This window comes from Nycticebus coucang, chromosome 4 (genome assembly GCF_027406575.1).
Source record: "Nycticebus coucang isolate mNycCou1 chromosome 4, mNycCou1.pri, whole genome shotgun sequence".
Taxonomy (NCBI): domain Eukaryota; kingdom Metazoa; phylum Chordata; class Mammalia; order Primates; family Lorisidae; genus Nycticebus; species Nycticebus coucang.
In genome coordinates, this window is record NC_069783.1 from 71958248 (window position 1) to 72098165 (window position 139918).

At 46.0% G+C, this 139918-nt stretch overlaps 7 protein-coding genes across 17 annotated transcripts in view; 4 read left to right on the forward strand and 3 right to left on the reverse strand.

The window, feature by feature from the left end:
- The window catches only part of NOTO (notochord homeobox), an 8555-nt gene extending 671 nt beyond the window's left edge, over window positions 1–7884 (forward strand). Inside the window, exons 2-3 of the mRNA XM_053589346.1 lie at window positions 4677–4891; window positions 7726–7884. Of these exons, the coding sequence (XP_053445321.1) occupies window positions 4677–4891; window positions 7726–7884 (374 nt within the window). The remainder of the gene's footprint in view (window positions 1–4676; window positions 4892–7725) is intronic.
- A 3825-nt stretch (window positions 7885–11709) lies between these two features.
- SMYD5 (SMYD family member 5) lies at window positions 11710–23801 on the forward strand. 2 transcript variants are annotated; one of them, XM_053587830.1, is made up of 13 exons: window positions 11710–11828; window positions 16603–16711; window positions 17485–17624; window positions 18222–18343; window positions 18716–18785; window positions 19343–19447; window positions 20228–20290; window positions 20510–20580; window positions 20921–21027; window positions 21407–21463; window positions 22328–22422; window positions 23026–23096; window positions 23193–23801. In XM_053587830.1, exons 1-13 carry the CDS (start codon window positions 11733–11735, stop codon window positions 23335–23337), a joined length of 1251 nt encoding a protein of 416 aa, XP_053443805.1. In that variant the 5' UTR covers window positions 11710–11732; the 3' UTR covers window positions 23338–23801. The 2 variants fall into 2 exon arrangements, with proteins under 2 accessions (XP_053443805.1, XP_053443806.1); XM_053587831.1 differs by lacking the exons at window positions 23026–23096; window positions 23193–23801 and adding an exon at window positions 22881–23008 and having other exon boundaries at window positions 11721–11828.
- Window positions 23802–25723: 1922 nt separating this feature from the next.
- PRADC1 (protease associated domain containing 1) lies at window positions 25724–30269 on the reverse strand. Its single transcript, XM_053587832.1, has 5 exons — window positions 29913–30269; window positions 27507–27607; window positions 26901–27010; window positions 26483–26650; window positions 25724–26262 (listed from the first exon to the last, which is right to left on the reverse strand). The coding sequence occupies exons 1-5, from the start codon at window positions 29977–29979 to the stop codon at window positions 26142–26144; spliced, it is 567 nt and encodes a 188-aa protein (XP_053443807.1). The 5' UTR covers window positions 29980–30269; the 3' UTR covers window positions 25724–26141.
- A 751-nt stretch (window positions 30270–31020) lies between these two features.
- CCT7 (chaperonin containing TCP1 subunit 7) lies at window positions 31021–55945 on the forward strand. 3 transcript variants are annotated; one of them, XM_053587840.1, is made up of 12 exons: window positions 31021–31176; window positions 35243–35396; window positions 36347–36453; window positions 37730–37855; window positions 39035–39087; window positions 39701–39872; window positions 50670–50834; window positions 52503–52691; window positions 53372–53469; window positions 53868–54000; window positions 54471–54677; window positions 55584–55945. In XM_053587840.1, the coding sequence occupies exons 1-12, from the start codon at window positions 31171–31173 to the stop codon at window positions 55803–55805; spliced, it is 1632 nt and encodes a 543-aa protein (XP_053443815.1). In that variant the 5' UTR covers window positions 31021–31170; the 3' UTR covers window positions 55806–55945. The 3 variants fall into 3 exon arrangements, with proteins under 3 accessions (XP_053443815.1, XP_053443817.1, XP_053443816.1); XM_053587841.1 differs by lacking the exons at window positions 31021–31176; window positions 35243–35396; window positions 36347–36453; window positions 37730–37855 and adding an exon at window positions 38517–38535 and having other exon boundaries at window positions 39039–39087; XM_053587842.1 differs by lacking the exons at window positions 31021–31176; window positions 35243–35396; window positions 36347–36453; window positions 39035–39087 and having other exon boundaries at window positions 37794–37855.
- Window positions 55946–57605: 1660 nt separating this feature from the next.
- On the reverse strand, window positions 57606–85631 carry FBXO41 (F-box protein 41). 7 transcript variants are annotated; one of them, XM_053587836.1, is made up of 15 exons: window positions 85395–85631; window positions 84568–84740; window positions 69767–70809; window positions 68226–68451; window positions 67682–67755; window positions 67098–67456; window positions 66130–66371; window positions 65796–65911; window positions 65517–65669; window positions 65252–65347; window positions 64720–64755; window positions 63638–63756; window positions 63300–63458; window positions 61949–62064; window positions 57606–61498 (listed from the first exon to the last, which is right to left on the reverse strand). In XM_053587836.1, the coding sequence occupies exons 3-15, from the start codon at window positions 70669–70671 to the stop codon at window positions 61268–61270; spliced, it is 2832 nt and encodes a 943-aa protein (XP_053443811.1). In that variant the 5' UTR covers window positions 70672–70809; window positions 84568–84740; window positions 85395–85631; the 3' UTR covers window positions 57606–61267. The 7 variants fall into 7 exon arrangements, 6 of the variants coding, with proteins under 6 accessions (XP_053443811.1, XP_053443810.1, XP_053443808.1 ...); XM_053587835.1 differs by having other exon boundaries at window positions 84504–84740; XM_053587833.1 differs by lacking the exon at window positions 84568–84740.
- A 7320-nt stretch (window positions 85632–92951) lies between these two features.
- Window positions 92952–95691, reverse strand: EGR4 (early growth response 4). Of its 2 annotated transcripts, none has more exons than XM_053588715.1 (2): window positions 95174–95691; window positions 92952–94777 (listed from the first exon to the last, which is right to left on the reverse strand). In XM_053588715.1, exons 1-2 carry the CDS (start codon window positions 95616–95618, stop codon window positions 93456–93458), a joined length of 1767 nt encoding a protein of 588 aa, XP_053444690.1. In that variant the 5' UTR covers window positions 95619–95691; the 3' UTR covers window positions 92952–93455. The 2 variants fall into 2 exon arrangements, with proteins under 2 accessions (XP_053444690.1, XP_053444691.1); XM_053588716.1 differs by having other exon boundaries at window positions 92952–94774; window positions 95174–95522.
- A 16866-nt stretch (window positions 95692–112557) lies between these two features.
- On the forward strand, window positions 112558–113066 carry LOC128583943 (heat shock factor-binding protein 1-like). The gene has a single exon (XM_053588614.1). The coding sequence runs from the start codon at window positions 112586–112588 to the stop codon at window positions 112814–112816; it is 231 nt and encodes a 76-aa protein (XP_053444589.1). The 5' UTR covers window positions 112558–112585; the 3' UTR covers window positions 112817–113066.
- Window positions 113067–139918: the final 26852 nt, after the last annotated feature.

Sequence of the window (139918 nt, forward strand, 5' to 3'; positions counted from 1 at the left end):
GGCCCGACGCGCGAACCATAGACTGATGCGACCAGCGCGGGGCCGCTCCGGGACCCAGCCCGGCTCCCGGTCTCCGCGTCCCTAGACACCCTCCCACACTCGCTTGGTGTAACGTATGGTGGCGCAGACACTTCCCCCAAATGGCTTTCATCCCGAACCCATGGCCCTGCCCTTTCTGGGAGAAGTAGATGCTACAGGTGGTGCTGTTCAAGGAGGAGCTCTTAGGAGCTGGCAAACGCCCAGACCCCACTACCGCCTCCATCACTCACATCCGTGTAACTTGGGCTTCACACTTAACAGCCCTGAGTCTGCGAGCTTACAGAGCTCTTAGGATGGGACTTGCTGCGCTAGGCACTTAAATCCCGTGAAGGAACTTAATAATGCCCTCCAGCATTAATAACCCCCTACCCAGGCTTTTGCCATTTTTGGTGACCTGGCTCATGCTTCCTAATGTGCCCAGAAAGAAAACAGAAGCAAAGTTATTTCGATCCTTATCAACTCATACCAAGATCATTGTAACACAGTCTTGTATGGTTCCTACTACCAGGGCAGCCCGCATCCTCCATTTCCTGAACCCCTTTCGGAAAGTGCATGGCCACTGGACTTCCAACTCCATCCAAATTCATAATGCTTTATCTGGGAGCTACCAGTGACTCTGAGGCAGCACTTTCTGAGCTCTCTCCACACTTGAAGTCTGAATGGAAGTTAACTATTTTTGTTTGTTTGTTTTTGAAGCAGGGTCTCCCCCTGTTTCCCAGGCTAGAGTACAATGGCTACATCATAGCTCATTGGAACCTCAAACTCCTGGGCTCAAACCATCCTCTTGCCTCAGCTTCCCAAGTTGCTGAGACTACCAGCATGCACCACTATGCCCAGCTAATTTTTGTATTTTTTTTTGTAGAGACAAGGTCTCACTGTTGCCCAGCCTGGTCTTGAGTTCCTGGCCTCAAGCAATCCTCCTACCTCCCAAAGGATTACAGGTGTGAGCCACGACACTCCACCAGTTTACTACTTTACATTACAGTTGTCTCATTTTCCGGTTAGTGAGTTTTTTTGTTTGTTTTGTTTTGTTTTTGAGACAGAGTCTCACTTTGTCACCCTGGGTAGAATGCTGTGGCGTCACAGCTCACAGCAACTTCAAACTCTTGGGCTCAAGCCATTCACTTGCCTCAGCCTCCCAAATAGCTGGGACTACAGGTGCCCACCACAGCACTAGCTATCTTTTAGAGATGGGGTCTCACTATTGCTCAGGCTGTTCTTGAACTCCTGAGCTCAGGCAATCCACCTGCCTCAGCCTCCTAGAGTGCTGGGATTACAGGCATGAGACACCACGCCTGGCCTGATTATGGTATTTTTTTGGTCACATAGAAAAATTTTTAAATTTTTATGTGTTTGAATATATCTTTCTAAATGAGTTCCGTGTCTTGTATCATATTTGGAAAGCCCTTTCCCATTCTGAGGTCATAAAATAATTCTCCCCTGGTTTCTTCTAGATTTTTGTGGGTTTGCTTTTTTAAAATTTATTTCAGGTTAATGTGAGGGTACAAACAACCAGGTCACAATATTTGAATGTTTTAGGTAGAATCCCTCTTGTAGTCATGTCCAGCACCCAAAAGATGTGCCATAAACCCTACATTGTGTCCATTAAGTGGGAGCACACCAATCCACCCCTCTACCTCTCTCTCCTCCCTCATTCCCCCTCCCCCCCAACTTGAATTGAATTGAGTTTTTCTCCTATGTGGGCATGAATAGGATTGCCTACTGGCTTCATATTAATATTGAGTACATTGGATACCTGCTTTTCCAGTTTTGGGGGGTTTTTTTGTTGTTTTTTTGAGACAGAATCTCACTTTGTCACCCTCGGTAGAGTGCTGTGGTGTCATAACTCACAGCAACTTCCAACTCCTGGGCTCAAGCGATTCTTTTGCTTCAGCCTCCCAAGTAGTTGGGACTACAGGCACTGGTCACAACACCCAGCTATCTATAGAGATGAGGTCTTGCTCTTGCTCAGACTGGTCTTGAACTCCTGAGCTCAGGCAATCCACCTGCCTCAGGCAATCCACTCATTATAGGAGTGAGCCACTGCACCTGGCCTGCTTTTCCATTCTTGTGATACTTTACTAAGAAGAATGTGTTTCAACTCCATCCAGGTTAACACAAAATATGTAAAGTCACAACCTTTTTTAGGGCTGAATAGTTTTCCATAGTATTCATATACTACAGTTTGGTTTTTTTGTTTTGTTTTGCTTTGTTTTTTGAGACAGGTCTCACTTTATTGCCCTCAATAGAGTGCTGTGACATCATAGCTTGCAGCAACCTCAAACTCTTGGGCTCAAGTGATTCTCTTGCCTCAGCCTCCCAAATAGCTGGGACTACAGGTACTCGCTACAATGCCTGGCTCTTTTTTAGAGATGGGGGTTTTGCTCTTGCTCAGACTGGTCTGGAACTCCTGAGCTCAGGTGATCACTCACCTTGGCCTCCCAGACTGCTAGGATTACAGGCATGAGCCACCATGCCTGGCCCCACATATCAGTTTGTTAATCCATTCCTGGATTGGTGGGCATTTAGATTATTTCCATATTTTGGCAATTGTAAATTGAGTTGCAATAAACAATCTAGTGCAATGTCCTTATGATAAAAATGATTTTTTTTCTTCTGAGTAGATGCCTAGTAGTTGGGATTGCAGGGTCAAATGGGAGATCTAATTTGAGTTCTTTGAGGTTTCTCCATACTTCTTTCCAAAAAAGCTATATTAGTTTGCAGTCTCACTGACAGTATAAAAGTGTTACCCTCTCTTCACATTTACGCCACATCTGCAACTTTGAGACTGTGATATGGTTTTATCATACAGGGGTTAGGCAATATCTCAGGGTGGTTTTGGGGTTTGCTTTTTTACATTTAAATATTTGCTCCATTTCCAGTTTTTCTTCATGCATGGTATGAGGTATGGGTCCAGCTTAATTTTTCCCAGCTCTGGACCCAATTCATCTGGAAATAATCCATCTCTTCCTCATTGCATTATCTCTTAGGTTATAATTTTTATAAAAACCATTGACTTTCTTCTGTTCCGTACCTGGGACAGTACTAAGCACCTCACAAGTACCATATTTTAAAATCCTTGTGACATCTTTGGAAGTAGGGATTATTATTGCCATTTTACATAAAAGGAAATTAAGGCTCACAGAAGTATACCGACTTGCCCAAGGTCCTGTGGCTGGTAACTAATGGCAGAGCTAGGATTCCAACCAGAGCTCTTAAGGAACATACAATACATCCTAATTTCTTATCCCAGGGTGATAACTACTTATGGTTATGAAACAAGGCAGGAGAGACTAGGTACTAGGGACTACACCAGGTTGTATGCCTGCTGGGCTTTTCCTGGTTTTTTGGTCCTACCTCAGTCAGTCAGTCAGTCACTTTGTAAGCCTGTTGGCCCCAGTGATTGGAGTCCTGGGCAGGTAGGACCCCAGCTTTGCTCCCTTCATTGGGGCAGACTGTCTGCCAGTCCCGAAACCTCCCCAAAGCTGGTGGGGGCTGAGTCGACATGACATCACACTTGCCCTTCCTCTGCCCAGAACACTCTCTTCTTAGATAGCCCAATGTCTCACACCCTCATCCCCACCAACACCAGACTCAGGTACTGCCCACTGGTCCACAGCATGGTGAGCTGAATAGTATTTTTTTTTTTAGACAGAGTCTCAAGCTGTTGCCCTGCATAGAGTGCTGTGGTATCATAGCTCACAGCAACCTCAAACTCAGGCTCAAGCAATCCTCTTGCCTCAGTTTTCCTATTTTTAGTAGAAACAGGGTCTTGCTTTTGCTCAGGCTCATCTCGAACTCGTGAGCTCAAGGAATCCACCCGCCTTGGCCTCCCAGAGTGCTAGGATTATAGGTGTGAGCCACCGCGCCCGGCCCTGAATAGCATTTTTGTGTCCTTTAGAAAGGGGCATCCTTTCCTCCAAACATAGTACCTTGTTGGGGGCAAGAATAGGCCTGCAGAGAGGAGGCCAAATTTTGGACCCCCGCCCCCATCCCTCCCAGCTGGGTATTTATGAATAGGGCACAAGCTGTACAGAGTGGCTAGACATAGTAGATATGTTCAAATGTCACATCACCCTTTCTAAAGATGTAATTGACCCCCCACCAACACACATACATATTCATCTGGTCTACTTTCCCTACTTTTTTTTCCTTCTGAGCACTTATCGCTATTTGACCTACTAAATTTATTTCTTATTTTTACCTTGTTTACTGATTCTTCCCCTTCTAAGATGTAAACTCCATGAAGATAGAGATTTTCTGTTTTGTCCTGAAATCATGTCTAATAACACAGTAGACATTCAAAAAATATCTGTAAATGAATGAAGAGGGTTCACCCTCCAGGGTGCCTTCTCTGCCCATCTTTGGGTTCCCCAAAGCAGTCAAGGAAAGAAGAGCCTGGAGAAGGAAGGTTTGACAACTCCTATTAGGGGCCAGAAGTGAAGCCCCTTGGCTGGAGAGTGGTGAAGGCAAGGAGTCTCATCGTGTTTCCCTTTTCTTTCTCCTTTGTTTCCTGTTATTTCTGTACGTTCTCTTCACATTTTGCTTTCTTGCCATGTTACTTGGCCAAGGTCCTCCATCCTCCAACATGGGTGGCCAGGTGGCTGCTGGCTAACCTGCTTCTGGTTACTCTTCAGGTTTGCAGCTGGTTCACCGTCCAGGCCTCGGGGGCCCCCCAGACTGGGTCCCAACTAAAGACCTTCCAGACACTGAGACACACCAAAAGAGGGTCCGAACTATGTTTAATTTGGAGCAGCTGGAAGAGCTGGAGAAAGTGTTTGCCAAACAGCACAATCTGGTGGGGAAGAAGAGAGTCCAGCTGGCGGCCCGGCTCAACCTTACAGAAAACCAGGTGGGAACGAGGACTCCTGTGGGGCCTGGGCTGGACCTGGGGATAAACACTACCTCTGGAAGGCCCCAAGTTGGGGGTGGGAGAAAGACAGGGGCCCTCTCCCTGTGTACCAGCCTGTTGGGAAGACAGCCCTAAGTTTTTTGCATATTCCCTTATAATAAGAAAAACTTTCCCATCTGAACTCACATTATGGGCACAATATATGATATTTATTAATTTAGATTATTAGTCTAGAAATCTGTAATAAAATCTGTAATAAATAAATTATTAATCTAGAAATCTGTACTTCCATACTAAAAAAGAAGCTTTCAATGAAATTAAGTAGATATTCAAGAGACTAAATATTTAAAAAAGTAATGACTATTCCCTTGAACCTCAAATCCCCCTTCAGCTACTTTACTATTAATATGTTTCTGCTCCTTTCACAGGCAAACTTCTCAAGAACTTGCTGTGTTCATTCTGCCTGCATCCTCATCCTTATCGTCCATTCATTTTCTAACTCTTTCCAACAAGACTTTTTTCCCTACAATTCCATCAAAACTCCTCCCCAAGGTCTCTAATGACCTCCATGTGTCCAAAGCCAACAGGTATTTTCCTTCCCTCAACTTACTCCACCACTTAGGAGCTCTGGGTTCAGCCACTCCTTCCATTACCAAAACACACTCTTCTCTGGGCTTCCACACACCACACTCTTCGGTTTTACTCCCAGCTCTCTGGTCACTTCCATTTCCTTGGCAGAATTCTCTTCTTTCTTTCTATGTATCTATGTATCTATCTATCTATCTACAGAGTTCCACTGTAGCGTGCTCTGTAGCGTGCTCTGCTGTCATAGATCACAGAAACCTCAAATTCTTGAGCTCAAGTGATCCTCTTGCCTCAGCCTCCCAGGTAGCTCAGACTACAGTTGGCCCCCCCAGTGCCCAGTTATTAGAGATAGGGTCTTGCTCTTACTCAGGCTGGTCTTGAACTTCTAAGCTCAAGCAATCCACCTGACTCAGTCTCCAAGAGTGCTAGGATTATAGGCGTAAGCCACCACACCCAGCCTACTCTTCCATTTAGAACCTCAAAATTTCTCCCCAGCTGGTCTTATCTGCTCCCACTGTTTAAAGTACCATCCAAAAGCCAATGACTCCCAAATTTGTATCTTCAGCTCAACCTTCTCTCTTAACAATTTACACATCTAACCACCTTCTTGATGCCTCTACTTAGATCTCTCAAACCTAAAGCATTTCAAACCTACCAAGTCTAAACATCAATTCCTGACTGCTTTTCTCTCCAAATCTGTTTCTGTCTCATATATGGGCTACTGTCCACCTCGCTGCTCAAAAAACTCTAGCTATCCTAGATTCCTCCTTCTCTCCAACTCCCAACCATCAGCAAGTTCTGTCACTCCTACCTCCAAAATATGGGGAATGGCTTCATTTCTTTCTCTTCATCACCCTTAACGTATGTCCCCAACTCTTATGGGCCACAGTAGTGTCCCCCCCTCCCAATTCTCTTCTTGTTTCTGCTGTCATCTAGCAATCAGATGTGCAGTACTCTTAAGATGTGAATAGGAGAGCTGGGGTCAGGGGCTCACACCTGTAATCCTAGCACACCCTGAGAGGCTGAGGCAGGTGGATTGCTTGAACTCAGGAGTTTAAGACCAGTCTGAGCAAGAGGGGGTTCCTGTCTCTACTAAAATTAGCTGGGCGTTGTGGCGGGTGCCTGTAGTCCCAACTACTTGGGAGGCTGAGGCTTGAGCCCCAGGAGTTTGAGGTTCCTGTGAGCTATGATGCCACAGCATTCTACCCAGGGTGACAGAGTAAGACTGTCTCAAAACAAAACAAACAAACAAAAAAAGAATGTAAATAGGAGGCTAGGCCTGGTGGCGCAAGCCTGTAATCCCAGCACTTTCAGAAGCTGAGGCTGGAGGATCACTTGGGGGCAGCAGTTTGAAGCTTGGGCAACATAGCAAGACCCCACTGCTATAAAAATTTTTTAAAAAATTAGCCAGGTGTGATGGTGCCTACCTGTAGTACCAGCTACTCAGGAGGCTGAGGCAGGAAGATTGCTTGAGCGCAGGAGTTTGAGGTTGCAGAAAGCTTGATTCCATCTCAGACCCTTCCTATAGTATGTCCCCTGCTCTACTGGCCTGTTGTCTGCGTTAGCTTTTCTTCCTTTAAGCCTGAGGTTTATTTATTTATTTTTTTGAGACAGTCTAACTATGTCATCCTCAATAGAGTGCCATCACAGCACAGCTCACAGCAACCTCAAACTCTTGGGCTTAAGAGATTCTCTTGCCTCAGCCTCCCAAGTAGCTGGGACTACAGATACCCGCCACAATGCCTGACTACTTTTTTGTTGTTGTTGTTGTAGTTGTTGTTTAGCAGGCCCCGGGTGGGGTTCGAACCCATCTGCCTCGGTGTATGTGGCCGGCACTGTAACCACTGAGCTACGGGTGCTGAGCCTAAGCCTCAGCTTTAGTGCTGGTTCCTCGTGGAGTCTGCCCCTACACAACTCCGTGTTTGTACCTCCTTTTGTGTGTTATATTTCTTTGCGTGTTTGTTTCCAGTGTCCCTCCACTAGACTGTGAGCTCCATGAGGACCATGGCTCTATTGCTCACTTCTGTATCACTATCACTCAGGATGGAGCCTAGCCCATAGGAGCTCAATAAATACTCATTTGATGTGTGAATGGTGTCTGGAATTATAGAAAAGAGTGTTTCAGAGGAGGTGTTTCCCTTAGAAGGAAAAGCAAGTTTTGACCACAGAGGAATAGGCACTCCTGGAACTGAGGATCACTGGAACCTACTGGTCACATTCTGATCTCTGCCCATTGTCTCCAATTATAGGTGAGGGTCTGGTTCCAGAATCGCAGGGTCAAGTATCAGAAACAGCAAAAGCTGAGACTGCCGGCTGCATCTACTGAGGCTGCCTCCCTGGACGAGCCCTCCAGCAGTTCCAATGCCAGCATCCAGAGCGACGACTTTGAGTCAGGAGTGGACAGCTGATGATCGGGACAGAGGCCTCACCTAGAGGCGTGGGCTAGTTCTTCCTGTGGGTACCCACTGGACCTCTCTGCCTCACATCTCAACAAAGGTTGAGTCTTCTCAACCAGAGGAATCTGAACCGTCAAAGCAGGGACACTCTGTTCTATACCGGGTTCTGTATAATGGAATAATGTCATGGTCAGAGGCACAAACTTTGGCCTTCAGCTGTATCCTTGGTCAAGTTTCTAAACTTCTGAGGCTTTCTTCTTCATCTTTATAATGGGCATAAAGATGATAACTTTATTATAAAGATAGTCTTCCCACCTCAGCCTCCCAAAGTTCTAGTATTATAGCTGTGAGCCACAGATCCCTGAAAATTAAGGTGATCAGCAGTGGCCAATGATTTACTCAATCATGCCTATGTGAATAAGACTCCATAAAAACGTCTTGGCACCTGTAGCACAATGGTTACAGCACTGGCCAATTGCACTAAGGGTAGTGGGTTCAAACCTAGGCTGGGCCAGCTATAACATCTTGATAACTTAGGCATTCCAGGGGTGAGATGATGTCTGTAAAGCACTTACAATGTGCCAAGTGTGTGGCCACTGTTAAGGCTACAGACCCCTTAGTAAAAACAAATTATTTTTTCTCCTTTTGCATGCCATACCAATCAACACAGAAAACTTCCGTGAAAAAATGTCTGCTTTTTTTTCTCCCACACACCAAGCAGCCAACACTCAGCATACCAGTTGAGTGTTCTCTAATTCAGTTCAATTCTCACACTATCTGTCTGCAGGTGGGATAAATTCCTGCATCTTGAGGGCTCGATTATAAGCTTGTCCTGTACTTCCAATGCCAATCACAGGCTCCAGGTTTTACCTGTGCTTCTGATGGACTGTGTATAAATTGGGGTTCCTACAAATTCTTCCTTGGGTTTGATTAATTTGCTAGAGTGCCTTACACAACTTAAGGAAATACTTATGCTATCAGTTTATTATAAAGGATATTACATAGGGTACAGATGGAGAGATGTATAAGGCAAGGTGTGGGGGAGGGGTGTGGAGTTCCCATGTCCCTCCCGGATGTGCCACCCTCCAGGAACCTCCATGTGTTCCGCTATCTGTAAGTTCTCCAAACTTTTTTTATGGAGTCTTTTTTTTTTTTGAGACAGAGTCTCACTATGTTGCCCTTGGTAGAGTGCCGTGGCATCACAGTTCATAGCATCCTCTAGTTCTTGGGCTTAAGTGATTCTCTTGCCTCAGCCTCCCACATAGCTGGGACTACAGGCACCAGCCACAATGCCCGGCTATTTTTTTGGTTGCAGTTGTCCTTATTGTTTAGCTCCTCTCAGGAGGTTGGAAGATGGGCTGAAAACCCTAACCCTCAAATCGTACTTTGTTCTTTCTGGTGACCAGTCACCACTGTGAAGCTATCTAGGGCTATCAGTCAGCATCAACTCATTAATATGCAAAAAGATATCACTTTGGAGAGATAAGGCCAAATATATATTTTATAGTATCTCATACTTCCTCAACCTGGGGAAGTGGAAGCTGTACCAGCCTTAGCTTCCTAGGGATCAGTCTTTTCCTGGCCTGGCTGAGACGAGGGTGAAGGGGGCTCCTTGAGTCTGGGCATACAAGACTTCCCGACCAGAGATGGTAGGGTTGAGAGCAAAGACGAGGAAAAACAGACCATTTAGCACACTTCACCTCACAGAATTAAGAAAAGCTTTCTTGGGCGGCGCCTGTGGCTTAGTCGGTAACGTGCCGTATACTGAGGGTGGCAGGTTCAAACCCGGCCCCGGCCAAACTGCAACCAAAAAATAGCCGGGCGTTGTGGCGGGCGCCTGTAGTCCCAGCTACTCGGGAGGCTGAGGCAAGAGAATTGCTTGAGCCCAGGAGTTGGAGGTTGCTGTGAGCTGTGTGAGGCCACGGCACTCTACCAAGGGCCATAAAGTAAGACTCTGTCTCTATAAAAAAAAAAGATAAGTTTTCTTATTTTGTCTGAATTGTTACTATTCTCAAGCGCTCAGGCCCATCAGGAGGGCATAAGCTGCCTTCTTAGAGCAGCATGCTACCTTGACCACTGTCTTTTTCCTCCAGCTAACCACCTCAGCCCCCTCCCCATCTCTTTTTAGAAAAGAGAAATTTGACTCTGTCTATGCCCAGACTCTGTTATACTCTGCTGTGTTTTCACAACAGTTATTATTCCTCCCTTTCTCGACCCTGACTCAGGGCTCCCATTCCTTCCCAAGGCGTTGAAGCCTGCTGACAGCCTGTCCCCAGCATTTTCAGAGGCCATTTCTGTAGTACAGATTCCACACCAGCTCCTGTGGCTGAGTTGAAGTCTGGAAGGAGGTCTGCCCTGCCACCTGGTAGGAAGTGAGGGCATGGTCTCCACTGCTTGGAGTGGAGTTCTCTGAGATGGAGAGCAAAGCCCCCAAGGCATCTTCTTAAAAAACTTACGGGGCAGTGCCTGTGGCTCAAAGGAGTACGGCACCTGCCCCATATACTGGAGGTGGTGGGTTCAAACCTGGTTCTGGCCAAAAACTGCCAAAAAACCCCAAAACTTATGTCAATTACCTATAAGCAGTTACTGGGGTTTACTCAATCCCCAAATATAACCATGAAGACTATAGCAGATGCAGACACGAGTCTCTTTTTCTGATACAAAATCAATTGGGGGACAAGGAAACAAAATAAGGCATGATGGTTAAGCCTAGCTGTGGGGACAGATGCCATAGGTTTGCAGCTTTTGGGGGTCCTGAACAGGAGAACAGACCACTCTCTTTTCTCAGACAATGTGCACATGCACACTCCCTTCTGCATCAAACTGCAGGGGTCCTCAAAGCAAGGTCTAATATGAACCCCTTCCACTATTCCCAGGCTGCAAGGTCCCCAATTCCTTGAAGAATCTGAGGTACAAGTCCACCTTGATCTTTCAGTAGGATTGTCTGACCGGCTGCCAAAGGGTTTATGGAGAAATGACATGTTTAGGTGGACTCTGTTGGATGGATAGGTGGGATGACTTGGAGGGCATAAGCTAGTCCAGTCCTTCTCAGGTTGAGGTTTGGACAGATGCTGTTCTACAGGGCTGGGACCAAAGAGTTCTTTACTCAAGACAGCCATTATGGCAACAAACAAAACAAAACAAAAGTTCAAAGAAAAACCCAGGCCAGGGCGGTGCCTGTGGCTCAAGGAGTAGGGCGCCCGTCCCATATGCTGGAGGTGGCAGGTTCAAACCTAGCCCCGGCCAAAAACCACAAAAAAAAAGAAAAACCCGGGCCTGTAATCCTAGCACTCTGGGAGGCCGAGGCAGGTGGATTGCTTGAGTGCGGGAGCAAGAGCAAGATCAGCCTGAGCAAGAGCGAGAACCCCTCTAGAAATAGCCCCTTCTTGTGGCAGGTACCTGTAGTCCCAGCTATTCAGGAGGCAGAGGCAAAAGGCTTGCTTGAGCCCAAGAGTTTGAAGTTGGCGTGACGCCACCACACTGTTCCAGGGCAACAAAATGAGACTCAGCAACAACAACAAAAGGAAAAAAAAAAAAAGACTACTGTGTGGACACAGACGACAGGCATGCAAGCATAGGCTCGGACACAGACATTCAGTGCCAAAAGTACGTATGCATACATAACTCTGATACAGAAGTATATACTGCTCATGAAGACACAGACAAAAAATACACAGATGTAAAAGCACAAAAACAGGCTCAGCTACAGTCAGTCAACGAACTAAAGGACCTAAATTCAGACTCGCAAGACCTGAAACCCTCGTAGCCTCAGGGAAACTGACACAGGAATCAGGCCGGAAAGGGGCGGGGCCTCCTAGACCGAAGAGGGTCAAAGGTCAGAAGGAGGCGGCGCGCCCAAGATGGCGGCCTCCATGTGCGACGTGTTCTCCTTCTGCGTGGGCGTGGCGGGCAGGGCCCGTGTCCCCGTGGAAGTCCGTTTCGTGAGCAGCGCCAAGGTGAGGCCGAGGCGGACGCGGCAGAGTGCCCTAACCCCGTTCAGCCTTGGAGGCAGCCCCGCGGGACCCCATGCCCGTAGCCTAGAGGCTCCTGTGCCGCTTGGACGCTACATCTCGGCCCCTGCTTGCAGCTCGGGGACTCCCATTCTGTCCCCCAGCGCAGGCTCTTGGCGCGGTCACGCGGTGGACTGGGGCTTCCAAAGTCTCCTTGCGCATCCACTCCCAGCGGAACCCGACCTGCCAGCCAGTGGCTCTTCTCTGCCTGCTCGGGGCAAGGGGGGTATTCCAAGCTTTCTGGCTCTGGGTAGGAGCTTGTTGGGCCCCTGGAACTGGGTGGGAACGTGCTGGTCAGAGAGAACTGAAGTGTCAAAAAGCTTGGGTCTTTAGGGAACTTTCTGGGTGAGATTTGTGTGGGGGGATGAGGAGAGAGGCCAAGAATCTTCACGAAGGGCCTTGTAGTGCTAAGGAATTTGGGCCAGAACCCATAGGCCGCTGGAGCATTTGAAGGGTTTTAGCAGGAAAAGTGACATGATTTTGTCATTTTGTTATGTTTTAGAAGTTCACTATGTAAAAAAATAGAAAGTGTATGTAAGGAAAGAAAAAATAAAAATCACTCATAATTCCATGCTTGTGCAAATATGTGTATATTAAAATTACATTTTTTAGGAGCAAAATGACATTTTGATACAGCAGTGAACTTTCAATGTCAATAAACCTATTTATGTTAATTTTTAAAAACTGAGTAGAATATTCTTCCACTGGAGGGCCACAGTTCACTCAGTCAGTCCCTTATTAGTGGGCCATTTATTGTTAACTTATTTTTGTCCCTGGGGTCAAAGGTCTTGGAGTTCATTTTCTGTGCAGACATCCTTTTGTTCTCTCAAGCATTGTTTGTTTTCTTTCCTAGTTAGCTTTGCAAACTGACATGTGCCAACTGGTATTGCTTTGTTCTCATTTACATTCCTTTTGTTACTTGAGGATGAACAACTTAACCTTATATAGTGGTTGTGTGTATTCTTGGTCCTTACCCAGGATGTTAACCCTCTGTTCATCTGTCACTTGCTCTCAGCATTATCATATTGATTCTGTTTCTCAGCCCAACCTTTCCAACCTTCCCTTGCCTTCTTTCCGTTCTATAGGCATCTGGAGCACTCCCCTCTTTCTCAGGTAAATCAGCTCCTCTACATCCTTGGTCTCTACCCAGAATCTTTAGTGTTTCTGGGTGGCCATCAGTTGTAGGGTTCTCAGTTCCATTACTTCTAGCTTACATAGTCACCTTTATCTTCATTAGTCCCCACTCTCTCTCTTCAACCACTCTCCTAGCACATTTGTCTTGTCCCATCCTTCTATCAGGGCTCCAGCTGATTGCCCTCTTTGCCTGCTACTGGAGAAAATCACATAGCTACCTGAACTTGGTAATAAGACAGATTATCCTGGGTTTTTTGCATTTGTGTTCACAAATTAGATTGGTTTGTGATTTTTTTTTCTTTGTTTATATGCTTGTTTTTTGGTAAATGGAGATGTCCAATTTTTCTCTTGTCATTAAATAGTTTAAATATTATAGCATGAGAATTATTTATTCTTTGAAGGTTTGAAAGATTTGACTCATGCAACCATGTAGACTGGAGCCTTATGTGATGGTACTTTTTGACCACTTTTTATTGGTTCTCTGGGTATTGGCAAGAATGACTTTTCAAGCCAGGTGAGGTGGCTCACACCTGTAATCTTAGCACTCTGTAAGACTGAGGCAGGTGGATTGCCTGAGCTCAAGAGTTGGAGACCAGCCTGAGCAGGAGCAAGACCCCATCTTTAAAAATTGTCTGGTGTTGTGGCAGGTACCTGTAGTCCTAGCTACTTGGGAGGCTGAGTCAAGAGAATCACTTGAGCCCAAGGGTTTGAGGTTGCTGTGAGCTATGATGTCATGGCACTCTACTGAGGGTGACAAAGTGAAACTCTGTCTCAGAAAAAAAAGAGAAAAGAATGGCTTTTCAAGACTTTACCACCACCAAGACCCACAACAACAACAAAAAGAAGACTTTATGCGGGGACTGACCAATTAGAACAGAAGTCTAACCATGTCCAGTGGACATGGCTAGACTGCCATATTGGTGCATGCTAGCCAGACACTAACACTGCTTATTGTCGGCTTTCTTCTTTTTTTTTTTTTTTTAAGACAGAGTCTCAAACTGTTGCCCTGGGTAGAGTGCTGTGGCATCACAGCTCACAGCAACCTCAAACTATTGGACTTAAGTGATTCTCAACTTCCGAAGTAGCTGGGACTACAGGTGCCTGCCACAACACCTGGCAGTTTTTTTTGGTTGGAGTTGCCATTGTTGTTTGGCAGCTCGGGCTGGATTTGAACCCGCCAGCTACAGTGTATGGCTGGTGCTGTAGCTGCTTGAGCTACAGGTGCCAAGCCTTTCTTCCTTTTGAATTCAGTTTTGGTCATTTGTATTTTTCTAGGAAATCATCCATTTAATCGAGATTTTAAAATGTAATGTAAAGCAAGGCAGGTTGGCACATGCCCGTAGTCCCAGCTACTCCAAAGGCTGACATAGGAAGATTGTCTGAGCCCAGGGGTTTGAGGTTATAGTGAGCTATGACTATGCTTCTGCATAGTCACAGGCCAGTGACAGAGACCTTTCTTCCCCCACCCCCAAAAAAAAGAAAGAAAAGAAAAAATGCACTGCATGGTTTTATGATTTTGCACAATCTTTTCTTAAAACTTCTTTAATGAAAAAAAAAAAACTTATTTGGTTTGTCCGCTTTCCATTAAGGTTCAGTGCTATCCAAGCTTCTTAATAATCTGAATTAGACTGTTTTTCTTTAAATTCTTTAATTTGTTTTGGAAATGAGTGGCTTTATCAAGGAACAGCTCTGTTTTCCCTTGGTTTAAAGGCTACATATTTTTTACATTTGGTCCTCCAAAAAGAGAGAGAGATTGAGATTTGAGATTGTCAGAGATTAAGTGGGTCTCTGTTCATATCTATTTGTCCCATAGAGGAAGGCCAACTTTTCATTTTGCTAGATCGGGTCCCAGGGGCTACAAGACATGGGAGAGGGGCTTCCAGGAAGACAGTCAGGGGCTTATTTGTGGCTGTGACCTATGGTTTTGTTTCACCTGTTTCATTCTACTATTAGGTAGAGTTCCCATCCCATAGTTCTTCACAGGGTTGAGATTTGTGGCTCATGGGTGGCTCAGGGCCTGTTCTACTGCTCTGACTTTTGGAGGGGCTTTTGTGGGCTACAGCAGCAGTGCTAGAAGGAAGCAGGGAGCTACCTGGGAGGCTGTAGTAACAGGAATTTCACTGCTGTGTCAAGCACTTTTTTTCTCTCCTTTTTTTGTGGCAGTTCAGTGTTAGCAGGGCACCAGCCCTCTTCTTTAAGTACTTGAGTAGTGGGAATAAGTGTCCAGCAAGACCAATAACTCCTGGGTTCTGAAGCAATCTCCTGAGTCCTTTTGAGTGTTTGAGAGATGACAATTTAGAGGTTGTTTTCTCATCCTTGATCATTTACATGATATATATATATAGTGTTTAGACCAGGATTTCTCAAACTTTCAAATATATATGAATCACCTGGGAATCTTGTTAAAATGCAGATTCTGATTCAGCAGGTCTGGCATGGGGCCTGAGGTTTTGCATTTCTAACAGTGTCCCAGGTGATGCCTATGCTGCCTGTCCACACACCTCACAGTGAGTAGTAAGGAAGTAGAACTCATGCTATATCATTGCATCCTGGAAACTACCTGGTAAGTGTTATCGTAATACTCACTTTTCTTTTTTTTTTTTTGCAGTTTTTGGCCGGGGCTCCATTCGAACCCGCCACCTCCAACATATGGGGCCGGCGCCCTAGCCCTTTGAGCTACAGGTGCTGCCCGCCAAGGAATTTTTTTTTTTTTTTTGTAGAGACAGAGTCTCACTTTATGGCCCTCGGTAGAGTGCCATGGCCTCACACAGCTCACAGCAACCTCCAACTCCTTAAGCGATTCTCTTTGCCTCAGCCTCCCCAGTAGCTGGGACTACAGGCACCCGCCACAATGCCCGGCTATTTTTTGGTTGCAGTTTGGCCGGGGCCGGGTTTGAACCCGCCACCCTCGGTATATGGGGCCGGCATCTTACCGACTGAGCCACAGGCACCGCCCGTAATACTCACTTTTCATATAGGAAACAGATGCAAAGAAGTGAAGCAGTTGGCTCAACGTTTCACAGAAAGTTAACAATAGGACTGGTGCTAGGATTAGCTCATTTCTTTCAATGCCTGAATAGTGCTAGGTGCTTTCAGTACCCAGCTGACAAAGGTCGGCCGTTTTCCCCCCAGCTCAGCCTTCCTTTTCCACGGTATAGGATTTCTCTGCAACCCTGAGCAGAAGCACCACTGCCAGGATCCTGGCACATGGGTGACTCAGGGAGGGCTGCTCTGCTGTTTCTAGCTCCTGGTACAGGAGGCTTCAGCCTACTATGAGCCTTGGCCCTGCTCTGGTTATCCTAAAAATTCTCCTCCGAGTAGTCTGAGATGACTGCCATGGTGTTTCCTTCCCTGTCCCAGGCCTTCTGCTCTGAATAGGCTGAAAGAGGTACAACTGAAAGTAAGTTAGAGATGCAGTTCCAGAGGAGGCAGTCACAGAGGGTTCTGGCCACTCTCCATGAGCTGTCAGAGGCAGAGGCCTCTGCTAAGAGGGACGAATATGAGGCTGGACAGCCTCTTGTGAGTTCCTGGAGCTATGTCTTCTATTCTTTCTTATGGCCATCCTCTTCCTTTTCTGCCCTCCTAGGGAAAGGGCCTGTTTGCCACACAGCTGATCCGAAAGGGGGAGACCATCTTTGTAGAACGGCCCCTTGTGGCTGCTCAATTTCTCTGGAATGCACTGTATCGCTACCGAGGTGAGCACATCTAGTTGACTTCTCAGCTGCTGGGCCCAGTTGCCTTTGTGTACAGAAGAGAGCTACGCACATCCCTACTGGTTGATGTCTCTGGGACTCCAAATATAGGCAGGAAATGCTGTCTTTCTGTGCCTAAGAACCATGCCTCTGTCTAATTTCAAGTGTTGGGGCTGTGTGCCTGCAGTAGGAGGCTCTTCCAACATGCTCCCTGGAGAACGATGTCACTCAGGAAGGATTCAGAGTCTGGCCCTATAGAATGAAGGACTAGACCAAAAGCCCTTTAACTGAGAGAGCTACATGGCCCTTGTCCACTGAGAGAGCTACATGGCCCTTGTCCAGAGAAGGCTGAGTTAGGAGTCCAAAGCAAGTAGGATGCCTTTAGCTTTGCTGGCCATACTCTTTTTTTCTCACTTTTCTTAAGCTGGAGACATACCGTGAAAAGAGCATCAGTTGGCTTCAGAGTATAGGGAAAGCCCAGTTTGGGTTTAGTGGGGAAGCCCCACAGAGTGAGTCTGATTGAAAAGCAGGGAGAGTAAGAGAGTAGGGAGGTTCCTTGAGAGGGAGGAGAATCATCTACCTTTGAATGCATTTGAAATTCATTCATTCATTCCATTCATTAATGTAATTATTCATTCATTTCTCAGATTTTTATGGAGCACTTGCTATGTGCCAGGTACCATTCTAGCCCTGGAGATACTAAAATGTATCTGTGAAAAGGACATATGTGGCTCCTGCTTTAAGACACTTATATTGTATCTGGCTCTCACCCTCAGCCTGTGATCACTGCCTTCGGGCACTGGAGAAGGCAGAGGAGAATGCCCAGAGGCTGACTGGGAAACCAAGCCAGGTTCTGCCTCATCCAGAGTTGTGCACTGTGCGCAAGGATCTCCACCAGAATTGTCCCCACTGCCAGGTGAGCATGTTGGGGAAGTGTACCTCAAAGGGGGTGGGCAAGGGAAGCCTTAGCGGAAGTCCTCGCTGGAGAGACAGGAACAAAGACAGACCTGGTTATAGCCCTTGAAAGCTCCAATGTGAATAGGCTTGGCTATTGCTCTAGTTTCATCATCCCTGTCCCAGTTCCACTGTCTAGAAAATAGGCTTGCTGGGGTGGCACCTGTGGCTCAAGGAGTAGGGTGCCAGCCCCATATACCGGGGTGGTGGGTTTAAGCCCAGCTCTGGCCAAAACTGCAAAAAAAAAAAAGAAAAAAGAAAGAAAAAAGAAATAGGCTTGCTGGGAGCTTGCCTTCTTCCCAGGGGCCTTCGGGGGCTCTCACTTCTACCTGAAAAGCTCTCTTCCCTTTCTGTGGTTTTACAAGCCTAGGTTAGGTGTGCCGTGCACATGGCCCCCAGAGCACCCTATGTTTTCTCACCTCAGTACCTCTCAAATAGCTCAGGGGCTATTTGCAGAAGGAATGCAGTTAGAAGAGATGAGTACCACATAGGATATCTGTGCCTTGCCCTCTCACCCTATGGCCAGATCCTAGGGTGCTGACCTCACCCCACCTGACAGGTGATGTACTGCAGTGCAGAATGTCAGCTGTCAGCTGCTGAGCAGTACCACCAGGTCCTGTGCCCCGGCCCCTCCCAGGATGACCCTCTGCATCCTCTCAACAAACTTCAGGAAGCATGGAGGTAGGTCTCTTTTCCTCTTTTCTTTCCTATATCCTTCCTTCCCTGCTTCTGTGCCTGGGCTCAGCAGATATTATCATCTTTCTTAAGTTGTCCCAGATTTTTTCTCCACTCTTAGGGTTATATAGAGGTCACATCTCCCAACCCTCTGCCTTTAATCTGGGCTGCCAGTTCTGCTAGTCTCAGCATTTTACATACTCTCTGAAAGAGCCCCATTAAGCCCATAGGCATGCAAAATCCTGCCTGAGTCCCTGTCTATGACTTTCTCTCTTTGTAATAGATGGGGTTGGTAGAAAGTCTGTACCAGTTAGACTGGCTTTGAGCTCAAGTACTGGGGAAGGAATTTCCAGGTAAAACTTCTTTCTCTTTCCCTAGGAGTGTTCATTACCCCCCTGAAACTGCAAGCATCATGCTGATGGCCCGGATGGTGGCGACAGTGAAGCAGGTGAGCCCACCTGACCGTCTCAGGAAGCTGTCTATGGCCTTGTTCAACGGTGTTGGTCTCTTTCTCACCTCAAGGTCCTAACTTGGGTGCAGAATTATTTCTGGCCTTTGCAAAGAATAGTTACGTGCTGTGTAAAATCTTAGGTGTATGCTGGACATAAATCAGGCATGGGGAATGAGGGAGCAGGGGCTCATTTTTCCTGTAGTCTTTGATTTATGAGAAGATGTGGGCAGCATCAATTCATGTGTTTGATTTATAAGCACTCTTTCAGGATTGTATCTTATGTAAAATGAGGGAAGGCTCTCTAACCTCCTCTTTAACCAGCATCATTCTCCTGTTTGGCCAAGTATTGTTGAACTGGCTAGCTCAGCTTCATCTGGGGAGTGGGCAGCGTGGGGAAGAAGCCTCAGGCAGGGAAAGGGTCCCTGGAAGCTCATGTGTGGTGGGGATTTCGCTGATGGAAGGGGCTTTTGAAACAGGCTGCTCCTTCCACATGGGCAGAAGTGCTAATAAGAAGGTGGGTGTCTAAGACCCTTAAGTATATTTGTTCACTGCAGGCTAAGGATAAGGACCGATGGATCAGGCTCTTCTCCCAGTTCTGTAACAAAACGGCCAACGAGGAGGAGGAAATTGTCCACAAACTTCTGGGGGACAAGTTCAAGGTTAGTCTTTTCTGATGACCCATCTCCCCCTGCCTTCACCAGGATGTCTCTGGTTCCCTGTAGGGAGTTCCACATTTGATCCCTTCCCAGCTATAGGAAGGAGTTAGAACCTGGGCCCAGAAGTTGATTCAGACACATTCTGTCCACTACTTAACTTCATGACCGAATGTGGCCCTAATGTTGGAAAGTGGGGTAGTGACAGAGGAACAACCCTCTACCCTGACAGTGATCTTTACATGTTGTAGGAAGGCAGGACTCCTGTCATAGGATGGAACAGTGAGCACATCGTGTAGAATGGAGGGTTCGGGTCTACGGAGTCAGAGAGTAGTGTGAATTGATAATGTACTTAGTGCCCATTCCCAGTCAGAGTACAGATTCTCACTGAGTACAACATACTTCTACCAGAAGCTGGGTGAGCGTGGAGGCAGGTGTGAGAAAGGGATACCTCTCCACCTCCTATGTTGAATTCAGTGGAAAAGAAGGGGAGAGGCTACCTGTTCTGGAGGCCGGGTCAGGAGATTTTGGGGGTGAAGATGAGAACAGATGTTCTAAGCCAGGCTGCTTCAGCCTTGTTGGTACAAGTGCTAAAAAATGAGAAATTTTGGGTTGGGTGGACTACCTTTTGGAAAAAAGACTCTATGGCCTTCCTTTGCCCCCAGGGAAAGCTCAGTCTGCAGAGTTGGCCCCTTTTTCCTTCCCTCTCCTGTCTTCTTGGCCCAGCCTGGGTACTAATGGGAAATATCCAGGGATGCACGTCTCTCCCTACTTCCCTTAAACCAGGGCCAACTGGAACTTCTGCGGAGACTCTTCACAGAAGCCCTTTATGAGGAAGCACTCAGCCAGGTGAGTGTGGGGAGGGCAGGACTAATGGCTTCCTTGTCATTCTAGTTCTCTAGGAGCAACTGGGTCAGCATCTCCTGGGGTAGCCAAGCCAAAGCCAATTTGGTCTTCTAGAGTTGTGGTGGGTCTGACTCATAGAAGACTTCCTGAACAGGGTTGTGTTAGAAAGAAAAGCTAGTGGCTGTAATTGGAATATTCATTTCCTCCCTTTCTCTCCCACAGTGGTTCACTCCAGATGGATTCCGGTCTCTCTTTGCTCTTGTTGGGACCAATGGCCAAGGAATTGGGACTAGGTTAGGAGAGAATGTTCCAGAGTTGTTGGACTCATGTCTCAGGGATTGGGTTGGAGATTGAGGAAGGTAGTCATAGTACCTTTCAAGACTGCGGTTGGGTAGGGTGTGACTCTGTGGCTAGAGAGCTGAACTGGATACAGTGGTGGGGCACTTCAGAATGAGGCAGTGCAGTCTACTCTTGGGAGCCTTGGACTGTTGGGGAAGACGGGGCCCCTACACTGGAGAAAAGGTGGGACAAGGGTAGGAGACCATTCTTCCTGGGCTTAACTTGCCTGGAGGTGGAGAGCCCTAAGACTTGGGCCTCCTCCTCTCCAACCACGGGCTGCCGGGGACCCTCCAGCTCCCTGAGCCAGTGGGTCCATGCCTGTGATGCTCTGGAGCTGAAGCCTCAGGACCGTGAGCAGCTAGATGCCTTCATTGACCAGCTCTACAAGGACATCGAGGCAGGTTGGTGAGATGGGGCTTTGGCCTCACCCAACCTTGGAGAACCCCCAGTCAGATGAGTGGGGGGTACTCTGGTACCCTGAGTTAATGGTGGGAGAAGGTAATCCCTTCATGCTTGTGTGGAGCTTCAGATTTATTCACAAGACAAACAATAAGAAATGGTACCAAGATTCATCTAGAAGCTTGATACTGGGAGGAAGGGCAGTGCTGGAAAATAGGGTGATGTCATAGACAGAAAAGCCAGGTTTGTGTCTCAGAGAAGCAAGTTTAGCTAAAGTGGTAGGGCCCGGGTGCCTTGGCCTGTATCTGTCCTTGTGAGCCTAGTTTCCTTTTCCCACCTGTAAAATGGGTAGAGTAACATCAGCATATTACTGTCTTGCAGCAACCGGCGAGTTTCTTAACTGCGAAGGATCTGGCCTCTTTGTGCTTCAGAGCTGCTGTGAGTCACAACATTGGGGAGGGATAGTCCCAAGCATTTCTGCCTTTGCCAGGTGGCCTCACAGCCATAGTTCATCTTTCTCAGTTGTCCCTTTCTAGGCTGGTAGTTGAGTCTGGGAGAAGGGTTAGGTCTGAGTTTCCTAGAGAATTCCCCTGGGACTTTTTGTTCCATGATTGTTTCATTCATTCATTCAACTGCTTTTGGTTAAATATATGCTTATATATAAAACGTTGCAGTGGGCCAGGTGCTGTGCTAAGGCACAGAGATCTGATTCTTGCAAAGGGAAGCATAAACTTTGCACCATCATTGTTCTGTGAGATTTGATAGGGAGTACTCAGAGACCCTGAGAGGCCCTCAGGATCCTGGGAAGAGGGAGCTCAGACCAGAAGACAAGTCTCACCAGCACCTGATGGGGAGGGCAGAGTCACTCAGTCACTATCTTTTCCAGATCTTAGCCTTTTACCCTCTGGTTTCATCCCTGAAAACTCCTTCTAGGCTTCAGTACCACTCTACCCCTACCAAACTGGGTTCTCAGGGGGCCTGAGTCAGCCATTAGTAGGTGTCCACTAGCAGACAGAACTCAGTGGTCTGGTGTGGGCATCCCTTCAGATTCCTGTCCCTCCAAATGAAGTTGGCTAGTCCCTAGAGGTTGCAGTGGGGAGTGATGTGGGAGTGCACTCATGCCTGTGCTCTGTGGCCTTCAGGAAAGAGCACTGGATAGGGAGTCAGTAAACTTGGGTTCTAGTATCTGTTCAGCCCTGGCAATGATAAGAGACCAAGAAAGGATGGGACTTATTCCTCAGCAGAGTTGAGGCTGTTGTGTTTTTAGCCAATAATCCTCATTATCTGCCTTTTCTCACCCAGGCAACCATAGCTGTGTTCCCAATGCAGAGACCTCCTTCCCAGAAAACAACTTCTTTTTGCATGTTATTGCCCTGGAGGATATTAAGCCAGGAGAGGTGAGGGGGGCCAGGAGCTATGAGGGGTGGGGTGGGCAGTGGGCCTTGCAGGTGGTTCTTCCTAGGGTTTAGGTGCAGCAGTGGCTAGAGCCCCTTAACGTTTAGGCTGTAAGGATGGATTCCCACAGGCCCCAGGGCCTGAGTCTTTTAGCCCATGGTCGTGTTCTAACTCTACCTCCCTTCTTCAAAATATAACTCCATAGTGCCTCAGAGGAGTGTTTGAGGGACAGCTGTGTGTCCAGGTTCTTGTCCCCAGATACATTTTGGTCAACAAATCTACAATTTCTTGGGCCTTGGCGGGCTAGTGGTGGTATAGCTTGGCTGTCAGTACAGTGCACAGAGTCAAGTTGAATCTCCTTCTGGAGCAAGTAGCATCACACCAAGGTAACCTTTGACATTTGCCATTGACTGGCTTTCACCATGTCCTGAGGCTTACTGCAGTCTCTTCTCTGCCACAGACACAGGGAACTGATCAAGGCAGCTCACCCCTTCACTGAAGGGCAGCACAGGCCTGGATCCTGAAGATAGGGCTGGTGTTGGGGAGGACCTTATCCTGTGGAATACAGCGCACAAACTATCAGCCTCCACTTCTCTGCCCTACAGGAAATTTGTATCAGCTACTTAGATTGCTGTCAGAGGGAGCGCAGCCGCCACAGCCGCCACAAGATCCTCAGGTGCCAATTGGGGACAGGGTTGGGGAGCGGGGCTTTGATTCCTCTATCCCAGTGGCTGCCTAACTTTTCACCTTCCCCCTCCTGCCACCCCTGCAGGGAGAACTATCTGTTCATCTGTTCCTGTCCTAAATGCCTGGCAGAGGCTGATGAACCTAATGTAACCTCAGAGGAGGAAGAGGAAGAGGAGGAAGAAGGAGAGCCGGAAGATGCAGAACTGGGAGATGAGATGACTGATGTGTGATGTTGCCTTGCCCAGAAGGGACCCCGCACCACATCTTGCTAGAAAAGGGGGCCCTTCCCTCAGAGAAGAGGCGTGGAAGAACTCCTCACTCTTATTGCCTGCTTTCCCCCATCCCAGCTTTCCCTGCCAGAGGGTAGGACAGAGGCTGGACCCCAGGCCCCTGACCCCCACTAGACCTCATGCCCTGGACACTGCTGCTGAGTTGGCTTATGCTCTGCACTGTCACTGAGCCTTTCAGAACCAGCCTCCCCCAGAGCCCACTCCACACTCTAGGGTTGGAAGGGCTGGAACCGGGGTCAGGGCCCAAAAGCATTTCCTGCTCTAGGCCCCATGGCCCATGCTCGTCCATCTACCTGAGGCTTCTTCCCTCTCAACTTGCCATTGATTCTTTTTTTTTTTTTTTTTCTCAGATAGTCTAACTCTGGCCTGAGTAGAGTGCCGTAGCATCATAGCTCATAGCGAACTCAGACTCTTGGGCTCAAGCAGTCCTCTTGCCTCAGCCTCCTGAGTAGCTGGCACTACAGGCTTCTGCCACAATGCCTGGGTAATTTTTCTATTTTTAGTAGAGATGGGGTCTCACTCTTGCTCAGGCTGGTCTGGAACTCCTGAACTCAAGCAATCCTCCCTTCTTGGCCTCCCTGAGGGCTCAAATTATAGGCATGAGCCACTATGCCCAGCCTGACTACTGATTCATTTTTGAGGGGAGGTAGCAATATGGTAAATCTGAGAACAGAAGGATTTCATTGAAGCAGAAAGGGGAGGTGGTAAGGTACCCTCACCTACTTCCATGCCTCCCACCTGTCACTGTTATAGCTTATAAGACTACTGCTTGACCCCTAGCCCAGTGAGGAGAGGCAGGCAGAAGATCTGGGCTTCTTGAACTCCTTCCCTAAGGCTGTCTAGTGGGAAACATTGGATCAGGGAGATTACTTCCATCTCCTCTCCCTACTCCCACCATTTGGACGTCTGAGGAAGTAGAGATTAACCCCTTCCCCAGACTCCAGAATCTCTGTCCCTTGTGCCTTGTCTCAGGCTCTGGCACAAGCAGCTAGCCCTGTGAGGTAGGAAGAGGCCTCTCCTTGCTCAAGAAGGGCATGTGAGGGCTCATAACTCTTTCTCACACCTTCCCACTGAGCACTCTAGCAGCATGGCCAAGACTTGGGGGTTGACAGGCCTGTGCTTCTTAGTTGAGGAAGCTCTAGTCTTCCCTGTGGCCAGTTAAAGTGGGTCAGTGAGGGGCTCTTGTGGCCTCCACAGAGGAACGCCAAGTCTTCCAAACACCCAGAGAAGCTGGGCTAGACACCCAGAGATTAGCATCCCCTCCTTCGCCCACATCAGTACCAGTCCCCTCTTTCACTCTTGGTTTTGGGTGCTATGGGAACTAATCCATCACCCCTGATGCTTTCTTTTTCTGGAGGGGCCTACCACATCTTGCTGAGAGATCCCAGGGAGGGTAGGTCTCCACCCCACAGGCTCTTATCTGGAACATGGAGCCAGGTAGAACTTGCCTATTTGGCCCCGTCAGTTTTTACTCCTTCATAGCAACCAGCACCCCTCTCCCACCACCACTTTCCCACTCTTCTCAATAAAATGTGAGTGGTGATAGGTCTCTGCAGGAATGTTTTGTAGAGTGGCTGGACAGGTTGCCCAGGGTACACAGCAGTCACTCAGGTGGCTGCAAAGGGGCACAGGTTAGACCAGGCAATAGCAGTAGATGCTCCAGGCTCCCCAGCTTTGGCTCATCTCTGCTCTTATCTACCCTCTGCTGCAAGTGTTCTAAAGCCCAAGAGTAAGGGTCCTCTGAGGTCCAGTTTGGATCCCTAGTTACAGGCTTCTCCCTGGTGGGTTGAACTGTAGCTTCCTAGGGCTGCCTCAGATCTTTAGCAAGAGACTGTGCTGGGGTAAGACTAACAGTCTTAGGCGAGGTGGTCCTCAAATTATGGCCTGCGGGCCACACGCAGCGGTGTGATTGTGTTTGTTCCTGTTTTGTTTTTTTACTTCAAAATAAGATATGTGCAGTGTGTATAGGAATTTGTTCGTAGTTTTTTTTTTTTTTTTTTTTTAAACTATAGTCCGGCCCTCCAACGGTCTGAGGGACAGTGAACTGACCCCCTATTTAAAAAGTTTGAGGACCCAGGCGGTGCCTGTGGTTCAAGGAGTAGGGCGCCAGCCCCTTATACCAGAGGTGGTGGGTTCAAAACCCAGCCTCTACCAAAAAAAAAAAAAAAACTGCAAAAAAAAAAGTTTGAGGACCCCTGGCTTAGGACTGGGCATGAAGGACCTTGGGCAAGTCGTGATCTCTAGGCCTCGGTTTCCTTCCTTGAGAACAATGGTATATGTGACCAGATGAATGAGTTTGAAGGCCCTTCCCACCTGTGTGACACAGTTGCAACCCTGATGAGAATTTATTGCTACAATAAGGTTTATTGAATCCCCAAATCCCAGTTCCTTAAACCACTCCAACAACTGCTGTGAAGGTCACTGTGAGGAGACCTCGGGTAGGGGTTGCTGGAGCCAGTTGGGATTGGTAGGTCATAGATGGCTCTCAGGTTGCCTGCCTTTAGTTTCTTTTGTTTCAGATTCTAGCCAGAACTTCTGGGGCTTGGCTCTTGCCTCTTTTGGGGGCCCTGAGGAAGGGAAGGCCACTAGTATGGCTTCCCTCCCTCAGCCTAGCCAAGGCAGAGACCCTTTTTTGCACCTGGCTCCACTTGTCCCTAAAAACTATCCTCAAATTCCAAATAGCAAAATTCCTGGGTTCGTCTCAGCCCAGAGTCACTTATGGCTGGAATGTGGGACCAACTCTTCTACCAGAAGGTCCAGGGTGGTTGCAGCAGCTCAAAGGTGGGGATGCTGGTGACATTGACTGGGATGGAAATGATGGCCCATGGCAGCCCATGCTGTTCCAGGGAGCGGCGGATCATGTAGCTAGGAGGGCATGAAGAGAGGTGGCAATGGTCACTTTCCCAGCACCCCTTCATGCCCCACTGTCCCCACCACTCTGGGAATTTCAAAGCCCAAAAACTTTTCACTCTTCAACTAAGGCATCTCAAGATGAGGCCTAGTGGGAAGGGACTTGTGATTACCCTTGACCTCCCCAAGTCATAACTCCTAACCTGGTGCTGACACAGAGACAAGGAGCCCTCACCCATCTCGGCCGAGCAGGAAAAGGGCAGGGATGTCAGCTGTACGCTGGGTACTATCCTGGATCATCTCCACGTAGAAGCTGTCATTGTCAACCGCGTTGTCAGAGATGATCACTGCCCGCCCACCGTGCTCTTGTACCACCCGGGTCTTGGAGAGGAAAGAGCAGCTCCTGGAAGAGGTGGTGATGAGATCAAAGGAAAGGCAAGGTCTAGCTACTCTCCCCCAGACCTTCACCCTGGGAAGATGGAAGGAGAACTATGAAGAATTTGTTAAAGGCTTGTAAATAAATAGCCCAATGTATGCATAACCTTAAGGCATTTCTTAAAAACTTAAAAAGATGAATTATTAAAAAACAGCAATTTCAAAGCACCACCACCACCAATAACCTCAGAATCTGCCCGTGCCTGCCCACTCTTTACCCCCTCTCCACCAGAGCGATCTGGTCCTGGATGAAGAAGCCATTGCTGAGTTCCCCGCAGGCCTCTGGAGGTTCAGCAGGGACAAGGTGAATCTGCTCATACCTTGTATGCTGAAAAACGTTTAGACATTTGGAGGTGAGAGTGTAAGGAGACACATTGGCTTTAGGACTAGGCTGACAAAATCCCACCTCAAAGTGTGAAGCAAATGTGGAGCAGTTTCTGTGTTGCCAGGCATTGAGCATTTTTACTTAATTCTCACAAAAGCCTATCTTTTTGTCCTACCCAACTCTGCCTTTCCCTGAGATAGGTTGGGAAACTGGTTATAAAGCCGAAAGGGGAAGTGACTTCTTAAGTTACATAGTTCAGAGGTAAAGCTGGCAGAGAAAGCTGGTGCCCTTCTCATTTCATTATTTCACATCACCCCAAAAGACAGTTTGTCCCTCCAGGTGCCCAGGGATATATTATACCAAAGGGGGTATAGTTGGATAGTACAGTGCCTGGAAGGCAGAGCTGGATTCTGCTCCTTCACCTGTCTCAGCACTCAAGTAGGATGATAAGGGAAGGGGGAGGCTGAGAATCAGAAATCAGGGGCCTCTCTGAACTTACAAAGATACCACCGAAGTCCTTGGCAGGTGTAGCTGTGAAGATGTAGCGAATGTCCCCAGGACTCAGCACTTGAAAGTATAAATAATCATGGATGCGGAAGCCTGAAGGATAAAGAGTACAGGTAAGAAGTTTGGGAACAACCTGGATCATGTTCAGATCATAGACCTATGTCTTCAGCTGGGCTGGCTATAGTCTGGGCCCAGGGCCCCAGTTTCAGCTGGTTGGGTCTCCCAGGTGAGTGGGATCTTTGCCCTGGGGAGGACAAAATTGATGTAGGCAGAGTTAGTAACCCCAGAGGTTTAGATCAGCTGTTGCTGCTCACATAGGTTAGCTAGGAAGAGATCTAGGGTTAATCCATTTTTGCTCTGAATACTTGGGAGTTTCAGGGTAGCTATGTAATGGCCTGAGTATAAAACAATTTTCATGAAAACTTAGAAGTTGACTCTCTGGTCCCACTGCCATATCCCTAGTCTAGTCACTATCATCTCTTTCCCTGACTGTTCAGCTTAATTGGCCTACCTGCTTCCATTCTTGCTCCCTAAGTCCATTCCCCAAACAACAATTTGAGATCTTAAAACATCTTAGTCTTTGTAATCATATCACCTCACTTAGGGCATCAATACCCTCCAAAGACTTCCCTTTGCACTTAAAATCTAGACTTTTAACTGTGGCCCACAAGTTCCTGCTTGCTTTGGTCCCTGACTGCCACTACAATCTCATCTCCCTATATTCAAACTGCCTTTCAGTTTCTTCCTTTCTCTGGGTCTTCCTGCAAGCTCTTCCCTCTACGGGAAGACTCCCTACTTCCACCCTACCACTACCAGTTTACCTGGCTCACTCCTAGTCATCCTTCAGGTCATAGCTTAAATGTCACTTTCTCAGAGAAAGCTTCTGCCTTATGATTGCCCTCCCCTAAATTCATTCAAATGTACTATTTTTTTTTTTTTGAGACAGAGTCTCACTATGTTGCCCTCAGTAGAGTGCTGTGGTGTCACACCTTACGGTAACCTCAAACTCTTGGACTTAAGTGATTCTCTTGCCTCAGCCTCCCAAGTAGCTGGGATTACAGGTGCCTGTTACAACGCCTGGCTATTTTTTGGTTGCAGTTATTGTTTAGCAGGCTGGGGCTGAGTTCGAACCCACTAGCCTCAGTGTATGTGGCTGGCGCCCTACTCACAGAGCTATGGGCGCCAAGCTGCAAATGCATTATTTTTTTTCTTCACTTGGTATGTCCAACATAATGTGTAATTATACAGGATTCATAATTTTTTTTTTTTGTAGTTTTTTGGCCGGGGCCAGGTTTGAACCCGCCACCTCCAGTATATGGGGCTGGCACCTTACTCCTTGAGTCACAGGCGCCACCCAGGATTCATAATTTTTTAATGTCTGTCTTTTCCACTAGGCGTAGATCTTTAATTTGTACCTTCATTCAATACTGAATCCCTAGCATAGTGGCTACAATATAGTGGGTGTTCAATAAAGGTTGAATCAATCAATAACTGTGTCTAGCTCCACTGCACTGAGAGAGTTACCAGAACTAGACTTTTCTGGGGGTATGGAAACTTCTATTCGGCACCAAAGTTAGTATTTTACCTGGACTTAAGGCCTGGTTTCCTTAGCTCAGAGTGATTGAGGAATGTTGAAGGATAAAAGCTGCTGCCACAGGTCCGTTAGTCAATCAACAAACTCCCAAGTCACAACTGTGTGCTAGGGTTTGTAATGATTGTGGCTTTAGCTGTCCTTGCTTACTGCCTAAATCACAGCCACCAAGTAGAGCTCCACTGATTTAGTACTAAGCTATATATACTTTTGTTCTGGAAGTGGGAACTCCCCATCAGATACAGATACACCTCCAGGAAGCCTTCCTGGATTAGTAGTAAACTTCCCCTTCTCCCCACACACACCCTAGCTTGCCTTTGCATATGCTTATCTGCGTAAACTGTGGGTAAATGTATATGCTCACGTATGTTTATATGCTAGTGTAGGTGCAAACGGTTGTGGGTACTTGTGTTGATGTGTGTGAGCCCACGTGTAGGAATGTAAGCTCCTGTATATGTATGTGAATGCTCTCACACATGTCTCCAGCTTCCGCATCTTTAGTTGTCCCTTATGCCTCCTCCTGTTCTTACCCTAAGTCACCTGGGTCGGTGCTAGTGGGCGGGTTGAAGGAGAAGGTTCTGGGACCTGTTTCGACGTGGGAAGCTGAGGACTCAGAGCTCTCCCTCGTGCTGCGCCCACCTTATGTCCTTGGGAACCAGTATCTACTCACTTTAGCCTCCTGTCCCCAAACCTGTCCTGCTCTGAACTCGTGGGTCCCCAAGGTGACCCGTGGCCCCCAGCCTGAGACGCGCGCAAGCTGGACGGTTAGCCCCGCCCCGCAGCGCAGCCCCGCCCATTGCCGCTCACCGTGGGCTGCGACGCACGCGGGAAGCCAAAGCACGAGACAATACCAGCCCGCGGCGCCGGGGACCATCTCCAGGGCCCGGCCCGGCGCCGCGTCTCCTCTCGCTGTCCCGCCGCGCGTCGCTCCCCGGACTTTACCCTGACAGCTGCTCTGGCCTCCCGCCCACGTACCCGCTCTCACCTCTGGTTGGGCTACGAGAACGAGGCCCACATCTGATTGGCTCTGACACCTGCTCGTGTAGCCACACTTTCCGCCTCTGCGCCTTAGTCCACCTCCTATTGGTTGAGACAAGTGGGGGCTAAGGCTGAATGGCCTAAATTCTTAATAGCTACTGCCGGCCCTCACCTCAGCTCCGCCCCAGCATTTCTCAGTTTGGATTCGACTCTCCAGGACCTTGCCTGCTGGACTTAGGAACCCAAAGGACTCGCTTCAGCCATCGAAAGTCCTGTCCGCCCGTACTTGTGGTCTCACTGGGTCCTTCCTGAGGCCACTTCGCTTTACAATTTGCCTTCTCCCGGCTGCGCTTCCCTCGCCCCACCCCCTCTTCTGGAGGCATCTGTCTATCCTGGTGGTCCTCCGCCCAGTTCCAGCAGCGCTGGTGCGCTGTGTTTGGGCGCTGGCCGCGATCCGATGCTTATTCCCCGCGGGCAGGCTCTGGCCAGTTTCCCAGGCCAGCTTCGCTATCACTTTCTGTGCATCTATGATGTGGACATCATTCATAACCTCTCCGCCTCGGTTTCCTCATCAGTAAAAATGGGCATAATGGGCCCAACAGAATAGGTTTGTCAGAATTAAATGAGATCGACACGAAACGTGCCTGCTCCTTAGCATAATCCTGTCTCACAATTGGCATTTAATAAAGATTTGCCTTTATTACATTTCTTGGTCTGACGTCTGGGGATAGGGGGAGACGGAATCAAGTTTATTAAGCAGGATGATGGATCTCAGCAAGGACCTTACCGTCTCAAACTCAAGCGCGACCAACACGCGGCGACCCCGCGATAGCTAGCGCCTCCCGCTAAACTCCCACTCTAGCGGCTAGAGCGTCTCCCAAGGCCCCACCTCTGGCTCTTCTAGCCACACACGACTCTGTGGTAGCGAACCATAGAGTGCCGGAAACGGCTAGTTCTCTTCCGTTCCCGGTTCAACGGCTTAGCGAAGCTTCTGGGGATTTCTGCTGCGCGGGGAATTGTGGGTTGCTGGGCGGCCCCAATACAGAGAAGAGAGGAAGAGTAGCGGGCTGCTGAATTGGCTTCCAAAATGATGGTGAGTGTGTCTCGCGCATCCGCTGCCATCCGCTGCCATCCGCAGCCATATGGCCGGCGGCTGGCGCTGCCCGACTGGCGTCCTCCATGTGGAACCCTCTTCTTTCTCTCTGTCGCCTCTGTTCTTGTCCGGACCTCCAGCCTATGAGCGACCCCGGCCCCCCGCGGCCTTGCTGGGCCCGAGCACCGAGCCAGAGCCGTTGGCGAGGGCTGTGCGTGGCTCGAGGGGAAACTGTAGTCGGGCTGGTAGGGTACTACAAGTCCCAGGGTGCTTCCGAGCTGAGAACAAAAGTCGAGGATCCTCTCCCGCCGCAATGGGGACCTGGGAAACGAGTACGGTTCAGTAGTGCTTACGAGGTCGGCGGTCAGACTTGAGAGTCCAGGCTGTCCTGAGAAGTGCGGACTGTAAAGATGTGTGGTTCTCAGAACAGGCGAGACAGCATAGGGACTTTATGTTGTGCCCTTCCCAGGGACCCACTGTTGTCCCTTGCTGTCCCCAAGCCCGTTCGACGCTGCACGCAAGGAAACAGACACCTGCGCTAGTACTTTTAATTCAGTCAGTCGCTCAGTCATTAAATAAACGCATAGTGAGGCCTACTGAATGTACCAGGCCCTGCTGGTTGCTGGGTGTGCAGACTCTCAGCTAGGGAAATGGACAGGGCAGATGAGGACACTGAATCAGAGGTCGGAAGATCCGGACTCTGACTCTGTTGACATTAGGCAGATTTTTCAAGTCTGCAACCTACCTCTGGGTCTCGTTTTCTTAAAATTGGAGCAGATGGGGTGCGGGATTGCTATGAATCTTGGAGGCTTCTAAAGGGCTTCCTGTAGCTCTGTTTTGTGCCACCCCACCCCCACCCCTTTTGTTTCTCTCACAGCTGTAGAGACCCTTCCGTGGATCTCAAGCCTAAGTGCTATCTCCTAGGCTGCTGCTGGGTAGGGCCAGCTTCTAAGCCTTAGCATCTAAGGAGTTGTTTGTTGGCAGAACTCTGACTGAGATATTGTGTACTTGGCAGTTCACTTGGTCATTTTGGCCTATTAATACTGCTCAGTTCTCTGTTCCTTTCCTGCTTCCTGCAGTTTCTCCCTGTTTTGATAGATGTCATACTGATGTCTGTGAGGTGTTCCTCACTTATACCTAGGGCACAAGCTGTTCCTCAACTTGTATTCATGGTAGAAGAAACTTGACATTTGTCTGTACTCCGTCTCCCCTTTATTCCTCCAGCATTGCCCTTTTTTCCATCCATTTTCAGCATTACCTGCCCTGTTGAAGTTCTCTTCATCTTCTGTGCAGAGGCAGCATAAGCATAGTATAGCAATTTGAGAGGAAGGGCCCTGAAGCTACACTGAATGCCTAGATTTGTAACATATAATGTCCCTAGCATATGTCTCCTGTTCTGCTAGGTGGTTGCTTGCTCCTTTCATTCCCGTAATCTATCCTGCTGCAAAGGCTTCCATAAGAGCTTTAGTTGTCTTTCAAGGAACTGGGTCGGAATCAAGATTCTTGTGTGCAATGGTAAAACCCTTCACCAAGGGGCTTCAGACCACAACACGTGGATTTTCCCTGAACTGACCCTTGCTGTGTCAGATTGACTCAGTTTCTCTGTTGTATCCATTCTTTATTATCTCTTTTCCATTTTGGAATGTGAAACTACTATCACCGAGAGTCTTCCTGTTGTCAGATTAGTCCATCATATTCTAGAAGGCTTCTGTAATTGAAGGAGAGGTAAAAAGTCTCCCCAAAACCTCAGTCCTGTGACTTTGGTAGAGAATGTGCTTCCTTGTCTTTGTGGTGTTGAATGCTATGTGTTTTGACATATATACATCTGGTCTTGTTTTATTATATCCAGTACTGAGCTTAAGTTTTAAAACTAAGTTTTAAAGTAGGATAAATAGAAAGGTTATGAAGCTAAAATTCCTAAGCCTTCCATGGTACCCTTGGCAGATTATTGGATTCTGCTATGAGGAACAAAACTGAGTGAGATTGAAAGTATCTGAGGGATAGGAGCTGGGTTTTCCGTAGCAGTACCTGCTAGTAGAAGAGGGCCCAGCCTGCCATTTCTACAGAGCCTGCAATGCACAGGGGACCCGGGGACTATGTGGCCAGCTGCTTCCAAGCCCTTCTTTCTTTGTACTTGAGAATTCTCAGTGAATTTGGTGTCACCATACTGCCATTGCTTTTCCAAAAAAAGTCAAGAAGCCAGTGCTTATTTTATGGTTTATGTCAAGCACTTTTAAGTAACAGTTGAATTTTCAGCACCAAAGCTGCTAAACGTTGTTTCAAGTGTGGCCAAATCCTGGCACTCTGCAAATGAAGGTTACAATGGTTCTTGCCTTTGAGAAACTCCTACTTAAAGATAGATGGTGAGGCAAAGGTTGTGAGCAAGTGGAAGCAAAGAGAAAGAAATCCCCTGTTTATTGCAGTAGAGAAAACTTCTTGGAGGAATTGGGGCCTGACGAATTGCTGCCCTGATGGTAAGAAAGTGGTTTTGGTAGAAAATGGTGGGATGGCTCTTGTAGGTGGGGGAACAATTTGTGGGTGGAACTAAAAAAATATACAAAAGCACTGATTGGATAAATTAACCTGTTGAAGAGAGAAGAACCTGTTGAAGATGAAAGGAAGGAATTGAGATCAATCAAGTTGGTTGTTAATTTAAGTTAGAAGACTCCTTTTAGGGCAGGTTGGACCAGAGAAGACTTGAGGCTGTCATAAGGAATGGTTTAGCAGTACTGAGTGATGGTGAAGCCTTTCAGGAGACACATCTTTTCCTTAAAGAGGGTACATTCTGTTTCTCACACAGAGTTAGAAACACTTCAGAAGACTGGTTCATGAGCTCATCTCTGAAGGATCAGTCTTGGATACCCAGAGAAAGAGCTCTGATTGGCTAAGTTGAGAAGTTACTCTCTGTGCTAATGGTCACTGGAGCAAAGATAATCTGAGCAGGCTCCTTAAAACAAACAAGTGTAGTCCAGGTGCGGTGGCTCATGCCTGTAATCACAGCACTCTGAGAGGCTGAGATGGGCGGATCACTTGAGTTTAGGAGTTCCAGACCAGCCTGAGCCAGAGTTGAGATCCCTGTCTCTAGTAAAAATAGAGAAATTACCCAGATAATTGTGGCAGGTGCCTCTAGTCCCAGCTACCCAGGAGGCTGAGGGAAGAGGATCACTGGACCCCATGAGTGAGGTTGCTGTGAGCTATGACTCCATGGCACTCCAGCCTGGGGCAACAGAGTGAGAACTCTGTCTCAAAAAAACAAACAAAGACAACAAAACAAATAAATATGAATTAGTGACTCTGGGAGTTTATGAAATATAAATAAATAAATAAAAACAGGCAAGTATCCCTGTCTTCCCAGAGTTTCTAAAGCAAGTCTGCAAGCCCTTACAGGTATAGTGACTGCTCTGGAAGCCAGTGCAAAATAGAGAAAAACTTTGGGGTATCTGATTGGAAATAGTCACACAGAAGCTTTACTGAACCAGCGTGAGAGATAGAAATATTACTGTACGAATTAGATTTGTCATTTTGTGAGGCAGGACAAAGATGCTGTTTGTTTCTCTGCCTGTTTTCTTCCACTCCAATTGAAGATCATTGACAAAGCTGCCTGCCTAGGCATCTCCAGGACAACACCTCAAGCTGTTGGCATCTTGCATTTTGCATCAGTGCCCCGTCTGCTTTAAGATTGAACTGTAATAACAAGAGCAGTGGATGTTTTGCTGGGGGTGGGGGGTGAACACTGAGCAGGGCCTGCTTCCTGTGTTATGACCTTACCATGGGAATTAAGGTCAGAAGTTGAAAAGTTTATGTTCATTTAGCTGGGCACTGATGAACATATGGTTTGTTCTACTACATCAGTGCTTCTCAGACCATTTTCCTGTCTAGCATAGTTGCAGGGTATGCTGTGATCTTGGTGGTATTCTGGAGATAGAGGCCGGTGGGGGAATATGGTTTAAGGCGGTCTCCAGATAATTCTGTTATAGGGGAGGTGGAAGCATTTTTCCTCTCTCCTCCCTACTTGAATTTCATTGTAATAAATGATTATTAAAAGCAATTTTTCTTCCTTCTCCAGCCCACACCAGTTATTCTGTTAAAAGAGGGGACTGATAGTTCTCAAGGTATTCCCCAGCTTGTGAGTAACATCAGTGCCTGCCAGGTGATTGCTGAGGCTATAAGAACCACCCTAGGTCCCCGTGGCATGGACAAGCTTATTGTGGATGGCCGAGGTAAGTCTGTAGAGTTTCTTAGGCCTATATGCATGAGAGGATGTTCATAGGGAGTGTTTGGGATTAGCACAGGTTGGCATCAGAAATCCCACTGTTTTTAAGATCTCTAAGGGACTGCTCATTCTGAAGCAGTTCCATTTCATACCTTGTCCTGAATGCTGAGCCTTGCAGGAATATATGGGAGACACTGGGCTCAGGAACCTGTTATGTACATAGAAGGTATGGCTTGGAAACATGAAATAGAACCATCTGGAGTTGCCTATGGTCACTCCCATTGTATCATGTTGTCAAGACAAAGAGAAAATTTTCCCTTATGTTTTACTGTATTAATTGATTTGTGAGGGTGTCAGCTTGTTAAGAATATCTAAGTGGTTGCTCTTATTTTAAAATACACCGGAGCTGGCAGGTTTGAACCCAGCCAGGAGCTGCCAAACAATGACAACTACAACAACAATAACAACAAAAACAGCCAGGCGTGTGGCGTGCACCTGTAGTCCCAGCTATTTGGGAGGCTGAGGCAAGAGAATCACTTAAGCCCAAGAGTTTGAGGTGCTGTGATCTGTGACTCCATGGCAGTCTTACCGAGGGCAAAATAGTGAGACTCTGTTTCAAATATATATATATTTGGGACAGATATATATATATATATAAATATATATATATTTGAGACAGAGTCTCACTATATATGTATTTTTTTTCCTGCATCCAGTTGAGCTATATTAATTGCTATTCAAAGAAAATTGGAAGCCTGTGGTCTTTGAAAGCTTGTGACTTTAGATAGTACTTTGTACACACAGCTAACTCTATGTAAAATCAGATCAGTATTCATCTCCTGTAATCTTGCCATGAATCCCTCTGCCCTATCCCAATAAAGTGTACATGGACTCCAGGTCCAACTAGAAGACAGAATTTAAGAAAGGAGCTTTAAACTTTTGTTTGTTTCTTTTAAGGCAAAGCAACAATTTCTAATGATGGGGCCACAATTCTGAAACTCCTTGATGTTGTCCATCCTGCAGCAAAGACTTTAGTGGACATTGCCAAATCTCAAGATGCTGAGGTAGGAAAATCAGTTTTATGTTTAAATGGAGGTTGAAACACATGCTTTCTTGTTTGGTTACTCTCCTCTCATTTCCTTTTCTTTCTTTTTTTTTTTTTTTCTCTCGAAATGGAGTCTCACTTTGTCACTCTGGTAGAGTGCTCACAGCAACCTCAAACTCTTGGGCTGAAGTGATCCTCTTGCCTTAGCCTCCTGAGTAGCTAGGACTACAGGCTTCTGCCTCAAACACCCAGCTGTTTTTAGAGATGGGGTCTCACTCTTGCTCAGGCTGGTCTTGAACTCCTGAGCTTAATCAGTCTACTGCCTCTGCTTCCCAGAGTGCTGGGATTATAGGTGTGAGCCACCATGCCCAGCTCACTCTTCTCTCTTAAAAGCTTGTTTTTTTGAGATGGAGCCTCACTTTATTGCCTAGGCTGGAGTGTAGTAGAGTCATCATAGCTCACTGAAACCTCAAGTTCCTGGTCTCAAGTCGTCCTTCTTCCTAAGCTTCTTAAGTAGCTGTAACCACAGGCATGTGCCACTACACTCAGCTAATTTTTTTGTTGTTATTGTTTGTTTGTTTTATTTGGCCGGGGCTGGGTTTGAACCCGCCACCTCCCGCATATGGGGCTGGCGCCCTACCCCTTTGAGCCACAGGCACCACCCATAATTTTTGTACTTTTTATAGAGATGGGGTTTTGCTATGATGCCCAGGCTAATCTCAAATTCCTAAACTCAAGTGATCCTCTTACTTTGGCTTCCCAAAGTGCTGAGATAACAGGTATGAGCCACCATTTCTGGGCATTTCTTGGTTTTCTTAAAAGTTCTTGCTCTTTTTGTTTCTCATTAGAAATAGGGTACAGATCCCATCACAGAAAAGGATCATCTAAGAAATACTAGCAAACCAGTAATCTGTTCATTCTTTTTTTTTTTTGAGACAGAGTCTCCCTTGGTCACAAAGATTGTCGAATTCATCACAGTGCCTTGTACATAATACATGAGTTCTCAGTTAATTCATATGTGTGATTTCACTTCCTGAGAAAATTTGATTGCCCAGGTCAGTCCCCTTTGGAGATTGGGTCTGGAAAATTAATTTTGTAACCCAGGATTATTTGACATGATAGATACCTACTGTCACCTTCTTTCTACTTGTTGCAAAAACATGTTCTTCCAGAAAAAAGCTTGACACCCATTCAAATAATGTCTAGTTTAAATGGATAGTGTGACTAAAAATGGAGTTTCAGGGCTTAATTTCCTGAATATCAGAAAATGTTTATTTCTTATTTTCTTCTTCCAGGTTGGTGATGGCACCACCTCAGTGACCTTGCTGGCTGCAGAGTTTCTGAAGCAGGTGAAACCATATGTGGAGGAAGGTTTGCACCCCCAGATCATCATTCGAGCTTTTCGCACAGCCACTCAGTTGGTATGGGAGTACTGGTTAACCTGACCTGTGCCCAGCTTTCTTTACATTTTTCTTATATTTTTCCTAGCATGTGGAAGGATTGGGCTATAGGGTTCTTTGAGCATTTTGTAATTTCTCCTTAAGAATCTCAGTTGTACTATTCAGTAGCTATTTGATAGGATGTATTAATCTCTTTAAGCTTTAGATTAGAGTTAGCCTGATAGATTATGATGTAGATAGATATAGGTTCTTAGTAAGGGCTATTTTTTTCTTTTTTTTTGTAGAGACAGAGTCTCACTTTACCGCCCTCGGGTAGAGTGCCATGAAGTCACATGGCTCACAGCAACCTCTAACTCTTGGGCTTATGTGATTCTCTTGCCTCAGCCTCCCGAGCAGCTGGGACTATAGGTGCTCACCACAACACCCGGCTATTTTTTTGTTGTGGTTTGGCCGGGGCTGGGTTTGAACCCGCCACCCTCTGCATATGGGGCCAGCGCCCTACTGACTGAGCCACAGGTGCCGCCAAGTAAGGGCTATTTTTATTTTTATCAAGTACTTCATGCAGTACATCTTGAAGCCTAGGTATTATTCACTGTTTAGCCTGCATTTTGTAATCTAAGCAAGTTACTTAATCTCTCTAGGCCTTTCTCCCTTTGCTGTCTCTGTTTCAAGTGGGGACATTAAAATGAGTTCATACATGAGTAGTTTTGAAAAAGATAAAATTTGTTTTTTTTTTTGTTTGTTTGTTTTTGTTTTTTTTGAGACAGTATTACTATGTCACCCTGGGTAGAGTGGTGTGGTGTCACAGCTCACAGCAACCTTAAACTCTTGAGCTTAAATGATTCTCTTGCCTCAGCCTCCCAACTAGCTGGGACTACAGGCGCCCACCACAGTGCCGGGCTATTTTTGTTGCAGTTGCCACTGCTGTTTTAGCTGGCCAGGCTGGGTTCGAACCTGTCACCCTCGGTTTATGGGGCTGGTGCCCTACCCACTGAGCCACAGGCACCGCCTGACTTAAGGCATTTTTTAAGTTATAAGTTTTACATTTTTCTGAGCTATAAGTTTTACATTTATAGGAGCCAGAAATGTTGTTTTAGCTGTATAGTAGAAATGTTTAAGATTTGGAAGTAGAGGGATTGGGATCCATTTTAGCAGTTTATCTTTAGCATGAGAGACTCATTCAACTTCTGTTCTTGGCAGGCAGTTAAGAAGATCAAAGAGATTGCTGTAACGGTGAAGAAGACAGATAAAGTGTAAGTTTGCAGTGGGCTTTGTCAGAATCTTAACTTCCTTTGGCCAAAGTGGATGCAGAAGCATGATGTAATCCCTGTCAGGGCCTGGGCTGCTTTGCTCTTTTTTTTTCTTTTGGAGACAGAGTCTCAGTATGTCGCCTCAGTAGAGTGCCATGTTTTCACAACTCACAACAACCTGAAACTCTGGGGCTTAAGTGATTTTCTTGCCTCAGCCTCCCAAGTAGCTAGGACTACAGGCTCCCGCCACAATGCCCAGCTATTTTTTGTTGCAGTTGTCATTGTTTAGCTGGCCCGGGCTGGGTTCGAACCCACCAGCTCCAGTGTATGTGGCTGGTGCCCTAACCACTGAGCTACAGGTGCCAAGCCTGCTTGGCTCTTAAGAGACCCTTGGCTGTCCCCTGGCCCACATAGCACAAAAGAGGCTGTAGACTGTAGTTGAAAAGCTATTATATGTGAAATCTTTGACTGCAGTTACCATCTGTCACTGATAATTTGCCCTAAAGATACAGAAAATTGAAGAGGGCTGAGTGTAGAGGCCTCCACATTGCAGTGGTATCAGATAAGAGAGGTTTGATTTTCAAGACCTGATACAGCTTCTGCCCTTGTGTCTCAGGGAGCAGAGGAAGCTGCTGGAGAAGTGCGCCATGACTGCTCTGAGTTCCAAGCTGATCTCCCAGCAGAAAGCCTTCTTTGCTAAGATGGTGGTTGATGCGGTGATGATGCTTGATGATTTGTTGCAGCTTAAAATGATTGGAATCAAGAAGGTACAGGGTGGAGCCCTAGAGGTAAGCTTGCCTCCCTAGATGATTCCTTTGATATTGACCCTTCAGACAGCTTCATATGGGAGGGAGAAGGGCACATATTACAGTTACAGAGAAAAATGCGTGTTGGTTAAGAAGTCAGACTTGGGCTTTTTTTCCTATGCTACTGGACATGCTGTAACTGTAGATACACTTAGTAACCTCTGTGGATCTTAATTTCCCTGTCAGCAGGATAAAAAATTGGACTGGGTGGTTTTCAGAATTTCAGATTCTTTTCTTTTTTTTTTTTGAGACAAGGTCTCACTGTGTGGCCCTGGGTAGAGTGCTATGGTGTCACAGCTCACAGCAACCTTGAACTCTTGAGCTTAAGTGATTCTCTTGCCTCAGCCTCCCAAGTAGCTGGGACTACAGGCGCCTGCCACAATATGTCCAGCTATTTTTTGGTTGCAGTTGTCACTGTTTGGCAGGCCCATGCTGTATTCAAATCCGCCAGCTCCCGTGTATGTGGCTGGCGCCCTAGCTACCAAGCTGCAGGCGCTGAGCCAGAATCTCAAATTCCTTGTTTGTTTTTGATTTTGCAGTTTTTGGCCAGGGCTGGGTTTGAACCTGCCACCTCTGGCATATGGGGCCAGCACCCTACTCCTTTGAGCCACAGGCGCTGCCCCAGAATCTCAAATTCTTTGTATCAGTTTGGGGTGGGTGGTAGGGCTAGCTCTGGTAAGTTATATATGCACTCTCAGTTAATAAATCCCAACGTACTTCTCAGTCCACTTTTTACTCCCAAGTGATGTTTTTCCTTATTTTATTCCTCTAATGTGAATAGAGGATACATAATTCAAACTATGTAATAAAAGGGCCTATAGTAAGTAATAAGTGTTCCATACATCTTCTCTGATCCATATGCAGTCACTATTATCAGTTTGTATGTGTGCTTTTCCAGAATTATTTTGTGCATATCTATGTATGTAAATACTGTTTTTTTAAATAGAAAAGACTGCTTGCAATATATAGCATTCTATAACTTGGTTTGTCTCTTTAACAACCTGTGTTAGAAATTGATCTGTATCAGTTTGTGTGCCTCTTAACTCAGTGCTGTCCAATAGAACTTTCTGTGTTGGTGGATCTGTTAACATATCTGCATTGTCCAACGTGGTATTTACATGTGGTTACTGAGTATTTTTTTTTTTAATTTTTTTTTTTTTTTTTTTTGGTAGAGACAGAGTCTCACTTTATGGCCCTCGGTAGAGTGCCGTGGCCTCACACAGCTCACAACAACCTCCAACTCTCGGGCTTAAGCGATTCTCTTGCCTCAGCCTCCCGAGCAGCTGGGACCACAGGCGCCCGCCACAATGCCCGGCTATTTTTGGTTGCAGTTTGGCCGGGGCCAGGTTTGAACCCGCCACCCTCAGTATATGGGGCTGGCGCCTTACCCACTGAGCCACAGGCACCGCCCTTTTTTTTTAATTGTTTTGGATTCATTAAAGGTATAAAGAATTAGATTATACTGATTGCATTTGCTAGATAAAGTCCTCTTACAATTGTGTCCCATCCCTAAGAGGTGTTCCATACACTGTGGCCCCTGTCCCCTGCCCTCCTCCCCTTTCCCACTTGTTCCCTATCCCCCCGGACTCCCATGATCTTCTTGAGCTGCTTTTTTTTTTTTTTTGTAGAGATAGTCTCAGTTTGTCACCCTCGGTAGAGTGCTTTGGCGTCACAGCTCAAAGCAACCTCCAACTCCTGGGCCCAAGCGATTCTCTTGCCTCCACCTCCCAAGTAGCTGGGACTACAGGCACCCGCCACAACGCCTGGCTATTTTTTTGTTGCAGTTTGGCCAGGGCCAGGTTTGAACCCACCACCCTCCTGTATATGGGGCCCGTGCCCTACTCACTGAGCCACAGGTGCCGCCCTTCTTTTTTTTTTTTTTTTTTTTTTTTTTTAAGACAGAGTCTCACTGTGTTGCCCTCGGTGGAGTGCTGTGACATCACAGCTCACAACAACCTCCGACTCTTGGGTGTAAGTGATTATCTTGCTTGGCCTCCCAAGTTGTTGGGACTACAAGTGCCCACCACAGCACCTGGCTATTCCCCCACCCCCACCCCACTTTGTTTTTTCTTTTTTTGAGACAGAGCCTCATGCTGTCGCCCTGGGTAGAGTGCTGTGGCATCAGCAACCTCCAGCTCCTGGGCTCAAGCGATTCTCCTCCCTCCGCCTCCCAAGTAGCTGGGACTATAGGCACCCACCACAACACCTGGCTATTTTTTTGTTGCAGCCGTTATCGTTTGGTGGGCTTGGGCTGGATTTGAACCTGCCAGCTCAGGTGTATGTGGCTGGCACCTTGGCTGCTTGAGCCACAGGCACCGAGCCATTCCCAGCTATTTTTTATCGCAGTTGTCATTGTTTAGCTGGCCCAGGCTGGATTCAAACCCACCAGCCCCAGTGTATGTGGTCAGCACCCTAACACTGAGCTACATCTGGGTGCCTCGCCAGATCACGTGGTCTTTGTTTTTGCTTCTGTTGATATGGTGAGTAATGTTTATGGAATTGCATGTTAAATTGCATCCTTGGGATTCAGCCTGCTTTGTTGTGATGAATGATTTTTTTAATGTGTAGCTCTGATCGGTTGGCTAGGATTTTATTGAGAATTTTTGCATCATATTCATTAGTGAAATTGGTCTGAAATTTTGGGTCTTTCCTGGTTTTGATATCAGGGTGATGTTTGCTTTGTAGAACATGTTGGGGAAGAGTTCTTCCTTCTCAATTTTTTGGAATTATTTCTGCAGAATGGGTATAAGTTCTTTGAAGGTTTGATAGAATTCTGGTGTGAAGCATCTGAACCAGGGCATTTTTTTGTTGGGGGATTTTTTATTATTTCTTTGATCTCAGTTCTTGAAATTGATCTATTTCTTCTTGGTTAAGTCTAGAGAAGGGGTGTGATTCCACGTATTGATCCATTTCTTACACATTGTCAAATTTCTTTTTTTTTTTTTTTTTATTTTGGCCAGGGCTAGGTTTGAACCTGCCACCTCTGGCATATGGGACCGGCGCCCTACTCCTTGAGCCACAGGCGCCGCCCACATTGTCAAATTTCTGAGCATAGTTTCTTGTAGTACTCAGAGATGATCTCTTGTATCTCTGTGGCATCTGTTGTTACTTCCTCTTTATCTTTTCTGATTGAGATTTTACTTTTCTGTTTCTAGTTAATCTGGCCAAAGGTTAATGGATTTTATTTATTTTTTTGAAAAACCAACTTAATCTTTCATTAATTTTCTGAATGGTTCTTTTGTTTTCAATTTCATTAATCTCTGATTTAATTTTGGTTATTTCTTTTCTTCTGCTGGCTTTGGAATCAGATTGTTCTTTTCTTTCAAATTCCTGAAGATGGTTGATGAGTTTGTTGATGCACTCTCTGTTTTTCAAATATAGGCATCTAATGTAATAAATTTCCATCTTATAACTGCTTTTGCTGTATTTCACAGGCTTTACTAACTTGTCTTCATTGTTGTTATGCTTGAGGAATTTAACAATTTCCTCTTTTATCTCTTCCTGAACCCAACTGTCATTCAGCATAAGGTTGTTTAATTTCCAGGTCCTTGTGTGGGGATGAACGTTTAGTTGAGTTCCACCTTTATGGCCTTGTGGTCTGAGAAGATACAAGGTATAATTTCTATTCTTTTAATTTTGCTAAGATTTGATTTGTATCCTAGGATGTGGTTGATTTTGGAGTATGTGCCATGGGCTGACAAGAAAAATGTTTATTCTTTGGCTTTGGGATGGTATGTTCTGTATATGTCTATTAATCCCATTTGTTCTAGGGCCACATTTAAGGTCTTTGTATCTTTGTTTAGTTTCTGTTTAGAGGATCTGTCCAGTTCTGTCAGAGGGGTATTAAAGTTTTCTACTATTATGGTATTATGGGATATTATATTGCTCAGACCCATCAAAGTCTGTTTCATAAATCTGGGAGCATTTAAGTTGGGTGCATAAATATTTAAAATTGAAATGTCATGTTGTATTGTTCCTTTCATCAGTATAAGGTGTCCATCTTTGTCTTTAGTTGCTTTAAATCCACTTGTATCTGAAAATAAGATTGTAACCCCTTCTTTCTTTTGATTTCCATTCGCTTGAAATACTGTTTTCTATCCCTTAACCCTGAGTCTTGATGTGTCCTTCAAGGCTAGGTAGGTCTCCTGAAGATAACATATGGATGGCTTGTGCTTTTTTATCTAGTCAGCCAGCCTATGTCTCTTCAGTGGTGAATTCAGTCCATTGACATTTATTGAGAGAATTGATAAGTGCGGTGGAGTTCAATTCGTCTTATTTTGTGGAAGTTCGTTGTGTAGTTTTATCTTTGTGCCATTGTGGAAGCTAAGTTTTGTTTTGTTTTTTTTTTTGTAGAGACAGAGTTTCACTTTATGGCCCTCGGTAGTGTGCCATGGCCTCACACAGCTCACAGCAACCTCCAACTCCTGGGCTTAAGCGATTCTCTTGCCTCAGCCTCCCGAGTAGCTGGGACTACAGGCGCCTGCCACAACGCCCGGCTATTTTTTTGTTGCAGTTCGCCGGGGTCGGGTTTGAACCCGCCACACTCGGTATATGGGGCCGGCACCTTACTGACTGAGCCACAGGCACCACCGGAAGCTAAGTTTTGACCTTTAGCTTCTGAGTGTTTACTTTGCTGGTGGCCCATTGTGATGGTCAGGGTTGAGAATAGGTCTAAGTATTTCCTGTAGAAATGGTCTTGTACTTATACATCCGCAAAAGATTTGATTTTTTTCATCCATTTTGAAGCTTAATTTAGCAGGATACAGAATTCTGAGCTGAAAATTGTTTCTTTTTAATGTTCTTCTGGCTTGGAAGGTTTCAGTTGGAAAGTCTGCTGTGGGGCCAGGTGCAGTGGTGGTTCATGCTTATAATCCCAGCACTCTGAGGGGCTGAGGTGGGTGGATTACCTGACCTCACAGATTTGAGACCAGCCTGAGCCAGAGCAACACCCACCTCTAAAAAGAGCTTGGCCTTGTGATGGGTGCCTGTAGTCCCAGCTACTTGGGAGGCTGAGGCAAGAGAATCGCTTAAGTCCAGGAGTTGGAGGTTGCTGTGAGCTATGACAACACGGCACTCTACTGAAGGTGACAAAGTGAGACTCTCCAAAAAAAAGAAAGAAAAGTCTGGTGTCATCCTAATGGCTCTGCCTCTGTAGGTCAGTTGGCACTTACTCCTGGCTGCTGGAAGAATTTTTCTTTCATCTTGACTTTGGACAGGTTCATTACAATGTGTCTTGGAAAGGCTCTGTTTGCGTTGAGATGACCCAGGGTTCAATAGCAATCTGAAAGGAGTGTGTCGAGGTCTTTAGTAAAACTTGGGAAGTTTTCATTTATTATATTCTCCAATAGGACTCCATTCTCCTTCAGGAATCCCTATTATTCATATGTTTGAATGTTTCATGGAGTCTCGTAGTTCTCTAACTGCCTGTTCTGCTTTCTCTTCTTTTCTGCCTCTTTAACTACCTGAGTTAAACTTTATCCTCTAGCTCTGAAGTTCTTTCTTTTCCATGGTCTAACCTATTTTTGATACTTCCTACTGCATCTTTACATTCCCTGTCTCCTTCATTTCCTTAAGATCTGCCATATCCTTTCTGTATTTTACATATCTCTCGTCCAACTTTTAGTTCTATCTTTCCATTTTCTCTTCCATTCCTTTAATTGTCTTTATCGTCCATATTTTAAATTCCCTTTCCGTCAAGTCCATTAATTCTTCATAGATAGAGTCTTCTCCAGCATCTGCCTCATGGTCCCTTGGTGGTGTTCCTCTGTTTTGGTTTTTCATGTTGCCTGAATTTTTCTGTTGGTTCCTCCTAATGTGTTCTTTTTTCTTGTTCATCTCTTTGTCCTCCTTTTTCCTTCTCACTGCCTCCTTTGCTTCAAATTATCTTGTCTTAGAGGTTAGGTCTTAAAGCAGCCTCAGCCTGCACAAAGCCAAACTCTTCCTCATGGCCAAATAAACAGAAGTCCTTGATCTTGATGACAATATGTTGCAATATGTCACCAAGACACCAGGTGGCAATGTGTTGTTTTTTTTTTTTTTTTTTTTTTTTTTTCAGGAGACAGCACAACCAGCAACCTTATTCCAAACTTAGTTGCCTTTGGTGATTGCCTGGTTGTTTCCTCAGCATTCAGACCCTGCTGGATTGGGATCTTAAAGTTCACAAGAATCCTTCAGGGACAGATCTCACAGTGCCTCTTGACTCCAGTTCCTGTGGGGTGTGGGAGTCTCTCAGCCTGTCCCAAGAGTGGAGTTCTGATCCCAGCAGGTGTAATTAAGATGACCATGCTTGGGTGGCGCCTGTGGCTCAAGGAGTAGGGCGCCAGTCCCATATGCCAGAGGTGGCGGGTTCAAACCTAGCCCCGGCCAAAAACCAAAAAGAAAAAAAGATGACCATGCTTTAGGCCCCTGCTAAGACCTTCCCACAATGGCAGTCCACCCTCCCCTACCCACCTTCTCACTGTGGCTACCTCAGCAGCCACCAAGCCTATGGCAAATCCACTCCAACCGGCATTCAAATCTGTATACTGGTTGCTATATACTGTTTGAGTCCACCCACTCTTCCAAGCTTTCCACTCAATGTGCACTTTCCCCAACAACTGAAAACTCTCTGGAAAGGCTTCCTCCCATCCAGGACCTCTCTGGAGGGCCAGCCCATCCCAGCTGGTCACAATCACTTGCCTGATTCATCAGATTTCTACTGCTCCAGATCATACACTGTATCCAGCTTATCACCTCCTCACTGTGCTCCCTGAGCTATGACTCTGGGTGAGGTCCTGGCAGCAGGTATGGCTAGGTTCTCTCTCTCTTCCCCAGTCATTCTAGGAGAGCTCAGATGAATGATCCTTCTGGTTTGCCATCTTGTTCTGCCCCCGTACTGAGTAGTTTTTTACCTCCCACCTCTTCCTACTTAGATAAACCCTTAGTAAGATTAGACTGGGATGCACTAAATTAGGGATCAGAATTAATAATGCAGAACTAAAATGCAGCTAATGGAACTAAGGACCCGAATTTTCTTTTCTTTTCTTTTTTTTAAGGACACTATTAAAATTTGCTTTAATACTTCCTGGGGCAGGGGGGGGAATCACACTTTTAGTGAATGAATGAGAAACATTTTTACAGTAGTAGTAGGCTGTTATTTTTATCTACCATGCCATGAATTCATAGGGAAGAGGTTCCAGTAGCTCAGGGAGGTACCTTGCCATTGAATGTGACAAAGCGTTGATTGACTTGAATTCATGGAAAATAGGTTCCCGCACCTTGCATCACTGTTACATGGGATCTGTTGGTTATTCTATGTGCTGTGCTGTACAACTATTATGCCATGAATTCATGGGGAATAAAGAGGTTTCAGCACCTAAAAACATGGGTCCATTGACACTCCTGTGTGTTATGTTATATGCTTATTATGCCATGAATTCATAGGAAATGGGTTCCAGGAGCTCAGGTTCCTTTCCATTGGTTCTCACAAAGTGGGCTTCTCTGGGTGGAGCAGGCTGGTGCTTAAGTTGAACCCAGGTACCTTTCTCTTTGGCTTTCTTTTTTTCTGATCATTTTTCTTCACACATTTCAGGAGCTATCTCATCTCTTAGAGTACTTAATATGCTCAATACAAACATTAATCCTCTTGGCAAGAATCTTGCCCTGAACTTGTTTGTTTACAACAATGCCAACAGAATGCTGGGTAACATTGTAGACTTCCAGTCTTGCCATGGTAACATTTGTGCGGCATGCCTTTTGAAAAGTACCCATTCCCTTGATGTCTACAATATCACCTTTCTTGTAGATTTGTATATATGTGGCCAAGGAAACCCTTTCCTAAAAGGCCTAGAGAACATGTATCAGGTGCCTCTCCTCTTTCCCTTTGTGTTTGTCATTTTGGTGAATTACTGGAAGATGGAATCTCTGAAAAGCTAAATTTAATGTCTTTAAATAGCAACTATCTGGAAACATTTTTCAATAACTCTATGCTTTTAACCTTTTTATTATATCTGGTCTGCTATACTTCTTCTATTCCTCAGTGACCTCAACTGAAGTGATATGAACAGAAGATCTACTTGAAATACGATAACCTGGTCCTTCCCTTTTTGTTTTTTGAGTTTTACCCCCTAAAATTTTATTGTCACTTTTTTTTTTTGCAGTTTCTGGCCAGGGCTGGGTTTGAACCCGCCACCTCCAGCATATGGGGCCAGCGCCCTACCCCTTTGAGCCACAGGCGCCGTCCAATTTTATTCTCACTTTGGCATTCTCCCACCTGTTATGGTATATGTCAGATCAGTGGGCTGAAGTTCCCATCATTCTTCTCTCTCTCCCTCTCTCTTTTTTTTTTTTTTTTTTTTTTTTTTTTGAGAGCGTTTTGCTGTCTTGCTGTCTTGCTCAGGCTGGTCTTCTGAGCTCAAACAATTCTCCCACCACAGCCTTTCAAAGTGCTGGGACGACAGGTGTGAGCAACCATGCCTGCCATACTCACCGCTTTAGTAGAAGTTTTTCATCTTTTTATTTCCATAAACCCTTGAAATTAGGTTAATATCCACTAAACTGGGGATCAGAACTAATAATCTTATCTGGTGAAAAAGCCAGGGACTCCCAAGTCACACTTGTGTTTTCTCTACATGGTTCCACGTTCATTAAATGTATGTCAGACTCCTAGTATAAAACCTTACCCAGAGGCTCAGCGCCCGTAGCACAGTGGTTACGGCACCAGCCACACGTACCAAGGCTGGTGGGTTCGAGCCTGGCCCGAGCCAGCTAAACAACAATGACAACTGCAACCAAAAAATGGCCGGGCATTGTGGCAGGTGCCTGTAAGTCCCAACTACTTGGGAGGCTGAGGCAAGAGAATCGCTTAAGCCCAAGAGTTTGAGATTGCTGTGAGCTGTGACGCCACAGCACTCTACCAAGAGTGACATATGAGGCTCTGTCTCAAAAAATAAATTAATAAATAGAAAACCCTGCCCAGAATTCAATAAATGGTGGTGGTAATTACGTAGTTATTATAAAAAAAAAAAAATTGCCACACCCCTGGCCTAATTTTTGTGTTTTGGTAGAGACAGGATCTCACTCTTCCTCAGTCTGGTCTCTAACTCCTGAGCTCAAACATCCCTCCTGCCTTACCCTCCCAGAGTGCTAGGATCACAGGTGTGAGCCACCATGCCTGGTCTTTATTATCAAAGTTAACTGAGAACTTCATGATCTTTATCTTTAGTCTTCAGCATCTCCCCTAAGCTTCCTGCTCCTGTATCTAACTGTTGTTGAATTCATTATCTAGTCCTCTAACCCTGTAGTGTTTTCTTTCTTGTAACAGTTGGTATTACCACTATTTATTCAATCCTTTAAATCAGAAATGTAATGTCATCCTTGAAAACCTTTCTGACACAATCCCCACAACTTGTTAATCATGATTGTCTCATTTGTAATCTACTAATTCACTAATTATTTCTTGAATCTGTGTCTTTTTCTCAGCACCATTGCCGTTCCTCCACTTCTACATCCCCTAAATCCACGTGGGGTGAAGCCTTCTAAATTGGCCTCTTCCTGCTCCCCTCTTCCTCACTGACTGGTTCCCCTAATCCTTTACATTGTAGCAACTTCAAATGGTTTTTCATCCCCTGATTCTACAACACTGCCTCCCATATCTGAAGAACCACCCCCCTTTCCCCTTTTCTCTTTTTCTGTTTCAGGCATCGCTCTCCTTAGGAGGCTGTGAATTTGAATGAATGCAGGAATTGGGGATGGATTCTGTTCACCAATGGGCTGCAGTATTGTAGATTAGAATTGTGATGAGCACTTGCAGAGAACCTAAAGGTCATTTAACTAAATACCCTTTTTTATGTGTGAGAAGTGCCTTGGTCATTTAGTAAGAAAAATATCTGAGGCCAGGAACAGTGGCTCACACCTGTCATTTTAGCAGTTTGGGAAACTGAGAAGAGAGCATTGTTTGAGCTCAGGAATTTAAGATCATTGTGAGCAAGCGAGACCCTATTTCTACTATTTAAGAAGTAAAGTTTAAAAAATTAGAAAAAGGGGCGGTGCCTGTGGCTCAAGGAGTAGGGCGCCAGCCCCATATACCGAGTGTGGCAGGTTCAAGCCCAGCCCCAGTCAAAACTGCAAAAAAAAAAAAAAAATTAGAAAAAGATTTAATATTTGAATTAATGGTAGTGCTGAGTCTTGAGTACAGTGTGGTTTGTCTTATGCTCTGCTGTTAAATCCAGCCCACAGGAAGCTCTATTAAGGAACAAGGCATACAAACTAATGCTCTAATTCTTATGACCACTTGGCTTCATCATCTGGAAAGCAGCATCTAGGCTACGGCACACATGCAGTGGTGGTTGTGTGTGTGTGCATCGTAGGTAGAGGGGTGTGAAGGTGTATGCTTAGGAGACTAGAGGTTCCGGATTGGTGCACAGAAGGGAGGAAGTTTGCACAGTTGCTGCCTTATTCATAAACACCTGGCTCCTTTTCTGGTGCACTATGTGTATCCATTGGTAAGTGCTTAAGAGGTCAGTCTGAGGGGACAGTACAGACAGGCCCATCCCAACCTGAATGATTTTCCTTATGTTAAAGGGATAGCTAAAAAATGTTTTGTGTTACTTTGTTTGAAAAATTGATTTGTCCCAAATTTTATGATACTGGAAAAGCTTTGATACAATAGTGAAATAGAGAACATGATTAACTTTTTCAGGCTCATAGGAGTGGGCAGGCATTAGCCCAGCAAATCACTATCTTGAGTTTATTTCATGCACATACTAACCTGTTGAACTGTTTGTTTGTTTTTTTAAACAGGATTCTCAGCTGGTAGCTGGTGTTGCATTCAAGAAGACTTTCTCTTATGCTGGATTTGAAATGCAACCCAAAAAGTACGATAATCCCATGATTGCCCTTTTAAATGTTGAGCTCGAGTTGAAAGCTGAAAAGGATAATGCTGAGATCAGAGTCCATACAGTTGAGGTAGGCTTCATTTGCTGGCAGTAGCATGGAAATAGACAGCTTTCTGGGCCAGAAAGCTTGGGTTTTTGTGTCTGTCTTCGACCCAGTTCTGCTTCTTAGGCTCTTTGTGGACTCCTTTTTCCTCTTGCTTCTCTGAATGTGGATATCTTATATACCAGGCCAACTTTTTGGGTTTTTTTTAAGACAGAGTCTTACTGTGTCACCCTCGGTAGAGTGCTATGGAGTCACAGCTCACAGCAACTTCCAACTCTTGGGCTTAAGCGATTCTCTTGCCTTAGCCTCCCAAGTAGCTGGGACTACAGGCACCCACCACAGCCCCCAGCTGTTTTTTGGTTGTAGTTGTCATTGTTGTTTGGTAGGCCTGGGCTGGGTTCGAATCCACCAGCTCCAGTGTATGCAGTTGGTACCCTAGCCACTGAGATACAGGTGCTGAGCCCAGGCCCACTTCTTTTCTCACTCTGTTCTCTTCCCTAAGTGATACTCTCCCTGAATAACCTCGAACTGAGGAAATTTAGATAGAGAAGATCTATTAAAATGTTACACTATGGGGCGGCGCCTGTGGCTCAGTGGGTAAGGCGCCGGCCCCATATACCGAGGGTGGCGGGTTCAAACCCAGCCCTGGCCAAACTGCAACCAAAAAATAGCCGGGCGTTGTGGCGGGCGCCTGTAGTCCCAGCTACTCGGGAGGCTGAGGCAAGAGAATCGCTTAAGCCCAGGAGTTGGAGGTTGCTGTGAGCTGTGTGAGGCCACGGCACTCTACCGAGGGCCATAAAGTGAGACTCTGTCTCTACAAAAAAAAAAAAAAAAAAAAAATGTTACACTATGCCCTTGGGAATGGGGTTGGCAGGGGCTCTTCCAGGTACACAGCCTACCCAGTATTTTGATTGCCCTTATTTGTACTGGTGTTGGCTCTTCCCCCATGCAAGGGTTTCATGCTGCAGGGACAGGTGTGCTCTTTTCATTGCTGTTACCAAGGCTGCCTCTGAAGGCAGGGTAGCAGCATCACCCAGCTGTGAGTGGCTCTTAGAAAATAAGTCCTGAGCACAAAATGGCCTTTGGAAGAGCAGTCTTATCATTGGGAAGTGCATGGATATAGCACCCTTAAGGAGGCTAGAACTCAACCAGGCTAAATGAGTTCGCACATTATGTCAGTGGCAGCTTTGGCGTAGCTCCCAGCCCAGGGGTTTTCTTTTGTGTTTGGAAGTTTTAGTTGGTTAATAAGTTATCTTATAGGGTTCTTGTTTGCTGGGACTGAGGAGCAGCTATTTTCTTTTACCTTTGCTAATTATTGGGTAAATTAGCTTTTTTTTTTTTTTTTTTGAGACAGAGCCTCAAGCTGTCATCCTGGGTAGAGTGCTGTAGCATCACAGCTCACAGCAACCTCCACTCCTGGGCTCAAGCGATTCTCCTGCCTCCACCTCCCAAGTAGCTGGGATTATAGGTACCTGCCACAATACCCGGCTGTTTTTTTTAGTTGCAGCAGTCATTGTTGTTTGGCGGGCCCAGGCTGGATTCGAACCCTCCAGCTCAGGTGTATGTGGCTGATGCCTTAGCCATTTGAGCCGCAGGCGCTGAGCCTAATTTAGCATATTTTAAGGAGTATATGTTTTACCCTACCCTATATGCCAGCCTTTGAAAGCATTCTGATTGTTTTCTGGGTCTCTGCAGGATTATCAGGCTATTGTTGATGCTGAGTGGAACATTCTTTATGACAAGTTAGAGAGGATCCATCGTTCCGGGGCCAAAGTTGTCTTGTCCAAACTCCCCATTGGAGATGTGGCTACCCAATACTTTGCTGACAGGGACATGTTCTGTGCTGGCCGAGTACCTGAGGAGGATCTGAAAAGGACAATGATGGTAAGTAAACTTTCACAGGCTGCTTCTTGGCCTTTGTGGCCTGGGAGGGGTTTTCATTCACCCCTGTTGTACTGGAGTGTGCTGTCAGCTTGGTGTGTAAATCCAGCCCTGTTTGAATAACTCTTTTTAAAGTCAGGAAGCACTCCATTCCCATTGTGTGTGTCCACTCAGTGACACAAAATGCTTTAAAGTTAGTCTAACCAGAACAAGTAGGGAAATCCAGTTTGTGAGAGAACCTAGCAATAATATACGATTAGCTGGATGAACTCAAGTATTGGTGCTTCCAGTGAGATGTTTTCCTTTTGTTGAGCATCTCACACACACCAAAAAAAAAAAAAAAACGCTTTTTAGGGGTAAAGTATTGCTCCAGAGTTCAGTCACTGGGCCCAAAGCCACCCTAGTTTTGGGGGGGAAATATAAACCAAATCGAGGGGACCCCTATCTTCTTTTAACTAGGGCTATTTGACCTTTATATGTTTTAGTTCTTTTTTTGTTTGTTTTCTTCTTACTCTCAGACCTGGAACTCAAGGGAAAGGGCATTTTCCCTTGTCCAGTGCAGAGAGCTCTGGGACACAGTGGCAGAGTCCAGCATGGGAACTGGCTTTGACACTCAGTGACAGGAAGCTGCCTGGCTTCGTTATGTACCTTCGCTGTTAGATCTTGCCTTCCTTGCGCCTTAGGCCTGCGGAGGCTCAATCCAGACCAGTGTGAATGCTCTGTCAGCAGATGTGCTGGGTCACTGCCAGGTGTTTGAAGAAACTCAGATTGGAGGTGAAAGGTGAGCCATGGGCATGGGCTGCTGTAGAGTGAGCTCACAGTATCTACCTGGGCCTAGCCTTCTGCCATCTTTTGGGTATGGTATACAGCTTGTACTGTTTTTTTGGGTTTTTTTTTTTTCCAAGGTCTCACCTTTTGGGCATGAAGAGCTCAGATATTTAGAGTGTTGCAGGAGACAGGAAGACCTCATTGGGTCTAAAGCCTGACCCCACAATCTTTTATGCCTTAGTGGTGCAGCCCTAGAGCTTTCCTAGAAAATGTCTGTAAGTTGGGATTGGGCAGCCTGAGTGAAGAACATAGAGCAGCTGCTGGGTGCTAGGAGGGCTTGGTGGTGAGGACACTATAGCAAGATGGTGGCAGAAAGGAGTTCACATGTGTACGATTTGATCCTGGTCATAGGTACAATTTTTTCACTGGCTGCCCCAAGGCCAAGACATGCACCTTCATCCTCCGCGGTGGTGCCGAGCAGTTTATGGAGGAAACAGAGCGGTCCCTGCATGATGCCATCATGATTGTCAGGAGGGCCATCAAGGTACTGGGCCCATGGTCTCCTGCCTGCACAGCCTGCTCTTCTTCTTAGCTAATCAGACCCTGTGTTTGTGTGGTGATTCGTTCCCTATGTAACCTGCCTTACCTGGGTGGTGTGGTGGGCCTTGCTTTGCCCTACAAATTGAAGAGAAACTGAGCTTCAGTCTCTCGAAAATAGGTCATGCTTCCTCAAAAGCTAAGATTTGTTCTTGTTAACAAACTGGAGCTGCTATAGCCAGCCGTCCCAATGATTGTGCTAGTACTCTCAAGGTGATCTTAAAGATGATCAGAAATTATAAGGTTCAAGGTTCCTAGGTTGAAGTTGGCATGTGCTAGATAGACTGGGGCCATATCTGGTCTTCTGGGGCTTGGGAGTGGAGACAGGAACCATTCTATGAACTAGAGCACGCTGAGTGGCCCAGTTTGGAGGTTTGACCAGGGGCCACTTAGACTGAGATAGTCTGGTCTCTGCAGAATGATTCGGTGGTGGCTGGTGGCGGGGCCATTGAGATGGAGCTCTCCAAGTACCTGCGGGATTATTCAAGGACTATTCCAGGAAAGCAGCAGCTTTTGATTGGGGCATATGCCAAGGCCTTGGAGATTATCCCACGCCAGCTGTGTGATAATGCTGGTTTTGATGCTACAAATATCCTCAACAAGCTGCGGGCTCGGCATGCTCAGGTGGGTCCTTTGTCTCCTCAGGGTTGAGGGATTGATGGGAGCATGGGGCTAGATTCTGAGTGTGCACACTCAGCCCAGGTGATAGGCTAGAACTGCATCCAGTACCAAGTAACTGTCATCTCTGAGGTCAGAGGGGAAGCCATGGTGCCAGGACTGGAGGTCTAGGGCATCTTCAGCGCTCCTACCAAGAGTATGAGAGCTCCTTACGGTGTGGTGAGAGGAACTCTGCAGCCTTCTGCCTAGAGGAGCACATGCAGAGCGTTTTCTTCATGTGGTGGTGAAGCACTCCAGGGCCTTGCTGACCTGTGGCCCTGCTGTGGCTCCACAACCTTCAGGTGTGATCTTGGGCTGGTTACTTCAGCCTCTAAAAATTCAGTTTCTCTGTTTGTTAAGCAGATATGTTTAAGTGCCCAGCACTGTGACAGCAGCACTTGGTGAATGAACTTGCTTCTGGGCTGTTAGGACTTTCAGCAAGTCACTTTTCTATATCGCAGCTTTCTCATCTATAAAATGCGGTTTAATTTAAGCAGTGAAATGAGGGATTGGAAAGTGTTTTGGAAAGTACCATTCTTATTTTTCTTGAGCACTCATACATAGTTCAGTTACATGTAGTCCTCAGATAACTTGAGGGTGTGGCCTCCCCAGAACATAGCAGCTTGCCCAAGAGAGGGCCTAGAGCTTTTGTGTGGTCATTTTGTCCAGGCTTGGAAGGGAGTGCTTGACACAAGTAGGGGTGCTTCTAGGTTCCTTGAGTGATGCCATGGGAAGATACTGTCTTCCTGGGGCAAACACAGTCAGGTTCAGAGTCTGAGGATTCCTAACAGTCTGAGTCTTTTGGAGTACCAGCATACAAGAAAGAATTGAGCACAGTTCCATATTATCTCCCTTTTTTTCCTGTTCTCTCAGGGAGGCACATGGTATGGGGTGGACATCAACAATGAGGACATTGCTGACAACTTTGAGGCCTTCGTGTGGGAGCCTGCTGTGGTGCGGATCAATGCCCTGACAGCAGCCTCGGAGGCGGCATGCCTTATTGTCTCCGTAGATGAAACCATCAAGAACCCCCGCTCGACTGTGGACACTCCCCCAGCAGCTGGCCGGGGCCGAGGTCGTGGCCGCCCCCTTTGATGGGCCACACCCATCACATGACTGGCTGGTTGCAGGGTGCTGTTGTTCTCTCTGGCTTGGTTAATAGGTGTTACAAGGAAAGGCTAGTAATTGACCCACTCTGTTCTCACTGGAGGTTATTTAAATAAAACTTAAGACTTAGAATTAACTTTGTCAATTATTTTAGCATAGTTTTACTCATTGTTTTGTGTGTGCTTGCCCAACAGGTAGAAAAGGGTATACTGGGTCAAGCTCGACTAGAGTGGCCCTGGTCTGGAAGTTTCACTAGGGTTGCAATTTGTGGTCCTAGAAGTGGCTGAGAGATACGGAGCTGCTTCCTTTTCTTCTGGCATGGTCTTATGTAGCCCTAGCCTAGACAGGTATTGCCCCCAGGGTTTCTGATTTGAGTAAATGGCTTTCATTACCTTTTGTGCCCCCTCTACTTCCATGTTCTTTTGGCTCAGTCTCTTGTTCCCTGTCACTCATTATTTTGAGGTTGAGGACTCTGAGAAGAAAGTTTTGGAGAGACCTTATTCTCTAAACTCTGGTGATCTCTTAAAAGTCCATTAAGATGGGCGGCGCCTGTGGCTCAGTCGGTAAGGCGCCGGCCCCATATACCGAGGGTGGCGGGTTCAAACCCCGCCCGGCTGAACTGCAACCAAAAAATAGCCGGGCGTTGTGGCGGGCGCCTGTAGTCCCAGCTACTCGGGAGGCTGAGGCAAGAGAATTGCCTAAGCCCAGGAGTTGGAGGTTGCTGTGAGCTGTGTGATGCCATGGCACTCAACCGAGGGCCATAGGGTGGGACTCTGTCTCTACAAAAAAAAAAAAAAAAGTCCATTAAGATGACTAAAAGGGTATCCACCTGGTTTTTTTCAGTTCAGCCACCAGTGGGTATCTTCTGCTTGTGACCAATGGAATCTTGGAATGGCTGGTAGATAAACTGGAAATCCAGCAGGACCCAACAGCCTCTATGTTTGTACCAGTCCTGCTGATTGGCCTGTAGCTAGCTGTAGTTAGTAATTGTTGAAGCTGGAGGTGATTATGTCACTTGAGCCAGTGAAGTTTTTGCTGCCTGAAACTGAGAAGTGGTTAAAAAATAATAGAAACCTCTAAGCTCAGCCCCTCCTGTTCAGATGGATCAAAGTAAAATTGGACTCTTACCAGGTTCCAGCTTTGGCAACTCCCTGCCCCCCAACTTGATGGTCTTTAGTTTTTCCACCTGTATGCTAAGAATAGCCTGTTTCAGAGTTGTGAGGCTTGAATGCTCATTCTGCTTGCTTGATGTAAGAGCCACAGTTTAAGCTTAAACGCCTATTCCTGCTCTGATTTTAAGTATTTCAGAATCCTAGTAATCAAACCAGTGGATCAAGGCCATTTTATAAAATAAGGAATGTGTAGGCCAGGCCATGTTGGCAACTTGGTCTCCCCTGGCCAAAGCCCAGCTGGCTGGCCAGTCTCCTGAGCAGGTGGCCAAACCAGGGAGGGCTGGGCAGTGCCTGCTCCTACTGGCCTTGTGCTGAGTTTACCCTTGAAGCTGGCCTCTGAGCTGAGAGCCAGAATCGACATGTCCCATAGCTTTTTGTCAAGATGCAGACACCAAAGGCAGGGTTGAACTGTGGCAGGGACAGTAACCTGAATCACCTCCAGTGACCTCTGCAGTCCTTAGGCAAGTCTTTTTAATATTCCATTCACTTCATTGATGCCGATTGGGTTACCTGTCTCCTTCCTGCCAGTGTGTGCTTGAGTTGCAAAAAAGCTGTGGTGACACAGACTGACAAATAAATATGGCTTTATACCATTTACTTCCTTGGGACACATATACCAATTTCACCATCTTTTATTGGATACAGAGCCATAAATTCTCTGATGCCCATATGAGTCGTACATTCAGCAAGGGCATCTATGGGTGACATGGAGCAAAGTGCTGGGATGGCGATGCCTGGGTGGGGCAGAGAAGTGGGGCCAGGGAAGGCCCCCTGGGGGCTGGAGGTACAGGCACCACTTTAGAAACAAAAGTAAAACTAAAAATTGCTCTCCACCTCTCTGCCTGATGTGCTTGGAGTGAGGGAAGCTACCTTCTCACAGCTGAGGTCCATAGCAGCCTGGCTCAGTGTGGGAAGGCAGGGCCTAGGGGCCAGTTGTGGAGGTCCCCCGCTAGGGGTGTCCACTAGAACCAAGCCTGCTGGCATCAGCCACAAGGCAAACCTAGATCACCTTGGGCCTCTGCCCCTGGATACATGAACCCTACCAGGGCAGAGCAAAGGCTGGGGAGCCTGAGGCCAAGCCTTCCCAATGGCCATGCTGGCAGTGCAGAGGAGGCTTGGCCTTGTGGTGGGGAGCCTGCCTGATTGTCAGGGCTGCTTTGGGACCAGCTGAGGTCCCAAGGGGTTAGGGAGGGAGTAGTCTTAGTTGGCCCTGGTAGTCTGATCTTCACCCAATCCTAAACCTTATCCTCAGGCAAGGGCTGCAGATGAACACACTTGTCCAGGAATAAATACATACACACAATACATAGCAATATATACAGAAATGCAGGCCTGGAACAAGGCTGGGTGAGAAAGCATGTCCACTAGGGGTGAAAAAAGGACCAGACCCCCCCAGGGGAGGGAAGTCACACTCATCAGGACTGAAGCTGGGAAAGATGCCATGGGTTCAAGTTAACATCTCTGGGAACCTGGGCCAGATACCCTCTCACCATCTCTCTTATGTTCACCCCAGGTCCACCAGGAACTGGGACTTTGGCACCAATAGTCACTCGGGTAAGGTCTTCAACTTAGTGCCTTGGATTGGGCCTTGGGCAGCTCCCCACCTGTGGCCCAACAGATTAGAGACCAGAGGAACAGGCAGGACCCAAAGGCAAGGGACAGAGCCAAACCTTGGAGGAGCAGGCCTTGGGAAGGTTTTTTCTTTTTTTGTCCTTTTGAAGCAATTCCTGAGGGGCTGGCTCAGACTCTACTATCACAGGACTAAGAAAACATGAGTTGCCTTGGTCCCTAGGTAGTCTCTCCTGGCCAGTGAAAAGCTGTGGTTCTGGCAGTGTAGCCATCTTCATTTCCTGCCAGTGCTGGGAAGAAGCAGCCTGAAAAAAGTATGAAATACTAAAGCCAAGTATGCCAACCTTCCGGGTGCTAGGGCCAGGCTGTGTGGCAGAAGGGGTGGTAGGGACACATAGGAATTGTACATGTACTTGGGGCCCTAAAGCAGGCCCTGCCTTGGTTTGCTCTCTGATATTCCTTTTTTGCATCTTATTAGGTAAGGTATGGATGATGGCTCCCCTTTGGGGGGATACAGATGGGATAAGATGCTTCCAGAGCTGGCCAGGCCCTCTGTCCCTGTTCATCCTCAGCCCAGTTGTATGGTTGCCAAAAAAGAATCCCAGCAAGCTCCCCACTCAGCAACAGGGCTCATCACCCTGAGCAGAGGACAAAATAACAAGTTGCTGGTGGGGGAAGGGGGCTCAAGGCATGCATGAAGGCCAGGGTGCAAAAGTCTGCCAGCCCAGGGCAGGGAAGGGAGTGTGCCAGTGCAGTGGGACACACTGTGACCTGTCATTCCTGTTGTCAAGGGTTCAGACCTCTGCAATATTACACATACTTTACACACAGAGCCAGAAAACATGGGATGGAGGACTTAGGTTTCCTGGAAAGAGACAAACCTGTAGGGTGGACTTCCCATCAGGTAAAAGGGGGTCTTGTTCACCCTTCCATCTCTAGTGCTGGTGGTGCCAAGTACCATTGCACTGATGAATGAGTGAACGTATGACTAGCATCAGTTTTCAGCACCACCTTTCTACCACCCTAGCTCACTGCTCTTCCACAACAAACTCCTTTCTTAGGGCTGATGCTAGGCATTTACAGTGGGTTCCACTCGGGGCATAATTGTCCAAGGCCTTGTATTCAGGGATAGATGGTTCCCGGGGGCAGAGAAAGTTCCTCTATTGGGCAGGCTCAGGCCAAGCAGGGCATCCTTTTGTGCTTTGTCTAGGAGACAGGGAAGACAGAACCTCTGGTCCTGGGGTCACAGGGGCAGGAGCTATAGGGGTGTGGTTGGCAAGGCAGGACAGGCAAACCCAGGGCAGCTAGGCCCTGAGTGGGCCTCTACCTCCCTTCCATGCCTCTAGAGGAGAGGAAAGCTGTGCTACTTCTTCCTGTGACTCCTGAGGACAAGGCTGGGAGATGGAAGCCAGTTGAGCCAGTTGCTCTGGAGTAGGGGGAACAGGGGTGTCACACACGCCAAGGCTTTGTGCAGGGCAGGAAATTGCCAACAATGATACCCTTGGTATTTCAGGGACAGAGACAGAACAAGCCACAAGAGAAGAAAAAGCAATGATTAAAAAAAAAAGCTGGGACAGTGCTAGGGAGTAGAGCCAGGGAATCTGGGATAAGCTGCTATGCCTGTGGGATTCCTAGCTCCGGAGGACTCATTACAAGGTAACTGGGGACTGGGTCTTGACATCCAAGCCAGTTTGTGGCAGAATATTGGATCCCTGTGAAGGATTGGGACCAGGACCAGCAGTCTAATGGTTAGGGCTGGGAGCCAATCCTAAATAGGAGAGAAGGAAACTCTAAGATGGATCTAATTTAAATGTTTGAAAGAACTTTTTAAGTGAAGGTTGGCAGAACCCACAGCCTCTGAACCCCTGTGGCAATTCTAAGAGGAGGAACTGGGAAGGCTTGGTGCTGGGACTTGGTCTTTTGGGTATTGTACAAGGGCGGCTAGTGAAAACCACTGGCATTCTGTGGCTTCTGAGCCAAGAGGCTCCAGCCCGGGCCCCAGCACTGCTCCTTAGCAGGAGGCCCCCAACACAGCCTTCAGCCCATGGGGCCAGGGCAGACTGAGGAAGGGGGACCAAGTCTGTTGAGAATATTCTTCATCTTCTCCACCTCCTGTGGGGGTCTGGCTCCCTGCCCCAGCTATGTCTTTAAACAAGTTGACTAGGTAAAGAAGTCAGCAAGCCAACTATTCTCTTTAACTTCCTCCAGGGCCCAGCACAGATGGTAGTCCAGTACCTCCCTCACCAAACAGCCTTGGGAACCTTAAACCCATCAGATTCCTACCCAAGCACCTGAATTAGAGGGAAATTCCTTGATGAGAACTACTCAACTGCTGACAGGGCTTTCCAGGGCTGGAACCTTGACCCTCCAGAGAGTCCCTCAGGAATGAAGAGCAGGTATATAAATATGCACCTTTAGGTCTGAGTTTCGCTCTGATATGTGGGGGGGAGCAGGAGGGTGGTTGGGAGGAGGGGTCTTGTCTTCTTATAGCAATAAGTAAGTTTTCTCCACCTGGCAATAGTCTCATCCTGGGGAGAAGTTCTAGGTGACTTGTTTTTCTTTCCAAACACATCCTCAGTACCCCACTCCACGGACTGCATGCCCCAGCTTTTGGCTGACATGTGTCCAAGCCCCTAGGTCTGCCTGTATTATCCCTGGAGAGTATGGACCCAGAGCCTAGGCCGTCTAAAGAGTGTGAACCACAGAAGGCTAGGACAGGGTAAGGGAAGAAGAGCCCTCCTTGCCAAGTCTGAGCTGCCCTGTGGGGCGTCCTCTGACCTGGAGCCTGGCAGAGACCCCTGATTGGGACTGGGTGTAGGAAGGAAAGGCCTGTCCAAGCAGCTGAGGAGCCACTGGGTGGTTATTGCAGATCCTCCGGGTGACGACATCAGGTGCTGGTAGGGACAGCTCCTCACTGGCTGTGCCAGAAAGCTGTTCCAGCTAGGGGTAAAGTGGAGGTCAGAGGGCAGCTTTAGTCCGAGCCCCTGTCCTGGAGAAACAGTGCCCTAGGTTAGGCCTGTTGCTCTGCTGTTCCAGGAGAAGGACAGGAAACTGTCACCCAATCCCTGGAAGCGAGGGATAATAACAGTAGGCCTCCGAAGGTCTAGTCCAAATCAGGGACCCTCCAGAAGTCCAAAGAGAGTGCCCTGGTGTGGGGCTGGCAGGGGCCTTGCTGCCCCCCACCCGGGTTAGCAGCCACCTTCCACCTTGATATGCAGAATCTTAGAGAAACCGGGCCTCCGCCGCAGGGCCTGCAGACCAAACCTTGGGTTAGTTCTATCTATCTCAAGCCAGGCAGAGTGCCCTCCTGTCATACTCACCCAGGCCACCAGCCCTTGCTAAGGTATTATGACAGTTGGGATCTCGGGTTACCTCAGAGCTCACGCTTACCTGGAGTTTTGTCACCATGTCATCAAATAGTTTCTGGGCCTCAGGGCTGCTGGGCTCTTTGAAATAATCAGCAATTCCAATCTGGACCACAATGGACTTAAGGTTCCGGCAAATGCCTGAGGAAAGGGGGGTAAGGGGGTGCCCATGTTTGGCCTGGGTGATAGGGCTGCCTCCTTTCTTCTCTCACTAATGAAATGAGCTGCCCATCGAGAGACAGTCATGGGCCAAGCACTGGGAACATAAATGAGAGGAGCAGGCCCATGCCATCCAGCAGCTCACAACAGGACATGGGGAGAAGTGGGCAATGGGGTTGTGGGGGGGAGAGGCTGCAGTGGACTCTGGGAGGGTGAGAGGGAAACAGCCAATTGTTCAAGGGCTCTAGAAAATTCCCTGGCAGAGGGGACAGTTGTACCATGGTCTGGGCATTTGGAAGTGAATTGTAAGGAACAGAGTGGCTGAGGTGAGGCTGATGAATGTAGGCCAGAGCTCAAAGGAGGAGGTGAGGGCAAACAGTTGGAAGCAGAGGGCTTAAGGGGACCAGATACTGCATGAAGTCAGTCAGGGAGGCTGAAGAGGCCTGGAGGTCATGATTTTGGAGGCTAAGTAGTTCCGGAGATAAAGTCCAGGGCATGACCATGTGGCTAAAGAGGAGGGAAGAAGAGGTCTTGGAAAGAAGGTCAAAAAATATTTCAGTGGTCAGGGCATGGGTCCTTGGCCTCTGTATGGTGGTTTTATTTGGGTGGGAGCAACGTGAGCTGGTTGCCTGCCTTCTGAATGAAAGTAGAGGAGTGACTCCGAGTGGAGTGGGTGAGCAGGGTGGGGAACAAAAGGCATGATTTGGAGCCCAGGGAAAGGGGAGTCTTCACTTTGAGAGTTATCCTGGAGGTGCTTAAACATTATCTCATTTCATTCTCCCACCCATTCCAGAAAATCAGTTGAGCTGATGGAAATACAGGACCCAGAGAGGTATAGAAACTTGCCAAAGTCACACAGTAAATGAGCAGCAGAGCCAGAGTTGGGACCTATGTCAGTCCAGCCCCAGACCTGCGCTCTTAACCTGTGCGCTGCCCTTGCCCTTGGTTAGAGGCTCACATGGGGGCTGACAGCTCGTCTCCAATGTGGGTAGAGTGAGCACAGGGCAACAAATGTCTGTTGAACTGAACAATTTGGACCAAACACTGAGGGTTGCTACACTGTCCTCAGAAGGTACTGGTGGCAAAGCCAGAACTAGAACCATGGTCAGTCTGCCCCAGTGCTGATCAGAGCAACCAAAGAAATGGTTATGCTACCTGCTGACAGGGCACAGTGACGGGGGTGGTCATACCCTGCCCAGTATTCCCCCATTGCTCACTGTTAAAGTGCAGCAGGGCCTTAGGGGTGACAGGGGTGGCCGTGAGCACCAGCATCTCCAGTCCCTTCAGGCCTTCCCGGCAGACCTCAGCTGCCACTTCCTGGGTGATTTCTGACACATGGTCAAGCTCCAGGACCTGTAGCCGCATGCAGTTTCTCGCTAGGAAGAGGAAGAAGGGAAGGCCCTGTTGACAAACTCTCCGGGTCACCTCCTGGCTAGCACCCTGAGGCCCTTGCCACCACCCAGGCAGCCCCGGGTCCCTGTGGGATTTCAGAGGGTAGCCCTGTACCCACACCTGTTTCTCACCAACCCCCATCCCAGGCCAAGGAAAGACTTACCAAGTGACGCCAGGCCCTGCACCCCACAGCCGGCGCCCCCAACCCCCAGGGCCCGGAGGTGGGGCCAACAGCGACCAATCATCTGCAGGCAGCGGTTACTGAAGCGGGTAGGCTGCTGGCTGGAGAAGGGGCAGGGGGAGCCGTCAGGGAAGCCTCTGGGTACCTGAAACCCTGAGCATGCTCCTCATTTGGGACCTTTCCCCATCTTAGGCAAGTGTCCCACCAAGTCCCAACTGGTCAAGTCAGAAAACTGGGATCACCCGATTCCTCTCCCCTCATCTCCTGCCAAGCCCTGCACATTCTAAGTGACTTGTGAACCCACAGTTCAGACCATCAACATTCTGTATTATAACCAGTCTCCCTGCCAGTTCACCCTCCACACTGCTGACAGTGAGCCATTTCTTCCTACATCCATTCACTTTGTCATTTAGCAAATAAAGTGTCTAGACAGGAAAGAACAACTGAGCCAGGCCCTGGGATACAGTGGTGACAATGCAGACACGGTCCCTGTCTTAAGGAGTGTAAGTCTATTAGGGGAGCAGGACATAGAATATTACAAGTCTGATATTAATCCTGTTCTTAAAAATTAAAACCCTTTAATAGCTTCCTAGTATTTTCTAGGTAAAATGCAAAAACCTAAACTCCTTAGCAAGGCCCTTCTTGACCTTGCCCTGACCTTCCTTTCCATACTCATTGCTTGGCCCTGCCCACTCCACTCCACTAAACTTGCCATTTGCCTGAGCATCTCATCCCTTAGCATTCACCCCGGCAACAAGTATTTCCCTAGTGTTTGCTATGCACTTAGTACCAGGGACGTGGAAATAGATGTTCCCAGACTCTGCTCTGAGAACTGCCAGTTTAGAGGAGGAGATCAAAATATTTCGTATAGAGACATTATTGCAGAAAGGATGACAGTAGGGATCAGGACATGGTGCGGTGGGAACTGAAGCAGGGGAGCAGTGACATTGTAGCCAAGGCATTGGAAAAGGCACACTGGATGACCTGGACAGAGTTGTCATGTGGAGAAAGGACTCTGGGGACAAGGATCAGCATGGGCCTTGTTTCCAATAGGGTAGACCCACCTGTGAGTGACAGCCTGCAGGACACCGCAATAGCAGCTGGCCAGGGAGAGAAAGAGCCTGGTGTGCTTGAGGAACTCCAAGTAGAAGGAGGAATGATTTCACACCCTGCATTCTCCAACCTCCAGCTCTTTTGTACTTTATACACTGCCCTCCCTGAAATGGCTTTCATATGTGAAACACACCTGGCTATTTTTATCTAGTATTTACTAAACACTTAACTATGGACCCTACAAGTTTTGTGTATATGATCTCATTTGGGCCAGCAACAGCCCTAATGAGGTCGACAGAATCCTACCATCACCTTCACTTTGCAGTTCGAGAAACTAAGACATGACTGGGTTGCCCAAAGTGATGCTGCTAGTAAGCCAGGACAGGACCCCAGGTCTGATTCTAAAGCGCTGTCCTAACGCCTCAATGCACAGATTAATGTGTGTGAGTCTATCTCTCCAACAGCTTATGGAATGGGCTCAGATCTGCTCAGTCCCCAGTGCAGGCCAGGCCCAACCCTCTCCCAACCCCTGCCAGGGCTCACCAGGGGTGAAGTGGTGCCACCTGGAGGGAGACAATCTCTCTGCAGCCTGCACCTAGAGCCCAAATGACTTCATGGCCCACAGGGTCGGTGGCACTCCTGTTGAAAAGACAAAGCTAGAGTTGTCCACACTGGTGGCTTCTGCTCTTGCCAAGGCTTCCTTACCTTAGGCCATAGAGCTTTTGAGACCCTTTACTGTGAACCCCTAGTGATCCCTTGTGGCCTGGGCCAAGAGGGCACAGGCCTTGTTTCAGTAGGGGAGACCCACCTGTAGGTGACAGCCTGCAAGGCACGGCAGTAGCAGCTGGCCAGCCAGAGCGAACGGTCAGTGAGGATGTTTGGACAATGGGAGATGCGCAGGATCAGCAGGTTCCCCCCAGCCGCCTTCAGCAGGGACTCCAACCCCGCTTCCAGGCAGCCCCTGGGGATGACCAGGAGGTCAGAGAGCTGCATATGGCCACCTCCTCCTCTGGGAAGCATCCTCATTTAATTCCAGGTCTGTGGTCCAGGAGCACCCACCCACCCACCCACCCACTGTAGGCCTCACCGGGTGCTCCGGGCATACTCCTCCTTGCTTTCCTTCTTTCCCCGCTGCCGGGGCTTCAAGTTTTGCAGTGTCAGTGAGTGGGCCTGGGTGCACCACTGAGCCAGCATTGCCAGGAACTGTGGGGAGGAAAAGAGTATTTGGAGATGAGGAGGTCTAAACTTGGTTGGCTGAAGGTGAGCCAGCCTCAGGGTGAGAGGTCCCCACGAGAGCATTTCAGAGAGGCAGGCTGGAGCTGCGGTGTAAGGATTGCAAGGACCAGACCTCGAGGGACAAGATTCCACTAGGATAAAGGTAAGCTCATAGCAGGGTGAGGGTGGCAGGCAAGGGCAGGCACCTTGGAACAGACGCGTGCATTCTCAAGCAGCACCCTTGTCCATACTGCGGGGTGGCGGGCCACGAAGCGCCAGTCCCGGCAGACCTCAGCAGCGTGCAGCAGCGTGCGTGTATCCAGGTAGGTGAAGATGCAGAAAAGAGCGGCTCGCATCTTGAGGATCTCTGGGCTGATGACCTCATTGGAGCGAGAGGGGCTGCCCCTCTCGGTTCGCCGACCCCGCCCACTGCCCCCCTCGGGGCGGGCTGAAGAATACCAGGAGGTCAAAGGTGAGCATGGAGGGTTGAAGGCTACTGTGAGGATGTCAGTGGGGAGCTGGGACAGCGAGGAGCTGCAGGAGGCCCAGTGCCTTGGGAGGAAGTATAAGGGGCCTCTGCCTCCCCTTCTCTGCAGTACCCCAGCCCTAATTTAATAAATTACAAAAAGGTGTTCCTTCCTCACATAAACTTTCTTTTTAAGGCTGTATATCACTTAACAGTCCAACCTCACCCCCTATGTGAGGTAACTACATCATATTTGGAGAAGGAAAGGGGTTGGGAGAACTAGAGCATAAACTGGGCCTGTGGAACCCAAAGGCAGAGAGGGGCTGCCCAGAACAATGACAGTGGAGGCAGCTGCACTCCTGAGCTAACCCTCTGGCCTTCTAACCCCCACCATGAGTGCAGAGCTGTCTGTGAATATGGCAGGTGGCTCTCCCTCAGGGGCTTCAGAGTCTGCAGTCAGCACTCAGCTACTCTCCTATAAATGTTAATGAGACAATCATGTGAATGGGCCCCCGTTTTGTGCCCCCTTGGACAGGGCACCCTTGCGCCTGCAGCCCTGCCCAGTCACTCAAGTTACTGCCTCAGTCTTGAAGAGTACTCACAGAAATGGGCAGGTCTGGGGAAAGGGTCTGTCTGGGCCCTGTGTCCCCTTAGAGGGCCTGGGACCATGGGAAAGGCTGGCTCCTCTGCCACCCTCCCAGGACTTACCTGAGAGCCGGCAGCTGCTCAATGGCCCAGCCATCGCAGGTGCCATGCGGGGGACATCTGATGGCCCCTCAGCCTCTGACTCGGTGGTTCGGGAGCCCACATCTGAGACGTCACCTTCCTCCCCTTCAGTGCTGTGTCGGCGGGGTCTGCGCTGCCAGTTCTGGATGGCCTGGCGCCGTAGGCCTGAGCTACGAGGAGGCTGGGACCTCTCTGAGCCCCCGTTGGCAGCCTGCGCCCGTGGACCCAAGCCCCCAGGGCCACTGTCCTCAGGGGCCCCCTCCTCTGGTCGGGGCAGCTCCAGACTGTCACTGTCATAGCAGCCTGAGCTCTGAGATGCGGCTGGCACACGGCTGGAGGCCCTGGGGTGGGGTGGACCAGACGGTAAGTTTGTAAGGGGAACCAGACCTACCTCTTCATCCACCCCCTGCTGCCAGCCAAAGGCAACCCACCTGCCCTCCTTTCCCAAAGCTCCCTCTGTGTAAGGACAGGAAGGATACAGGAAGGGGGTGACAAGCTCCTGACAGGCCAGCAGATCTTTCCAGGGTGAGGTGGGCTGTGTGGGGTGGGCCAGGCCCAAGGCTTACCCTGTGCTTGGAGAGGAACCATGCCGTGACACTGCATATGTGCTGGGCATGGCCAGGCCCGCGTGGTGTTCTCGCTGTGGGCCCCCAGAGCAGGAGGGAAAGAAAGTGGACAGAGAAGGCAAGAGGATGAGAGGCAACAGGGAGAAACAGGGCACAAGATGGAGAGAAGAGGAAGGAGAGGAGAGAAGGGAAAAGGTTGGGAAAGATGGACAAATGGATAGACGGATAGCCCAGAGAGGCAGGCTCCCCAGCCCCTCCCTTCACCTGCCCACCACCCCAGAACCTAGCCTGTAGCTCCCGGGCTCTTATATTGCAGGGATAGGCAGAGGTAGGCCCATGAGGGCCACTGGATCACACCTCACTATAGCCTCAGGGGCTGCCATTCCTCCCCCATCAGAGGTGCTCCCTGTTCCTGGACCCCTCTTTGGGGAAGAGTCAGAGAAGGAAAGCATGGAATATTATGGGGGATGGCAGGCCACATGTGAAGGGAAGTCATGGGGGGCCAGGTGTGCAGGTGGAGGAGGGAAGGCAGGTGGGCACTTACCATTCTGCCTGGGCCCCGAGTACTGGGGCCTGCTCCGCTGCCCCCACCTCCACGACCCAGGCTGGCACTGGGTGTGCTGCCACAGCTGCTGCTGATGACCTGTAGCTGCCGTTCAGCACGGTCAGCCCGCTCCAGGAGCTCCTCAATGAACTGCTGTAGCCGCAGCTTGGCACTGGCCTCCCGTGCTGCTGTCTCCTTCAGGAACTGGTCAATTTGCACCACCTCCCTGGGCCGAGAGCAGTCTCTCACCCTAGAGCCTTGGCCTGGCTGCCCACCCACCCTCTGGAAGAGAGCCTGGCCAGCGGGGGGAGACACAGGGCACAGCTGTCTACAGAGTCTGCTCATATGGGTCCATGCAGCACAGGCCTAGCACACGGTCCCCAACAATGGCACAAACAGAAATGCAGACATTTGAGTCATACACACTCCACCCACCCAGCCCAAAGACACAATCCATACACCATAACCAGTCACATCTACCTCACTCAGGCCTGCTCAGTTACATGGGTTCTCAATACACAGTCTCCCAACACATTCCTGAGCACACGGCCCCATCACACATCCCCACACGTAGCCCAATAACTTGAATATCTCATAAAATTTATTGAACGCCATACTTAAAATGAAAAACAGAATGGTTGCACAGGTACTTGAAGTATGGTTTCTACTGATTATCACTTTTGCACCACTGTAAGATCGAAAAATCAGTAAATTGAATCATTGTAACTTGGGGACCATCTGTAGTTATCTTACACTTAAAGACCAGAGAAATGAGGAGAAGCCAGTAAAGAAGATTGAAAGGGGGCAGACAAAAAGATAGAAGGAAATTCCAAGACTGTCCTGGAAGCCAAGTTAAGAAAAGTGTTTCAAGAAACAGTTGTGTGTCCAATGCTGCTGATGGGTCAAGTATGATGATGGCTTGGCCTTAGCAACATGAAGATGCCTGGTGACATGAGGTGGAGTTAATACTGGTGACAGTGGTGGAGGTGGAAACCTAATCACATTGGGCTTAATAGAGAAAATGAGGAAAGAAATTGGAGACAAGTTGGAGTTGTTCTTCTGTAAGGAGGAGAGACAAAAGGGGCAGTAGCTTAAGGGGAATGGGGTTGTGGCAGATGGGAGAAATGACATCATGTCTGTATCCTTCTAGAAATGATAGGCAGATAGGGAAAATTTAATAGTGGAAAAGGGAGAAGGGAAAATTGGACCATGTCTTTGAGTAGGAAAAAGGGACTAGGATCTGGTGCCAAAATCCAAGACTAGCCTTGACTAGGACAGAGGACGAGGAGGAGGAGAAAGATACAGTCTTGACAAACAGGCATGTGGTACCTGCCATGTATTCATGGTGCCAAACACACACCTTCATGACATTCTTGCCCCCCTCTCCTCCCCAATACCATTGCATCCTCATGGCCACAGATTCTATATTACAAAGCTATGGCCACGTACAGAGACACTCAGGCAATGCTTATGGTGGTAGCGGCGGCAGCACAAGGACTCGCACCGCACACCCTTTCACAGGTCCCCAAGGATCTACTCACTGCTGCTTTCGGCTCAGCTCTTGTTCCTTGTGCACCAGGTCCTGCTTGAGAGAGGCCAGCAGCTCCACACTTACATCCACCTGGCGCGAGAGCTCTGACGCGCGCTCCTCCAGCTCCTCTTTCTCCCGCCCCAGCCGCGCGCTTTCCTGCCGGGCAGTCTCCAGCTCAGCCGCCTTACGCTCCAGCTCCGCCTGCAGCCGGCCCACCTGGCCGGCGATCTTTTGCTCCACCTCCTCGCTTAGCCGCTCCAGCCTTCGGTCCACCTCCAGCTTCTCCAGCGCGCGAATCTTGAGGCGCGCCAGGCCCTCCTCGTAGGCCACATCGGCGGGCGAGGGGGACGCAGGCGAAGCGGAGGCGGGCCCGGAGCAAGGACCAGGGCCGGGCCCGGGCGGCGGCGTTGAGCACGCCGAGGACGCCACCGACTTGCGGGCAAACAGCTCCCCCAGCGGGATTTCGATCTCGCGCAGCGCATAGCGCGCAGCGGCGGCGGGCACCAGGCCCGGCTCAGCCAGCTCCTCGCAGGGCAGGCTGGCGGGCACCAAGTCGCCGGGGAAGTGGGCGAGGGGCGCGTGGTGGTGGTGGTGATGCAGCAGGTGTGGCGCTGCGGCCGACGGTCCGGCCGCCTGCTCCTTGCCCTGGAAAGATGTGCTCTCGAAGACCTCGCGCCGGGCGCCGGGCACGGCCAGCAGGGCGGCGGGCTCCGGCGACAGCGGGAAGCCCGAGGCCGCCGCAGCCGCTGCGGCCGCCGCGGCGGCGCCGTCGCAAATGCTGTTGGTCTTGGAGAGAATGTAGAGTGTCTCGTACGTGTGGCTGTACTCCAGGTGCGCGCGCAGCGACGACAGGCTCCGGAAGCGCTTGTGCTCCCCGCAGCGGGGGCAGCGGTACGGCAGGTCCAGCGAGGCCATGGCCCCGCCGCCCCCGTGGCGCGATGGCTCCACCGCGGCCGCCCTGCTGGTCAGCCGGGCGCGCTCATGGGGGGCGGCGGGCGAGCCCCCCTGCGGGGTCAGGAATTCTCAGGGCGCCCCGGGCCAGGGGTGAGGTGGCTAGAAGAGAGGGGGGAGTAAGTCTCAGGAGGATGGCACCTCAGCTCCCACCCGCCCTCCCAGTCCCCGGCCCATATCCCCCAGCTGGAGGAGGTTAGAATGGAGGAGCTGGCCTAGTGTGGCACCTGTGAGAGTGAGAGGGAATGAGATTTTAGAATGAGATTTTCCTTTTTTTAAAGGATTTAGGTTTTTGTTTTTTTTTTGAGACAGTTTCATTATGTTGCCCTCAGTAGAGTGCTGTGGCATCACAGCTAACAGCAACCTCAAACCCTTGGGCTTAAGCGATTCTCTTGCCTCAGCCTCCCAAGTAGCTGGGACTACAGGCGCCTGCCAAAATGCCCTGGCTATTTTTTTTGTTGCAATTGTCATTGTTGTTCAGCCAGCAGGGCCGGTTTTGAACCCGCCAGCCTGGGTGTATGTGGTGTGTACTCTAACCACTGAGCTAGGGGTGCCGCCTAAAGGATTTAGTTTTATTTATAATGGTTCTGACCTGGAAATAACCGAAGTGCCCATCAGCAGTAGAATGGATAAATTGTGTCATGTTCACAATAGAATACCACCCAGTAATAAGGAACTACTGTACACACAATGACAGGGGTGAACTGATTTTCTAATATGTTGCACAAAAGAAGCCAAAGAGTGGCTACTGTAGGATTCCACAGATTTGGGGTTCAAAAACAGACAACACTGATGATTAAGTCAGAATAGAGGTTACCCCTGGGGGCTGCATGGACTGGGGAGGGGCAGGAGGGAACCTTGTGATGCTGAAAATGTTCTATATCTTGCTCTGAGGGGTTGTTACTCAAGTGCATACATATGTTAGCAACCATCAGGCTGTACACCTAGGATTAGTGCATCATGTGTACTTTATGTTATATCTTTAAAAATCCTTGAAAAGATGATTATTTTCATGTCATGTAAAACACACCCATAACACGGGCTGGACTATTGGTACCATGTTGCAGGACCAAGACATCAGTCCACAGAATGATACCTGTGAGTGTCACTGTTTGTTCTGCACCACACCCTCCCATCCCTGCTACTCCAGACACCTCTTCTCAGATCTAGCAGAGGTTAGGTAAACCTCCATTAAGTGTTTCTGCCCCACCCATCACCCTAAGGGTCCTCTATTTGTCTTCTCCACATCCTTCTGGTAGAACCCTCCCTCCCCCAATTCTGGCATCTCACTCCTTGCCCTCAATTCCTGCTGCCCAACCCCTGCCCGCAATCTCTGGCTTCTGGTTATCCCTCCCCTGCCTTGTCTCCCTCCACATTTCCAGCCTCTTTGTCTTTCCTTGAGCTGACATAGCTTTCCATCCCATTCCTCACTGCCTGCAATTGGGTTTCCACTATCCTCTGTTGTTACTGTGATCCTTAGGAGTCACAGACTATCTGCTAATCAGATAACCAGTTGTCATCAAGGGTCTTCACCCACTTGGGACCTTGGCTGATACTGTTGATTCCTCCATTTTCATAGGCTGCCATGATGCATCCTTGTTTTGATATCCCTCTGGGTTTTGTGAATTCCTGTTCCTACTACTTTCCCAAACTGCCTGTCTCTTGATGGTCTCTTCTCTAAGGTCTGCCTTTGCACCTCTTCTGCCTCTATTCTCCCATGGGCAGCCTGGTTCTGTCCCACAGACTCACTCACAACTTTAAGACTCTCAGCTTGGCCTCTCCATCCTGACCTGCACCTGAGTTCTATGTGCCTTCTGGCACTTCCATGGATGTATGGGTGGATGTCTGTTCCCTGTGCCAGCCCAGCACCCTGATTTAACCTTGGGAAACTACTGTTCCATCCCACTTTCTCAGTCCACATGATCTGGAGAATGGAACATGGGGCTGACCAAAGTCCTGGGATGGCCCAATTGAGCCAAAAAGCTCCAGGAATGTTCTGGAACTGTTGAGTGAAAACATCCTCTTTGGGCTCAGGTTTTTTAGCTGATGGAGAGGCCCAGAGTTGCTGGTGCCATCTTTATCTCCTTTGGAGATGAAACACCTGAGAATGAAACCAGAACTGAAAATGGAGACAGGGAGATTTCTCTTTTTTTTTTTTAGAGACAGAGACTCACTTTGTCCCCCTCAGTAGAGTGCCGTAGCGTCACAGCTCACAGCAACCTTCAGCTCTTGAGCTTAGGCAATTCTCTTGCCTCAGCCTCCCGAGTAGCTAGGACTACAGGCACCCACCATAGCACCTGGCTATTTTTTTGTTGCAGTTTGGCCAGGGCCAAGTTTGAACCCACCACCCTCAGTATATGGGGCCAGTGCCCTACTCACAGAGCCATAGGCGCCACCCTAGAAAGGGAGATTTCTCATAGATACAGAGATCCTGGCCTATTGAGCTACTTGAGCCAATCAATTAACCTTTTTTGCTTAAGTTAGTTACAGTTGGGTCTGTGTTACTTGCACCAGAAAAATGTCCTAGCCAAGAAATTAGAAGCAGAGATGGAAAAAAAAAAAAATTTTTTTTTTTTTTTTTTTGCAGTTTTTGGCCAGGGCTGGGTTTGAACCCACCACCTCCAGCACATGGGGCCAGCACCCTACCCCTTTGAGCACAGGCACCGCCCAGAGATGGAAATTTTTTTTTTTTTTTTTTTGTAGAGACAGAGTCTCACTGTACCGCCCTCGGGTAGAGTGCCGTGGCGTCACACGGCTCACAGCAACCTCTAACTCTTGGGCTTACGCGATTCTCTTGCCTCAGCCTCCCGAGCAGCTGGGACTACAGGCGCCCGCCACAACGCCCGGCTATTTTTTTGTTGCAGTTTGGCCGGGGCTGGGTTTGAACCCACCACCCTCGGCATATGGGGCCGGCACCCTACTCACTGAGCCACAGGCGCCGCCCAGAGATGGAAATTTTTAATAGATCCTAAGAAGGACTTAGCTGAACTAAGGGCAGGGGCATAAGATAGTACTGCTTCCACCATTCCCCACTCAAAAGTTGGCAAACCTTCACACAGCAGTAAAATGCTTGATTACATGGTCTCCCATCTCCTCTGGAGCCGAGGCCATCCACCTACCAAGGCCTGAACTTTATTAGAGGACTGTGGAAAAATGTTAGGACACTGTGGGTATCTTTCCATGGCCTCCGGCCTACCAAGAAAGAGACATACTCTGTCTGAAAGGGACCTATCTGAGAGCAGAGAGGAAGAAGATGCAGCTTGCCCAGGAGGCCCTTTCTGTCTAAGGTCAGTAATCCAATATGGCTGAGAGATAATTAAGAGCCAGTCCTCTGCTTCAAGCTAAAGTCAGCTCAAGCAAAGACAAAAAGGCTGGAAACTTGGAGGGGACAAGCCTGGGGCCTGAAAGACTCTTGACTCCTCAAGCCCTGCTGAACATCTCTTGCTGTGCCCTCACAGCTCCACAGAATCTCTCATTATAAGCAGCCTTCTGTTGGGATGCAGCTTAAGTGGGAAGGAGTAAACAAGCTCTGCCTCCCAAACTAGTGGTTTGCTCCTGTGATAGCAGCTCCTGGGAGGAGTGGAGCTCTGGGGCCTGTTGCTAAGAGGCAACCCCTCCTCCCCCTCAACACCACCACCAGGGACTTTATACAAGAATTATAATTTTCAATGAGGTCTCCAGCTTTGGTTAAATAGCTTGGGGATGACCAAATGCAAACCAATGATAAAGTCAACTAATGGTTAAAGGAATTGTATTGCCAGAACCCAACCCCTCCCCATCAAACCTCAGAAACAGAGGTCAGAATTTCTCATAAGGTGACCCCCAAACCCCTAACCCTGTGCCCCTCAGCACCACTCTCAGGGAGACAGCAGAATCACAGCAGGGAACCTCTTCCTTGGCACTTGGTCATGTGGGACACAAACCAGGTTTTGTTCCTCACCTCCTCTCTTCAACTCACAGGGTTTTTGTTCTTTATTCAATTTTTTCCCATTGTTGTGGTCTGGCCATAAATTAAAAGACCTTGAGCGTAGCACCTAACCAAACAGCCCATTGCCAAGACGTTGCATTGGGGCTGGATGTAGAAACAGGGTGATAACTTGGAATGTCTCCTTCCAGAAATGGGATGACTATGCTTTAAGTTTTTGACAGATAGTTGCGTTATGATGAACAGGGAAGTACTGAGACAGAGTCTCGCTATATTACCCTCGGTAGAGTGCTGTGGCATCACAACTCGCAGCAACCTCAAACTCTTGGGCTTAAAGAGATTCTCTTGCCTCCATCTCCCAAGTAGTAGTCTCCCTGACACTACAGGCGCCCACCACAATGCCTGGCTATTTTTTGGTTGTAGTTGTCATAGTTGTTTGGCAGGCCGGGGCTGGATTTGAACCCGCCAGCTCCAGTATATGTGGCTGGCACCCTAGCTGCTGAGCTACAGGCACCAAGCCAGGGAAGTACTTTTTTAATTACACAAGTGGGGGGTGTAGACATAGATCTTGGATAGCCAAGAAGTAGAATAAGGTGGCTTTTTATTTTTATTTTTGAGACAGAGCCTCAGGCTTCGCCCTGGGTTGAGTACTGTGGCATCACAGCTCACAGCAACCTCCAACTCCTGGGCTCAAGTGATTCTCCTGCCTCCACCTACCAAGTAGCTGGGACTATAGGCGCCTGCCACAACACCCAGGTATTTTTTAGTTGCAGCCGTCATTGTTGTTTGGCTGGCCTGGACTGGATTCGAACCCACCAGCTCAGGTGTATGTGGCTGGCACCTTAGCCGCTTGAGCCACAGGCGCTGCGCCATGAGGTGGCCTTTTATTGTTTTTGCTGCTTAGCTCAAGTACCTCTTTGTTGTGGACTGACCCCCAATTTTACCTTAAGCAGTATTATCTTATACTCCTCCCCTTAGTGAACCATTCCCCCACTTTGAATGAGTTGGGTAAGGCTGATCCCACCCCAGGCTCCAGGGGAACACATATGACCTCAGTCTTTTCCATTAAAGTCGCAGTGATCAGATCAGTAACGGACATGTTTCTCAATCCAGGCCAACAGACACCCCAGGACCTGTGCTTAGCCAGTAGGATGTGAGCCTAGAGCTGTTTGTGGCCATTTCTGTCTTAGGGAGAAAAGACAAAAAGCCTTCTGATGATATCACTTGAACATCCGGATACAGCAGATGTGACTGAAGCTTTAACCCAGGACTAATCAACTAACATTTGAGTGGGGCAACAAATGTTTTTGTAGCTTTAATCATTTGAGTTGGTTGCCAGTAGTGAGCCTCTAGACCCGCAGTTCTCCACCTGTGGGTCGCGACCCACAGGAACTGTATTAAAGGGCCGTGGCATTAGGAAGGTTGAGAACCGCTGCTCTAGTCTAACACAATGACCCACTGTGTCAAAAGCAACTCCTGGACTTCTCCTCGTTCATTCCCCAGCATCTCTGTCCCCTTTATCCATGCCACTGTCCTCCCAGCCATGCCACTGGCCATCTTGATTTTTCTCTCTGCTGACCATCAAGACCTGATGATTATTCCTTCAGAATGCTTTCAGCCCAACTGTTCTTTTTCTCTTCTCATGCTTTGTGCTCTTTTGAGCTGCAGCCTCCTAATACGTAGACTTCTGGCCCAGTCTTCAGTCTCACAGCTCTGTATCACTGTACAAAAGGCAGCAGATTCTGCAGATGACTTCTGCCTCAGACTCTTTCAAGGGCTCCCTATCCTCAACCAATGGCAGCCAAACTCCTAAGCTTCAAGATCTGGCATCACTGAACTCTTGCCAATTTGACAGTGGAAAATGGCCTGGCTCCTTCACTTGCATTTCTTTGATTCTGATGGTTGGACATTTTTCACAGATTTACCAGTTATTTCTATGTCTGGTAACTTGCCTGTGTACTACTTTGCTTATGTTTATACTGAACATTCATATTTTCTTATCGATTTGCAAGGGCTTTTTGTAATATTGATCCTTTGTCATTTATATACTGCATATATTTTTCTCAAGTATGTTGATTGGCTTTTACTTTTGTTTATGGTCTTTATTGATATACTAGTTTTAAATTATGCTTCAGTAAAATCTGATTTTGCTTTCATGCTTAGGAAGCCTGTCCTTACCCACAGATTATATAAACAGTTACATATGTTTTCTTTTAGTACTTGTGATTTCTCTTTTCAAAAATTCCAGAATGTTTCTTTTTTTTAAATTAAGGGCTTTAAACAAATAATTATGTTATAAACTGACAATGACTTGGTATATGATTTTCTTTTATACATTTGGATTTATTTTTAAGAGACATAGGGACTCACTCTGTTGCCCTTGGAGAGCACACAGAGTGTGGACTGACTCCCAATTTGCAGCAAAAACAATAAAAGAGCAGAGTGCACAGTGCAGTAGCATGATCATAACTTCATTGCTCACTGCAACCTCAAACTCTTTAGCTCAAGAAATCCTCCCAAAGCACACACCACCATGCTGGCTTGCTTTTTTTTTTTTTTGAGACAGTCTTACTATGTCGCCCTCAGTAGAGTGCAGTGGCCTCATAGCAACCTCCAACTCTTGGGCTGAAGCGATTATCTTGCCTCCGCCTCCCAAAGAGCTGAGACTACAGCACCCACCACAACTCCACAAACTCCCAGCTATTTTGTTATTGTTGTTGCATTGTTGTTTAGCTGGCCTGGGTCAGGTTCTAATTCGGCAGCCTTGGTGCACGTGGCCGGCGCCATAACCACTATGCTACACCGCCTTTTTTTTTTTTTTTTTTTTCTGTCAGAGACAGGATTTCACTGCTGTACAGGCTGGTCTTCAACTCCTGGCCTCAAGCAATCCTCCCACCTTGGCCTCCCAAAATGCTGGGATTATAGGCGTGAGCCACCATGCTCAGCCTGCATTTGTATTTTAATCCACCTAGAAATTTTTGGTGAGAAAGGGATTTTTCTTTTTTTTTTTTTGCAGTTTTTTTTGGCTGGGGTCAGGTTTGAACCCACCACCTCCTTGAGCCACAGGCGCCGCCCTGAGACAGGAATTTAAAAACAACTTTCCATCATGGACACTTTTGTACATATTTAAAAATAGGGAGACTATTATGATGAGCTCCTATGTAACTCATCATCTAGCTTCAATAATTCTCAATTCACAGCCAGTTTTATTTCATCTGCTTACGGCTCCCAGGCTTTACACTCCCCCCACTCCCACCATTGGATACCTGTGAGCAAACACTAAATATTAGAATATTTCATCTGTTAGTGCCTTAGTATGTATGAGACAAAATTTAACTTTCTTTTTTTTTTGCAGTTTTTGGCCAGGGCCAGGTTTGAACCCGCCACTTCCGGTATATGGGGCCAGTGCCTTACTCCTTGCGCCACAGGTGCCACCCCTTAACTTTCTTTTTTTTAAAATAAATATTTACTAAGAGTTCCAATATCACCATTCTTTAGGTATATTAAATCCAAAAAAGTAGCCTTGAGAAATAAATCCAGAAGATGGTTCTCTGAAAATATAAACAAAATAAATAGCTTTCTGGTAAATCTATTCAAAGAGAGAGAGAATATATATACATAACACTATGAATGCAAAAGGAGATACAACCACTGGCAAAGACAGAGAAGATTTTCTTAAATTACTAAAATGCCACCCACCAGGTAAAATTCTTGGCCCAAATTTTGAAAATCTGGATGAACTAAATGCTTTTCTAGGAAAATACAAATTATCAGAATTGACTCAGGAAGAAGTAGAAAATTGAATAGACTAATAACTATAGGCAAAACTGAAGAAGCAAAGTGACCACAGATATTATAGAGTTTAGTTCACACACATACACAAGAACAAGGTTATTCTGTAAAATATAGTCAGCCTGGTGTCAGACAATGTGTGTGCCCACCCTTCTCACTCAACTAAGTAGTGGTCATTCCCGTGGGGGTCATATTTTAGGGCCTCAGTTGTAGCCAGCCTTCTCCCTCCCACCATGCTTTTTTTTTTTTTTAAGAGACAGAGTCTCATTATGTTGTCCTTGGTAGAGTGCCAGGGTGTCACAGCTCACCGCAACCTCAAACTCTTAGGCTTAAGCGATTCTCTTGCCTCAGCCTCCTGGGTAGCTGGGACTACAGGTGCCCACCACAGCGCCAGGCTATTTTTTTTGTTGCAGTTGTCATTGCTGTTTAGCAGGCCCGGGACGGGCATGAACCCACCACCTTTGGTGTATGTGGCCAGCGCCCTACTCACTGAGCTACAGGTGCTGAGCTGCATCGTGGACTTTTGAAGCAACTTTTTTGCCTCAGAGCATCCTTATAGCCAGGCTCTGAGAAAGCAGGGAAAGAGAAAGTCTGAGGATGCAGGCCTGTAGATGGAAGTGCAAAAGGGAGGATGAGAGGGGATTCCCAGGCCAGCCTATGCCCTCCATCTGTTGGAACTGAGGAATGACTCTGAATCTTCTTAGGAAAAAAAAAAAAAAAAAATATATATATATATAATATATATTTTATATTTATATTTATATTCACATATATGTATATACATATATACTTATTTTATTATTTATTTTTGAGACAAGAGTCTTGCTGTATCACCCTCAGTAGAATGCCGTGGCATCACAGCTCACAGCAACCTCAAACTCTTGGGCTTAAGCGATTCTCTTGCCTCAGCCTCCCAAGTAGCTGGGACTACAGGTGCCCGCCATAATGCCTGGCTATTTTTTGGTTGCAGTTGTTGTTGTTTAGCAGGCCCTGGCTGTGCTCAAACCCACCAGCCTTAGTGTATGTGGCTGACGCCAAGCTACAGGCACTAAGCCCTGCTTAGGAATATTTTTATCTAGATTTACATGCCTCCTTAGTCTGGGCGTGAAGCTTTTTGCCTGAAGGCAACTAAGAAGGCATAAGAGGCAGGGAGATGAGGGAGAAGAGAAAAAAGAAAAATAAAAGTGTTGTTTGTTCAATTTTCATTACAGTCCTTCGCTTAGAACACCATGATGGAATCGCTGGAGATTTTCCCTTGCATTCTAGTCTCCCTAAACCATCAATGTCTGCAGCCCTAGGATCTGCCTCAGAGCCATCCCCAAATCTTGTTTTTCTTTTTTTTTTTTGAGACAGAGTCTCACTTCATCACCCTTGGTACAGTGCTGTAGTGTCATAGCTCACAGCAACCTCAAACTCTTGGGCTCAAGTGATTCTCTTTCCTCAGCCTCCCAAGTAGCTGGGACTACAGGTGCCTGCCACAACACCCAGCTATTTTTAGAGACGGGGTTCTACTCTACCTCAGGCTGGTCTCAAACTCCTGAGCTCAGGCAATCCACCTACCTTGGCCTCCCAGAATGAGAGGATTATAAGTGTGAGCCACTGTGCACAGCCGCATCCCCAGATCTATTATGTTCCTTCTCCCATCTGAAATGCCTATCTCAAGTCTACTTTCTTTCGAGTCCACCTTGAGGTTTTCTCTGGATATAAGGTTTCTATAGGTTGAACTAGCCTTTATATTTAAGGCTTTCAGGTGCGTTAGTCTCATTTCTTCAAAGAAGACTAGGCCGTCTCAAGAATTTGTCTTCTCTAGTTGCTGTCTACCGTCATATTCTCATAGGATGACCCTGCAGATATGCAAATGATCTTGTATTTCTATGGCTTCCATTATCATGTGGTCACTGATAATTCCTGCAGTACACATTATTATTTTCATCTATCTGCTCAGCAAGACTTCTTAACTTTCTAGTAATGGCAACATCTCATCCTTTCTTTGGTGAGCTGCCCTTCCTATTCCATGTGGTTCTGGCAGGGCTGCCAATCCTAGTAGAATGGACGGATAAACCAGGGTTGGCCAATCACAGCATCTCTATTTCCTTGGCCACAATGATTGCCATACAAAAGAGCACATTCCTCAAGCTGAGCCAACTCCTTTACTGGGAGTTTATACGATAGAGGAGTCCTCTTTTCCCCTTGGGATCACAAGCTAGGATGATAAAGCTGTCAGCCTCTGCTTACCACATGGAGAAAGTCAGTGCATAGTGGGGGAAAATGTGGCAACATTCAGAGTCAAGCTGAGGCAAGAGCTGGAGAAATTCCTCACCACATTTTTTGAGAACTTCATCTCCCTTCTTTCCAGCTTTGTGAATTAATAAATAATTGTATATAAATGCTTTTTTGCTTAAAGTAGTTTGGGTTGGATTTCTGTCACTTTCTACCTAAGAGTCTGAACTAATACTCTCCCAAATCTATATTTCTCTATAGATGTATAGAGATATCTATGAATTCTACTCAAACATGAATTCCTTATACACATATTTACTCTGTGCTAGGAAGTATCCAGGTACCGTGTTATATATGTTGAGGACATACAAACTAGATCCAGCCTTGGCCTTCAAGCAGCTTGTGATCTTCTGGAGCAGACTGATTAGATGATACAGTCATTAGATACATGTTATGCAGGAGGCTGGCACAGGATTCTACACTTAGCCTTGCTTGAGGAGTTGGGCAACTAGGGAACGCCCAGAGATGCAGCATCTAAGGTGACTCTTGAAGAGCGAAGTAGAATTACCAGATAAAGATGAGTGATTATGACAATTACGAGGTCAGCAGAGAAGAAGGACATTCTGAGCCAATGAAACAGCATGCACAAGAGCAATGAAGTGAGAAAGAGGACTAGCGTAAGTCCCAGGAGGACAGAGACATTGTATGTCTCAATCATTGCTATTTCCCCAGCACTTATAACAGTGCCTGGTATGGGTTAGATGCTCGGTAAGTGTGGAATGAATGAATGGCAAAGACTTGATCAGATTTACAGTTTAGAGAATGGACTACTAGGGACAAGGTCAAGGAAGAAGGCTATTGGAACAATGGAAGTGGAAATCATTAACCAAGGTAGCAGACGTATAAATGGGGAGAAGGATGGATATAGGAGCAATCACAGAAGGACAGTTGAAAAGGCCTGGTAACAGAATGACTATGGAAGGTATGAAAGGGAGGTCACAGCCAAGGCTTAGATTTGGGTTTTGAGCAACTGGGTAGAGGATATGACTCAGTAAGGAGGGTAAATGGAGGAAGGCTGGTGTGGAGGAGAGATAATGAGTTTGGTTGTGGATTTCATGAATTTGAAATTCCAGTGGGCTTTAGAAGCAGAGATATTCAGCACATGACTTGTAATATGGGGCCAAAAAATACAGTTTTGGCAACTTAAGCACAAAAATGCAAGTGGATAAGCAGGCCCAAAGAGAGGGTACAGAGAAAGGGGTGGAGGGGGGGAGAGACCTTCAGAGAGACAGGGGAGGGAGAAGAACCAAGAAAAGAACCAATAGCTACATTATCTACTCAGCACCCTGGATAGCACCTCCCTCCCCCCCCCAAAATCTCTGACTTCTCAAAGTCTCCCTCAGATCTCATCAATCACTAATTATTGTCGACACTGTCTTCAAAATATTTGACTCTACTTCTTACTTTCTACAGCCACTGTCCCAGACCTAAATCCCCTTCTATATGAACCACTGATACTAACTGGAGTCTCTAACTCCTCCAGATCTGGTTTCTCACAGCTTCCAAAGTTTTCTACAAATAGTGATCCAGTCAAGTCACCTTTATTCTAAAAACACACTGAAGGCCGGCCATCTTCTGAGAAGTAAACTCCACCCTGCCTTGCCTGCCATCAAGATGAGCTTGAATCTGACCGTCCTGAGGTTTGCCAGCTCTAGCTTTTGTCTCTGCTTCCCTCTGCCAGGCATCCTTAGTGAGACCTATGGGACTTTGCTCCACTAGGAAGTGCCATATGCTGTCACATCCCCAAGTCTAGAATCATGCTGGTCCCTCTTCCTGGGACAATCTTCAGCTCAAATGCTACCCTATTCCATAAAGTCTTCCCTGACCTCAAGTTCTCCTCTCAGCTCAAATCACATCATAACATGAATCATTCCTTACTTTAGTTCTTCAAGGATGGTAACAAGCATCACATACAGGTCATGGAACTGTTTACCCATCAGATCCCTCCTACACATTCACTGGAGGCAGGGACAATGCAACTGATTCATCCTCATGCCTTCCTCATACACAGTAGACATCAGTACTGTTAGAGGAATCATACTGAATAATGGATGAATTGATTGATTTCATGTAACCAAAGCAATTTCTAACTTATCATCATAGAACTGAGTGAATTGGTTAAAATTAAATTAATCCAAGCATCACCTCGAATAGCAGGTGTTTTCCTGGCTGTGCTAGTCACCTACTGGGAGGTAAGAACTACTTGCTGCATCTTCTCTACACTGTTTGCTCACTCTAGCTGAGTTCCAAGATTTGGAACTTGTCTGCTTCATCTCCTTTTATTTAACCAGCAAAAGAGGTTAAACACAAGGACCATGTCACGCACCGGATATATAAAAATAAATGACAGCCCTGCCCTTAGGGTGCTTATAGTCTGATAATTAAAAAAGCAGTGAACTTTTGTCTACTAATTATTTTGATCCGATACCATGCTATTCATTTAGTCCCCACACAGTGATGACCAGTAGGTGGTATTGTCTCCATATTAGGATGAGGAAACTGAGGCTTAGAGTGATTTAACCACTTGCCCAAGGTCAGTAAATACTGTAACAAACTATTGCTTTGGAGACCCCCAGTGAGACATGACTCCCAGGATTCCTGCCTTTATGTGATCTCTCACATGGACTCAGGGCATGGCTGAATGACTTGCTTTGGCCAATGGAACATGACAAGCCTGAGGCAAGCAGAAGCCTGATATGCAGTTATACTTTACAACTTGTTCTCCTGAAATACTTACTACCTCTTGGGATCCAGCTTCCATGTAAGAAACTTGGGCCAGGTGACTGACTGATTAGATGCCATGAATAGAGTGACCCTGGAGGATGAGAGGCCATTTTGATGTTCCTCTCCTGCCAGTCCCTCCACTGAATACATCTGAGTGAGAGATTCCACGTGAGCCCACAGTCATGGCCAACCCACAGATCATGAGAAATAATAAATAACTGTTGTTTTAAATCCTGAAATTCTGGGTGGTATGTCACACACCAGTGAATAACTAAAACCATGAAAAGTAGAATTTGAACCCACCACTACCTGATTGACTTCAAAACCCCTGTTCTTAGTCTCGACACTATGTTCTTTCTGGTTGAAAGTGGAACATCACACCAACACAGTACTGGTCACAGGTTGGCCCACAATAACAATAGATATTTGTTGAATGAATGAATAAATGGAGCAGTGGTTACTAGGGAGGTAGGGGCGTTAAGGAATTCAAAGGCAGAATGGTAATTACCTTTCAACAAACATCATCCTCTTCTTGTTATAAATATTCCAAAACAAAGTAGAATCTTTAAATCTAGAAACAATTGTGGGGATATCACCAAATTCTCTCTCTTTCTCTGGGTTAAATTCAGAGCAGGTAAAACTGAGAAGTTAGCAGAGTTTGTTTCTTGATGGTCTCCCTTTCCCTGACCCCAACTCCCTTTCATATCCATAGCATCTTCTCTTTCCACCACTTGGCCTTCAGGACCTAACAGCTCTTACCCCCTCTTTCCATATAAAATCCACATTCAGGAAAGGAGCAGAGAAGGTAGAAATTACAGAAATGGGGGTGGAATATTTAAGTGTTAACAGATGGATTCAAAAGCCAAAGAAATGAAGCTCTAAGCTCTAAGCTCAGCACTTGCAGGAGGCATCTGCCAGCAGGTGGAGGTATTCTAAGAATGGGAGAGGCAGCTGGAGGTGTCCCCATTATCCCCCCCCATTACACCCCTGAAGGTGGCAACCAAAGGAATCCCCTCTGCCTCTCTAAATCCCTTTGAATCCCCCCCAAGAAGGCTGGGGCTCTGGCTCCTCACACCTGTGGCTGTGTCCCCAACATGTGCACCTCCCAGAACAGTCACTCCAGCCTGATGAAGACCCACAGGGGTCAATGCAGCCAGTCCTCTGCTTCTTGGCAGCCCTGACACTGCCTTTTCGGTTGTTGTCTCTTGCTCCTGCAAACAGGCACACGCCTCCCAAGGTCACACACACAGGCTCCAGCACCTGGATCCCACATCCAGAAAACCATCCGGGCCCCTCGCTCTGCAGACTCAACCTAGGGAGAGAGCAGGCCCCACTCTGTGCTCACAGGCAGATTGTGGGCAACACACACAAGCACTGTGTCACACACACTCTTCTTGCAAAGCAATGCAGTGGGACACACACATCCAGAGACACTGTGAGCATCGTCACCAGTGCAGGCACTGGGATGTGAGGAGAAGGAAACGTGTGCACACACATGCACAACTCCAGACTATCACACGTGCACACTGGCACGCACAGACCCCGCACAGGTGCCCAGCCAGGCCTCAGCACCAAGCCCCTCCCCCACTCCCCTCAGAAGCAGGTGGGGAGGGCTGGGGTTTGAGGGTGCTCCCCTTCTTCCCTCCTTTTGGCCCCTGCTCTCCAAGGTCCAGAGTCCCACAGGGGTTCTTAAGTCTGCTCCCGCCCCGGAACATGGCTAGGTCAGCGACAGGAGGGAGGGGGGGAGGGGAAGCCTGATCTCAAATCGTTCTGATTTTAATTCCTTAAATTAACCCCTTCCCTGCCTCTGGCCTGGCCTGCACAGAATCCCTCCTGGCTGGGCGGCCTCGTCGGCCTCCGGAGGGTTGTGGGGGAGAAGGAAAGGGAAGAGGAGACAGCGGCTGGAGTCCTCCCTCCTTCCCTCTCCAGGAACAGTCCCGCAGCGGTGCCCGTGACCCGCCCTTACCTCCTGCACCCCGCGGCGAGGCCAGGCCCGGCGGCCCAGAGCTGGGGTGCAGAGGCAGCCCCCGCACGCCCGGTCCAGACGCAGGGCCGCCTCGGGGCCTCGGATCTCGTTCCCCTCTGCAGCCTCGGGTGGCGGCCGCGGCTAGCGCCCCCGCCTCCCTCTTGGGGCGGGGGCGGCCGAGCCTCCCAGCTAGTCGCAGAGGGAGGGGCGCGCAAAAGGGTGGGGGTAAGGATGGAAGATGTGGAGGGGGAGGAGGGGGAGGAGGGGGCGCGCGGCCGGAGAAAAGCAAGGGAAGGGGGAGGGAGGCAGCGAAGAGGTGGGGCGGAGCCGGCCCCTCCTCCGGGGCGGGCTTTCCAGCGAGAGGGGAGCGGCAGATGCGGCCAGAAGCGGCTGCGCCGGGACCCCACGTTTTCCGCTCAAGGTGGCTTCTATGGGGGAGGGGTCCTCGGCGCCGCCCTAGGGGTGCAGAGATGACTGGTGGTGCCCTCCTCCCAGGTCCCAGTCTTCCCAGCTCCCGGCACCACACCGTACCCTCCCCGGCCCTGGCACTTGAGCTGTGGCCTCTGCTGCCCACCTTTAATCAGGGCCTCTCCGCCCTAACCCTACACTCTGGTTTAGGGCCGCTTCCACTCCGGGGCAAATCCTGGGGTGGGCGCTTTTGTGAATCCGGAAGGGGGAGGGTGCGACGCTATTTGTGGGACATGCGCCACGGTCCTTAAGTGGCCTCTTGGGCTGCGCGCCTGGTCGTGCACTTGGCGACCTCAGTCGGATGCTTAAGGACGATTCCTTCGGGGTGTTTCTAGGGAACCAGCGAAGCTGGGGGTGAATGCAGCTGGGCGCTGTCCGGAGACCCAATATTGCCCTTAAAATGCTGCCTAGGAGCACGTGTCTCAGTCACAAATCCCATCTTGGACCTGAAGAGGAAGAAAGGGGCAAGGCCTCCTCTAGGGCTCTGCTTCCCTCCTACCCACACCCACCACTTGGCTAGGACAGCAGTCAGGCTTCTTGGGCTGGGGCACCTACGTGGCCCCGCCCTAGGCTTAAGGCCTATCTTGCTGGTGAGGCAAGAACAATCTGGCTGTCCTAGGCCTGGAGGAAATCCTCAGGGCTGCCATGGGGCCTGAGATACCAGGGTTTGGGGGCTACAAGGCTAGGGCTGAGCTGAGCCTTGGATGAGGAAAGAGAGATGGCATTTCAAGCTGAGGGCAGTTCTTGGTCAGGGCTGTACACAGGGTCTTCAGAGGCAGTGGGATGCAGCTAAGCAGAAATCCAACAGCCTCAGGATTCTCCAATAAATCTGAAGCTGATGGGGACTTTTCTTGCCTCCACCATTCCTGTGAAGGCAGAGATAATGTAACGTTCAGAAAGTATAATTTGTGTACTTGTTGTCAGATGGTTTGGGAGGGACGAGACAAATTTAATACAGTGCCCAATCAGGGCAAACTCCCTCTCCATCTTCTCTTCTTGTAGTTCCTAAATTTCTTTCCTCCTCCAGGAAGTCTTCTTAGATTAAGCAAATGAGAAATCACTTCTCCTAAGTTTGTTTGTTTTTTTTTTTTTAGAGACAGAGTCTCACTTTATCACCCTCAGTAGAGTGCTATGGCGTCACACAGCTCACAGCAACCTCCAGCTTCTGGGCTTAGGCGATTCTCTTGCCTCAGCCTCCCAAGTAGCTGGGACTACAGGTGCCCGCCACAACGCCCAGCTATTTTATGTTGCAGTTTGGCCGGGGCTGGGTTTGAACCCACCACCCTCGGTATATGGGGCTGGTACTCTACTCACTGAGCCACAGGCACCGCCCCACTTCTCCTAAGTTTTAATTTTTTTTTTTTTTTTTTTTGTAGAGACAGAGTCTCACTGTACCGCCCTCAGGTAGAGTGTCATGACATCGCACGGCTCACAGCAACCTCTAACTCTTGGGCTTACATGATTCTCTTGCCTCAGCCTCCCAAGCAGCTGGGACTACAGGCGCCCACCACAACGCCCAGCTTCTCCTAAGTTTTAAATGACAACTTCTATTGTCCAAGTGCCAAGCATCATGTTGATCATTTTTATGTATACCATTAATCTTCCTAATAAGCCTATCAAGTAGCCTATCAAGTATTGTTATTATCTCCACTCTCCAAGTGGAGAAGCTAAAGTTAAGATCTAACATGGCATAGCCAGGGTTTGAATTCAAGCTGCTAAACTGTAAAGTCTGTGCTCAACCACAGTGCTTCTTGCCATCTCTTAGCTATAATACAGTCCATAACCTTCATCTATCAAAATACATACTCCCTACATCTGTTTTTGCAAATAGGCAAAAATATTCAGATATTGTATTGGTCCATCTTTGTTGTTGTGATGTTTCTTTCTCCTTACTCTGTGCTTCCTGTGAGTATCTGAAATCTTCAGCAAGCTGGTGTATGTATGTGTGTGTACGTGTGCATGTGCATGTGTATGCAGATGTGTACCTGTACACATGGAAGTGTATATAGATGCATGTATTTGTGAGTGCATCCATGTGTGTGCATATGGATATGCATGTATGTGTATGCAAGTATATGTGTGAGTACATGCATGTGTATTTGCACACATGCGCATATGTGTGTGCATATGTGTATGAGTGTATGCATGTGCGCATGTGTGCCCATGCTACATTTCACAGACAACAGTTCTTGCTCGGTTGTTATGGGAACCACAGTTCTAAAAATGTTAAACTGAATCCTATTCTATGTAAACCAGAGAAACCAAAGGAGAGCTCAGTGACAGCCATACATCCCAGAGCTGAGGCAAAGAATCATGAGCTCAGCAAGAACTGGACAGGTCCCAGACTAGTCAGAGGTGTGGTCCCACTCAGGGAACCCTATGGTTGTTGTCAAGCAAGCCTCCATATTGCTTCTCCTCATCTTTCCCTCCTGATCCTTCCTTCCTCTTCCCTCTTCTCTTTCCCAGCTTCATGCTCTCCTTTCTTCCCCTTTCTTTTTCCCTCCTTCTTTTTTGGCTTTTTGATCAACTGATAAACACAATAAGTAAGCACTTAAGTGTGTTGGGCAGTAGGCTTGGTGATATGAGGGCCACAAATGTGGATCTTCTGCTCTTGAAGGAGCTCAAGGGTGGGAGCATTTGGATAAAAGGTCAGGGAAGAGGAGAAGCCAGAGCAAAGATCAAAGGAAGAGATGATAGAGGAGGTTGGAAGGCAAATTTGGATCTGATACAGAGGGCTTTGACTGCAAAGGTGAAAAAATATATTATATATATATATAGTAGGAGGATGGAAGCCTTGGTAGTTTTGGCATAAAGCACTAATATGTTGTGAATGGTGTTTTAGGGAAGTTTTCATCATCAGGACTAGGCAATGTGGAATGAAAGGAGGCATAATGGAGGCAGGGGAAGTAGTTTGGTACAATACAGGCTTGTCTCAGACAGGGTACAGGGTTGGGGTGAAAGGGAGGAAATAGGAGACATCTTGGGTTTCTTTGTCAAACTCTTGCCCCATATCCCATCTCATCAAGATTCTTATTACATTTTCCCATCTCTCCAGTGTGAGAATCAGGACTTTAGTGAGTCTCTGTTACTGGTGTGTGTTAAATTCCTCAGATGCACTGGAAAGTAAAACACTTGGAGACTACTGGTGCAGCTGATAAGTAGCATTCAAAATTTGTGGAATGAATGATTATATGGATCTGCACTGGTCTTGGAACTGGAAGGTCCAGATTCAAGGCTAACTTCAGTGTCTTAGCATCAATGTGCCCTTAAGAAAATCCCCGTATCTCTAGGGCCTCAGTTTTCTCTTCCAGTCTTCTATTGGACAAGATCCTACTCTTGGACAATGTTATATGATTCTAGGTGATTGTCATAGCCCAGGCGTGTATGTATATGGAAAGGGTGTCATGGGCTAAAGAGCTGGCAACAGGCACAGAGAGAATAAATGCAGAAAACATTTTAAGAGAATAATCAATTTCTTCTGGCTTTAGTTTTTAACAGTATCGTTGACTAGATAACTCAGGCTCTCCTGCTTCAAAATATGTGGACTGTTTTTCATAAAATATAAAAGACATTTCCTGCAATGTTTAGCTGGGCTTGCAAGAAAGGAAAGAAAACCTACATGGACCCAAATGAGGGGACTGAGACCAAGAAATAGAAGCATGAGATGTGCTGTGACTAATCCCAGAAGGTGTGGTAAGGGAGGCATATTTCTTGCTGTCCTGATCTGGGTCCTGATCAGAGAAAAAGCTGCCTCTGAAAATCTATAACTACTTGAGTTGGAGTTTGAATTCACAACACTAATGTGGTACAGGAACCCCAAGTCAAGAAATTAACACATATTGGTCTCCATCAAGTGATATTCTTGGAGTGCCTGGCATAAGCAAATATAGCACTTCTCAGGAAAAAATACCCTCAACTGAGGTCACAAAGTATTGGTGCCCAAGTAAGTCCTCACTGAAGATGAGCCACAAGCTAAAAATTGCAATATGTAAAAGGAAATAATGTACCACGAATGAGAGAAGATAAGACCCTGAGGAATTTAAATAAGATCTAACAGGTCTAAGTGACAGCCTGGATGTGTGGGGGAGGGAAGATGCAAAGGTGTATCCCACAGAGCCCTAGTGAGTCTAGGGAAGCAATCAAATACTTGTCACTCTTAGCAGAAATTGGGTATGTGGAAGGGTGATTTAATTTTAGACAGATTGTACTTGAAATGGTGGTGGGACACTTATATGGATGACAGAACCACGGGGATGGCTGACTTAGAAGCCTTCTATGTAGGAGTGATGGCTGAAGACCTGACAATATGCTAAGAAGAGTGTTGAAATAGGAAAGAAGGCTAAAAAAATTTTTTTAATTTTGCTTTCGATTTCAGCTGGCTTTTACTCTTCTTAGTTTGAAGTTGTTCGTGTTGTTTTGTTTTGTTTTGTTTTTGGCCAGGGCTGGGTTTGAACCCGCCACCTCCGGCATATGGGACCAGCGCCCTACTCCGTGAGCCACAGGAGCCGCCCCTGGTGTTGTTTTTTAATTTTATTTTTTTTACTTTCTTCTTTTAGCGATTCTCTTGTCCTTTGCCTCCCAAATAGCTGGGATTACAGGCACCTGCCACAATGTCTGGCTTTTTAAAAAAAATTTTTGGTAGAGACAGGGTCTCACTTTGGCTCACTCCAGCTCATGCTGGTCTCCAACCTCCAAGCTCAGGAAATTAGCCCACCTTGGCCTCCCACAGCTCTAGGACTACAGGCATGAGCCACCACGCCCAGCCAAGGCTAAAAATTGAATCTGGAAAAATACCCACATTTTCAGGACCAGATAAAAAAGAGGAGCAAGTAAGGAAAATGAACTAATAGTCCGATTCTGGTTGGGTCCTGGGTTTGGATGGACTTTTAGATTGTTTGGTTATAATTCTTTCCATCTCTGGCCTAAGATTCTCTTCCCTCAAAATACCTAGGGGAAGCTCCAGTAAATGGGGACAGTGTCCATTAGGACATAGAAGGGACCTCTCAGCTGGGAGTCATAAAACTAGGCTGGGCTCTAGAACCAGGATTACTAAGTCACTTCTTAGGAATTTAACATTTTCTCATCAGTGGTATTAGGTCTAGGTAGTGTGAGGACAAGCTGAGGGCACAATACAGCTGATAGCCTTGATGGAATGCTGCTGGAGGGGGCAAGGGTGGGTTGGTCAGAGGCCAGCCACCCATAGCCTGTCTGCACTTCCTTCTTTGGTTGTGTTTTTTTAATTTTTTTTTCCTTAAGACGAGAGTCTTACTTGATCACCCTGGTAGAGTGCCATGGCATCTTAGCTCATAGCAACCTCAAACTCTTGGGTTGAAGTGATCCTCTTGCCTTAGCCTCCCAAGTAGCTGGGACTATAGGCGCCCGCCACAACACCTGGCTATTTTTTAGAATGGGGGCCTCACTTTGGCTCAGGCTGGTCTCGAACTTGTGAGCTCAGGCAACCCACTTGCTTCAGCCTCCCAAGTGCTGGGATTACAGGCTTGAGCTACCAAGTCCAGCCCTCGGGTTGTGTGCTTTTGGACCAGTTGCTTGAAATATGAGCTTTTATCCTCTTCCTTACCCTACTCTACATGGAATGGAAAGCAAAGTCAGGTGGTCACTTAAATAGTAAGATAAAAAGGGTCACCATAAGTCTGTCACTTACCTAATCACAGTATCTAATAGACCATCCTTTGAGCCTCTCTATAGAGTTCAACATTACCCCCTGCAGGCTACTCTTCTAAAATGTTAATTCCCCTAGAAGGGATAATATCAAATTCTTTATCACAAATTAGTTCATTAGATGCAATATACTCAGCCACGTGAAAGCACTTAACACCTGTGGAGGGAAAAGGCTGGAATTCTATGACTTGATAGTTTTGTCTCCAGTCAGTGGACTGCATGGAGTAGGGCGAGTACATCTGAGAATGAAGGGGTGAAGAAGCCAGACAGTCAGAAGCTGGTTGGATCTAGCATCATAGGGCTGTAGGCTGTGTCTTTTTGGCACAGAAGAGAATGAAGTCCCTGCCCAGACACAGGCCCTCTTCCTTCTTTAGTAAAGAGCAGTCACTGGGGTGGAGACATGGACAGTATGGCAGGCTTTTTATGCTCCAAGGTCTGCCCAAGATGGCCAGAAAGAGTGTGCAAAAGCTTTGGGCTGGGAGTGAAAAGACTAAGGGAGGGACATTACCCATCACAGGATATCATCATCTTCACCACCTTCATATCCTTCCCCAAACCCTAAAGCGATGAAGGGTTCACCTGGAAGAAATGCTTGAGAAAAATGGCTTTGGCAGGTGTGAGACTGAACAGTAAGTGGGCTGCTACCTCCTGGAGAAGATCCTTTGTGGGAAGAGCAACTAAGAAGGCTATGAGCCTCTGACAAGTGCCTGCTCTGTACTCGGGTGTGGTCCAGCTAAATGTTGAGAACCTTTTGGCTCTGACAGCATGTGACTCTTGAACAGATAAATGCATAGGAAGTGGCGGGAGCCTCTGTGAAACCCACTAGGTATTCATGCACAGCACTGAAACACCAAAGCCTTTTGCAGTGCTCGCTGCTGTCTGGGGCTCCCTCTAGCGGCCAAACCTGTTTCTCGCCTTCTGGTAGGAAACATTTTCAAACCGTGTTGTTAAACTCAGGTGCCTCCATTCTAACGCTGGAAAATAAGCACTGGCTCTGGAGTCAGACAGATCTGTTTAACTCTGTCTGTCCTTAGCTGAGCTACCCATAAAGTTACCTACACTGCGGTCCTCAATTTTGAAATATAGTATGTGCCTGCTTCACTTGGGATTGTGAAGATTAAGGAAAAAACATATGCATGATGTTTAACATCTATGCACCATTTTCAAATTCCAGAAACACTCTAGTCGTTAGATCAGCTGTGATTAAATCCATTCATTAATTCAGTACATATTTATCAACTGCCTACTATGTACAGTGCTTGGTGGGTGTGCTTGACAGTAGGTGTGTAATGTGTTCACGGCGGGTATTCCAGGAGTGTGGGGATCTTCTTTATTTTCTGGCACGTATGTTTGCAGGGGTGGGGATGTTGGTGGTACGCGTCAGGAGCTTACATGTCAGATTCAGTAAGCTTTTAGCACAATAATTTTAATTGCAAAAATAAACAGTTTTGTTAACTACTTGAGAGTAGCGTCTGCTTTACAAAAATTAACCACAACAAAAAAGAAAAAAAACCCAAAGCAAAACGTTACATCCAATGGCTGCTGGAAACGACACTGCTGTACAAAGTCCTGCACGAGATCGGCTCGGCCCTGCCCCAGCCTGTCTCTGAGGGGATTGAGGGTGTATGGCGTGCGCCAGTTACAAAAGACTGTCTTGAGTCCCACGGTGTATGACCTGAGGGAACTTCCTCCCCAAAGCACTGCTAAGGAGACGGCGTCCGGACGGGGGAGCTGTCCACGGAGCTGGTGCTGAACAGGACGTTTGCAGCGGGCACTTCAACGGAACTGGAAGCGGGACGCAGGCCCGCCCTGGGACGTGCGAGGAACAGTTGGAAGAAAAGCAAGTAGGGGAACCATCCGTAACTTCTTGTGCGCGCCGGGCGGCGGCGCCCCAACCCAGAAACCATCTCTTGCTCACAGGGCGGCGAAGGAGAGGCCCAGGGAGTAAAAGCCGAGGCCCTTGAGCCGCTCCTCCGCACGCGCCTTCTGCTTGAGGTGCACCTTGCTGTGCCGTTTTTTCTCATCGCTGCGCGCGAAGCGGCGGCCGCACACGTCGCAGGCAAACGGCTTCTCGCCAGTGTGGGTGCGCACGTGCGTGGTGAGGTGGTCGCTGCGGCTGAAGTTGCGGAGGCAGATACGGCACTGGAAAGGCTTGTGGCCCGTGTGGATGCGCAGGTGGCGGTTGAGCTCGTCGGAGCGCGCAAAGCTCCGCACACAGCTCTCCACAGGGCAAGCGAAGGCCTTGGCGTGGGGCCGCGGGCAGAAGCAGCGCGCGCTGCACTTACCGCCCCGGCGCCCCTTGCGCCGCGCCTTGGCCGGGGGGAAAGGGGCGGACGGCGGAGGCACGGGTGGCGCAGCCACGCCACTACTTCCAGGGATGTCCGCCACTAGAGGTTTCGGGAAGTCCCCCGAAGCGGTGCTGCGAAGGCCTAGCGGGGAAAGCTGAGGCTGTGTACCAGCCAGAAAATCTCCGCCGTCGCCGCTACTCCCTCCCTCCCCACTAGGAGGGGTCAGAAGCCCTGAGAGGCCCTCGGCCCCTTCCCCTAAGTCACCAGGGGCCAGCTGGAAAGCATCGTAGGCTCCTGTAGGATAGAGTCTGTTGGCTGGGCCGGCTGGCAGCTCCGCAGGGCAGCTGATGGACAGTAGGTCCTCAATCTTGGTCCCTACAGAGGGAAAACGTGCCTCGGGGGCCGCCTGGTAGCCTCCCTGTGACCCACAGTTCCCTGGGGCCCCAACAGAAAGCAGCTCCCAGGGCGCGTAGGGACCCTTGAAGACCGAGGCAGCGTCCAGCGCTGGAGAGACCGGAGGCGCCCTGAGACCCGGTTTGACGTCGGGTGGAGATAGCTGAGGCTCATAGAGGCACTGCGAAGGGGCGCCTGTGGAAGGCGAGGCCTCCCAGAGCGCCTCTGGAAAGGCAGTAGCGCCCAGATCCGGGGAGTAAAGGTCCGGAGGACCTGGCAACAAGGCGTCGGGGCCCGTGGGAAACGGAGCATCCAGCGGGGACCGGGATGCTGCAGCCTCAGGGCCAGGGAAGGGTGCCAGACCTAAAATGCCCGACATGAGATTGAAGAGTGCCTCCGGATCGTGCGGGTGTTCGGGCACCGCCTGAATGAAGAAGCTACCGCTGTAGCTGAGGCTGGGAGGGGGTGTGGGTGCAGGACCCTCCAGGAAGCAGGAGTCGGCTAAGTCCCCCCCGGCGCCGCAGTTGCTCAGAGCCCAGCTCAAGAAGTCGCCTGCTGAGAGGGAGCAGGAATAAGCTCTAACACATCAAAGCGTGCGCGTCTGCGTCCACTGCCCCTACCCACGAAGCCCTTGGTGCGCATGGACACATACAAAATGCCTTTTGCACATTCTGATCCACCAGGGGCCCGCACACGTCCCAGGAAGCACACACAAACATGCACACGCAAAACACACGTGCACAGGCAAAAGGATGTTCCCATATACGCACAGGTTTCTTGGAGGCGGCGGAGGCCGGGTGGGGGTGGAAATGGGGGTGAGCACGCCGGGACTCCCGCACCTCCCATCGCCCCTATTCCCATAGCTTCAGCCTCCCAGCTCCTGCCTGTTCTCAGCCATCCTGCGCCCCCGCGTTCTGCCGCCGTCTGAACATCCCTGGTTTTGTTCCTTACCTCCGGGGTATCCAGCAGCCGCGGGAGCGTCCCTGGCGGGCAGCCGGGGCAATTCGGCACTGGGTTCGGCGCAACAGCCTTCTGTGGACTTGACGAGGAGCGCGTCGGAACCGGAAAACTCGCCGAGGTGGAGCATGGCGCGGCGGCGACTGTGGGGCGCCCGGGGCTTTGCCCGCTGGGCTTTGGGGCGCGCGGGTGGCAGGGAGGCCGACGGTCTGGGTGCCCTACTGCGCGCAAACCCAGGCGCCCGGGCTCCTGGCTCCAGGAGCTCACCAGTGGGAAGGAAGTTGGGGGGCCGCGGCTCCCTCGTTCGCTCGCACCGGCCTCGGGTAGCGGCTCTTCGCCTCTCCAAAGCGTAGCCAGGCTCCCCCAACCCACAGCCCCCCCATTTATATAGCTGCGGCGGCGCTGGCTCCGGGCTTCCGACTCCCCGGGCCACTGCCATTTCGGGAGGCCCCGGCCTTGCCGCCGTGACGTAATTGCCCAAACATGGACACAGGATGTGTGCCGGGGACTCCCGAAAAGGAAAGCTCGAGCTGTGACGTCGCTGCCGCCGCCGCCGAGCCCGCGCCGCTACGTGCGCGCGCGCTCCCAGAGCGTGGAGCCCCGAGCGCGCCGGGGCCGCGGGAGCGCGGGTCTAGGGCCCTGACCCGCACGTGGCTCCATGTCCAGTAGATGCGCTTCCCGTGTGGAAGAGGAGGCAGAGGTGGAGGCCGAGAGGCAGCGGGGCAGGAAATGTGGGCTTTGGAATTCCACAGTATGGAGTTCGAATCCGCCCTCTGCCACTTTCTGGCGTGTCATTTTATGCCTTCTAACGTTACTTTCCTTCCCTGGTGAATTTGCTATGGCGAGAAACGAGTTAAAGTACATGAATATCCAGGCACACTCAGTAAACCATAGAGATTATTGCCATTCATTCCTTTTGCTCACGCTTGGTTTTCTGTTTTCATAGGATTTTTTGTTTGTGTTTGTGCTAGGAAAAATAACCTATTTAAATTAAAAAGGCCACAATTCTTGTAATACTGGGGGTGGGGGTAAGTCAGTACAAAAGTTGTACATTAATTCTAAGTTGAAAAGTGAGAAGTTCTTATTTCCCACTCGCCTTCATTCCTATCTCTGGAGGTAGCCACATTTAAATTTCTTATGTATTCTTTCAGAAATTTTTATGCATATGAAAGCACACATATTCTATTCTGCAGTATAATTTTTTCATTTAAAATAGCTGAGAGATTGTGCTAGGTTCAAACATAAAGCCCTGGTAATTTTTTTCTAAGGCTGTATCGTACTCCATTGTAAGGGACAATCATGAGTTGGTCAGTTTGTCCTCTAGGAACATCTAGATAATTTCCAACCTTTTCTTTTTACTAATGTTATTGAGGTCAACATACCTGACTATATAAATGAATATGTCTGTGGGATAAATTTTAAGGAATTTAATTCTGTGCCAAAGGATATATCAAATTTTGATAGACAACTCACAAACTGTCCTCTAGAGAAGTTGGGCCAGTTCGAAGTTCCTCCTTCCTCACCCTCAGGGGATAAAATGCTTCTGCAGATCTTCTTTCCTGCCTTCATATAAATGACTTTTACTCTTCATATAAATGACTTTTACTCTAGGGATGTTGTTCCTAGCAACACACAGAAAATCCACAGAAAAGATTCCCCTGGAAGCAGTACTTAAATAATTGGGCTTCTTCTGAGGAAAAAAAAAAAATCCCTAACCTTAAGGGCTATAAATCGTGGCTGCAGAATCATCAGAGTCAATTCCAGCAAAAAAGCTCATCTACTCTGGTCTCATCTCTCTTGTGCTGTGGTTTTCCCTCTGTCTTTTCTCATCCTCTTTTTAAAATGCCCGTTTTGTTTTATGTTATAGCTCACTTAACTCCTTTCTGGAACCAATTTTAATAAATATATGAGAAGATTAAATAAATATATGGAATAGCATGTTTTTCTTTACAAGAGCATCAATTCCTGGGACTCCAGGTGCTGGAAGGTGAGGAGGACAGTCTGGGCTCCTTCTTCCTTTTCCATTTTTCTTTTATTTATTTTTATTAAATCATAGCTGTGTACATTCCTTTTGGAAAGAGATATGGAGAACACTTAGAGATCTAAAAATAGATCTGCCATTCAATCCTGTAATCCCTCTACTGGGCATACACCCAGAAGACCAAAAATCACACCATAACAAAGATATTTGTATCAGAATATTTATTCCATTTTTCCTAAAATGAAAACAAAGGCCCTGAGGGGAGGAGGTGGACTATAGCAGTATATCTTACAGCCTTTCTTCCGCACAGTACTCTCCTTTTCAAAAGAGAGTGCTCAAGAATGCCCAAACCCCACCACATTCTCAGTCACATTATCCAAACATCCATTCATTCATTTTCTCAATGTTCATTCATTTCTTTTCTTTCTTTGCAGTTTTGGCTGGGCTGGGCTTGAACCCGCCACCACCGGTATATGGGGCCGGTGCCCTATTCCTTGAGCCACAGGCACCACCCTGTTCATTCATTTCTTAAGTGCCTACTATGAACCAGAAGGTATATTTTGGTTTTTTTTCTGCTGGGACTCAGAGCCCCATATCCATCCCCAGCTGCCCACCCCTCACCCAACAATGGCACTAAAAGTGTGTTCACAGAATGTTTCATACAATCACTTTCAAAACATACGCTGACATACTTATATGCATATTCCCCTTGAGTCCACAAATCATACAAAGGTTTTCACAGGGTTATGCACTATTAAGTGGCCACAGATATGGTTCTATGTTGGCAGCATATGTGTGGTCATGTAGGAGATACAAAGACACAGCACATGTCTATAAAGATTAGATACACTGAACACTATTTCCCTTATACTCTATTTCAATCCAGGGTTTGATTGTAATCCAAATGCATTGCCAAGGCCAGGTGAGCCCACACCAGACACACATGTCTCAAACCCACTCTGGCATCTTGCTGCCTGGGAGGGAGGGGCAGGGGAGGGGTTTGGCTGGGCTGGTGTCCAGGGCTCCTCAGGTCGCCCCGTCGGGCCAGATTGGTCAGCCCCAGGTTGCCCATCCCTTCTGCTGTTCTTCCCTCTGCCACAGCATTCCTCCTCCTTCTTAGTCACAGATAATTCCCCTACTCCTTTGGTGAGTTGCCAGGTCATTGCTGCTATTTGCCAAGGGCTGTTGAGCTAGATCTGTATCAGGACAAGGGTCCAAGTTATCCTAACTTTCTCCCTTTAAATTTTTTTTAACTTTTGGATTTTAGAGACAATATGCCTAACTTTATTTTAGAGGCTGGGTCTGGGGGCAGGGTTAGGGGGAAGTAGGAGTGGTTGGAACAGGAGATAGGGAAGATAGCTTGTGCTCTGGATGTAGGCTGACCCACATCCTTGCTTTTGTGGCATTCGCCTGCAGTGGGCAGATACACACACACATAGGATGGCTACCTCTGGAAGGCAATTTTATCTGCATTTGGTTCCTTGAGGATCAGGAGAGAATAAAAGGGACTTGAACATTTTGTAGCCCTTCCCAGCTTAGTTCTTTCTCCCACCCTCATTTTAACAGCTTATAAAGAAATTCCTGGGCTCTGGAGGAGTTTAGATCTATAAGCTCCAAGAGGCCCCTGTGGCTCAAAGGAGTAGGGCACCAGCCCCATATACCGGAGGTGGCGGGTTCAAATAAAGCCCCGGCTAAAAACTGAAAAAAAAAAAAAAATTAAGAAAAATAGATTTATAAGCTCTACTTTAATCACACTTCGACTACAAAGACCCAAATTTACACAAGGGAAAAAAGGGAAGCACGTACATTGAGCACATTACAAATATATAATTTAATCATCACAAAAATTCTATGGAGTAATGAATTGGAGGCCCATTTCACAGATGAGGAAACAGATTTCAAAACTTTAAATGACTAACCCAAGGTCACACTTCAATTCAGTGGTGGGGCTGAAAGTCAAGTACAGGCTAACCCACCCAATAAGATAATTTAGGAAAAGAATTTATTTTACCAGAGGATTCATTCTAAGATGGCTTTAGATGGAGGCTGTACCTCTAGCTTTTCAAATAGGATGTGATGTGCAAACTCAAACTCGCTGGTGTCTATTCCTGCAAGAATTCCCTGGAGTGATGGCCATGGACAGGAACACAGTGGGTCACATCAGACTTGTGCTAAGTAGGTGCACATGCAGAGTTCTTAGGACATGCTATGGAAGTAGTTGTTGGGGTGTGTGTGTGTTTGACTGTGGGGAGAGTGAAAGGGAATTTTTTTATTACTATGGGGAAATATGTGGGAAAGAGAGTTTACTTTCTAGACAAGCACTCAACAAACATTTGCTGAATGAATTAATGAATGAGCAAATTCATTCATCAAATGTTCATTGAGCACAGCCCTATGCCCTTCAGAAGCTCAAGAGACTAAAGTAGTAGATCCTGGAGGGGGTTGGGGAGGAGGAGAGGGAGAGTGAAGGCAGCCTTTCTGCTTTCTCTTCTGGGGTGGGCTCAGCTCCTGTCATAGTTCTGCTAATGCTACTGCTCCCTCCTCCACACCCTACCTTGATCTTTCTGCTCTAAATATCATTGTGTTCAAATAATAGTGTATATATTTTAAAAGACTCCAAGAAGACAGCTGCCTGGGAGTATTAATCATGAAGAGGCCAGCGCTTGGTCTCCATGGCGACTCTCAACAGAGAGAGCTGAGGAGCAGTTCTATGTCCCACTTCCTGGGGCCATGGAGATGCAGGGACACTGCAACCCTTACCCTTCTCTTTCTTTTCTGCCTCTCTCTTCTACCTTCTTCCTCTCCTCTCTTCTTCTGTCCTACCCTCTCCATCCACTCCCTCTTTTTTTTTTGTCTTCCTAAAGGATATATTTAAAAGCAGGGGCCAAGGCAGATTTGAGCCATCAAACCAACAGGGAACAAGGCCAGTGGGGCTGCAGCAGAGATGAAGTCTGCATCTAGCTGCAGCCTCTGTAGTGTCCAGCTCCCTTCCACAGACTGGGAAGTGCCTCAGGCTTCCATGACCACCAGGGCAGAAGGAGTCTGATCATTTGTTCCTGAGGCAAAAGGCCCACATGGCCTGTCACGGTACTTCACGCCTATAGTCCTAGCACTCTGGGAGGCAGAGGCAGGTGGATTGCTTAAGGTCAGGAGTTCGAGATCAGCCTGAGCACCATTTCTAAAAATAGAAATACTAGCCAGGCATGGTGAAGGGTAATTACAATTCCCAGCAACTTGAGAGGGTGAGGCAAGAGGATCATTTGAACCCAGGAGTTTGAGGTTGCTGTGAGCTATGTTACCACAGCACTCTAGCCAGGGGAACTGAGTTAGTAACAGAGGCAGGGAGATGCTGCTCTTACTCTGCGATTTGGAATCAGCCTTCACCACCCCTTTGGATCTATGCCTGATTCTCCCTTTGTGGGCAATAATGGACTCAGATCTCGATAAATGTTTTTATTTGATTAGATAATGGTGTTCAGAGCATTGATTTTCAATTCATGAGCTGAGGTAAAAAGGAGGCTGAGAGGCCTACAGCTCTAGAACAGAACTGGAAACAGAAACTAGCCTGCCAAGCTTACCGGGCTGTCTTTCCCCCTGGCTTCCTTCTGCTTCTCATCTGAGATCATCTCACTGTTTTTTAACCATCCCCTCCCCTCCATTTTGCCATGGTTGTCCTTAAAACTCTTCAAAATTGGTCATTATACTGAGATCTGACAACATGACTCCAAAATACTCAGGCAATTAATCCACAGCTAGGTCCATTGAGCCATAGCCTGGGTCATCTGTGTGTCCTTGGATCCTGTCTGCCATATCAGGTTGAACTTCTGGTTGCAGATGGCAAGTGACAGAAATACAAGCTGAATTAGCTTACGCAAAAAAAAAAAATTTTTTTATCAGTCATGAATCCAAGGGATTATCAAACAACTAACCTACAAGGGGGTCAGAGACACAACTGGGTGTCTGTCAAAGCTGGTAGAACCAGAGGCTGAGAGTTTTCAGAATGCTCTCAGCTTCTCTTTTCTCTCACTGATAACTAAAAACCTGGCAATTAGCAAATTCTGTATTTTATGCATCAGCTGTTATGATAAATGGATTCTTATTCTCAGTTCCAGGTAGGGAATCCCAGGAAAGACCTCTACTCTTCTCTCTAGGACAGTTATCCAGCTGGATAATATACAATTGACAGTAACAGTAGGGGCTGTGCTTGTGTTCTGAGGACTATTCTCAGAGAAAAGGAAGTCACTGGGCCAGGGAGCCTCCCACAAAGCCCTCAGCCTGTGTCCCTAAGGGCAGGAGCTGGGTGGCAAGAGCTCTGGCAGGTTCTTACAACTAGGGGCAAAAATGGATAGTTTCTTCTGCTTCACAATGCCCCTGGAGCAAGTCGCCTACTCCATCTGTCTGCCAGCTCCAAGGAACACTGCTCAAAATAAAAATCCCTAATTAGCAATTCCTTCAATCCAGAGCAAAACAATTTATTTGTTTCCTAGAATAATCTGGAGCCACATTTGGCTTGGCAACCAGTGGGTCCCACATGTTCATGTGGTGTACCATGTGAAGACTCCAGTAGGGAGCTTTCTTTATTCAGTCAAAGAACAATGGGGAGGGTCTTGAAAGTCTCCTCTCCAGGCAGCAGCAAATGGGGGGCCTGAACAGAACTGGTTTTATTAATGAGGTGCAGTGGATTTCTGGTACTGGCTAGGTAGGAGATAGAAGGAAATTCAACAGAACTCATAAACATGTGTTCCCACAGGGGCCTAACCAGTGACCCTTACATTTGGTAGGGACACATGCCCTGCAGAAGACATAGAGAATTCACCAATGGAGTAAAGACCTATGTCTAGGAATCATACCGATTCTAACCCAGCTCTGCCATTAACTTGTTCTGTGGCCTTGAACACGTTTCTAATTCTTTCTGTGCTTACATCTTTCTCACCTGTGAAATGGGCGTATGTTATCTGCTCTACCTGCAGCCTCAGGATTAAGAGTCAGAATTAACAAAGTAAGTGTTTGAAGCACAAGTACTTCCTACAACAAGGAAAGGTGGGGTGAGAAATAATATATCCAGCTAAGGCTTAGCGCTCATAGCTCAGTAGTTAGGGTGCCGGCCACATACACCCGGGCTGGCAGGTTCTAACCCAGCCAGGGCCTGCTAAACAACGACAACTACAACAAAAAAATAGCTAGGCATTGTGGTGGATGCCTTGTAGTCCAGCTACTTGGGAGGCTGAGAACAGAGAATCGTTTAAGCCCAAGAGTTGGAGGTTGCTGTGAGCTGTGATGCCACAGCACTCTACCAAGGGCAACATCTTTATTTTTATTTTGATACCCTATCTCAAAAAAATATATATATATCCAGTTAAAAAATAGAGAATAACTCTTCCTATCCTGAATGTGTGCACTTTGTTTAATGGGCATCTCCTCACGTGGGGTGGGATTGGTTATTATGACCTGAATTTTATGACCAGCTATTTTCTTCCAACTCTTGCTCCCATTCACTCATTTATTCTTTTATCTAAATATTTATTGAGGACTTAATGGATCAGCCATTTCGACAACCCCTTATAGAAAGGTGTGATGCATATGACAGTGGGAAAAGGAGAGGATGGTTTGAGAGTATAGAATGAGGCAGGAGGTAGTTACTATCAAGATATTCAGGGAAGGTGTCCTCAAGGAAGTGACATTCAAACTGAGACCAGAAGGTTATGTAAAAGTTACCCAAGAGAAGGGAAAAAGTTGAATGGAAAGAATGTTTTAGGCAAAGAAGACAATACATGCAAAGGACAGAAGATGAGAGAAAAAAGACAAGGGAGGATAAAAGGATTCAGGGAAATAAACAAAGTTTACGATGGTTGGAGCTGAAGAGGGTAGAAAGGGGAAGTAGAAAGCGGCACCTGTGGCTCAGTGAGTAGGGTACCAGCCTCATATACTGAGGGTGGTGGGTTCAAACCCGGCCCCAGTCAAACTGGGACAAAAAAATAGCCGGGCGTTGTGGTGGGCGCCTGTAGTCCCAGCTACTTGGGAGGCTGAGGCAAGAGAATCACCTAAGCCCAGGAGTTGGAGGTTACTGTGAACTGCGTGATGCCACGGCACTCTACCCAAGGCCATAAAGTGAGACTCTGTCTTAAAAAAATAAATAAAATAAAATAAATAAATAAATAAAGGGAATTAGAGTCAGCTTGAAGAGATGAACAAGCTCAGGGTCATGGAGGGCCTTTATAGCAGCTTTAGGCATTTAGACTTTATTCCTAGGGCAGTGAGATGCCATTGAAGAGGTTTAAGATGTGTAGGAGATGTGATTCATATTTTAGAAAGACCTAGTCAAGATATTCAGGGAAGGCTTCCCCAAAGAAGTGACATTCCGGGCGGTGCCTGTGGCTCAGTCGGTAAGGCGCTGGCCCCATATACCCAGGGTGGCGGGTTCAAACCCGGCCCCGGCTGAACTGCAACCAAAAAATAGCTGGGTGTTGTGGAGGGCGCCTGTAGTCCCAGCTGCTTGGGAGGCTGAGGCAAGAGAATCGTGTAAGCCCAAGAGTTAGAGGTTGCTGTGAGCCGTGTGACGCCACGGCACTCTTTCTGAGGGCGGTACAGTGAGACTCTGACTCTACAAAAAAAAAAAAAAAAAAAAAGAAGATATAGAACATTTACATCCTCCAGAAATTTCTCTTGTTTCCTTTTCAGTCAGTAGACATCCCCTCTTTGAGGTAACCATATTTGTCAATTCTACCACTGTGGATTAGTTTTGCCTATCCTTGAACTTCATATAAGCGGAATAATTAATTTTTAGATTTATTTATTTATTTGTTTGTTTATTTATTTATTTTTTGAGACAGAGTCTTATTTATCACCCTCGGTAGAGTGCCATGGCATCATAGCTCATAGCAACCTCAAACTCTTGGGCTCAAGAGAGTCTCTTGCCTCAACCTCCCAAGTAGCTGGGACTATAGGGTCTGCCACAATGCCTGTCTATTTTTTAGACCAGTCTGGCTCAGGCTGGTCTCGAACCTGTGAGTTTAGGCAATCCACCCACCTCGGCCTCCCAAGTGCTGGGATGAGCCACCACACCTAGCCTGGAATAATTCAGTATGTACTACTTTGTATGTGGCTTTTTTTGCTCAACATAATGTTGTAATATTTATATACTCCATGTTTTGCATGTAATAATTCTTTTTGTTTTTCTTAATCACTGACATTCTGTTTTTTGAACACCCCACAGTTTATCCATTCTTTTACTGATGGAAGTGAGTTGTTTTTTGCTTTTATGTTTGGTTGGGGGAGGTCTACATTCATTTTTAAGTCATCTTGAGACAATGAGAAGATAAGTTCTAAATGCTTATGACCTACAACATAGCTTTAAAATATATAAATATATAAATTAAAAGTGTAGATAAAAGATCTCATTTACTTTAGCAAACAATCTTTAAAAAAAACATTAACTTTACTAGTTATAAATTTAAGAATGTTCAAGATGTATATTTAAAAAGTTATACATTTCCTTGAAAAGCATTAAACAGAATAAGTGGGGAGATATGTTTTCTTGGATGGGAAGACTCAATATTGTAAATTTGTCAGTGTGTCGGTGTTTGTGTGTTCTCTGTGAAGCACAAATTGAGATGGAGTGAGAGATGCCAGGGGTTTTTCTGGGAGCAACACATGTGGCAGCCCAAAGCAAAGTTGGACAGGAGAGCCTCAGACTGCAGTGAGCATTTGACAAAGTCTTAGCCAACCCATTCCCGAGTTCTATTGCAAACATTGTCCATTAGAGGAGTCTTGCATTGGGAAGAAATGGCCAGTCTCTAGTACTTCCTCTGAACTCAGTCATTTGCTAGGGGCATCCCTGGAAAGAGTATGGCCTTGACTGGAAAGCTGAAGTGAACTCCAAAGTGCTAACAGTTAGAGGCCCATCAATAACTGCACGTGTCTGCAGCTGAGCTACTTGCAGTTTTTTTTCCTTCAAGGGAAATTTAAGCGACCCCTCTTCCATAGGTGCCACAGTCAGTTCTCCCCAAATCCATCTGTAAGTTTCATGCAGTTCCTATAAAAATGCCAAAAATGTGTGGGGTGAGTTTTTTTGAGGAATTGGGGTGCAATTTGATAAATTAATTCTAAAATGTGTTTGAAAGAGCATGAAAGAATAATCAAGAGAATTTTGAAAATAATTCCTAAAGCCCTATCAAATATCAAAACCTATTAAAACAATGTAGTGCTAGAGCAAGGAATACCAAAATGGACAGGTAGAATAGAGTCAAGAAACCACATGTATATGGAATTTATTTATTTATTTAATTGTTGTGGATTCATTGAGGGTATAAAGAACCAGGTTACATCGATTGCTTTTGTTAGGTGAAGTCCCTCTTATAATTGTGTCCCATCATTGGGACACCATGACCCTCCACTCCCCTTTTATCCATGTTCTATGGAATTTAGAACATCATAAAAGTAGCTTCTCACAGTAATAAATAAATGGTATTTAGAGAACTGGGTAGACCTGTAGAGGAAAAAATAGAATACATATTTTATATGACACTCAAAAGCAAATTCCAATGTATTAAAAATATAATAATAAACCTCAAACTATAAAAGAACCCCAAAATGCATAGGAGACTATTTATAATTTTGGAATGAGGAAGGCCTTGCAAGAATGAACTGAAACCAAGAAGCCACATTGGAAAAGATAGGCTGTGTGACAATTAAGTTTGCAAACTCATTCTAGAAAAAGTGCTACATACCTCATTGCTGACTATCACTATAGTCACCTTTGAAGTACTCCCCTTGGGAAGCTATGCACTAATGCCAGTGCCTAGTTCATCCTTCAAAGCAATTTTGGAGCTCTTTATCTGAATGACCATCAGAGCTATCATTGTAGAGCACACAAAAACACACAACAACAATGAGTGCCACTCAGCAAGACACTATTACACGTAGACAGGAACACAGCTGTGAGACACTAATATATCAAGGTTATGAAACTTTGCCAAGTTATTTGCACAGTGCTGACAATGTAAGGGCACTGTAGCAAGTTCTTGAACTTCATTGTCAGCCATATGACGATAGGTCTGATGGTCAGACCTTTTTTTAGAGAAATAAAGTTCCGAAAGTTGCCTTGACGGGTGGACTAGACACTAGCTTCAAAGCATGGCTTCTCAAGGGGAGTACTTCGAAGGTGAATGTAGTGATATTCAGCGATGAGGTATGTAGCACTTTTTCTACGATGAGTTTGCAAACTTAATTGTCTTACCTCATAGTTGATAACAAGGATTTAAAAAAAAAAACAACAATTTAAGTATAAAAAGTTGAACCAGAAATACAATAGAAAGTGTTCAATCTGTAAATATCTATCTAAGTAACATTTAAAAAGAATATACAAAAAAAAGTAGAGGCAGAATTTTAAAGGCTAAACTTTTTTAAATAAAAAGGCTAAAATATAGAGGAAGATAGTTTTTTTTGTTTTGTTTTGTTTTTTTGTAGAGACAGAGTTTTACTTTATTGCCCTTGGTAGAGTGCTGTGGCGTCACACAGCTCACAGCAACCTCCAACTCCTGGGCTTAAGCGATTCTCTTGCCTCAGCCTCCCGAGTATCTGGGACTACAGGCGCCCGCCACAACGCCCGGCTATTTTTTGGTTGCTGTTTGGCCAGGGCTGGGTTTGAACCCACCACCCTCGGTATATGGGGCCGGCGTCCTGCTCACTGAGCCACAGGCGCCGCCCTGAAGAAGATAGTTTTTAAAAGAGTAAAATTTAATACACAGGAAGGGAAGGTAAGAGAAAGTAATAGAAAGAAGGTAGAACTGGAAGCCTGAGAATTAGCAAGAGAAACAATGAAATAAGGATATGAATAGTGCACAAACAATGGTGGGGGGGAGGGGTAATCCTGGCTCACGCCTGTAATCCTAGCACGCTGGAAGGTCAAGGCCAGTGGATTACCTGAGCTAAGGAGTTTGAGGCCAGTCTGAGCAAGAGTGAGACCCTGTCTCTACTAAAAATAGAAAAACTAGCAGGGCATTGTGGCAGTTTCAGACTTCTGCAAATTTCTGTCTAAGCAAATCTCCCTGGACTTTGCTGCCTATATCCTTGGCTCTTCCTGGTTCTGTGGCAATCACAACTGCATCTTTATCCTGGTGTTGGTAAGGAAAGAACAGAGCCCCATCAAACCACTTCTTGGGGAGGCCATTTTGCCACCAAGCAGGTTGATGTAGGAGGTGGTCTGGGAATTAGTCTGGGCAGGGTGTTATGAGGACCCAGTATATCTTCATAGATGCATCCTATCAGTACATGGATTCCTTCATTTTTCTTGACTAATCTGGTATGGCCCTTATGGTTATTTTGTTTTCATGATGGCGAGTAAGAATTAGACATCATCCCAAGCACATGCTGTCTGTTTCCAAATGGGAGAGTCTGGGCTGATTCACTTTCCTGGGTAGTGCTTTTGTGCTGTCTCCCTTCTTTATCCCTTTGTCCCTCTCTTTTCCCTGGGTTGCTAGACCACCAGGGTATTGTTGTAGATGTCAAAACCCTGACAGTGGAAGACCCAGATTTCCTTCAGTGCTCTATGGGAAAAACATGAGTAGAATGCCCAGCTGTTGGACATGAGCACCAAATCCTTCAAAGCAGCCCTGTACTTAGATCAAGAGCTGGGTGGGGAGAGGGTGGAGGGTGAGAGGTGAGTGTGGCAGGCTTCAATTACAGTTGCTAGGTTCTGAGTTGCTAGGCTCTGAGTTTCCTGAAAGGCTGTGCGGGCTCACCTTGGAAACAGTCGCTTTCCTGGCAGCTCCATAATCAGGCTGTGTGCTGTCTGCTGCCAGCACCTATGCCTCCGAGCTCCTGGGTTGCCCAGAAGTCCTGCTGCCTTCAAGAACGGTGTCCCTTGATTTTCAAAGGCTGAGACTTTCTCCAAAACAGCAGGAATGACAAGACTCTTTTGGGGGTTGTTAGCTTTGTGGGAGGGATTGGAAGAGATGGGAAGAGGGGGTGGGAAGAAGAAAGACTAAATCATGTGATTGAAATATTTCATCTCTCTCCTTATTTTAGAAAATTAAAGAATTAGGGGAGTGGTGGTGTCCAAACTGATTGTTCAATGGGGCGATGGGGCCCCTGGAGCTCCCCTGTTTTCCTTGGCTCCCCTCCGGACCAAGGGCACCTGTTTCTCAATGACTGGCACACCAGACAGGGGCCTCTGCTGGAGGCATGTTCCATCTCTGATGCCGAGTCAAGAAGCATCAGTGGATCCACACAGAGAATGAGCCCCAACCCACAGGCCTCAGTAGTGCATATTTTGGTCAACTGAATGAATTGGCCCTGGATGAAAATGGAATGAATGTTTGAAAAAGATCAGTGGATGAAGGTGCTCAGGTCAAAGGCCTAGAGAATAATCCTAGCTACTATTAACAAGTGCTAACTCTGTGCTAGCACTTTATATTTGTCAACTCATTTCCTGCTCACCGCTGCTCTACGAGGTAGATAATTGTATCGTCCACATTTTACAGATGAGGAACAGAGATTTTAAGTTTTGATCCAGGATTAAGGAGCTGGAAAGTGGGAGATCTAGGATATAAACTCAAGAAGCTGGTTTCCAGACCCATGACCCTAAGCACTTCACTCCACTGCCTTTCCTTTCCTCACTGCCATCCTGTCAGCCTGCTCACCCAGGCCCTGCTTTGGCTGTTCAGGCAGGGAGCCTCCTTGCCCATAGTAGACCTGGCCTCCAGAGATGAGCTCCCCAGGTGGGGGGTCCAGACCTGTCACAACCCTCCGTATTTCCCTCAACAGCACCTGACCCCACACCTGCACCAGCACCAGCCCTCCTGGCACTTCTCCCACATTAGTCTCATCCTTAGGGACTCTTGGGCTTTCTGGAGAATCCAGGGAAAGGATTAATTAGATTTAGTCGCTGCCTTCCTCATGCCCCTTGTCCTTGCTTCTTCTCACCCACTCTTCCTAAGCCTTCAAGTCTCTTTTCTCTAAGTCCCTGTCCACTGCCTCTCCAACAAGGCTCTTCCTGGCCTTTCTTCCAGATTCCAGGTCAATGTGACTCAAATTCTCAAGCAGACTGTTTCTTTCCCTTGTCACTGTCCTCTTACCACCCTTTTTTGGTCATTGTTATTAAGCTTTAGTTAAATTCTATTTAACTAAAATAGTGATTCATGTAGACACCCCTCCCCCCCCAACTAGACTCTAAACTTCTTGAGGGCAGACACCAGTTCTTGTTGACCTCTGCACTCTTTCTGCACCCAGCCTGGGGCTTGGTACACGTGAGATGCAATGCACCTTTGTCAAGACGACTTGCCAGAGGACTACTTGCCTGTGGCCCTACAACCCACAGTTACTCACCACCCATTAAATGCCCTTTACCTTTTTTTTTTTTTCTTGAACCAAAGGAAAGCATCCTTCTTTTTTTTTCTTTTAAACTGTTTATTTTATATACTCTTATATGTGGTATATTTCACAACAAAAAAATTTAATTAAACATTTACAATTCTGCAAAGCGAATACTTAAACATTTTCTTTGATTATTTACAAATACACATTTCAAAACTTTTTTTTCTTTTGAGACAAGGTCTCACTCTCTTGCTCAGGCTAGAGGGCAGTAACATCACCCTAGTTCACTGCGACCTCAAACTCTTGGATTCAAGCAATCCTCCTATCTCAGCCTCCCAAATAGCTAAGACTACAGATTTGCACCACCATGCCCTGCTAAGTTTTTCTGTTTTTTATAGAGACAGGATCTTGCTCTTGCTCAGGCTGGTCTCAAACTCCTGACCTCAAGCAATCCTTCTGCCTTGGCCTCCCAAAGTGCTAGGATACAGGTGTGAGCCACTGCCCCTGGCCTTCAGAATTTTTTTTTTTTTAACAAATTAGAAGTCACATTTATAAACAAAAATTGTAATGCTGGGAAACCTTGTTAATTTGCTACTATTTGCTTAATGATTGTGGAATTCCCTGGTAAGTATCTAAAATGTTCAAAAATAATAAAATTTATTTCATCACTTTGCTCTTACCAATATATCATCACACAGTAATTATTTAAAATCTAGTTTTTAAAAGATTTATGTATGTTTTATAAATATATATTAGAAAACTAATGCTGAGGCTTGGTGCCCGTAGCTCAAGCGGCTAACGAGCCAGTCACATACATCTGAGCTGGTGGGTTCGAATCCAGCCCGGGCCCACCAAACAACAATGATGGCTGCAACCAAAAAATAGCCAGGCGTTGTGGCAGGCGCCTGTCGTCCCAGCTACTTGGAAGGCTGAGGCAAGAGAATTGCTTGAGCCCAGGAGTTGAAGGTTGCTATGAGCTGTGATGCCATGGCACTCTACCCAGGGTGACAGCTTGAGGCTCTGTCTCAAATAAAAAAAAAAGAAAACTAATGCTGATATATAATTTGTCTGTACGCACAAATACTAAATGGAGGAAACATGCTTGAAAATTCCTTTTTTTTTTTAGCTTTATTGTTGTATAACTGACAAAAATTGCATATATTTAAGGTGTACAATTTGATGTTTTGGTATTCATACAGACTGAAATAATCACAACAATCAATCTAATTAACATACCCAGCACATTACATAATTAACATTTTCTTTTCTTTTTTCTTTTTTTGGGGGGAGGGAGTGGTGAGAACACTTAAGATCTTAAGATTTCCGTTTAACAAATTTCCAGAATACAGTACAATACAATACAATAAATACAATAGTATTAACTGTAGGCACTATGTGGCAGATGAGTTCTCTAAAATTTATTCATCCTGCATAACTGGAGTTTTGTACCCTTTGACCAATGTCCCTCTGTTTCTCTTCTACCGTAGTCCCTGGAAACCACCATTCTACTCTCTGCTTCTATGAGTTTGATGATTTTAGATTCTCTATATAAGTACCATCACGCAGTGTTTGTCTTTCTGTTCCGGTTTATTTCACTTAGCCTATTGTCCTCCAGGTTCACCCATCTTGTTGTAAATGACAGGATTCAGGATTTCCTTTTTTTTTAGAGACAGAGTTTTACTTTGTCACTCTCAGTAGAGTGCTGTAGTGTCACAGCTCACAGCAACCTCCAGCTCTTGGGCTTAGGTGATTCTCTTGCCTCAGCCTCCTGAGTAGCTGGGACTACAGGCACCCACCACAATGCCCGGCTATTTTTTTGTTGCAGTTTGGCTGGGGCCAGGTTTGAACTTGCCACCATCAGTATATGGGGCTGGCGCCCTACCCACTGAGCCACAGGCACCTCCTTTTTTTTTAAAGCTGAATTAGGCCGGGCGCAGTGGCTCATGCCTGTAATCCTAGCACTTGGGAGGCCAAGGTAGGTGGATTGCCTGAGCTCACGGGTTCAAGATGAGCCTTAGTCAGTGCAAGACCTCATCTCTAAAAAAACAGCCAGGCATTGTGGTGTGCGCCTGTAGTCCCAGCTACTGGGGAGGCTGAGGCAAGAGAATTGCTTGAGCCCAAGAGTTTGCAGTTGCTGTGAACTATGATGCCACAGCACTCTACAGAGGGCAACAAAGTGAAACTCTGTTTAAAAAAAAGGCTGAATTATATTTGTATGAGGGTGTGTTTGTGTGCATGCTCTACTCCTTATAGATATATCTATATCTATATATCACATTTTCTTTATCCAATCATCTGTCAACAGATGTTTAGTTGTTCCTATGTTTTGATTATTGTGAATAATGTGGCAGTGAACATGGGAGTGCAGATATCTCTTTGAGATAATGACTTCATTTCTTTTGCATATATACCCACAAGTAAGATTGCTGGATCATAAAGTAGTTCTAGTTTTAATTTTTTGAGGAATGTCCATACTGTTTTCCATAATGACTATATAATTTACATTCCCAACAGCAGTGTACAAGGGTTCCCTTTTTTCAGAAACCTCACCAACACTTGTTATCTTTTGTCTTTTCAAGAATAGCCATCCTAATATGCATGAGTTGATATTTTATTGTGATTTGTATTTCCCTAGTGACTAGTAATGTTGGACATCTTTTCCTATGTGGTACCTGTTGGTCGTTTGTTTGTCTTCTGAATGAGAAATGTCTATTTAGGTCCTTTGCCCTATTGGGCTATTTGAGTTTTTTGCTTTTGAGTTGTATGAGTCCCTTATATATTTTGCATACTAACCGCTTTTCAGAAATATCTGCAATTGTTTCCCCCCATTCTGTAGGCTGCCTTTTCACTCTGTCAATTGCTTCCTTTGCAGAAGTTTTTATTTTGATACAATCACATTCATCTATTTTTGTTTCTGTAGCCTCTGCTCTATGTGTCACATCCAGAAGATCATGGCCCAGACCAACATCAAGAAGCTTTTTCCACGACCCAATGCCTTGTGATCCCGCGAGGGGCCTGTCTCGTCACGAGAAGCGGCGACTGAGGGCGTCTGCGCAGACAAACGGAAGTGTAGGTGACATCCGAGACATGGCCGCCAAGCCAGGAACCCGGAGATGACCGAGACTGACCCCAAGACCGTGCAGAATCTGGCCTCGGTGGTGCAGACCCTCCTGCAGCAGATGCAAGATAAATTTCAGACCATGTCTGATCAGATCATTGGAAGAATTGATGATATGAGTAGTCACATTGATGATGTGGAGAAAAACATCGCAGACCTCATGACACAGGCTGGAGTGGAAGAGCTGGAAGGTGACAGCAAGATACCTGCCTCACAAAAGAGTTGAAGGTTGCTAATTTACACTGAAATCTGGAACACCTTTTTTCCAAGCCAAGAGAAGATTGAATGGCTTTTTGCAACTAACTACTATGTGTAGACAGGTTTTATATTATAAAATGTGTGTTCTTATCACATACTATATGGTTAGTTTTTAGAGTGATTTACCCCCTAGTTGCTTGAACGTGGTATCTTCATATCTTGGACCTTGATCAGTTGTGCTATTAATTATTAAGCACTAAAACTTGGGCAGTTCCTACAAAAAAAAAAAAAAAGAAGAAGAAGAAGCCTTTTCCCTATGTTTTTTTTTTTTTTCTAGCAGTTTTATGGTTTCAGTTCTTACATTTAAGTTTTTATTTTGAGTTGATTTTTATGTATGGTATGAATATCCGATTTCATTTTTTACGTGTGGATATCTACATTTCCTAGCATCATTTACTAAAGAGACTCTCTTTCCCATTGTGTTTTTGGCACACCAGTCAAAGATGAGTGATCATAGATGCATGGACATTTTTGTGGGCTTCCTATTCTGTTCTATTACTTTATATGTCTGTTTTTATGCCAGTATCATATTGTTTTGATTCTTGTAACTTTATAATACATTTTCAAATCAAGAAGTGTCATGCCTCCCATCTTTGTTCTTCTTGCTCAAGATTGCTTTGTTTACACACTTGGGGTGAAAGCCACTTTTATTGCACTTGTATACATGTTTTTATTTAATAACTCATGCTCCCAAATCCATGCAAGCTTGTGGGAATCCTAGGATCTGAGTCCATTTGCCTTGCATGGATTGTCACTTAGCCTCAGACATGGCAACTGTATGTGATTTAACACTTTGGAGGACATTAAAGGGATATTTCACCAAAGTGAATCAGGATGGGAAGCTGAAAAAGCTAAAGCACTCCCTGTTTTATTGTCACTTCATAAGTTAGGAAGTACCCACCCCAAACTTACTGAGGTTACCTCTGGGATTTGGAGGGCTAGTGGGAGAAACATAATTTCCACATCCAAAATACAATAGGATTACACAGATATTTACTTTTTTTATAAATCTAATATTTTCTAAACATTTTCAAAAATATCATTTAAAAGATAGGTATATGGAGTTGTTAAGGGCTTACTGAGCCTCTTGCTTATTCTCCTTTATAACTTACTTTTATCTAGTTAATTTTAATAATGCGATAAAGTACCCACAACTCACCACATAAAACTGGGCTCTTGGCAATAACCCATATCTAACTATACAGTCCCTATCCCCATCCCTACACCTTCCCTCACCCAAGGTGACTTTCCATGCTAAATCCAAATCAGGTTTGGAGTCAGGGGCCTGCCCAGTTATATCACCTCATCTATTCCTGTTGTCACCAATAGGGCAGCTCTGCTTTGACAGGCTTAATGTTTTTAAAAAATCTTTAAATGGCTTCACTTGGCAGAGAGTAAAGCTCAGATTAAATACTGCTTCTTATAGCATGATTTTCTATGTTTAAGAGAAGCTCAAATATAGCTAAGATATTATTCATCTTGAAGCCATCACCTACCCATTTGGATAGAACTTCCTCTGTTGTTTTCCAGAAGTTGCTTCTTCTAGTATAGGATCTGGACAGCTGACTAAGAGATCCCTCCCACCCCACACCCCCTGCCCACCTCCTCTCCAATACTGATTAGTGTTTTTCCCTCAGCTCTTCTGTGGGGCGTAATGGCTCCTGAGTGACATTTTCCTTCTAGTCTCATAATTTAGAGGTTGCTGGGTGGAGTGACACATGCTGCCATTAGTCACCCCTCCCAATACTGAGATTGCATCTGTGTTTCTGAGCAGTTACAGACAGCAAATAGAAGTCGTAACACACACACACACACCTGGACCTGGAGAAGGGATGAAAAGAGTTATATGTGTATGGAAACTCCCCCTTCCCTCTTAGTTCATCTTCACCCTCTCTAGGGAGAGGGTCTCTTAGAACAAAAAAGAATTCTGGAAAGTGATTTGAATTAGTAGGATAAAAGGCCTGTTTGTCTTAGATATTTTACTCTGAAGAATCTGAAAGACCCAAAGTTATCTAAACCTAAAGTGCTATAAGGAGGCTCCATCTGCCACTGACACTATTCAGTCTCAAAGACATGGTCCACAAAGGGCTCTAATAAAATGGACCCCAGAATCTGGGGCCTGGAGGTAGGTTAAAAGGGATAGGGTGAAGTAGATAGGGACAGAGGAGTAGAAAAGAGAAGAGAGGGAGCCAGGGGAAGAAAGGACTTGGGCTTCCCAGCTAAGGCTGTCTGTGTCTGCACAGAAGGGCTCTACAAAGTGAAAAGTTAAGCATGTGTTTTACATCATCTTCTGAGCTCTGGGTGCCATCATGGTTGTCCCCTTAAAAGATTGTCTTCTTTCTGGTCATGACATATTAAGCCATAGGAACAAGGTACCATGGTGGAGGGCACAAAGGTTGGCTTCTTGTGGGCCAGAGCTCTCCTGAGTTGATGTGTCAAGAGACACGGCTTTTGATGGGCTCTGTGGTAGGGAGCTGTCTGGGTGGTGCTCAGCTCACAACTGCTCCTTGCCTGAAAACTAGCCCCCTCATTATTGCAGTGGGGCCCAACACTCAGGTCTGTACTCTTTAAATCTTTCCAAGGCAGGTAACTGGTTTAGGGGAGGAGACCTGGCTCAGTTCAGTCCAACCAAATCCTATCTTCTGGAAGGATCTGGAATATTGAACCAGGAGACACAGGATTAGGGAGTCCCTAGAGCAGTCACTTCAGTGGTGATATTCTAGAGGGACTTGGTAGCCCTCCCCTGTAGAGGCCTTCACAGCTGCCTGGGGCCAGCCATTTTGGAGGCTTGGATTCCATGGGGTACCCAGTGTTCTACCAATAGGTTCCCTTTTCTTTTTAAACTAGTGCAAGTTGGCTTCTGTTATTTACAACCAAGAAAATCTTTACTGATACAGCTCACCAGATTTCAAGTTTCCTTTATTAATTTGCTGTTGTTTTGCCTGGGCACAGTGCCTCATGCCTGTAATCCTAGCATTCCAGGGGGCTGAGGTGAATGGATTGCTTGAGTTCAGGAATTTGAGACCAGGCTGAGCAAGAGTGAGACTGAAAAAACAGAAAAAATTATCGGGGTGTTGTGGTGGGTGCCGTTACTCGGGAGTGAGGCAGGAGGATCGTTTGGATCCAGGAGTTTGAGGTTGTTGTGAGCTGGGATGACACCACGGAGCTCTTGCCTAGGCAACAGAGTGAGACTCTGTCTCCACAAAAAAGAAAGAAAGAAAAGAAAAATAGGGGCCAGGTGCGGTGGCTCATGCCTGTAATCCTAGCACTCTGGGAGGCCAAGACAGGTTGCCTGAGCTTACAGGTTCAAAACCAGCCTAAGCCAGAGTGAGACCACGTCTCTAAAAATAGCCAGGCACTGTGGTGGGTGCCTGTAGTCCCAGCTACTTGGGAGGCTGAGGCAAGAAGAAAATTGCTTAAGCCCCAAGAGTTTGAGGTTGCTGTGACACTACAGCACTTTACCGAGGGTGACAAAGTGAGACTCTGTCTCAAAAAAATAATAATAATAATTGAAAAGTGTGGTGTACCAGAGACTTGATTTAGAAATAATTCCCCTCTGGAGTCCTGGAGAAGCATTACCCACTGAGTTCGGGGGGGAAGCCCAAGCTATGCCCACCGAAGGACACTCCAGCTAGGCGGCAGAGCCTGTGGTGCTGCGGCTGAGGCTGGGCTGAATGAACAGTCAGGTGTGAACTTTAATCCTTTTGAACTTCAACACACAAGGACAAGAGAATTTGATTTTGTACTTTTAATTCTTTTGAATTTTAACCTAAGAAAAGATCTTATTACCCTGGGAATTTGATGGTGGGCCAGTTTGTGTGTTATATTTGGGGAACAACCCTGCAGCGTTTTATTACTGGAGAATTCCAATATTTTCATGCAGTCTGACTGCAGGATCTCTGATAGGCTATGTTAGACACTCTAGGAACTACATGGGATGGGCATTAAAAGTGAGAATGAACTCTCAGTTTTAAAGACAGTGGCCTGGAAGTCGAGTTAACGCTCTGTTGTAATTCATTCAGGGGTTTCTGGTGGCAGAACCTGCATTGATTCTGAAAAAAGCTGTGGCTGGTGCTGCAGGGGTGGGGAGCACATGAAGGGGAAGCAGGGGGCAGACTGCCGTTTTAGTGTAGAGTCAGCAGGCTTCTGTGTTAAACTGTGTCCTATACACTATCTTTACCAGCAATAAAGGTGACATTTTGATTCTATTTCCTGGTCTGCTGTTTGATTTTTCAATGTGTTCAGACCTGGACAAGGAATAAGACACACTTCGTGAGCCTTCTCAGATCCTCAGCATTATGGGGTTGCCTGTTTTCCCTCATACTTCTAATTAAAAAATGGCTGCCACAATTTCAGACGTGTCTTTCTCAGTTAAGGCAGGGAGAAGGGGAAAGAGTGGTACTAGCACTTTCTTCTTTCAGATTTAACCTGTTATCAGAAAAGCAGCAGTTTTCTCACCTTCCCCCACTTCCGCTAGACTTTCAAGTCTCTTTGGTCAGAATTACATTATTTAATCACCTTTGGCTGTAAGGAAGCCTGGGAGTGAAAGTCCAGTTTTCTCCCCTCCACTGAGCGTAAGGCAAAGCAGAAACAGACCGGGATTATTGACCGTCTGCCACATGGGCTTTACATGATGTATACAGCTATTCACTCTGCTTTGATAGAATACATTGTTACCTTTCTTGATTCCTCTGTCTGTATAGAAGGAAAGACGCTGAGTGCTGTCCTTGCTTCAGATCTATGTTCTTCCAGCCAAATCCTGGCCTCAGGCATCCCAGATATATAGCAGAGGTCCTAGCTCTGTTGTTTGGTGCTGGATACAGATGACATTTTAATGGAGGTTTGGAGACTCACTCCTCATGCAGAGAGGGAAATAGGTTGCACTAGATTGGGGGTTGCATGGATTTCAATTGTGGTTCTGACCTCTTGCTTATAGTGAACCTCTGGGAGGTTGTAGATCTCCCTACGTGCCTCCTTGCAAAATGGGCATGAGAACACCTATTCCCCAGGCCTTCCCATCTAGTTCTCTGCAAGTGATGATAGTGATCTGTCTGGGAGGATCTCTTACCACATTAGGTTATGTAGAGGAGCTGGATTATTTCTGTTAAGTTTTCTACTTTAAAGACGTAATTTTCAACTCTGTGCATTCTTTAACTTCCCATATATCAGATGGTTTGCTTCAGTAGTTTGACCCACAACTTCACTCTATCTTTGATTGTTAGTTCATCCTCTCATGGTCTGAGTCTCACTTCCGCAACCACCTGATGTACCACCTGAGGACAGTTCCATAGATTCCCTATCCCTGTGCCTCCAATTGTTGATACCCTATCTCTGTTCAGTAGACAGATGATGATTTGAATCTTCTACATCCCAAAGATTGGAAACAGAAGCACCCATGACTTCTAAGCCTGTGCCATGCTAAATGACCAGTGGGGCTCTGCAGCTCTCTTCTCGCTCTGCTGCCTTCTAACTCATCAGGATAGTGGAATTTTAGGGTCTAGGGTGGGATATATTGAAGCCCATCCTGCTATGTTCATACAGCCCTAAATGTGCTGCTAATGCCCCCAAATGACTTCATAGCTTGGACTCTACAATCTCCTTGGCACTTTCCTGAGCCTCTTCTGTCACTAAGAAGGCATGGATTTTACCAAAACAGCCCCTGTCAAGCCTGAACACTTGTAGGCATGGGTTCATCTGGGGATGTGGGGACAATATCTCAGTGAGAGGCTCAGCATCTATAGCTCAGTGGCGAGGGCGCTGGCCACATACACTGGAGCTGGTGGGTTAGAATCCAGCCCGGGCCTGCGAAACAACGACAACAACAACCAAAAAATAGCTGGGTGTTATGGCGGGCACCTGTAATCCCAGCTACTTGGGAGGCTGAGGCAAGAGAATCGCTTAAGTCCAAGAGTTTGAGGTTGCTGTGAGCTGTGACGCCACGGTACTCTACCAAGGGTGACATAGTGAGACTCGGTCTCAAAAAAAAAAAAAAAGAACTGGCAGCACTGCCTCTGGACCAGACAGCAGGAGATCAGGCTTCTCCTTTGAGTCTATAGACACCAAGACATTTAACATTTAACCCTGGGAAATTCTGTTAGTTTCTTTCTCTAAGTCACAGTTGTATCATTCACGGAAGCTGATACCTGCAGGATGATTTTACAGAGAGGTGTGTGTAGGATCAAGAGCACTGAATTGAGAACCAAGAGAGCTTGCTGGACCTTTTGAGTTAATTTCTGCATCTATAGCACAAGGGGGAGGGAATAAATAAACTTCAACTTCTTCTTACGCTAAATCATGGAATCCAGGTTTGTGTTTTATGTGGGGTCACAGTGTGAAGTAGTAGGTTGCTGTCTGTTTTTCCCAGTCCCCATTCTGGGATTCAAGTCTTACTGCTTGAGACTTTGATTCTTTACCTCTGTTCTCCTCTTGACTCTCTTGGCTGGGGTCATAGGAATGCCAAGTGTTTGAAGACTTTCTCAAAACTGTGGGGACGTTGTTTATAGCACTGTTTACTTTGGAGAGAGCTTTTACATACATTATCTGGCCAGAACCTGACAGTCTCTTAAGAACTAAGTATTTATAATCCCTTTCCAGATAGAAAAATGGCTCTTGGAGAAATTAAAGACCCAAGGTTGCAAGGTTGTTGAGTTAGGGGCAGACCTGGGTAAGAATCTGGGTCACGTGAATTCCAACCAAAGGTTATTTACTTATAATATTGAGGGGGTGTTGAGGAGAAGACAGCGTTGCTCTATGGGGGTAAACAGAATGTCAAACAAAGGACACTTGAAGTAGGACTCAAAGAAAAAGGGAAGAAGAGGTGGTTGCCTTGCCCTGACTCCTCCCACTGCTGCTAAGTTGGGCTTCATGCCTCTGTTTTCTTTCAAACACCTTTTTTTTTTTTTTATTGTAGAAGCTATATGTGCTCATCATAAATAATTTAACAGAAGCAGAGGGAGTAAGAAGGAAAGCTCTTCTGCTCGGGCCCATGTCAAGAACCCTCTCAGAATGTCTCGGGAGTGCTTGGATCAGGGTTGCCATCCTTTCCGTGGTCTCTGGCAGGGGTCAGGTATGGTCTAACCTATGTATCTTCTGTTTTGATTTGTGATATTGATGTCTGAATCACAACATATGTCCCTTCTCCATTTCAGGGTTCCCTCAGCTCTACACAGAAGTGGGAAACACAGCATCACTTTATTAATAGTGCACAAGTAGATGCCACTGGCCAGAAGCAGGGCTTCTTTGAGTTGGAGCACAAGGGTTAGCTCTGAAAGCCTAGAAAGTGCTTCCTATGCCCTCTCTTCCGAGAGGCTAGTTGAGCCCTTACCCACTACTCTTCTTCCTGCAGGTCCAGGCACAGAAACTAGAACAAGCGAGTTTGACCAAAAGGATGGCCAAGCCTGCTCTGCTTACAGCATGGAGGCAGAGTGTGAAAGAGAGTGGAGTCCAAACTCTCATCTCTCTTGTCATAAAAATGATCACTCTGCCCACCAGTAAAACATGGTGCAGGAATGTCCATGGCTTTGAGCAGTTCCTCCTCCCTCAGAGAGGACTAGTAATGTAGCATTCCTTCCCTGAAAGGCAGAGATGGGCATATGGGGGAGGGGTGGAAATGCCCCTGCTTAACACAAAACTGAACTTTCCCCCAATAAAAAGTGATCTCTTTTATTTAGGGTCTCCGCAACAACACCATTTAAACATGCAAATACTCTTTGAGGCAGAATGTATTGCTATCTGGTGTGTGAGAAGTTAAGAATCAGAGCTAACAGGACAAATGCGGTGGCTCATGCCTGTAATCCTAACACTCTGGTTGGCTGAGGCAGGAGGATTTCTTGAGCTCAGAAGTTCTAGACCAGCATGAGCAAGAGTGAGACCTCATCCTTACTAAAAACAGACAAATTAGCAGGGCACTGTGGTGGGTACCTGCAGACCCAGCTACTTGGGAGACTGAGGCAGGAGGATCCTTGAACCCAGGAGTTTGAGGTTTCTGTGAGCTCAGCTGATTCCACAGCACTCTACCAGCCTGGGGCAACAAGTGATACTCTGTCTCAGAACAAAACAAAACACAACACAAAACAATTCAGAGACAGCAAAGATGTAGTACCTGCTCTCAAGGAGCTTACAATCCAGAACGGGAGACAGCCTTCTATCAGTTGAAATGAAGTGCTGTGGTAACAATGACAATAGCCAATTGTTCAGGGACCATTTTCTATGCACAGGTAGTATGCTGAGAGTATCCCAGGCTTTATCTTGTTCAGTTGTCACAATAATCCTACCAAGGTAACTTTAGTGTTCCCAGTTTTCAGATGAGGAAGCTGAACCTTAGAGAGGTTAAGTATTAATAACTTATCCTAAGTCACACAGTTGGCAAGAGGCAGAGCCAGGAGTTGCACCAAGAGTTCTGTGTGAAGTCTCTGCACATAACCTTGTATGCCTATGATAGGGGGACAACACAGGAAGCCACAGGCCCCCAGGGAAGGGCAGTCACCCAGATCACAGAGGTCAGGGGATCACAGAGCAGCTCACGCATCGCTCTGTGAATACTTGAGCTCCTATTAGGGATCAGCCCATTAAATGAGGGGAAGAAAGAGGGAGCATTAGTAGGTCAGGTCTGCACAGGACACCTCAGCAGGAGAGGGAGGGGAGGAGGATGCTGAAAGGGTGAGGGGAGTGTGGAGAGAGGGGTGCGAAGGCTAAGGTTCACAAGTGTGTATGAATGAGCTTGTTCACCTCAAGGTTCATCCAGAAGCCTTAAATAATGACCTCTGTTGAGGCTGGTTGACATAAAAATATTTATCTCTGAGAAGAGCACAAATGAAAATATCTAAGAGAGGAGGGAGGGAGGTACCAGGGCATCAGGAGCCGGAATCTCAGCCATCTGGAATCCCACTGAGAGCTGGCGGCCCATTCCAGAGTCTCAGGTACCTTGCCAAAATCTTTTTTAAAGGAGAAAAAACCAATTATGTTGCCTGCTATAATAATGCACCAGAAACTCCTCATGTTGGCATTAACAGACTTCCTGCCAATGGCCCGGAGAGCATATAATGGACGGATAACAAAGGCAGCAAGGGGGAGAAAAAGCAACCGTGTGATTGAGCTGTGCTTCCTTGGGTTTTTATTATCATTGCTGCCTGTGGCCATATGCTTTTCAGAGGCACTGACAAGCCTGGACCAATTTCAAAGGAATTCCTAAACCCAGATTTCATTATCGTCATTACATCTCTGGACTGTCAGTGCTCTGCATAGGAAACACAAATTTATGGAAGTTCCTAAATGTTTCTCTGTAAATGTTGATCAACCTCTCCCGTCATTACATGAGATGCCTGCGATGTTGAAGTAGATGTTAATAAATAGCCAATCCAGATTATTACCAAGTAATGAAATGCATTTCTCTTCCTTAAAATAGGATGTCTTGCCACTTGAGTGGGTTCCAGAAGCTGCATATAAAAGGGAATAAAATGGTTTCTTTTTTCATCTATTTGGTTGTTCCTTACCACCCCCACCCCCACCGCCACTTTTTTAAACCAAATGAAAACAGACTCAATCTGCTGAGAATGCCAGTTTTTAAGTACAGCATGGACCCTATTTGTGCTGCAGCTGACATCCAAGGCGCTTGTCACTCTTTGCACCACTGGATATCCCATTTGGTTATGACTCTCCATGAATTGAAGATCTTTCCCCATCTTTTTTCTTGCCCCCCCCCCCTTTTCACATACCAACCTTGCTGCATTTCACAGACAGAAAAACTTAAATCAGATGCTGATGAACCAGGGGGCTGATGGGTCAAGAGCAGAGCCTGGGAGCCCCACAAGCATAGAGGGCTTAGAACTCTGCTGCATCCCTGATCCCATCTTCATACCAAAGGGCAGTATGCTTCTTTGCAAGAATGATGGCCTCACATTAAAGGTTCTGGAGAGCTAAAAACCAAAGTATACTGGCTGTTTTGTTAAAACTTGTGTAAAGGGAATGAAGCAAGGGGATAACTTCTGTGAAAATGTAGGAGTTTTCCACTTGAGAGAAATTCTTGGATGGATGAGGTGTGCTCAGACCTGGGGTATTTGGGGATATTCCATCCAACATGAAAGACAAGTTGCTTTACCTTGTGCCTTGTCATTAAGAAAACTAATGTTTGGCTCGGAGCCTGTAGCACAGTGGTTACGGCGCCAGCCACATACACAGAAGGTGGTAGGTTTGGAACCCAGCCCGGGCCAGCTAACCAACAATGACAACTGCAAACAAAAAAATAGCTGGGTGTTGTAGTAGGCGTCTGTAGTCTCAGCTACTTGGGAGGCTGAGGCAAGAGAATTGCTTGAGCCCAAGAGTTTGAGGTTGCTGTGAGCTGTGACACTATGGCACTCTATTGAGGGCTATATAGTAAGACTCTGTTTCAAAAAAAAGAAAGAATTGGGCGGCTCCTGTGGCTCAGCGGGTAGGGCGCCGGTCCCATATGCCGGAGGTGGCGGGTTCAAACCCAGCCCCGGCCAAAAAAAAAAAAAAAAAAAAAAAAAAAAAAGAAAGAAAACTAATGTTTCTTTCTCTGAGTCTTAGGGCCATCTTTCTAGAAACTTCCATGCCATGAGAGCCAAGTAGAGGAAGAAGTGAATATGTGGCTTGAAGCATAAAAGAAGAAAGATGAGGCAGAAGTTCAAGTAAACCACTTGGTTGCATACACGTAAAGGCCATAAGAGCAGAAACATGGAATGCTAGAGGTTAAGGACGCTGCTACAAGCTGTTGGATTGCATGCTACTGTCTAGAACTTGCCTTTCAGTGGATCTGAAAGACTTCATTGCCATCTGAACACCAAGACCACCCCTGAGAGACCTACCTTGCTCAGACCAAAACAGTCCCTATTCATCCATTGTCTTGGACCTGACATTTTGGATTAGTTCTGTTCTCAATTGTGGCCGAGTGTAACTAGTATACAATAAAGCATTACCGTCTACTGTTTAAGCTGAAGAATCAAATCCTAAAAAAAAAAAAGAAAGAAAGAAAAGAAACCTAATGTTTCAAGGACACTGTTGAATGTTGGAGACAGAATCATAACACATTGAAATGTCTGTTCCAGACACTTGCTGTACTCATGGGATAACATGAACAGCTCCCTGGGAGCCAATACCCAGTCATATTCAACATCTTGAGATATCAGTTAAAGCATGGGATCATTAAATTTTTTCTTGGGCACATATATGTGTGGCAGGCATTTTTCAAAGAACTTCATCTATACATATATCACCTCCTTTAATCCTCAAAGGCACACAGGAAATGTGGCAGAGTAAAGATTTGAACCTAAGCCATATGACTTCCAAGTCCATTTTTTTAAGTCCATTGTTCTTAGTCACTGTGCCTTACTTTCATTTTCAGAGCCATCAGTTGATCTTGGAGATTGCAATATCCAGGCAATGTCCATTTCTCCTCTAATTTTTCATGATTCCAGTATTTAACCTATGGAATGAACGATAAATTTAACTACCACCTACATATCCACTTACAATAGTGAGAGGTGGGAACAAGTAAGAAGAAATTTACCATAACTAGTATTTTAAAGGAAAGAAAAAGGGGAAAGTAATTATTTGATCTTTACATACTCTAGAAATTGTACAGAAATATGCAATTGATTATGAACATGGTAATTCACACATATGAATTTTGTTCTTTTATCTTCATCACTACTCCAACTGGGGAAATATATAACCTCCAGGGTTTGAGGATGATTCCAACAACCAGTAATTTTAAAAACAATATTTTTCAGCATTTTCCTTCAGAGTTATAATTTCAGACAAAGCAAACCTTTTTGTTCTTTTCTTACATGGCTTGAGTACCTTAAAGTCATGGTATGTTCTTTTCTTGGCTACACTTAAATTTTATCCATGTAAGAAAACACCTTGCTCCCAGCCCCAAGCTTCCTCTTCAACCTCTTCTTTTTTGTTCAGTAAATAAAGGTTCTGAAGTCAAATTTTCAGGGATCATTCTGTGACTCCCAAATGTGGTGGAACAAAATACTACTGTTATTTTTAAGTGCCTCCCCCATTTTCCTCTAAGGGTGATAGAGTCTTTTCTTTGCTAAATTTAAATAAAGTCATTGTCTTTAGTATAAGAGGTCAATTAAGTTCGCAGACTTGTCCTAGTAAAATTGCTGCATACCTCATTGCTTAATATCACAACAGTCACCTTTGAAGTACTAACCATGGCCATCTGGTGACCATAGTGATATTCAACAATAAGCTATGTAGCCCTTTTCCCAGGATGAGCTGGTGAACTTAATTGTCTGACCTCATACAATGACAGCTCTGATGGCTATTCTCCTCAAAATTGCTTTGAAGAGTGAACTAGGCGCTGGAGTTGGTGCTTAGCTTCCTAAGGGGAGTACCTCTGAGGGACCATAGTGATATTCACCAGTGAGGTATGTAGCACTTTTTCTAGGACGAGTTTTTGAATTTAATTGTCCAGCCTCGTAATAACCTTGTACACTTTGACAATAGAATTGAATGCTGGGTGGGGAGAGGATATACAATTTTAGATGTAGAAGCTAGAAGAAAGCAAAATTACAGTGTTTAAAGAATAAGAAGTTATAAAATAGGGATAAAAATAGTTCAAGATATAGGATTGTTTTGAGAGCAAAATGAGAAAATTTAAAGTGTCTGGGCACAGTTCTCAGCATATAGCAAGAGCTGAACAAACGTTAAAATGGTTTGGCCAGGCAGGGTGGCTCACATCTATAATTCTGGCACTCTGGGAGGCCAAGACAGGTGGATTGCCTGAGCTCACAGGTTCGAGACCAGCCTGAGCAACAGTGAGACCTCATCTCTAAAAATAGCCGGGCATTGTGGCTGTCACCTGTAGTCCCAGCTACTTGACAGGCTGAGGCAAGAGAATTGCTTGAGCCCAAGAGTTTGAGGTTGTTGTGAGCTATGACACCACAGCATTCTACTGAGGGTGACAAAGTAAGATTCTCTCCAAAAAAAAAAAATATATATGCTTTGTACTGTTATTGTTGTTGTTATTATATAAGGCTTTCTGGAAAAAGTAGGCTAGTAATAGAAATAGAATCAAGAGGAGAATCAAAATAAAAGCTACAAATGCTGTTTGGAGGTGTTATTTGCAATGCCAACTTAAACGCAGAGCTAGAAATACATGCTTATGAAACAAAGGTTATAGAATGAAATGTACATGTTATAAATCTCAATATTGAAAAATAAAACAACATGTGCTGAAAGGGGATGGGAAGAGTGTAAGAGTGTTAATTTATTTTAGGTATGTTTCTATAATATGGTATAAAGTTGGGTTTTCATCTGTGAGCCTGTCTGAAAATCTTTTTGTCTTAACATAACTTTTGCTTGTTTACATCAATTAATATGACTTATTCGACTTTGTTTCTGTAATATATCATTTTATACTATCTTTTAGCTTTAAAAATCTTTTGCTTTGTTTTCTTTTCTTTTTAATTCAAATTTTATTAAGATAATTGCACGTTCACATGCACTTGTAAGAAATAATACAGATCACATGTATCCTTTATCCAGTTTCCCCTGAAGTAGTGTTTTGCAAAACTCTAATACAATATTATAGCCAGTATACTGTCATTAACACAATCACAAATTATAGTCATATTTCTGCAGTTCCTTGCTTTGTTTTGAGTGTGTGTTTCTTCTAATAATTTGGAAGATACCTTTTTTTTTTTTTAAGAGACAGAGTCTCACTTTGTCGCCCTTGGTAGAGTGCTGTGGTGTCACAGCTCACAGCAACCTCCAGCTCTTGGGCTTAAGCGCTTCTCTTGCCTCCGCCTCCTGAGTAGCTGGGACTACAGGTGCTCGCCACAACACCTGACTATTTTTTGTTGCAGTTTGGCCAGGGCCGGGTTTGAACCCACCACCCTTGGTATATGTGGCCGGCACCCTACTCACTGAGCCACAGGTGCTGCCCTGGAAGATACCTATTTTTTAATGATATAATTATACATGTAATATTTATGGGACACAGTGTGCAATTTCAATACATGTATACAATGTTTAATGATCAAATCAGGGCAATTAGCATATCTTTCACCTAAACCTTTTTATCATTTCTTTGTGTTGGTAACATTCAAAATCCTCTTTTCCAGTTATTTGAAAAAATACAATAAATTATTGTTTACTACAGTGTTGTATAACACTGGAACTTATTCCTTCTATCTAGCTATAATTTCGCATTCATTAACTCACCTTTCCCTATTCCCCTTCCCTTAGTCCTTCCCAGCCTTAGGTAACCACTATTCTACCCTCTACTTCTTTTTTTTTTTGAGACAGAGTCTCACTATGTTGCCCTCAGTAGAGTGCTGTGTGGCATCACAGCTCACAGCAATCTTCAACTCTTGGGCTTAAGCAAGTCTCTTGCCTCAGCCTCCCAAGTAGCAGAGACTACAGGTGCCGCCACAACACTGGACTGTTTTTGGTTGCAGTTGTCATTGTTGTTTAGCTGGCCTGGGCCAGGCTCGAACCTGCCATGTTCAGTGCACGTGGCTGGTGCCATAACCACTGTGCTACGGGCACCAAGCCTCTGCTCTCTACTTCTATGAGAACAACATTTTACACTTTCACAGATGAGTGAGAACATGTGGTATTTAACTTTCTGTGCCTGACTTATTTCACTTAACATACGTCCTCCACACTCATTCTTGCTCTGTGAATAACAGGATTTCATGGCTTTTTATGACTGAATAGTATTCCATTGTGCATATATCCCATATTTACTTTATTCATTCATCTACTGATGGACACTTAGGTTGATTCCTTATCTTGTGAATAGTGCTGCAATAAATAGAGTGCAGTTATCTCTTTAATATAATGATTTCCTTTCTGTTGGAAAGGAATTAAAAGTGGAATTGCTCATTATGTGGTAGTTCTATTGTTAGGTTTTTTGAGGAACCGCCATACTGTTTCCATGATTGCTGTAATAAAATTTACATTCTCACCAAAAGTGTAGAAGAGTTACCTTTTTGCCACGTCCTTGCCTGTATTTGTCTTTTTTTCTCTCTCTTTTTGATAATAGCCATTCTAATGGGGTTTATAGCTTTATAATTTTAGGTAACTATCTTAATCCTCTATTACTTTAGACAGAGTCAATTAATTACCCACTATGAGCAATGGTGAAATTAGAATATTTCTATTTCATTGTTTTCTCTCTTCCTCTGAGTCTCCCCTCATCTAATATTAATTGTAAGTCTTATTTCCTTAGAGTTAAACATTGTATTGTTAAATATATTTCCTTCTCCAATTTTTCAGCTTTATAGCACAAGCTATTAAAGATGAAGAAACATATTTATATGACATGTTTTTCCTTCTTTTTCTGAGTGTCTCTGTCTGTTGCCCAGGTTAGAGTGTAGTGACATTGTCATAGCTCGCGGCAACTTCAAATTCTAAGTGATCCTCCTGCCTCAGCCTCCTGAGAATCTGGGAGCACAGGCATGTGCCACCACACTTGGTTAATTAAAAAAAAATTTTTTTTTTATAGAGACAGTGTCTTGTTATGTTGCTCAGACTGGTCTTGAACTCCTGGCTTCAAATGATCTTCCCACTTCAGCCTCCCAAAGTGCTAGGATTGCAGGCCTGAGTCACGATACTGAGCCTCACCATGTTTATACTTTACTTTTGTTCTCCCTTCCCATCTGAATTTTTGTCAGTTATGTAATTTTTAGATCATTTATAACCTGTTCTTTCATCATAGTCAATTGCATGTGTTTTGCCTTAGTCTCTACTAACATAATCCAATGCTCTCTGTCAATTCTTTGGTTGCATATTTCCTAGTCATCTGTTGGTAGGCCTAAATTTATTCTCTAATAAACTCCTCCATTCAAACTCATTGGAATTCTCAGAATTCTTTCTGTTCAAAGCTGTTTACCTGTTGCCTATGTACTAGATGACAGCTTGACTTGGAATAAAAGATCATACTTATTTTCCTTGAGACTTTTGTTATTCTTTTTTTCACTGTCTTATAGCATTTAAAAATTGCAGTGAAATTATTATTATTTTTTTATTTTTTATTTTTGTAGAGACAGAGTCTCACTGTACCGCCCTCGGGTAGAGTGCCGTGGCGTCACACGGCTCACAGCAACCTCTAACTCTTGGGCTTACGCGATTCTCTTGCCTCAGCCTCCTGAGCAGCTGGGACTACAGGCGCCCGCCACAACACCCGGCTATTTTTTTGTTGCAGTTTGGCCGGGGCTGGGTTTGAACCCGCCACCCTCGGCATATGGGGCCGGCGCCCTGCTCACTGAGCCACAGGTGCCGCCCATGAAATTATTATTTTTAATGACAATAAAGTTATTATTCTCAGAGAAAGGGAAAAGAAATGAGAAAAAACACACTGAGAAAAATAAGAGAGGTCATTTAATAATATGAATAAAGATAAAGGAATCATGACAAAGAATAAAATGAAAATGTTAGGTATACAAATCACAGTAGTTGAAATGATAGGATAAACAGCAGGGTGGGTTTACCTAAAAAACAAATTAGTGAATCAGAAGATCAGATTAAGAAATTCTCCCAGAAGGTAGCAGAAAATGTTAACATTTTCCTTGTACATGCTCACAAAGGAATGAAAATATTAACTAATATTCATTTTGTGCTTTCTATGTGTTAGGTACTATTCTAAACACTTTATGTGTGTTAACCCATTTATTATTTCCAAAAATCCTCTATGAAGTAGCACACTGTTATCATTACATTTATATGTGAGGGGAAACTAAGGTACAGAAAGTTTAGGTCATTTGCCCAAGTCTTTGCTCTTAAGGTCCACACAACTACCTACCTATACTGATAGGTACAGAGACCAGACCCTAGACCTTATTTTTAATTTAATTAATTAATTAATTAATTAATTATTTTTTGAGACAGAGCCTCAAGCTATTGCCCTGAGTAGAGGGCCCAGGCATTACAGCTCACAGCAACCTCCAACTCCTGGGCTCAAGGGATTCTCCTACCTCCACCTCCCAAGTAGCTGGGACTATAGACGCCTGCCACAATGCCTGGCTATTTTTTTTGATTGCAGCCATCATTGTTGTTTGGCAGGCCCAGGCTGGATTTGAACCCGCCAGCTCAGGTGTATGTGGCTGGCGCCTTAGCCGCTTGAGTCACAGGCACCAAGTCTAGACCTTATTTTTTAAAAACCAATAATAGCAAACTGCATTAATCTTTGTTAATGACTTCAACTATTATCCAAGGAATAAGCATGACAATGAAAAGAACTGGGAAGAAATCCATGTAGATCCATAAGATTACAGAGCATTATTAAAACAACAATAACAATAAAATGCAAGCTAAGAGATGTGAGGAATAGATGTTGAAATGTTAACATCCAGATAGCAGGAATCCCCGAATAAGAGAAGAATAAAATTATTAAAAAGTAGTATTTGAAGTAATAATGATGATAAAATTCCTAGAACTGAAAATTTTCATTATTTTTCAAGCTGGATAGGTAAGAACAAAGTCATATCTGGATTTCTTTCCTTCTTTTCTTTTTCTTTCTTTCTTTCTTTTTTTTCTTTGTACACTTCAATAATCACGAAGTTCACATTTCGATATTTTATAGTAAAATTTAAGATCAAAGATAAAGAGAGAATTTTAAAATCTTCTAGAAAACATCAAAGACAAAGAGCCTCCAGAGGATTGGCACCCGTAGCTCGGTGGTTAGGGTGCCGGCCACATATACCGGGGCTGGTGGGTTTCAACCCGGCCAGGGCCTGCTAGACAATGACAATTGAAACAAAAAAAAAAAGCTGGGTGTGTGGCAGACGCCTGTAGTCCCAGCTACTGGGAGGCTGAGGCAAGAGAATTGCTTGAGCTGAAGAGTTTGAGATTGCTGTGAGCTGTGACACCACGGCACTCTACCAAGGGTGACATAGTGAGACTCTGTCCCCCTGCCTCCCTAAAAAAGCCTCCAGAGCAGATCAGCTACCAAGGGAATAAAAACCATATTCACATTGGTTTTCCCACAGAAAAAGTACATTCAAAAAGTCATTGGAGTAATAATTATAGACTACTAAAGAAAAATAATTTCAAATCCAAAATTTTTATGCATCCAAGTTATACTCTAAATGTGAGACTATAATAAAGATGTTCTCAGACAATAGCAAGAACAAAAAAAACACCACCTTGGAAATGTTCTAAGGGAAGTGTTCAAATAAGAAGAAACTGGCAGGGCACGGTGGCTCATGCCCGTAATCCCAGAACTCTGGGAGGCTGAGGCAGGTGGATTGCTTGAGCTCAGGAGTTCAAGACCAGCCTGAACAAGAGCAAGACCCTATCTCTACTAAAAATAGAAAAACTAGCAGGGCATTGTGTTCCAGCTATTCAGGAAGCTGAGGTGGGTGGATCCCTTGAGCTTGGAAGTGTGAGGTTGCTGTGAGCTATGATGCCAAGGCACTCTAACCAGGGTGACAGAGTGAGATTCTCTCTCTCAAAAAAAGAAGAAGAAGAAGAAGAGGAGGAGGAGGAGGAAGAGGAAGAAACCAAGAGAATACTGTAAGATATTTGGGAAATCTAAGGGTGATTAAATAATTTAGCAATTATATCATTGCTTATAAACTTAATGACTAAAGTAAAAAAAGAGAAAAATATATATCTAGAACAATCTGGAACTGATTTTTCAGACTATCAGAATGATCATTGTTATAATGGGCATAAAAGTGTGTTAAAGTTATTGTTTTGTTTGAAGGGTAATCTGCTGATAAATCAAATAAATTAATAATAACAAATAAATATGGAACTTCAGGACAATATTATAACACATAGAAAAGGCATACATTTTATCTATATGGAGAAAAACAGGAAATGCAAGAAAGTAAAATACACTACATAAAAAATATAAAATAAGTGCAGAACTATTAATAAATATAAATAAGTAAAATTCATCAATTAAAATCTAGAATCTCCAAACAACATAGAATTTTTAAAAATACAAAGTTCAACAATATTTACATGAGATACACTCAAAGAAAAGTAAAATGGTAGGTTAAAAATTAAAGAATAGAAAAACATATGAAAAAGAAATGAGGCTTGGTGCCCGGAGCTAAGTGGTTAGGGTGCCGGCCACATGCACCAGGGCTGGTGAGTTTGAACCTGGCCAGGGCCTGCTAAACAATGACAATGGCAACCAAAAAAATAGCCGGGCGTGTGGCGGGCACCTGTAGTCCCAGCTACTTAGGAGGCTGAGGCAAGAGAATCGTTTAAGCCCAATAGTTTGAGGTTGCTGTGAGCTGCGACACCACTGCACTCTACTGAGGGCGACATAGTGAGACTGTCTAAAAAAAAAGAAAAGGAAACGAAAAAGAAAAAGTTGGTTAGCAATATTTGAACCTATAAAATAGGTTCCTAGACAAAAATCATAATAAGGGACAAAGAGGATTTTTATGCCCTAAGAAAAGGAACCACAGGGCGGCGCCTGTGGCTCAAGGAGTAGGGCGCCGGTCCCATATGCTGGAGGTGGCGGGTTCAAACCCAGCCCCGGCCAAAAACCACAAAAAAAAAAAAAAAAGAAAGAAAAGGAACCACAGAACAAGGATACACAGCCCTCATGAACATATATGCAGTAAGAACATAACTTCAAAATACATAAAATAACAACTGAGCAACTCTGAGAGAAGTAGATTATCAATTATATCAGAAATTTTAACTACAAGTTGATAGATCAGCAAATAAAAATAAGCAGAGCTATAGAAAAATCTGAATAATATATATTAATAATATATAGCTGCTAAATATATACGAATTCGGCACTAAAGAGAGCATACATTCTTTCTTTAGTCTACATGTTAACATTCACAAAAATTTACCACTTACTAGATAACAAAAGAAACTTTGATTAATTCTACAGAATCAATATTATACAGACTATTTTCTGTAAAGGACCAGATAGTAAATATTTTTGGCTTTGTACGCCAGATGGTGTCTATCTTAACTACTAAACCCTGCAGTTGTAGCACAAAGGCAGTTATAGACAATACATAAATGAATAGGGGTGGCTGTGTTCCAGGAACTTTATTTTCAAAAACAGGTGGCTGGACAGACTTGAATCGTGGACTGTAATTTTCTGAAACCCTGGTATAGACTAACATAGACATTCTAGAGAGCAATCTGGCAGAACGGAAGCAAAATAAGCATAGTATGATTTGTGGTTTAGTAATCTCCTTCTGCATATACAATCACAAAGAAATTCTCCAGCAGACCTATAAGGAGGCATATCTGGAGATTTCATGCTCTTTGGGAGCAATTTAAGTATCAGTTACTGGAGAATTAGATAAGTAATATTTGATAGATAAAGCCCAGAGAAGACGACATAGCATGTAGAAGTAACAGGCTAGGTATGCTCAAGAAATAGGAATATTTGATAACATAGTAGTATTGGTGTGTTAGGTCAAACATAAGAGAAAGAGAATGAGGTTTAAAGCATAATAAAAAATTTTTAAAATATACACAAAAATTGCATGTTTTGTGAGACAGATGTAAATCAAACTCATTAGAATTATTGTCTGTTGTGTTTATGGGCAAGGTGGTGGGTAAATAGGTTTTAGGGTATAAAGCTAAAAAAATAACAAGCTAGCAAAGTGACTTGCCCAGAATAAGCATGATAATGGCCCTGAACCGATGGGAATTATTAACTCTGCATTTGAAGTTTAGGATATTACAGATTGGTTGTAGGGTGTTTTCAACTACTTATACTCATTTCTTTCGGAGTGCACTCATATTCGTTGTCTGTCCATTCAGCAATTATAGTGTAATAATTAGAATTTAAACAATATTATAATGTTGGGCGGCGCCTGTGGCTCAAGGAGTAGGGCGCTGGTCCCATATGCCAGAGGTGGCGGGTTCAAACCCAGCCCTGGCCAAAAGAAAACAAAACAAAAGAAAACAATATTATAATGTTGTGATTCACTGTTTGGCAATTTTTTGGCATAGCTATTTTTGCAAAAGCACTTCTTGTCTGTAATTTGTATCTGGTTAGAACCACATAATCAATTGATCTAATTGATTTGGCTCCTCATACTACATTATAGTCAAGAAAAGTATGCCCTGGCTTAGCACCTGTAGCTCAGTGGGTAGGGTGCTGGCCACATACACCGGGGTTGGAGGGTTGGAACGCGGCCAGGCCAGCTAACTAACAGTGATAATTGCAACAAAAAAATAGCCAGGCATTGTGGTGGGCGCCTGTAGTCCCAGCTACTTGGGAGGCTGAGGTAAGAGAATTGCTTAAGCCCAAGAGTTTGAGGTTGCTGTGAACTGTGACACTACGGCACTCTACCCAGGGTGACAGCTTGAGACTCTGTCTCAAAAATAAAATAAAATAAAATAAAATGAAGAAAAGTATGCCCTAATATGAACAAGAAGAAACAAAAATGTTCAAATTTTAAAACTTGATAAAGGCTTATCATAAATCTTAAATTGTACTTTTAGAGTGCATTATAATTGTTTGCTTTTATTATACTCAATGACTAAAACAAGCCTCTATTAAATACCTTGAAATTATACATCTATAGCAAATGAAAATTTTTCCTGAGAAGTGTTTATTTGTATGTTTGTTTTTGAGACAGAGTCTCACTATGTAACCCTTGGTAGAGTGCCGTGGTGTCACAGGTAACAGCAACCTCAAACTCTGGGGCTCAAGCGATATTCTTGCCTCAGCCTCCCAAGTAGCTGGGACTATAGGTGCCCGCTACAACGCCCAGCTAGTTTTTTGGTGTTGTTGCAGTTGTCATTGTTGGTTAGCTGGCCTGGGCCAGGTTTGAACGCGCCAACTTTGATGTATATGGCTGGTGCCATAACCACTGTGCTACGGGCGTCGAGCCCTGAGAAGTGTTTTAAAATAGTATTGGCTTGAGTATTAAAGTCTATTTGCTATCTCTGTCTAGGGAAAGGGATTTCACATGTATAGAGCAACTACTATAAGCCAAGTACTTATACATGTGTTATTTCCATCAATCCTCATGACAAGTTTCTAGAATATGCAGTACAATTAATTATAATTTAAAGATGAAGAAACTAAGTTCAGATAAATCAAGTAATCTACCCAAGGGCTCATAGCTAGTAAATGGCGGTATTAGAATACAAACTGAATAAACACAAGTGTTAGATCTATATTCAATGTTTAAAATATTATGGCAAGGTTTGAGCTCCAGCATGGTGGTGTAAGCCCCCTATAGTACATTTCTCCTGACAATTACAACTAAAGTTGCCAGAAAAAACATAAAACAACTACCTGGGGACTGTGAAAGTGTGTGTGTGGGGAAGGCAGACAGATCATGGAGAGTAGTGAAAAAGTTGAACGAACAACCAACATAGAGGTAAGATCTCTTGTGCGTTTCTACTTTTCTCTTGCAGACTGGCTCCAAGGCTGGGGCAGTACAGAGTCACTTGTCCTGCAACTTAAACAAAAGCCTGTTGTTTATGGCCAAAGAAACCAGGAAATTCTTCTGCAGGCCTCAGAGTAGGGGATAGAATCCTATAGAGGAATGAGCTGAAGAAGGGGATCCACTATTTCAGTGTAAGAACCCGCATAAGTCTCAGCATAATCCCTGAGCTATAAACGCATGGACAAATGCAAATATTTGAACGATATGATCAACTGTCAGACTGTCTAACTACTGATGAGCACATGTGCGGGACTTGCTCAAACAAATGTGACAAAGTTTAGAGAATTTAAGCAGGATTGGAACTGCACAATTTTCAGAATAACCTTTAAGTGTGTGTGAGCAAAATAGATCTGAAGCAGCGTAACAAAGGCTTACAGAAAGCAAGACAGAAATTATATCCTGAGAATAGCAGGCTGATTTCCTGCTAAAATAAAATATAAACATTTTCTGGAGGATTATAATAAGATCCAGAGTCTATCCAACACAATGTTTACTTGTCCAAGATTCACACAAATACAAAATAACTCAACATAAAAAGAAATGAGAAGGCTGGGTCAGGAGGATTGCTTTAGGAAGCCAGGAATTTGAAACCAGCCTGAGCAACAGAGCAAGACCCTGTTTCTACAAAAACTAGAAAAATCAGCTGGGCATGGTGTCACATGCCTGTAGTCCCAGCTACTTGGGAGGCTGATGCAGGAGAATCACTTGTGCCCAGAAGTCTGAGGTATGATGATGCCTCTGCACTCTAGCTTAGGCAACAGAGTGAGACATTGTCTCAAAAAAAAAAAAAAAAAGAAGAACTAGGAGATGTAAATGCGATCAACAAACCCAACCCCAAGATAACCCTGATGGTAGAATTATCAGATAAAAAATTATTTAAAGCAGTTTTCATAACTATGTTCCATGAGGCAGAGAAAAATACCCTTGAGGGATTTGAAGAGAAACTTCTCTGAAGAAGACAGGCGTGCGGCCTTCAGACATATGAAAAAATGCTCATCATCTTTAATCATCAGAGAAATGCAAATCAAAACTACTTTGAGATACCATCTAACTCCAGTGAGACTAGCCTATATCACAAAATCCCAAGACCAGAGATGTTGGCGCGGATGTGGAGAAAAGGGAACACTTTTGCACTGCTGGTGGGAATGCAAATTAATACATTCCTTTTGGAAAGAGATATGGAGAACACTTAGAGATCTAAAAATAGATCTGCCATTCAATCCTGTAATTCCTCTACTGGGCATATACCCAGAAGACCAAAAATCACGTCATAACAAAGATATTTGTACCAGAACGTTCACTGCAGCCCAATTCATAATTGCTAAGTCATGGAAGAAGCCCAGGTGCCCATCGATCCACAAATGGATTAATAAATTGTGGTATATGTACACCATGGAATATTATGCAGCCTTAAAGAAAGATGGAGACTTTACCTCTTTCATGTTTACATGGATGGAGCTGGAACATATTCTTCTTAGTAAAGTATCTCAAGAATGGAAGAGAAAGTACCCAATGTACTCAGCCCTACTATGAGACTAATTTAGGGTTTTCACATGAAAGCTATAACCCAGTTACAACCTAAGAATAGGGGGAAGGGGGAAGGGAGGGGAGGGAGGGGGAGGTGGGTAGAGGGAAGGGGATTGGTGGGATTACACCAGGGGTGCATCTTACAAGGGTATATGTGAAACTTGGTAAACGGTCTGTGAAGCTAGTGAATGATGCCCCATGATCATATTAATGTACACAGCTATGATTCAATAAAAAAAAAAAAAAAGAAAAACACCCTTGAAATGAATTATTAGTTTGTATTTCCTAGCAAAGAAATAGAAACTAATAAAAAAGACTTAGAAAAGGCTCGGTGCCTGTGGCTCAAGCGGCTAAGGTGCCAGCCACATACACCTGAGCTGGCAGGTTTGAATCCAGCGGGGCCTGCCAAACAACAATGACGGCTACAACCAAAAAATAGCCAGGTGTTGTGGCAGGTGCCTGTAGTCCCAGCTACTTGGGAGGCGGAGGCAAGAGAATCGCTTGAGCCCAGGAGTTGGAGGTTGCTGTGAGCTGTGATGCCATGGAACTCTACCCAGAGCAACAGCTTGAGGCTCTGTCTCAAAAAAAAAAAAAAAAAAAAAAAAAACAATAACAACAACAAAGACTTATAAGAAAGAAAAGAAAAGAATCTAAAGATAAATCAATAGAAATTATATAATCAGAGGAAGTAAGCAAAACATAGATTAAAAAAATAAACAGAGCCTTAGGGATCATTCAAAAAAAATCAAAAGATATAATATATATGTAATTAGAGTCTCAAAAGGTGACAAAAAAGAGATTGGTGCAGTAGAAGTTACTGGAAGAAATAATGGCCAAAAAATATCCCAAATTTAGTGAAAGACACAAATTCAATTCAAGAAGCTTTGCAAACCCTAAGATAAACTTAGAAAAAATCAAACTTAGAAAACTCATTATCACTTAGGAACTTCATGAAAGTCCTCAAAACCAAAAATTAAGGAAAATCTTTTTTTTTTTTTTTGTAGAGACAGAGTCTCACTTTATGGCCCTCAGTAGAGTGCCATGGCATCACACAGCTCACAGCAACCTCCAACTCCTGGGCTTAAGCGATTCCCTTGCCTCAGCCTCCCGAGTAGCTGGGAAGGAAAATCTTTCTGTTGTTGTTGTTGTTGTTGTTTGTTTCTTTTTGTGTCAGAGTCTCACTTTGTCTCCCTGGCATCATAGCTCACGGCAACCTCAAATTCTTGGGCTCAAGAGATTCTCCTGCCTTGGCCTCCTAAGTAGCTGGGACTACAGGTGCCTGTCACAATGCCAAGCTATCTTTTTGTTGTAGTTGTTATTGTTGTTTGGCAGGTTTGAACCCACCAGCCCTGGTTTATGTGGCCAGTACCCTAACCACTGAGCTATGGCACCCAGCCAAGCTATAAACTTTTCATAGATGTACTTTGTAAAGTTAAGAAGTTTTTCTTCTATTCATAGTTTGCTGTATATTATCATGCAAGTTTATTGAATTTTGTCAAAGTTTTTTTCTGCATTTACAGAGACGATCATGTAGTTTTTGCCCTTTATTCTAATGACATGGCACATGTTATTGATTTTTGGATATTAAACCAAACTTGTTTTCCTGGGATAAATCTTTCTTGGTTATAATATATAACCTCTATTAAGGAAATGGCTTATTCAATGTGACACCAGAAGTACAAGCAACAAGGCAAAAAATAGATAAATTGAACTTCATCAAAGTTAAAAGGTTTTGTGCTTTCAAAGGACACCATCAAGAAAATAAAAAGACGGGCGGCACCTATGGCTCAGTGAGTAGGGCACGGGCCCCATATACCAAGGGTGGCGGGTTCAAACCCAGCCCTGGCCAAACTGCAACAACAAAAAAATAGCTGGGGGCAGCGCCTGTGGCTCAGTCGGTAAGGCGCCGGCCCCATATACCGAGGGTGGTGGGTTCAAACCCAGCCCTAGCTGAACTGCAACCAAAAAATAGCTGGGCGTTATGGCAGGCGCCTGTGGTCCCAGCTACTCGGGAAGCTGAGGCAAGAGAATCGCTTAAGCCCAGGAGTTGGAGGTTGCTGTGAGCTGTGTGATGCCATGGCACTCTACCGAGGGCCATAAAGTGAGACTCTGTCTCTACAAAAAAAAAAAAAAATAACTGGGAGTTGTGGCAGGGGCCTATAGTCCCAGCTACTCGGGAGGCTGAGGCAAGAGAATCGCCTAAGCCCAAGAGCTGGAGGTTGCTGTGAGCTGTGACACCATGGCACTCTATTGAGGGTGACAAAGTGAGAATCTGCTTCTAAAAAAAAAAAGAAAGAAAGAAAATAAAGACAGTTCACAAAATGGGAAAAAATATTTGCAAATCATATAACTGAGAAAAGAATTGTATCTAAAATAAAGAACTATTGCAACTTAATAATAAAAGGACAAATAACTCAATTTAAGAATAGGTGAAGAGTTTGTGACAATCCTGGGCATGATAGCAAGATCCCATCTCTACAAAAAATTTAAAAAATAATAATTAGCTGGGTGTGGTGGCTTGCTGTGATAGTCCCAACTTCTCAGGAGGTTCAGGCAAGAGGATTGCTTGAGTCCATAAATTCAAAGTTATAGTCAACTATGATCAGGCCACTTGCATTCCTGCCTAAGCAATAGATTGAGAACTTGTCTCTAAAAGTACATAGTGATCTGCTTACATTTGAATGAATTATATGGCCTGTGAATAAAGCTTAATAAAACTGTTGTTAAAAAATTTCACACGTGTTAGCCGGGCGTTGTGGCGGGCGCCTGTAGTCCCAGCTACTCGGGAGGCTGAGGCAAGAGAATCACTTAAGCCCAGGAGTTGGAGGTTGCTGTGAGCTGTGTGATGCCACGGCACTCTACCGAGGGCCATAAAGTGAGACTCTGTCTCTACAAAAAAAAAAAAAAAAATTTCACACGTGCATAGTAATGTATCTAAAATGATGTTCACCAAATGTATGCAATTTGGGGTGATTGTTTCGCTTTTCTACATTATTTGGATATTAAAATAAGGAACTTGAATTCATTTTTATGAAAATAAGTCTTTGCTTTCAAAGAAGTAAAAAAGCAAGTGAATTCAGATGGTAGAGGTCTCAGAATTTAAAAGAAGAAGAGCATTTCTTCAGTGGCAAGAAGAAATTTTGGAGAGAAAAATCTTGCGTTTCAGG

Bases quoted from the DNA above. Each gene is read 5' to 3' on its own strand.
- SMYD5 (XM_053587830.1), top strand. From the start codon at position 11,733: ATGGCGGCCTCCATGTGCGACGTGTTCTCCTTCTGCGTGGGCGTGGCG. The intron at 18,344-18,715 runs GTAGGTCTCTTT...CTCTTTCCCTAG, and splicing joins AAACTTCAGGAAGCATGGAG to GAGTGTTCATTACCCCCCTG. The intron at 21,028-21,406 runs GTTGGTGAGATG...ACTGTCTTGCAG, and splicing joins CTACAAGGACATCGAGGCAG to CAACCGGCGAGTTTCTTAAC.
- PRADC1 (XM_053587832.1), bottom strand. From the start codon at position 29,979: ATGGTCCCCGGCGCCGCGGGCTGGTATTGTCTCGTGCTTTGGCTTCCC. The intron at 27,011-27,506 runs GTAAGTTCAGAG...AACGTTTTTCAG, and splicing joins AGGACTTCGGTGGTATCTTT to CATACAAGGTATGAGCAGAT. The intron at 26,651-26,900 runs GTAAAGAGTGGG...CACCTCTTCCAG, and splicing joins ATCGCTCTGGTGGAGAGGGG to GAGCTGCTCTTTCCTCTCCA.
- CCT7 (XM_053587840.1), top strand. The intron at 53,470-53,867 runs GTGAGCCATGGG...TCCTGGTCATAG, and splicing joins ACTCAGATTGGAGGTGAAAG to GTACAATTTTTTCACTGGCT. The intron at 54,678-55,583 runs GTGGGTCCTTTG...CTGTTCTCTCAG, and splicing joins TGCGGGCTCGGCATGCTCAG to GGAGGCACATGGTATGGGGT.
- FBXO41 (XM_053587833.1), bottom strand. From the start codon at position 70,671: ATGGCCTCGCTGGACCTGCCGTACCGCTGCCCCCGCTGCGGGGAGCAC. The intron at 67,457-67,681 runs GTAAGCCTTGGG...ACCCCACCCCAG, and splicing joins GGTTCCTCTCCAAGCACAGG to GGCCTCCAGCCGTGTGCCAG. The intron at 64,756-65,251 runs GTGAGCCCTGGC...CTCCCTGGCCAG, and splicing joins GTGGCACCACTTCACCCCTG to CTGCTATTGCGGTGTCCTGC.
- EGR4 (XM_053588715.1), bottom strand. From the start codon at position 95,618: ATGGCAGTGGCCCGGGGAGTCGGAAGCCCGGAGCCAGCGCCGCCGCAG. The intron at 94,778-95,173 runs GTAAGGAACAAA...GCTCCCTCTCAG, and splicing joins GGCTGCTGGATACCCCGGAG to CAGGCGACTTCTTGAGCTGG.
- LOC128583943 (XM_053588614.1), top strand. From the start codon at position 112,586: ATGACCGAGACTGACCCCAAGACCGTGCAGAATCTGGCCTCGGTGGTG.